Raw genomic sequence first — 128,115 nt, 5'->3', positions numbered from 1 at the left:
GCCAGAGGAGGAATAGAGGTCATTTCTGGTGACCAGGAGATCACTGTGTTGGGAATTCAGTGGATAATAGGTTAGAGTCCTTTTGCTTTAATAATTGGGATAAACATGGCAGATGCAACTTTACAAAACATTCTGAGAGTGAGAGAGGCAGGCAAGGCTGAGACAATTTACATGAATGCTGGGGAAGCAAAGCAGATAAAACCTGTTTGCTACCACAAGTGCGGATGGGGAAGCAACATTCCAGAAATGGAGGAAAAATGAAGGAGATCTTGGGTCCCTAAGGGGAGAAGCAAGGCAGCGCTTGCTGGCCTGGAATGCTGGCTCAGAAGAAAAGGGAGGGTCGGGGGGTTTATTTTTTAAGAATATGTCTCAGCAGTTATAGTGAACATGGCACAGCTGGCTCTCAAAGATGGGTAGGAGGTGAGAAGGGTACCCAGGGCCTGTGGCAGATCGGGGGGAAGGGGGCCTGGGGGAGGAAAGAGGGCTTTGAACCAAGGGCAACGTCTGGCAGCTTAGGCGGAAGGACTGCCAGACTTGAGGTCCAGAGACCGAGGAGAGAAATGGAAGGGCAACAGGAAGGACTTTGGGGGGTAGGCAGCAGGGTGGGGAGGAGATTCTCCTTTCCAGATCTGAGAGGGGACTTCCCACTGAGGAGATCCATGGAGGAGGGACAGGAAAGCCACCAGCAATGCCAGGAAGGCGTGTGGTATCAGGACCTGGTCTCCAGAAACAGTTTCTGCAAAGATGGTGACACCACAAGCCTGTGTTCCTTCACATCCGCTCTAAAAGTTACAGGTCTGTTTTGTCAACACTCTGTGAAGTTGGCCTCATTTGTGGAATTCTGCAAGACAGCTTGCAGTCACTGGAGGCTATATGTGACCTAAGAAGAACCAGGCCCTTCTCTGAGGCCCCAGGGCCCTGGAGCCAATTCTTTGGGTTTGAAACCTTTTCTTGGAGATTTTGAGAACAGTAAAATTAGAGAGTGTTTACCTTAGAGTAATGTCAGGGAGCAAGAATTTTTGTCCCCTCCAACGTCCTTCTAGCTGACTGAGAATCAAGTTGATGTGAGACAGATTAACAGGAGAAAATCAAATTTCATAGTGTACTAATGGGGAATCCACACAGATGTGGAAATTCCAGAGACAGGCAGGCAAAGTGAGGTATATATGTCCTCCTGAACTAAAGAGAAGGGGTAGGAGTCTGGGCCTTTGAAGGGAAGAAATGCAATTTATAGGGCAGTAAGAAAAAGAGCAGATGTTTGGTAATTAGATTTTTGCCCTGCCCTACAGATGGGTCACTCAGATAAAATTTATCTCTGGTAATAACCATTCTTCTGGGAAAGATTTCCAATTTAGATTCTTCTGTGTAGTTAAGGGAGGGGCAAAGAGTTTCTCTCCACCCACAGGGTCTCAGTTGCTTTCAGCTCAAGATAATCTTCAGGCCAAAGGGGTCCATCTTGGGACGGCCTGTCTTTGGCCCTATGTTCCATCCTCTGAAACTTGCTGAAGTTTCACACATTAAACTTGAGCTGGTAGATTGTTTTGTCTCACTGAAACACTTCTCCTTGGTCTCGACAATAGGTCAGTTTAGTTAAACTCACTTTAGGAGGTAGTGATGCACACGTATTCTCCAAGTTAGATCTATGGTTCGAGTAATCAGGTATTAAATAGAGGCATTTCTACGGAAGCAAAAGAAAAGCGGTGGCTAACGATTAGCTCAAATGATAAACCAGTCTCTGTGTTATGAGGGTAGCCAGTTGAAAAGACTTCTAGATGTCAGGCTGGAAGCATGGTCACCTAGAATGACGACTGGCCATGGTAATCAGACAGATTTTCCTGGTTTATCGATCAAATGTCTCTGGTGATCCTTTGAGTGGCCCATAAAGCCACAGGCACAAAGATTGTCTATACCTGAGCTACTGTGGTGATTTCTCTGAAGCTTATGTCACATTGTTCATATTAAGTTTACAGGCCTTAGGAAGAAGGGAAGTTTTAGTTCTCATATGATTCCAACTCAGAAAGATGGGAGAACGTTCAAAAACATTAGTTTGGAGAGTTGCAACCAGACATTGGAGGACACTAGAAGAAATCAGGATCTAGTCCAGTGTATAATGAATAGTGTTAAAATATAATATTGACAGGGGGCACCTGGGTGGTTCAGTTGGTTAAGCATCGGCCTTCAGCTCAGGTCATGATCCTAGGGTCCTGGAATCAAGCCCCACATCAGGATCCCTGCTCAATAGGGAGCCTGCTTCTCCCTCTCCCAATCCCCCTGCTTGTGCACCCTCTCTCTCTTTGTCAAAAATATCTTTAAAAAAAAAAATCTAATATTTACAAAGGTGTGTTATGAAAACATAGCCTCTCTATAATACCCTCATTTTTATCAAAGACAGCCAAATATTAACTTATTTGCAAAATAAGTCTCATTCCCAAAAAATAAAAACAAAAATAAAAAAACCTCCCAAACTCAGCCTGATTATTTACATACGTGAAACAATAATGGTTGACCATACAGGCTTTTTAAACTCTGCTTTGCTGGAAGTTTTCATAAGGAATCCCTAGAATGAACTTTTAAAAATCTCTTGAGGCCAGAAGCCAAGCCAAATCTGGCTTGGGAAGCCAAAACTTCCTATCTGATTTCATCTGCAATACTTATAGATTTGGATGAATTCCTTTCTTCTTGAGATTGCAACATATTCTGAGTTCCCTGCACCTATCAGGAAGTGATAGGCTTACCTGGTAAGTCTGCTGGGGACTCTGTAAGCAAAGTCACCATGACAATATTTCCAAGGGGCCTTGTGGGCTCCCTAAAGTCAACCTTAGTTTCTTAAAGCTGTCTGTTTATATCTAAGACTATGATATTCCAGCCAAAGCCTTGGTGACATACCCAAGATTTCCAATTGTGCCCTGTCATAGAGAGAACAGATTCTTACTGAACTTAGGCCAATAAATTTATTGACATAAAATGTAAGACTACTCACTGAGAGTTTCTGAATTCTGGTGGGTTCAAGTAGTAAGAAAAAATAAACGTTCCAATTTATTCACGAAAGTCTATTTTATCAGATTGCTGTCAGTTAGCCTAAGAGAAAAAGTTTTCTTCAATCTAGAAAAAGCAGGATTTTTAAAAAGTCAGTGATGTTTCAAACAAAAAGTCATAAAAATTATAATTATCCTCCTTAGTATAATCAGGCCCTATGTAGACTATTAATTCTTGTTTTGCTTAAATCCAGTTTTTTGACTAGTTCTGGATTTTTTTTTTTTTTAAACCTAGTTCAGCTTTATGGTCTTAAGATTATCAGAAACCTGTACTCAGAGTTCTTTCCATGTACCTCCCTGAAGATAAAGCACATCTGCAGGAAGCTTTTATAAAAGCATTTGAGTAAAAGTATAACCGTCAGGAAATAATAAAAGATTCAAAAATGGCCACAGTTAAAGATCTGATTAGAGTTCATCACAATGCAACTGACAAGGAAATTTGGTTAGTTTTGTGATGCACAACAGGTCAAGATAATAACATCCCAGGACATGAGGTTTCTAGGCATTTCATATACTTTGTAGAACACTGATTTAAAATACACACACCCTGATTTTAATAATATATCTACATAAATGTGAACTAACTGGCTTTACTATTACTTACTAGACAATGCTTCCCATGTAATTTAACACACCAAATGAGCCTAATTATTTTAATTTCTCAAAAACTTGTTTTTGAAGAGTTCCAGGGGCCCTCTACAAGGTTCAGTTAGATTGTGGTCAAAAACTTATTTTAGAATTCAATTTTTGGGAAACATAACAAGAAATACCAATCAAAATTGATTAAATAGGATCCCAAATCCCTATGAAACAATATCAAATGATCTCTGTAAACAAAATGACAATAAAAGGTTTCAAACAGGTGACATAGCTGTGAGCAAAATTTAGCTCTTTTAATAAACACCAAGACTCCATTTTCTTAAGTAATCAAAGACCTCATAAATTTAGGAGACTATTTGGGCAATACAGATCATCGGTTTTTAGGCAGATAACTTAAAAGAGAAAGAAAACCTTTGTTTCCAGTTTCTCTTTAAGCACAGACACATAGTTTAAGAAAATTCTGTCTTTTTCACAAAGAGAAGAGAAAATCTTACTTTTGCTCCAGTGTATTTTTGATATTAAAATTAATTTAGTTACTTCAACTTATCTTAATCTTAGCCAGTACTGACCGTGCACAAGATTTTATTCCAAAGAGTCTTTTTCCATAAACCTTCTGTAACTTTTCTTTTTTACATTCAGATTTTGCCCTAAGTTTTCCCTCCAGTCTCACTTTAGGACAAAATTACTTTCTTTTCCTTCAACAAAGATATGCTTTTTTTTTTCCCCTACCAAAACCACATACCTTACCTTCCTTGCATACAGAATTATCTCCTTTAACTCCAGTAGTCTTAATTACATTTATTAGAATTCTTCATGCTTAGAAACCTTAATTTTTAGTGAAAACTAAATAGTAAGAAATTGTGAATTGTCTGCTCTATCAGAATTTTTCAGATTGGCAAAGTTATAAATGCATTTCATAATTATTTTTATAATTATAATTATGTATAAATATAAATATAATTCATAATATTTCATAAAAATGTGCTTTTTCATAATATAATCTGTTGATAAAGCATAAAACATGTTTACAAGCAGACCCCAATTTTTTTTTAAAGATGTTATTTATTTATTTGACAGAGATCACAAGTAGACAGAGAGGCAGGCAGAGAGAGAAGGGGAAGCAGGTTCCCCACTTGAGCAGGGAGCCCGATGTGGGGCTCGATTCCATGACCCGGGATCATGACCTGAGCCGAAGGCAGAGGCTTTAACCCACTGAGCCACCCAGGTGCCGCAACAGACCCAAATTTATCTTGAGTTTCTCTGTAATAAGACAAAAGTAGGTAAGTTATTTTCAGCATTTAATGTTCATTATTTAACCTCATTTGGAAATTATCTGAATAATCAAGGAATTTAACTTTACTCACCATTTAACTTAGCAACAAGTTTAGGTGACCAAAGATTTCAGAAGTCATTTAAGAGTTAGCCTACAAACTTTTCTTTGGCAAGAGAGTTAACATGAACTTATCTGACTTCTAGTAAACACAAGCAGAATAAAAGTTTTATACTGAATGCTGATTAAAGATATGTCTATTTTAATTAAACCAGCAACCTTATATTAACTTTCATTTCAGACATTTTCCCAAATCACAGGAACTTGAAAAACACTTAGGTTAGTTTCTAGCTTTCTGAATGTTAAATTGCCCAAACCTTACAAGTGTTTGTCTTCCAACTAACTAAAATAGACCTCTTTTACAAATTAATTTTAGCAGTACCATCCGGAGACAGAGAAAATATTTCACATTTACAACCTACAACACACAAAAATATAAAGACAACATGCAAACAAAATCTTTTACAGCTTTTGCTTTTTTACTGATATTTGTGGAGAGAAATTTATAGGCCCAGTTTCCAAATATTTCCCTCTCCACCCCTGTGGTCCCACAAAAGATTTCTCCCTGAAGTTTCTATTTCAAAGAAGGGCTCTTAGGTTCTAGAAAAGGAAGGTTGGGGGGAAGTAGTTTAGTCACAAAGACACAGAGAAAGTACCCAAGTTCCCCCTCCCCCGCCAAGTGGATATTTGGAACAGATCTGCCTATTCTCAGATGCACTGGAGTTTGGACATTAGAGTCTTTTTAGCAATTTGGATTTTAAAATAGCTTCTTCCCTATTCCCCTGCTCCCTTCTTTCCTTCAATCTCAGGAGATCATGGTCTGTGTTCATATTTCAAAGACATGATAAGATTTATAATTTCAAGGGACAAAGGAGGAATGTAAAAAAAAAAAAAAATTCCCTAGAGATTCAGGATAGTTGCTATTTAAAATTTGCCTTTTTTTTTTTAAGTACAGGATAATTTTGTTTCAGTATCTTGCTCTTTTATAACACCCATAAATATTTTGAGAACAGGTGAGCTTTGGAGGTTGGTAAAAAATAGGTGGGCTTTGTCTTGTTTCTAAATTGCATTTCTGGTTTTGGAGAGATCTGTAAAATAATGACAGTTGTCCCTAATTCCCCAAAGATCAAATTACAACCTGAATAGTGAAGGACTGGCCCACCTTTTAAGCTAAATTTGCTTCTCTTTATCAGGGAGACTTTTAAGTAAAATGGAAACCAAAAAATTTATGCCTCTATAGTCTATATAAAACATTTTAACAAAAGCCTTTTTTCTGGGTATGCCATTAACTTTGACTTCTACTAACCCTGATTACTGGCCGTTTGCAGATCATTTGTAGGAAGGCCTATAAGAAATTCTGGTCCTGTTTCTTCTTGTGAAGAGAACATAGTGTAAATATAGTCAAGTATTCTTTTGTAATTTGGCTCTAAATTTGGTAGTATCTTCTAGATATTAGATGTAAAAGGGCTTCACAGTTTTAAAAAATCTGCTGCTCTCCGGGAGACATGAATTCTTCTGTGATAAGCCGTCTAGGATACACCAGCAAAGGACTTTGTGTATGAATGCCTGAAGCAGTCAGATCCTGATTAGGGAGCCCTGGAAGGCAGGAACAAAGGGAGCCTTATTGCGGGTCTCAGGAGCTTTTGTTAAATTCCTTTTCTGGCTTTCAGCATTTCCAGGAACAACCTGTATACTTGAAACCTAGAGATTAGGCCAGGGTGCTGCTCTCTGTAAATCTTATAGGGAAAGGGAAGTTAAAACAGGCAGATGAGATATTTAAGAAGGGGACTTTATGCTGGATATGGATATTTATTTTTAAGTCTTAAGCCTAATTTCTGTTTCTTTTTTTAAATTTTATCAAAGGAGTCCTTACAACTAGTCAGACTAGTCATTATACTAATAAGACAATTGGAGCTCTTCCTTTTATAAATATATATAAAATTATATATATTTACATATTTAATTTAATGTTTATTTTAGATATTAAAGATTTAATTATATGTGTTTTATAATAATTTTATGAATAAAATTTTATATTTATTTATATTTAATTTATATAATTTATTTTTATATAGCCTAAATATAACCAACTTAAAGGATCCATTGTCCTGTTGCTGGTGAGTAGGATCTATTAATAGCAACTTTAACTAGTAAGCCTTCTAATGGCTTAACTGAGGATGCAGGAGGTGTCTGGAGAGGGCAGAGACGATGCAGCCTCCATGACCCAAACGTTTACTCCTGAAAGTAGTCTCTGAAGCAAAAGCTTTCACTGCAGAGGCAGGAAGAACTGTGGAGTAAGAACAGTGTCCCCCCAGATTGTGAGCCACCTCCAGCCATAGACCTGCTCAGCCGTGACACTGAGCAGGTGCTACAGGAATGGGACTTTCCAGCACCAACAAGCAACGAAGGTTGAGATGACGAAGGTCCCCATAGGCGGGTGCCTGTCACGACAAACTCCATGGCTGGACAGGGAGAAAGAGACTTAAGACCCAGTCTATCTGATTGGCCACCAAGGTATAGCCCTGTTCATGTGTTCTTTGGATGGTGGAGATCAAAGAGAATGTTCTCACTGGTCACAGAGCCAAGCTCTTAGAACATACAACAGAACGAAAGGAAAAATCTCATCCAGTGTATGCACATGACCAGCGTTATCTAAGCCTTGGGTCTCCTGGAGCTGAACTACCACCTACCAGAGATATACCACAGGGCGGGGGTTTTGTGATATTTTCCAGTGTACCTCATTGCACGCTCATTTTGTTCATGGGTGACCTTGTGTCAGTCTAACCTCTTCCATGATCAACTGAGTCTAACACCTCTTCTTGAGGTGGCAAGTGCTCTCATGATGTTTAAGTGCTCAACCCATATCCACCATTTTGAGGCTTTGGCTAAGGTGTACCTTAGCAACAGCCTTTACCTCACATGCCCATTGGCCCACAGCAGAGTTCGTAGGACAAATAATGTAAAAGACACAAGCAAAAGAAAACAAAGACAGTCTCTGGGAGGAAATGGATCAGCAGCCAAAGAGTACCCTATCAAATTTAAGCAGAGTCATTTAGTCCAAGGAACTAGTTTCACTAACACTTTCTCCTGCTCATCTAAATTTAGGAAGAGAGAAAAAGGACTCATCTCATCATTCTCACTTCGTCAGACTCTGCACATAGAGATTCCAGGAGAAAGTAAGAAATCTTGTTTTCTGCCAGCTGTGAGTCAGATGTCCTGGGATCTCTCAGCAGCAGTGTCAGGGAGAAGGGTATCCTGATCTTTTATGACATCCACAAACATTTTGAGAAAAATAGGTGAGTTTGGGAGATCAGTAAGGATAGGTGGGCTTTGACTTGTTTCTAAATTGTTAAAGTACCCCGCTGACTATGTCAACTGTCAGAGAACAGGAAATCCTATCCCGATCCTATATCTGTCAGAGAACAGATAATCCTGTCCTATCCTAAGTCCAAGGTCCTTCTAGCTGGACTAAGAATCAAGCTGACATGAGACAGATTAACAGGAGAAAATCAAATTTCATAGTGTACTAACAGGGAATACACACAAACATGGAAATTCCAAAAACAGGCAGGCAAAATGAGGTATATATGTCCTCCTGAACTAAGGAGATGGGGGTAGGGGTTTGGGACTTCAAAAAAAAAAAAAAAAAAATCATAGGGCAGTAAGAAAAAGAGCAGATGTTTGGTAATTAGATATTGGCCCTGCTCTACAGATGGGTCACTCAGATAAAAATTATCTCTGGTAATAACCATTCTTCTGGGAAAGATTTCTAATTTAGATTCTTCTGTGTAGTTAAGGGAGAAGCAAAAAGTTTATCTGGAGCTCACAAGGTCTTGACTGCTTTCAGCTCAAAATAATCTTCATAACAATGTGACTGGTCCCTAGAGTAATAATAGCATCAACCACTGCCTTGGTGCCCAGTAGGCTTAAATCTCCTGGGATAATTAGCTTAGAAAATTCATGAGTCAAGATGTCCATACAGTGGGCCCCACGAAGTCTAAAGAGGAGGGATGGATAAAGCTGAAAGCCAATAGACTAAGTGTGTATACATGCAGAAACATTCATCACTGTGCCTATTTGGGGGGAAAAATAATTTATACATATACAAACGTATTTTTTCCTACATATTTAGTCCAAATGTTTGTTAAGATATCTGAAAACTATTCCAGACCAAAGCCCACCCCATCTTATTTTTACCTTAAAGGCAGTGTTACAGAGATACCCAAATGATCCAAGAAGAAGATCTTAAATACACAAGGATTTCCTAATTTTTTCCCTTTTTTCCTTTTTTTTTTTTTTAAAGATTTTATTCATTTATTTGAGAGAGAAAGAGCAAGAGAGTACAAGCAGCAGGAGAGGTAGAGGGAGAGGGAGAAGCAGGCTCCCCACTGAGCAGGGAGCCCTATGAGGGGCTCGATCCCAGCACTCTGAAGGCAGATGCTTAACAGACTGAGCCACCGGGGGACCTCAAGGATTCCCTAATTTATCACTGCATGCATGATGTAAATAATCACCCAGAGTGCTGAGTTGGATAATGTCCTTTTAACTGAATTATAAGTTAATTCAGGATGGGGGTGTTAGATTTCAAACATTAGTGGCAGCAAACTGTAGAAGAAAAGCAGAATGCTATAATTCATGACCTAGAAAGAAGAGTAACAACTTCTAATTTCCACTCATCCTTGGTGTCATATGATATGTTTCAGAAACTCACTTAAAATTGAGAAAATAAGCTATTCCTAATTATACTCAAGTAAGGAAATAGTTCATTTATGACTCTAAGAAGATTAGAGAATCTTTAGTGTGTTTGTTTAGAAACTATGCCAAAATTTTCTTCAGAGGCATAAACCTGGTTTTCCCTTTCCCTTAAAAAAAAAAAAAAAAAAAAAACTTTAGTAAAACCGTACGTGTGTGTGTGTGTATACACATACACATATTTAAAGATTTATTTACTTATTTTAGAGAGAAAGAGAGTGAATGCACATGCAGAGCAGGGTGGAGAGGCAGAGGGAGAGGGAGAGAGAGAATCTTAAGCAGACTCCACACAGCACAGGGCCTGATGTGGGGTTTGATCATGATCTGAGCTGAAATCAAGAATTGGATGCTTAACTGACTGAATCACCCAGGTGCCCCAAGCCAAACATATTAAAAAAGGGCGGGGCAGCTTCAAGTGCAATTACTCCATTCAGAGATCTTGACAATGAACTCACCTCTGCTCTGAGTGTGAGATTTTTGTACTTTATGGCACATGACTCTGGAACAGAGACTTTGTCATACTCACTCACCATTCTTTTTCCTCAGTGCTTGGCACCTAGTGGGCATTCAATAAGTGTGCACTGAATGAGTAGATAAATGATATGACAATCTGTATTTCTTTCTTTTGGGGCTATCTTTGTCAATTTTTGGTATTGACTTTATGTGTCCATTACTGAGAAGGAGAAGGGGTGGGGGAGGAAGAAAATGGGTTTTAAGGGCCAAACACTGAGCCCTGGGGTGGTCCAGTTGTTCAGAGCCCATGTGAAGGGGAAGGTACTGCAAAAAAAACCTGAGCAGAAGCCTGTAAGTTAGAACAGAAACCAGCAGAGTATATTATCATAGAAGTTGGGATGGTTGGGTATTTCCAGGAGAGCGGTTGGCTGTAGACACTGCCTCTACTGCTGGAACTCAAGTAAGTCAAGGACCAAGATGTGTCCTTCAGATGTGGCAACATGAAAGGAATCTGTGATCTAGACAAGAACAGTTGGAGTGAGTGGTAGGGACTCACCGGGAGAGCATGGAGAGGGGATGGACAGTGAGCAGTTTGTGGTGAAGATTGGGAACCACTTGTTCCAGAGGGAAGGGAACCTAAGAGAAGTGGAGTGAAGGCTAGAGGGGCCATGGGCTCAAGAGTGGAGTTTTGTTTTATTTGTTATTTTTATTTTTGATTTGTTTGTATTTTAAGATGGGAGATGAGTTTCTTGTATGCTGTTGGCAATGATCCAAGATAGAGATGATGATGATGATGTAGGAAGGAAAGGGGATGTTACAGGAGAAAAGTCCTGGAGCAGTTGGGCAAATGTGGTTCAAGTAAGGTGTTGACCCTGGTTAGCCACATGGGTTCTGCCACAGTGAAAGAGAAAAACAGAGAAAATGGGGCTCCAGTACACAGTGTATGTGGCAGGGATTGGGGGTACACTGATTTGGAGGTGGATAGATAAGTGTGTTGTTCTCTATGGTTTCTTCTTCTTCTTCTTCTTCTTCTTCTTCTTCTTCTTCTTCTTCTCCATCTTCTTCTTCTTTTTTTAGGTAGGAAACCAGGATATCAGTTGGACATGGGGGTGGGGGAGGGATGCTGTAGGGTTAAGAAGAAATGAAACTAATTTAAAGAATCATCTTGTAAAGTAGGAAAGCCAACTAGGTGGGAAGGTGTGGTAGGATTGCAGTGCCGAGTGTCCATTTGAGTTCTATTGTCATGAATTTGAACTGTGACAGATTTGGGGATTTTTCCAATAGTCATGGTGGAAATAAAAATTGTTGCCACTCTTCTGGAGAGCAGTATCTTTTGATCCAGCAATCCCCTTCTAGGAATTCATCCTAAAGATAGATGACAAGTTTGCAAAGAGGTATATACAAAGATGTTCAACAAAGTATAATTGATAGAAAATAATTGGAAAGTACCTAAATATTTAACAATAAGGGATTGGATAAATAAATTATGAGATATCCAAGGGATATTTTGCAGCTGTTGAAGACTATAAGTCTACACTTGTTGATATGGATAGAGAGTCAAGACGAGTTACAACTGAGAATAGAAAATTGCAGCTTTCAAAGAGGCACATTGAGTAAAACCTGATGTGTTGAACTCTGACACAGTTGCTACAGAGTTCTCGGCTGATCCCACAGGGTGGACAGGAGCTGGGATGGCCCTTTCATGGTGTCTGGAATCAAAGCAAGGGCCCAGGGAAGGAGTGAAACCTTGGCTGAGGCAGAGCCCTTCAACGGGGAGCAGTTCCCTGTGGGGCACTCAGCAGCTGACACTCCCCACAGCTGAGGGAGCGGGGAGTTTCTCTGTCCTGAGGGGACCTCTGGGGGAGAACACCATAGCATCCACAGGAGGGCTACAGTTCCCAGGCTTTAGGTAGAGGTAACTGTAATGTCTGTTGTGTGTTCCTCTTTGGGCTACTGGGAGGAGCTAAGGAGATAATCCATAGGAAGTTGCTCTTTCAACTGTAACAACTATCAATGGAGGTGTTTTCTTAATCATCATTACCTGCTGTTCTATCCTGCCTCAGTCATCTTCACTGGGTCTGAAGGATCACATTTTCTCTTTCTCCCGAGCTTTATTCTTGGGTCACTGACACAGGAAAAAAAATAAGATGAAAAAGCAGGGTAGAATTCTAAAAAAGAAAAGGTCCTGTGCTTTTCTGCCTGGCTTCTGTACAATCCTCAGTGGGTCCTGTCCGGAGCTTGTTCCTTCCTCTTGTCCGGCAGGTGGACATCCTCTCCCCTGCCAGGGTAGGGATCTGAGTAGGCTTGGGGAATGACCCTGGGAAGGTCCTTCCACCTTCTTCCACCACTGAGACACAAGCCCATGGATTATCTTGGAAAGATAGGAGAGAAAGGAAAAGCCACTCAGGGCAACCACATTTCACAGTAGCAAGAGGAAGTTGTAAAGGAAAAACTAAAGCCAAAGTGAAAATCTGAAGAGAGGCCACAAATACCTTTCTTGTGGAGAGTCATACAAGGGGAAAGCAGAGAAAATGGAGACAAAATATTTTCCTGACTTTTTCTACAGAGGATTTTGTTTTCCTGTGAAGCTTGTAAACATCTCTTGAAAGAATGTGTGTGGTCACACAAGTTGAAGGGCTGAACAAATTACGTCCTTGATTCCAGATGGTTTTAAATGGTAGCAGAGAGGAAGAGGACCGGTGGAGGCTCCCCACCCACACCACAGGCCTCCCATTCTCCTCTCCCTGGGCCCCTAGTTTGAAAAGAGCTACTAGGGCTGCTTTTCAGACCCAAGAAATGCCTGCAGGCTGACTGACAGGCATTCAAGAATTAAAGGTTTGTATTTCCCCCAGTGCTACAAGTCCTCAACAACCCCCTCCCCTTTCAGACTCTGAACTACTCAGAAATTCTCAAACAAAAGATCACGGGGCTCCTAGAAAACAAAAGAGCACAAATGAGCAAAGAGAGAGAAAAACCACTCTGGGTCCCAGGAAAGAAGGGAATGGTCTCTGTCTGCAGAAACACACAAGAAAGAGAACACAGCCCTGCTAAGTGCCCTCAGCTGCCAATGAAATGCTGTGTCATGGGATTTTGAGGGTTATAGGGCCAAACAGCGATCTCATCTTTACTTGTGCCTTGAGCCAAGGTTATGAGTAGGCTTATCCTAATTGTAGTTGAAGTATCTGGCTGGGTGCATCCAGACATGGGTTCCTAGACCAGAACTGAAAATCATGAAAATGTGGGGGAACACTCACAATACACCCTTAACTGAAAATGGCTTAATAGTACATCATTAACATAAACCAAACAGTACATGGGGTAGGATCCCAATTTTGAAAAACAAAATAAAGAACTCTCAATATGCCAAGTGAAAAGATGGGAGTGCCAGATAGAAAATGTTCAAGTGTTTCTCTTGGTGATGGGATTCTTTTCTTCCTCCTACTTGGCGGTATCTTCTGATTTTTTTCCCCTACAGTGGTCATACATTTTTACTGTCTTCTGAGAAAGAGGCACAAGTATAGTTTGGTCAGAGGAGCTGGAGCTGGTTATGTAGTTGTGAACACTTCACAAATGCACAAGCACGTGCATACACAGTATAACAGATGGGGGGAGTGTGTGCACGCTCATGCCCACGTGTGCCCCAAGGCTCTAGGCCACTTCTTCCATCTCAACCAGAATCCTTTGTGTCTCTGGTGAAGACACAAACTGCTCAAACCCTGTGTAAGCTTCTGGAGAGATGACCTCCTGGAATGGAACCCCCAGGCTTCTAACAAGAGTTCCTGGCAGGTGGCCATTGCCAATGTAGGGGTAATAGGACCACCAGGGACCCTGGACTCGGTCTCCGCCATCACTCTCTGGGTGGGAGAGGGAAGAAGAGGAGAGGACCATAGTTTGCTGGCTTGCAGCTTTGCTTGGACGCCCTTTGGCAGAAGGATTCACACATGCTGCCACGTTCTATAGGATTAGAGAGGACACCGCCAGAGAGGTGAACCCGAAAATTGCTGAGCTCCAGGGACAGGAAAGAGACTCTGCCAGAAGAAGCACCCGCAGGCCATTGGCACTCAGCTAAAAGAGGAAATGGATGAAGTGCCTGATTCTCCAGCTTTATGTTCCCATCCCCACTTTCAGAGGTTCTGGATTTCCTCTGACAGTAACAGCTTCCCGTCCTCACAGGGTAATACTACCCCTTTTCTTTAAGGCAGTTTAAACAGAGCAGTGTATTAGGTGAAGGTTCATAGTCTCCCGTGCCCCCTTCCTTTCCCGTCCTATTGGCCCTTTTCCCAGTCTATTGTTGTTCTCATTATGAAAGCCCATAAATCCTTAGCTGCCAGGGCATCATCTTCGGGGTTTAACTCTACCACCACCACATACCTGTAAATGATTAATAACCAGCATTTGGCTAATAAGTAACATTCAGATCTGATATTAATAACAGATTTTTAAAGCTAGACACAGCTGGTGACGATTTAGTGACACTGGGTCACCTTCGTTTTTTATGTGTTAGCCTGGAGGAGAGACTGAACACTGCCAGATGTCACCAAACTACAAAACAAAACAAGACTTAAAACCCAAATGTAACGGTGTCTGAGGAGAGGAACCTGGAGACTGTGTGTGTGTGTGTGTGTGCACAAGAGATTCCTGCTCATCTCACATGTCACCTTCTGAGACCCTGTGGGTTGATCTCATCGATGATGACTCTCCACAGCTCTTCACATCCCTAGAGCAAATACATTTCCTTGTAAGGGCTCACTGGTTGGCCATGAGTCAGAAATTAAGAATGCCATGGAAAAGTTGGGGAGAATTGGTTCCTCAATAGTGACGCATCAAGCAGCATTCCTGACCAGCCATGTTTGTTCAGCCATATTGAATAGCTTACAAAATGCTAAGTACTTCCAGGGGCTGGGGTTACAAGAAGAAAAATTTTGTCTTCCTAGGGCTTCATTTGTGTGTGTGTGTGTGTGTGTGTGTGTGTGTGTGTGTGTGTGTTTGTGTTGGGAGTTTGCGGGGGGTGGGGTACCCTGAACAGAAATTCCATTCTGGCCTGTTCAAGTTACAAGTGGATGTTTGACCTTGCTCAGCTGTGGCAGATGGCTCTGGGGCTCAAGCCCATCCTAGCACAGACATCTTTCTTCTAGCTCTTATCCCAGTAGGGACTGGAATTCTTTCTTCAGTCAGAGAAGGGAGGTCCTTTTTTGTTGGCTTTTTCCAGCCCATACTCTTACACGCAGTCCAACAGGAAACCTCCCCTGACCTCACTGTTCACGTGGGACTTTCTTTAGGTTAGGCCAAACTTTCCTCTTCCAGCTCTCAAACTGGCTCATACTCATGGACTGGCTGCTTCTTGAGAAGCTCATCTTCTCCTTGTCCTCAGTGTGATAGTGGCTTTGCAACCATCTTTCAAAGTTTTTCCTCATCATGCCCTCTTTATCATAAATAAGGATCCAGAAATGTCTTTATGTATATTAAATATGTAACATATAGAAAGGGACGTCTGGGGCACCTGGGCGCCTGCCTTCAGCTCAGGTCATGATCCCAGGGTTCTGGGATCGAGCCCCGCATCTGGCTCCCTGCTCGGCGGAAAGCCTGCTTCTCCCTCTCCCATTCCCGCTGCCTGTGTTCCCCTCTCTCACTGTGTATCTTTCTGTCAAATAAATAAAATCTTGAAAAAAAAAGAAAGAAAGAAAGAAAGAAAGAAAGAAAGAAAGAAAGAAAGAAAGAAAGGGACTCCTATTTTCACTGAAAATAAAAAGCTATAGGAATGATGTATCTAGTCCATTTTGACTACAAATGCTGACCTCATGGAAGACTAGGGAGTAGGGACAGGCAGGGGAAGATCCCAGCACAGACCCATTACCTCTTAGGCGGTCCACAGTTTTTCTGTTTGCAATTCAAAGCCCCTGCAGAATGACTGATAGTGTGAATTACTTTCCTCTCTTGAAGACAGAAAGAGACCCCTCTTTAGCAAGATCAGAGAGTTCACAAATTGCTGCCCAAATTCCCTCTTTTAATCCATGTGGACTCCTATCCAGCATCTCCAAGGACCGCTGGTCTGCTGCCAGAGGGACCACCACTGCCAGGAAGAAATGCCTTCCTCTTTCTCACTCTGCTTCCTTCTTCATAGATCAGCACTCCTGTCTTCCCTTTCCATGTGCTTTCTCTTCCTTCTCTTAGGAAAGAATGTGATATTTAGTGGCATGTTGTCAGACATCAGCATTCTAATTATAGCTCCATCACTATCAAGCTGGGTGTGCTGGGGAACAGTCTTGTAACCAATAAGGGATGACAAATTTCACTGTGCAATTTAGTTCCTCACATTACTTCATCATTCTGACTCTTTTCCATTTAATGAGATGCTTTGTCAGAAATTCTAATTTAAGGGGCACTTGGGTGGCTCAGTGGGTTAAAGCCTCTGCCTTCAGTTCAGGTCATGATCCCAGGGTCCTGGGATCAAGCCCCACATCGGGCTCTCTGCTCTGAAGGGAGTCTGCTTCCCCCTCTCTCTCTCTGCCTGCCTCTCTGCCTACTTGTGATCTCTGTCTATCAAATAAACAAATAAAATCTTAAAAAAAAAAAAAGAAATTCTAATTTAACCATTTGAAAGGCTAAGAATAAGAGATTAACAAAACCCTTTCCCTTTTGGCACAAACATTTGACGTTTGGTTAACTTTGTTGCTCTGCTTCTCTGGAAACCTGATAAAAGAAAGTAAGCATGGCCCTGATTGTAAACTGTATCCAGACTGGGACAACTGTAAATACAGACTGGAAGCCATACCTTTGGGTGTCCCATAGGGCAGTGACTCTTGTAACTGGCATGACATCATAGGGACAACAGAAGCTATGCCCATGGAATATGGGGCTTCCTATACAGGGTGACCCACATCCTTCTAGCATGAGTCTCATCTCTTCACACCGGAGTCGTCATCTGGGGGCCAAAGAGAATAGCTTCTGACCTCAATATGGATGGCTTTGTGGTCTGCTGCAAGGTCCTGAAGAAAAGCAATGCCAACTGTGTCCTGCTGACACCCTCTGCCTCCTGGCCTGTGCCTCCTTTTGAGTCTACTGGTTGGTGCCCGTGGGGCAAGGCAGTCTCATGAGTCTGCATGGTTGGCAGAACTTTAGAAGACCTCCTGGCAGACATGGAGGGTGAGGTTTGACTCTAGTGGTTTGAACAAGAGCCTTTGCCTGTGAAGCTGTCTGCATGAACCCACAGTCCAGTCATCTGATTTTTCTTAATTGCCATTTTTTTTTTTTTTTTACAAATTAAAAGATAACACTGATGTAAAAATGGACAGATTCCTCTTAAGGACATTACACTAAATCAAAGAAACCAGTCATAGAAGCTTAATATTATAAGATTCCATTTATACAAGGGACCTAGAGACATAAAGTGGAAGGTGGTGGTAGAGGCGTGCTGGCAGAGGAGAGAATGGGGAGTTGTTTAATGGCATAGAGTTCTGGTGTAAGATGAGAGTTCTGGAGACTGGTTATGCGACAATGTGAATGTACTTAATGCACTTAGAAATGGTTAAGATGGTCAATTTTATGTGATGTGTATTTGACTACCATTAAAAGAAAAATCTGACAGCATCCTCAGAACATCACCCTTAAATCATATTTTCAATGATTGGGCTTATGCTAAATATTTCCAAATTTTACTATAAGTAGAATAGGAAAATTTTTTGTCATCTTTCCAATATTATATTCCAATTTTGGTAAAAAATCATATATATTTCATTTATCATTTGACTAACTGACCACTTCGGCAATCCGTTACCACAGTGGGCTCCCATGTAAGTGGGTACAATAACCCTTACTAACAGAAGATGCCACCTAGGGGTCATTGTGGAACTATAGGCAGCCAGGAAGAGGAGAAGTAAGGGCTCCCCCAGGCCTCCCCACTCCTTGAAGGGAAGAAGCACCTGAAAAGGGAGCCAGAACTAAGCACGGCCCATTCCCCACCATCCATCCAGTTAGTATAGTTTCCAAGATCTTGCTGCTATGAAAAGAAAGCTCCCAGTATTTACAGTACTTGAGGCTAGAATAAATAATCTTTTATGGATAGAGTACTAAAATCTTGCTAATAAAAGCTTCACTCCTAATCTTCTATTATTCTCTTAAGACAATACAGTATCTCCAGAGCAAATAAAGCTAAAAGTTCTTACACAAACTCTTGTGCCCACTTAGGAATGAAATAGAGTAGTTTGGGAGAATGGCCAAACGATTTTGCATTTGGTACATTTGCGACAAGCCTGTATTGTATTATGGAATCCCCAGGTCACAGAACATATCAACAGCTTGAGAGACCAGCTGGTTTAGAGACCACCTGAGACCAATAGTTCTCAGTCATTATAGTGACCCAACTCCCTTTGACATTTTGATACAAAATGAGAGGCTTTTGTCCCACGAAAGGCTATTTTACACAAAACTCTGAAAATATTTTTAAAGTATTCATAGATGCCCAACCTCTACCCCAAAGTTCGTCACAGATTGAAGATTCCTGTGTTGGGTCCGTTATCAAAGGAATGAGACTGAGACAAAGTTATGTGAAGCCTTATTCTATGCCAAGCATTAGAAGTTAGACTGACCGGCCAGGGCCGCCTCCGAAGAGAGCGATGCCCCTTGGTCTTACAGGCTAGTTTTTATAGGGCACAATCGCAGACATCATATATGTGGCTTTGGCTGATTGGGTGTCTCCTACCTGTGTGTTTTAGTAATGGCTACCTGGAACTGATACTAGTAACTGCTGAGGCATTTATTAAACAACAAAATGGCCTTGTTTTAGGTATGTGTTATAGTAATAGTTACCTAGAACCGATATAAAAAAATGGCCTTGTTTTAGGTGTGTGTTTTAGCAACAGTTACCTGGAACTGATATCAATAACTGTTGAGGCATTTTTTAAACAACAAAATGTCTACCTAGGCAACATGGAGTCACTATGGCTAAGTAGGCCCAGGCAGGCCCTAGGGGGTTAACATGTTTTAACGTGGAATCGACCCCAACATCCCACCCCTTTTCTTTGGAGATTAGTCAATTCTTTGACTTTTGAAAGAATCAGTTAGTGCTGGAATTAGGATGGGAACCGCAGGTTTTGTCCGTTTTATTCCTGCAGTAAGATGTTGGAATCCCTCAGGTACTGTATAGGATGACAGTAAGTAGTCCCTTTGAATGAGACTTCAAGTTTTTCACTCGGTGGCGGCATATCCAAACCAAGTGTTTTGGGTTGGTAAGGATGTGGTTTTACTTCCATTTCCATCTCAGTGTAGGCAGTTCAGATCCCTGCATGGGTTCTTCTTAAGACAGATTGTAGTGCCTGTAGTGACTGGAATACAGACTGATCAGTCATTTTTGTTAGGGTAACCTTTTGTAGCCATGGGCAGAGTGGAGGGGGTCTCCTGAACATTATTTTAAATGGGGTAATCTTGTTTAAGTAGGGTGTACATCGTGCCCTAAGGAGGGCGAAGGGAAGGAAATCCACCCATCCACAGCCAGTTTTCAGAATTAACTTCGTCAAGGTTTGTTGTTGTTGTTGTTGTTGTTGTTTTAAGAGTATGGTTCATTTTCTCTACTTGTCCGGAACTCTGGGGCCGGTAGGCACAGTGTTAGTGCCCACAGCCTTGGCCAATGCCTGTGAGACTGAACTCACAAATGCAGGGCTGTTGTTTGACCCAATTGCAAGAGGCAACCCAAACCTAGGGATTATTATTTTTTTAGTAGTTTTTGACTGCTATTGCTGCCACCTTATGTTTGGCAGAAAAAGTTTTTACTGAAAAGTAAAAAGGTATCTACAAAACTAGCATTTTTTATTTTATTTTTGTAAAATCCACTTCCCAATAAACTCCTGGGTTTTTACCTCTTTTTCTTTTTTTTTTCCATCCTAGTTTTCCCGCGTTTACTGCCTGACATTGAGTACATCTATCAACTATATCCTGAGCCATACGCCCTAATTTAAATACCTGAAATTGTTTGCCCATGAGTTCCTTAAGTTTTTGTGTCCCTAAATGAGTGCGCTGATGTATTTGGTTTATTAATTAATTAATTATTATTATTTTTTTAGTCTTCGAGGAAGGATTAACTTTTTTGTCCTGGTCTTAGCTCAATCCCCTTTATATTTAATTTAGTCCATTTTTGTAAATATTTTAAATCTTCCTCTGAATAATCTGTTTTTTCTGGTAGGTCTGGAGCCGGGAGTGTAACCAGTTCTTGAGCCATTTTCCTGGTTGTTTGCTTTGCTGTTTGATCTGCTAATTGGTTTTCTTTTCTTTTCTTTTCTTCTTCTTCTTTTTTTTTTAATTGGTTTTCTTTTAAAACCAGATCAGTCCCCTTTTGGTGTCCCAGGCAATGCATAATGGCTACCTCTTTCGGGTCCCAAATAGACTGGAGGAGAGCCAGTATTTTGTTTTGTTTTGTTTTTTTATTTCTTTTTCTTCTGCTGTTAATAGGCCCCTTTCTTTATAAATAGCCCCATATATATGGAGAGCAGCAAAGACAAACCTGCTGTTCCTATAGATGTGTGGCAGGGCTGCTTTTCAGAGTTCCTGCTCAGGAGAACCCATCGCAGCCCCCGCATACCTCTTTTCATCTGCCCCCGTCTGTGAACAGAGTCATCTCCACATCTGGGAGGGGAGTGTCTATTGAGATCCCGCCTTATTCCTGTGACCTGGGTTAGGACCTTCCCGCAGTTGTGTGGGTGGGGCGGGGGTGTCGGTTGGTTACCCGTTTCCTGGACTCAGACAGTGAACTCACTCCTTCTTGGAGATCAAAGACTAAATAAGTGGCTTGTCCCCCCCCCCCCCCCCCCCCCCCCCCCCCCCCCCGCAAGCATGACTCATAGTATCCTCAGCGGCTATTAGCAAGTACTGTGGTCAGTCAGCTCCTCTGGCAGCAACGTGGCTGGATTTAGCACCGCTGGGGACCGGAAAGTCACTTTCGGTTCATTGAGGAGGAGGGCCTGATACCCCGTCACTTGGGCCTTTGTTCTTGTCCAGGTGAACTGGCCTTGGAACACTTTCTGTGGGTTGGACCACTCAAAAGCAAAGAGGGGCTGAGACTCCCTTGTATCCTTGAGATCTCAGACAGTATACATGGTTCTCTTGGGGCTCAGGAGGGAGAGTAGGGTATAGGGGTTAGGCACCGTCGGATGGATATCTTCAACTCATTTGTTAACTTCCTGCAAGTCTTGAATGGGTCAGTACTCCCCAGTTTCGGCCTTTTGATGGGAAGCAAAGGTGTGTTCTATGGAGATCCCTTCCTTTGCTTCCCGGGAGAAGGAGTACTGCCGGATGCGAATAGCCGTAGGCCAAATTTAAAGTCCTTTTTATTGTTTATTTATGTCTTTTTGCGCCATTTGCCTCTTGTACCCAGACTTCCTCTTCAGATAGTTTTTCCATAGGCTCTAGTAATGATGAAAATTGACCTCCCGTGTCCACCAAAAATCAATTGATTTTCCCTCCACGTCAATTTTTCCCCAAGGTTCAGGGAGGGGCTCTGAACCATGGCCCCTTCAGTCTCTGGTGGCCAGCATTGTCGTCTTTTTTTGGGACACTCCTTGGCCCAGTGTCCTCTTTCCTTGCAGTAAGCACACTGATCTGAAGCTAAGGCTTCCTACTAGCTTTCTCTGTACTTAGGCTTTTCTTTCCATTGACCATCTTTTACCTGCCTTTTTCCTTTCCATTGAGCTCTTTTCCTTTGTTTCCTCCCCACCTCATGTAATGCCAAAACTTTAACCATTTTAGTTTGTTTTTCATCTTCTTGTGTATCTCTGTTGTTAAACACCTTTTCTGCTATTCCCACTAACTCAGTCAAATCCTTTCCTTCAAATCCTCAATTTTCTGAAGTTTTCTCCTTATATCTAGGGCTGACTGACTGGCAAAGGCAAGATTTATTGCCCTCTGATTTTTGGGCGCCTCAGGGTCGATTGGGCTATACATTTTATAGGCTTCTATAAGACTTTTTAGAAAAGCCCCTGGAGACTCATCCTTATCTTGAGTCACCGCACTAATTTTAGATAAATTTATGGGTCTCCTTGCAGTCACATGGAGGCCTCCCAGCAGAGCCTGGTGGTAGAAATGTAGACCCTTACCTCTATCAGAGTTTGGGTTCCAGTCAGGGGGTTCCTCTGGGCAAGAGTTCTTCATTCGCCAGGGATTGAGGTCCCATGTTAGTAATTCTGGTTTAGTTTGAATGTAGTTTTAGTTAGTTCTGCAAAGTTTTATTCATTTCAGTTTCAGGATTTCAACATATCAAAGACCTGTATTTGTCCTGGAAGTCTCCCATATGAATTTTATTTAAGGCAGAATTTATTTTGTAGGAGATTTAAAATAATTATAAATGACAAAAATTCAGAATAGATATGGTTTTACAGTTTAACTGGCAAGAAAATCAGGTTACTTCTGTGACACATAACATTTTAATAATTACAATATCAAGTGATGATCTTATCAAAAGGTTAAAACTTTAGGAAATGCATAGAATTTCTATAATAGTTATAGCATTTACCCATATGTAACCCAAGGTTTATCATTGGTTTAGCAGTACTTTTTGAGTAATTAGCATACCAAGGAAAAGCCTTATGAGTCAAAGAGATCTCATTTACAATTTAAATCTTGTTGACAATTGCTAAAATTTAAGTTTTAAAGCACATGCTTAAAAAGATTACGGATAAAACAAAATATAGAAACTGGCTTCTCTGGGCAGGCAAAGAGAAAACCATTTATACTCTCTCCTTAACAGCAGATCAATTAATCTAAGAAAACTTTGTTTTTTGAACAGAGAGAAAGTAGATATTTTATACCAGTGTTTTCTTAGTTTACATAATAGTCAACATTTACTTGAGTGGATCACCAATATAGATTTGCCATGACACAGGGCTTTAGTCTTTTATTTCTTAAGAACAGAAACATTTTACAGGAAAAGATTTATTAGTCTTTTTTTTTTTTTTTTTGTGAATACATCCATCAAAACTGATCTAATATGGTTAAATTTCCAACATATTTCATTGTTTTCTTTCAAACCTATAAACCAAGGCAAATAAAGGTCACTTTTCCCAAGACTTTTATGACTTACTAAATACCCTCAAGTTTAGTTTTTATTATTTTCTTTTAAGTTCTGGTGCAACCAGATATTTTTATTTTAAGACAAAACTACTTACTCTCTTAGGCCCTCTTTTTCTGTGTGTGTACAGTTTTTCTAAGCTTACTATCAGTTATCAGCCAACTGCCTTTCTTCTGTTTTTTAGACAACATTAAAACTTTTAATAAAAACCTTAACTGCATTTTTCTTTTGGTAGTCTAGAATACATGGAGTCATTTCATGTGTATTTATCATTCTGATGTGCTACATTTTAAAATTCATTTTAATTTTAGTCTGTCCTGAACAAACCTAAAATTTCTTTTTTGAAGATTTTTCTTCATAAACTTTTTACAACTTTTTTGCATCTAGGTTTTGTCCCAAGCCATTTTTTAAAAAATAATTATCTTATTTAGGACAAAATTACCTTTTATCTTTAGCAAAATGTATTTTTTTTTTTATGTATCTCCTACTTTTTACATATAGGGTTGTTTTTCTTACTTTCATCAGTCTTAGTTACAGTTAGTAAAATTTTTTATTCTTAGAAACACTTTAGTCTCTAGTGATGGCTAAGTATTAACCAATTGTGAACAGTTACAACAGAATTCTGTAGATGGCAAATTTATGAATCAGTTAAGCACAAAACATGTTTACCAACAGATTTAAATATTTTTAGGTTTTTTTTGCAGTAAAAGTAAGAATTACTGGAACCTGGTTCCAGTAATTAATGCTTTAGTATTTTATCCCATTTGGTTAAGACCTAGATGTCCAGCAAATTTAATTCCATTTGTCATCCAAGTAAACCTTTAGTGTTTCAGGTTACTAAAGACTTTGAAAGCTATTTTAACAATTACCCATTAAAACTTTGAAAGAGACAATTAATCACCAGTTCAGTTATTTCTTTGCTAACCGATTTTAACAAATAACATGAGCTTATTTGACCTTCAGTAAACTTTGATTGAAGTTTCACATTTACTGCTGTAACTTTAAAGACATGTCTGTCTTTTTTTTTTTTTTAAGATTTTATTTGTTTATTTGACAGACAGAGATCACAAGTAGACAGAGAGGCAGGCAGAGAGAGAGAGAGGGAAGCAGGCTCCCTGCTGAGCAGAGAGCCCGATGCGGGACTCGATCCCAGGACCCTGAGATCATGACCCGAGGCAGCGGCTCAACCCACTGAGCCACCCAGGTGCCCCAAGACATGTCTCTCTTAATTAAAACAACAAACTTAATTTAAATACTGATTTATGTTTCACCTGGACCCACTCCACTTTTAATGTTTACCTGAGACACGGGTGGGAAGATCTGGAGTCGGGGTGTTAGGTCCAGGGAGTGCTCTTCTTGTTTCCCGACAGTGAAGAGAGAGGGAGCCATGGTGCAGGAAGCACCGAAGATGGTATAGAGGCCAGTTATACAGGCCACACCCAAGCTGGTGCAGAAACAGAAGGGGGAGACAGAAGAACAAAGTGCTGCCAGAGGGCAGAGAAAGGAATCCCAGTTTTAGAGCTCATCAGCTCCAAGAGAGGAGCAGATGCCATGCTTTCCTGCCAGCAACGGGGAGGGGCGAGGCAGGCCAGGTCGGGCCAGAGAAGGCAAGGAACCTCCCCAAAACAAAGGGAGTTTTGGCAGCTGCTTGGGAATATTCCTTAAAGTCTCTGTCTTGAGTTAGACCAACCACAGTTGGCTCCAGTTATAGCCATTAACACAAAAAATGAGCAAGGGAGAAGTCCCACATCTATTAGGAGGAACGGAGAGATAAAAGTCAGAGTCCCCTTACTCTCTGCTTTTCCCATTTCTTCAAACACAACAAACAACACAACAGATAACAAAAAGACAAGACACAGACAACCACAGACCCAGTGGCCCTTACCCAGAACCTGGTCCCCTAGAAACGTAACAAAAACAGACAAACAAAAAGACAAGACAAAGACACACAGATCCAGTGGCCCTCACCCACTGGTGGGGGTTTTCCCGGCCCCCTACAGACCCAGATGACTGCATGGGGGGGCTTGGACCCCCAGACCAGAAGAGGGATGGGGCATCCCTGCATCCACTCCAGCCCTGGGGAGCATGGCTGTGTCCAGCTTCTCCCCTGTGGGCCATACCCTGGAGCTCCAAAACCAGACAGACCGGATCTCACAGAATATGGAGATCTTACCTCTGGAGGCTTTTCCCAGAAATTCTGATGCTGGCTCAGTTCTCGTTGTTTGATCCTGGACGAGCCCCCATATGTTGGATCCGTTATCAAAGGAACGAGACTGAGACAAAGTTACACGAAGCCTTATTCTATGCCAAGCATTAGAAGTTAGACTGACTCGCCAGGGAAACGAGGCTGAGACAAAGTGAGAGTTATGTAAAGCTTTATTCTATGCCAAGCATTAGAAGTCAGACTGATCGGCCAGGGCCACCTCCAAAGAGAGCGATGCCCCTTGGTCTTACAGGCTAGTTTTTATAGGGCACAATCGCAGACATCTACATATGTGGCTTTGGCTGTTTGGATGTCTCCTACCTGTGTGTTTTAGTAACAGTTACCTGGAACCGATACCAGTAACTGCTGAGGCATTTATTAAACAACAAAATGGCCTTGTTTTAAGTATGTGTTTTAGTAATAGTTACCTAGAACTGATATAAAAAAATGGCCTTGTTTTAGCAACAGTTACTTGGAACTGATATCAATAACTGTTGAGGCATTTATTAAACAACAAAATGTCTACCTAAGCAACATGGAGTCACTATGGCTAAATAGGCCCAGGCAGTCCCTAGGGGTTTAACATGTTTTAACGTGGAATCGACCCCAACACCTGCTCTAGTCCCACCCTGTGATTTGGAAGTCGGGTTTCTGAGGTATGCCACAAGGAAGAAGCAGCCTGGCAGAGCTGCAGGCTGGATGGAGATGTGGTCCCACACACAATATGGTGTGGTGTCAGAGCCTATTCTGGTAAATGCCTCCCAGGAGTGCACGTGTTCTCTGTAGAGGAGGGGCTGGGAGGGCGAAGACAGAATGGGAGGACCCATTCAGAGTCAGCAACCATTGTCTTATTGACTGGAGAGGAAGAGGGATGTGAGTAGGTGGCAATCCAGGAAAAGTCAGAAGGAGAATGGACAATGACCCACGGGCTCAATAGAGGTGACAAACGTGGGGGAATATGGCAGCAGCATGGACTGTGAATACAATCAGAATATAGGACAAGTAATAATTAAAGTAGCAGAAGGGCTACAAAGAGGTGTAGACCAAGAGATGCTCCAGAAGAGCTCTGGAGAATTACAGAAGGAAGTCTGGTTTCCTTGGGAGACCTCTTCCCAGGGACTTGTACAAAAAAGTCCCTAGAAAGAACTGGAAGACTGGACTTGCAGCATAATGGGTAGGAATGCTGCTCCTAGGGTTCTTGCTACAAATGGGATACTTTCACTGGGAAAGGAATGGTGGGGGAAGAGCCAATTCTGATACATTTTGGCTTAAGTTCCCCAATGAACCTGGCAGGAGTCACATTGACACTCCAGGTGAGTCTCCCAGAGCTGCTGCCTGGGGGAGCACCCAGCTGGCATGGACTTTGCAGCAAATTATCAAAACTCTTTCTGAAGCTCAGCTTCCTTGTCTACAAGAGAGGATCAGTACTTGTTGAACACCAACTTTCCTTCCAATATGGAAAGTCTTCTGCCCCTTTGACCAGATTGGAAGGCCAGGGTTGGGCTCTTTCAATAGATCTGAGTGAGTCATTTCTGAATTGTTTGTATGAACACTGTCCTCTTCACTCAGATATTCCCTTGACTCAAAATTTTTTTGGAAATTTCGGCAAGGGAGACTCTAAGAGGCTGGAAGGAAGCCTATTAAGAGGCTAAGAAAGAAAATGAAAAGGATGATAATCAGGATTGGAATTATATTCAAGTTGATGGACTCCAAGAGAATACACCAGCAGACTTGGGTCTCACTGGACAACAGAGGTGGGGCAAGCTTGCAGGGTGACTAATGCGATGGCTCCTGTCCCACTTCTTCACAATGCACAACTCTGTTCAGTTCCATTCTCCAGCTGGGATAATACAGCAATTGCAGCAGTGTGGCCAGCTCTGATACTTGTACATTTCAATGTCCAGGGAGAGAGACTCTCCCTTCCTATGGCTCTCTCGTAAGAGTGGAGAATTTACTAGAAGCCACAGCAAATCTCATGAAACCAAACATGCTCATTCCTGCACCTATCACTGGCAAGGGTGAGAAGATCGTGCTCAGACAATTTAGGCCTAAAGGACCTCTTGCTAAAAGGACAAGGACTACAAGGGGGAAGGGGGAATACCTGACAAAAGTCAAGGCTTAGGCACCTGGGTGGCTCAGTTGTTAAGTGTCTGCCTTTGGCTCAGGTCATGATTCCAGGGTCCTGGGATCAAGCCCCACATCAGGCTCCCTGCTCCCTGGGAAGCTTGCTTCTCCCTGTCCTGCTTCCCCTGCTTGTATTCCCTCTTTCACTGTCTCTCTCTCTCTCTCTGTCAAATAAATAACATCTTAAAAAAAAAAAAAAAAAAGCCAAGGCTTGTTGGAATGATGAAGAATGGCAGCTGAGCAGACCACCACATGCTATATTTCAAAAGTCTTACTGCATTCTTCTTTGCAGAATCATCTTTTGAAATATGATGGCATGTGACCATGTTCCCCATTCTACAGATGGAGTAATTAAACTCGAGGTTAGAGCTCGGGACAGAAACATCACTACTCAGAACCAGGGCCTCTCTATGTATATTCCAAAAGGTGTAAACTTTTGGTTTTACCCAGGAAGTCTATTTCTGGGGATTATTATAAGGAAACTCTTATAATTCATTATTATACTTATAATGAATGGGAATAAAAGAGAGACAAGAATGTTTATCCAAGTATATGCATATATAAAATGTTATATATATTCATATATATATTTGTGAAAAAGTGGAAACAATGTGAGAACCCAATGATATGCAGGTAGATAAATCAATGGTGATACATACTTAACAAGAGAATATCATGCTGCTATTACAATTAAGTTATAGAAAAAAAAGCAGTTGCAATGGCCTGGAGAAACCTTCACAATATATTATTACTTAAAAAGCAAGCTATGAGGGGCGCCTGGGTGGCTCAGTGGGTTAAGCCGCTGCCTTTGGCTCAGGTCATGATCTCAGGGTTCTGGGATCGAGTCCCGCATCAGGCTCTCTGCTCAGCAGGGAGCCTGCTTCCTTCTCTCTCTCTCTCTGCCTGCCTCTCAGTGTACTTGTAATTTCTCTCTGTCAAATAAATAAATAAAAATCTTTATTAAAAAAAAAAAAGCAAGCTATGAAACTGTTGTAAAAGTTGGGGCACTTGGGTGGCTTAGTGGGTTGAGTGTCAATTCTTGATTTTTGCTCAGGTCATGACCTCAGGGTCATGGGATCAAGCCCTGTGTTGGGCTCTGTGCTCAGAGGGAAGTCTCCTGGGATTCTCTCTCTCCCTCTCCTTGGCCCCTCTCCTACTGTACACTCTGTCTCTGTCTCTCTCTCTCTCTCTCTCATAAATAAATAAATCTTTAAAAAGTAAAATAAAATTGTTGTACAAGAAAATCATGTCTAATCCAAATGGCCAACAAACACATGAAAAAGTGCTCAACATCACTCGACATCAGAGAAATACAAATCAGACGAGATCGGGCGCGTTCAGGGTGGTATGGCTGTAGACGAGAAATACAAATCAAAACCGCGATGAGATACCACCTCACGCCAGTCAGAATGGCTAAAATTAACAAGTCAGGAAACAACAGATGTTGGTGAGGATATGGAGAAAGGGGAACCCTCCTACACTGTTGGTAGAAATGCAAGCTGGTGCAGCCACCCTGTAAAACAGTATGGAGGTTCCTCAAAAAGTTGAAAATAGAGCTACCCTATGACCCAGCAATCGCACTACTGGGTATTTACCCTAAAGATACAAATGTAGTGATCCAAATGGGCCTGTGCAAATGAATGTTTATAGCATCAATGTCCATAATAGCCAAACTATGGAAAGAACCTAGATGTCCATCAACAGATGATTGGATAAAGATGTGGTATACATATATAATGGAATACTATGCAGCCATCAAAAAACCAAAATCTTGCCATTTGTAACAATGTGAATGGACCTAGAGGATATCATGCTAAATGAAATAAGTCAATCAAAGAAAGACAATTATCATATGATCTCTTTGATATGAGGAATTTGAGAGGCAGGGTAGGGGGTTGTATGGGGTAAGGAGGGGAAAAAATGAAACAAGATGGGATCAGGAGGGAGACAAACCATAAGAGACTCTTAATCTCACAAAACAAACTGAGGTTTGCTGGGGGGAGGGGTGGGTAAGGATAGGGTGGCTGGGTTATGGACACTGGAGTATATGTGCTATGGTAAGTGCTGTGAAATGTGTAAGCCTGATGACTCACAGACCTGTACCCCTGGGGCAAATAATACATTATATGTTAATATAAAAAAATCATGTCTAGAAAAATGAAGAGATGAATACACAACCATTTTATCAGTGCTTATCTTTGCAGAGTGGAGCAATGGATGATTAATTTCCTACATTGTGCTTATCTCTGTTTTCTAAATTTCTTTGATGAGAATCTGTAACAAAGGATTTCTGCTGTGAGAACATTAGAATTAATTTTAAAAATGTCTGTTAGGGTTATAATGCTTTTTAGTAAATTATTTTCTTTTCACTAGAACACTGATTTTCATGCCTAGCTACCAGGTACCAGAGGGTTCCACAAAAAATTGCTGGAAATAATGCTGGGGACTAATGACAAGAGTCCTCACAGTGGTGGTACAACAGTCCCCTTGGACCTCTCCTCAGAGCTGATGAAATCTTAGCTTAAGAAACATCAGTCAGTGTGGTGCCTGAGTGGCTCAGTGGGTTAAGCCTCTGCCTTCGGCTCAGATCATGTTCTCAGTGTCCTGGGATCGAGCCCTACATCGGGCTCTCTGCTCATCAGGGAGCCTGCTCCCCGCACCCCCTGCCTGCTGCTTTGCCTACTTGTGGTCTCTCTCTCTCTGTTTCAAATAAATAAATAAAATCTCAAAAAAAGAAAGAAAAGAAAAGAAACCGGTCAGGAGGATTATAAAATTTCTTGCCTCTGCTGCCTTCAAAGAGTGGTCACTGTACCCACAACTGATGAGCAAAGCACAATATACGCTTTGGGAATCATGGGGGGAACAAAATGGTACAGATTCTCTTTAAGACAACACTTATGATCATAATTATTTCTGGAGTTCCAGGTATTTGGTACCTAATAAGTATTGCATAAGTGAAGAGATGCTAGGCCAGGAAAATTATTTGAAAATATTAGGCAGTGAAACCACTAATTTCTAAATACTCAGTATAATCCATTCTTCCAATTATATTTGGTGGAAGACAGAATGACGCTCATGAACTCTGCTTTTTCTGGACTCGTTCTTGCGCCTCATGACCACCCAAGTACGCAGAGTCATCCCACATTGATCCCAGCTGCCACGGATGAGAAGCACTTTCTCTTCTGTTGACCTAGCCCCTAGTGATTTTGTCTCCTGAACAGACATAAAGTACCCAGGAAAGAGCATAACTGAAAAATTCACATTTTCAGCCTCAAAGTGAAACCCTAAAGGGGGAAAAAAAGCCTAAAGAAATTTAAGGTCCAAAGTTATTCAGGTCAGAAGCTAAAATGAACTGGCCTACCACACATTCTTCAAATAGGTAAAGACTGGAGGCTGCCAAATCCTGAATAAATATCTTTTAAAAAGAGCATATCCAAGGGTACCCCCGTGTCCACTCTGTTTTGAAGATAAACGGTGCCCTGTAATTAGAAACAGCTTTATTCACATGCCAGATGTCCATGCTTCCCTTCCAATTACTTTCAGAAACATCGTAAGATCCATTAGCAACAGTGTGAAGTATGCTTTAAAAAAAAAAAAAAAAACTGTTCATCCTTATGAGTTTGGTCTGATATGAAGATTGCAGTCTGCTTATTCCTAAGAGCTGGATTTTGTTCTTTGGGATTTTTTTTTTGGCAGGATGACTATGTGTTTGACTTAAACTTTTATTACCAGAAAGACTATCACATATTTGGTTTAATCACAAAGAGCAGTCTTATAAAACTTTGAACCAAATGTCTTCTTATATTGCACATGAGAGAACATGCATGAGCACACGTGCACACACACACACTATATTAGTATACCCTGCGCACTCCCTAAACATAATAAGAACAATTAAAAGTTCTTGGAAGCACAGGGTCCATATCATGAAGTAACAGTTCTTCTGAACTCTCTACTGGTCAGACCACTTGGCAATATACTGCTAAGTTCTAGAAACCATACGTGGCCAATTTAAGAAACTGGACTGTTTCTACGGACCACTATGGACTACAGACTTTTTTAGGGAAGGGTTGTGTCATGTTCTGTCTGGGACCTACCCCCCTAGTATAGCGTCTTATACATAGAAAATGATCAAGGCTACCTGTTGAGGGGTGTCTGGGTGGTTCAGTCAATGGAACACGCAACCCTTGATCTTGGGGTTGTGAGCTCAAGTCCCCTGTTAGGCACAGAGCTTATGTAAAAATAAATAAATAAATAAATAAATAATATTTGTTGAATGAATGAGTAATGAATCCATACTTTAAGCATAAGTGTCAAAGAAGTACACATATTTAACCTAGGAAATAAGATATAGAGGACACATTAGCTTATTTCAAAGACTTGAAGGGTTATAATAAAGAACAAAGCAGAGATTTATTCCCTTTGTTCTTTGGACCAGAATTAGGGTGATTTAGTGAAAACTATAGTCATTATTATTGTTCTGTGTATCTACCTGGGAGAATTATGTTCTGTGTATCTACCTGGGAGAATTATGGAATGTCTGGCTATGTTTCAGTTGCTCAATTTTAGTTTGAATATTAAGAGATAGAGAAAAAGAAAGTTGGGCTTGTGGAGAAATGAATAATTTCTTCAAGAAACCTTTATTGTGGGTGGTGCCAGATGACTCTGAGAGCAAGGTAGGCAGCTAACGAAAAAAGGCAGGACTTCTGCATGTGGCTGTCCAATTTTCCCAATACCATTTGTTGAAAAAAATGAAACTGGACCATTTCCTTACACCACACACGAAAATAGACTCCAAATGGATGAAGGACCTCAATGTGAGAAAGGAATCCATCAAAATCCTTGAGGAGAACACAGGCAGCAAACACTTTGACCTCAGCTACAGCAACTTCTTCCTAGAAACATGGCCCAAGGCAAGGGAAGCAAGGGCAAAAATGAACTATTGGGACTTCATCAAGATTAAAAGCTTTTGCACAGCAAGGGAAACAGTTAACAAAACCAAAAGACAACTGACAGAATGGGAGAAGATATTTGCAAATGACATATCAGATAAAGGGCTAGTATCCAAAATCTATAAAGGACTTATCAAACTCAACACCCAAAGAACAAATAATCCAATCAAGACATGGGCAGAGGACATGAACAGACATTTCTGCAAAGAAGACATCCAGATGGCCAACAGACACATGAAAAAGTGCTCCACATCACTTTGCATCAGGGAAATACAGATCAAAACCACAATGAGATACCACCTCACGCCAGTCAGAATGGCTAAAATTAACAAGTCAGGAAATGACAGATGCTGGCGAGGATGTGGAGAAAGGGGAACCCTCCCACAGTGTTGGTGGGAATGCAAGTTGGTGCAACCACTCTGGAAAACAGCATGGAGGTTCCTCAAAAAGTTGAAAATAGAGCTACCTTATGACCCAGCAATTGCACTACTGGGTATTTACCCTAAAGATACAAATGTAGTGATCCGAAGGGGCACGTGCACCTGAACGTTTATAGCATCAATGTCCACAATAGCCAAACTATGGAACTACTCACTCTTGTCCCGGGGAGCCTTCTCTTATTTTAGTCCTGCAGATCAGCCTTGATGGCTTTCTTTTGCTTTTTACGTTCTAATTGCTAAGACTTATTTTGAGATTCAGTAAATGAATTCAGATTCATTTACATCATTCCTGGTCTGTCTCTGAGAGTCAGGACTCTGGCAGAAATAGAACTCTCCAAGTAGAGAGGGAGCTTGGGATATCTGATATCAGCCAAGAAGATCGCTACACCAGGGCCGGATGTAACATGCTGGAACCAAGAGCCAAGCTTTAGTGAAGCCACACTCAACCCGGCCCGACATCATCATCAAAAAGCAGCAAACAATGGAAACATTCTGGAATTAGATCGTGATGATGGTTACACATCTTTGTGAATATACTAGAAATCACTGAAGCATACACCTTAAATGGGTGAATTATATGGTATGTGGATTGTATCTCAAGAATAATGAATTTTTAAAAAGACACAAGGCATGGCTGTGGAGGAGGCTGAGCTTTATCTCTGGTTAAACTTCCTGCTTTCCTTGTGTTTACTGGAAAGAGAAGTATTTGTCTCTAGACATATTTTTGCTTTCTTTAGAAATTCCTAACAACCTATAGCCCTTTTAAGACACGAAAAGAATCGGATCAGTGCTCACTCTATACATAGTATATTAATAACTAAATAATGACATGTTGTCAGATTCATGATTTATCCTTGTAAGCATGCTTTCATATTTGTCATCACAGGCAGCACCAAGTAGTGAAAAAGCATCTGGGGAGGCCCTGATTTTGCCATTAGCCAAGCCCTGGTTGGGGGGCAGATATCCTAGTACCTCTGGGTCTCTTTCTCCTCGACTCTGACATGAGGGGTTAGACTCAGTGGGCCCAGTTTGTCCTCATGATTCTGTGACTCACTGACTTCCAAAATCTATAGAACAACCCCAAAGGTAAGTAGGCAGAGGTTTCTATCCATATTTTACCCATGAAAAAATTAAGGGCCAAGACTAGTGTTTGAATCATGACCAGAATTGAGTTCACCTGAGTTCTAGTCCAATATTTCTTCTAGTGGGAGAAAAATGTGGACCCTCATCCTAAGAATTTTCCATCTAAGGTTATTCAGCTAGTGAGGGTTGGAGGCAAGATCATAGTCTCTGGAGGGCATAAACAAGGAAGGCAGAAACATCCGGAAGGGCCAGTGGGACCTGGGTCATGGCCACCATGGAGGAGGTAAGTCGGGAAAGGTTCTTTGCTGAGGAATTTGCATCCCCCAAAGCAGAAGGAAAGCGGGAGTTGCCAGGAAACCTTGAGTTTTTCAATTTGGCCATCAGTACCTAACTGTGTTTTTATAGGAAATTGCTCAGCTCTTTGGAAATTTTATGCGGTATAAATATGGCCTTGGAATTCTATATATGTGCTTAGCAAAAAGCAGAAACAGTTTGGAACCTCTGCGTTTGGAAGATCTGCTTGCATTATTATTATAATTACTTTCAGTGGTATAATATGAAATTGTATTGCTAAATACAATTTAATTTTCTGATCTTTGTGACTTCTTGGTAACAAGTAAAACCCAAGCAGAAAGAAGGTAGTATGGAAAAAGCAGTTTATTCTGAATCAGAAAACTTAGGTCATGAATGGCTTCTAGCTAAATGACTGTGTGTCCTTAGACAATTCCCTTGGTCTCTCAGATCGTCAACTTCCTCACCTGCAAATAAAGGAGTTTGAGAAAATTACCTCTAAAGGCCAGCTCATCTCTAGAATCAGATACCATATATGTGACCACATTCTTCTCCCTAAATCTTGGGGATTTCAGTCTCCTCCAACCTGTACATTTCACCCTCATTCCTCTTTGCCTTGGAAACAGAAATGCCAGCACTGTCTGGTGCCACTTCTAAAAGCTAGTTATTACAGGTGACACCCAGTGCCTCTCCCGTGACTGTCTGCACTGCTTGGAAAAGTAACCTTGGAGGAATGTATCGAGCCTGATCATGGCTAGAGAGCCAGTGGCTCTGGAGTCAGACAGACCTGGATGGAATCCCGAGTCTGCCACATATTAGTGACCATGGGCAAGCAAGTTCACCATGGCTGGTACCTAGGGAGCACTCAGTGAAGATTAGCTGTGTAGGACAGCACAACCTTGTAAAACCATAAGAGATTAAATGGCACATAGGCTGTATTTCTAGGAGGAAATGCCATCCCTCTTTTCTCCAACATCTCTGGCAAAGTTGTTACCAAAAGGTAACAGGCCTAGCCAGTCACGGAAGGGAGGAAGTGATCTCCATCCAAAAGGAAGAGCATTTGACTTAACATTTGAGTGAATTGCTTAAATTCACTCAAATGTTAGGAATAGCGTGAGAGAAAAGGCAAAGAGAGGATGGATGAGAACTGAAAGAACAAGAGAAGAAACAGTAGGTGGTGCCTGAGGTTAATGTGATAATTTCTATTTTATGATAAAAGGCAGTTCTAAGCAACTTCTAACCATTTTATCAAGAAGGAGGAAAGAATTAGCTAACTTATATTCCTCTTAGAGAAATGCATGTGTTTTTTTCTCTGCATGTGGAATTTGTTTAAAAATTCAGCATTGCATGCTTTTAAATATATCGCTATATTCTGGGTATGCACATTCCATCTAATATCACCTTTCTCCCTCTCTTCATTGCATCATTCATTTTCTTCCCAGCTCCAGGCTCAGAGCAGACACCACACCTGGTGCCTCACTGGTGGTTTCACACCAGCTGCCAGGGATCACACATGAACCTGTCAACCGTTGTGGAATAGCAGAGCAACGCAGAGTCTCAGACTAGTCTAGGCAGGCCTGCATCTGCCACATTCTGATGCATTAAAGCCACAGGGGGCTAAAACACGAGCTCTGGATCCAGATGTTCTTGGTTCACATTTGACTCCATCATTTCCTAAATGTGTGACCTATAGCAATTACCTCCTTTCCTTTTTTCTTTTTCTTTTTCCTTTTAATCTATTTAGAGCTAAGATTGAAATCTACCAGACTAGGGATGCCTGGGTGGCTCAGTTGGTTAAGCATCTGCTTTGGCTCAGGTCATGATCTCAGTGTCCTGGGATGTAGCCCCACATTGGGCTTCCTGCTCAGAGGTGAGCCTGCGTCTCCCTCTCTCCCTGCTGCTCTCTTGCTTATGCTCTCTCACTCTTTCTCTCTCTCTCTCTCAAATAAATAAATGAAATCTTTAAAAAAAAAAAAAAGGCAAAGTAAAATGCTGAATGACACCCATGGAAGAACCACTTTCATTGTAGTAAAATACATATAACCTAAGTCATAACTTAACCATTTACGTGTATGGTTCAGTGGTAGTAAGCACATTCATACTGCTGTGTAGCCATCATCACCGTCCACCTCCAGAGTTCCTCATCTTGCAAAACTGAAACCCATACCCATGAAACAATAACTCCCTATTACCTCTCCCTGCCCCTCCCAGCCTCCGGCAACCACCACTCTACCTTCTGTCTTCATGACTTTGACTATTTTAAGTAGCTCATATAAGTGGAATCATATACTCTTTGTGTCTTTGTGATTAGCTTATGTCACTCAGTGTCCTAAAGTCTCATCCACGATATAGCACGTACCAGAATTTTTCCTTTTTAAGGCTGAATAATATTCCATTATATGTATATACCATATTTAGCTTATTCATTCATCCAGCAACAGACATTTGGGTTGCTTCCAATGTCGCTATCAACATAGGTGTACAAATATCTCTTCAAGACCCTACTTTCAATTCTTTGGAGTATATATGCTGGAGTATATGGAGCATATATGCTGGATCACATGGTAACTTTATTTCTAACTTTTTGAGGAACTACCATACTGTTGTCTACAGTGACCAATCCAATTATTATCACCCTGTCCATCATCATCACCATGCTTTCACAACATGCTTATAAAAATCAGAGCCACCATTTATCATACCAAGCAGTGTGCTATCTAAAACATATGTGAAATAACTACATTGTTTAGACTTGAGTCTTCTTAAACAGCTTGATACCATGTGGAGTCAGGTGTTCTCTGGGCCAAATCATTTCCCCCTAAACAGTGCAATGTGCCTAGCCTTCTCATTATATGAGGTTCCCATATGTTTTCTCTACCTTCTAAGATTCAGAGTGTTTGTCTATATATGGACCCTCAGGATCTAACCAAATCACCTGAGAAATAGACAACAGACAGCTAGTATTATGTTCGAACTACAGGCTGAGAAGCTGAGATACAAAGAAAGAAATAAAGCTGCTCTACAATTTGGAAAACCAAGTGCAATGCTATAAAAATGTCTCACCGTACTCTTGACCGCATAAATCATTATTTTTATTGCCCTCTCCCTAGATGAGATACGGATTAGTTTGAGAGAGTTGTTTATAGTTTGGCAAGCTATTAAGTAAAAGAACCTAATTTCAATTCTCCATTCTGGTGAGTGGTAGGAATAAAGGGAATTTAGGGAAAGAGGACATGTTAAGCATGGGAAGGAAATGTTACACCTAAAAGTTTTGTTTAGAAGCCTACTGGATAGTCGGTGCATTTAATTTATCCAAGCAGGGGCGTGGGATCAGGTGGAGGGGGTTGAATTCCTAAGCCATCATTATGTTAATGGTAGTTCTGACAACCTCCTTTCCACAGTAAGCCCGGGACTGAGGTAACAGTTAGCTGAGTTAATACGTGACTGGGGTGTCGCAAAGAAGAGGTCACAGAAGCACAGGAGAGAAAAACAGCTCATTTCTTCCATCTTTCTCAATATTTCTTGCTCCCTCTCTGTTGTTCTCATCCATTTTTTTCATTCCATTCCATTTCCTCTTTCTTGCCTTTCATTTCCTCATTTTGGGACAGTGAGAGGTCACAGTCGTGCTGCCAACAGTTGCGACACTTTCAGTAGTCATGGCCACCACAAAGCTCGGGTTGGACCCTGTCTCGAAGCCTTGAGGGAATGTCTGTCTGGAACTGTGCAGGGGGGACCCTACCTGCCCTGTAGATCCTTCCTTTTCATTTTGTTCACAATGTCTTTTGTCAAAGCTCAGTGAAAATTTAAGGGTGCAAAGTCTAATCAAGTCAGTCTTTTCTTCATGGTTTCCAGGTTTGTGTCTTAACGTAGGAAGACCTTCTCAATACTAAGATTATATATTTAAGCAGATATATCATATTTCTGTAAAAAGAAAATTTCAGCAAACTGACACATTGGAAACAGGGCCATCTCATCACATTTGCACTGGAACCAGGGCTATCTCATTGCATTTGCATGTGTGGATATTGTATATGTGCTTGGACTCTAAGATTTAGTCTCCCAAAAAAGGTGCCCAGAATTATCTTTCCTCCTGGCTCTCTTACTCATTCCCTGCCCTCAGCCCCCACCCCATTTCATTTTAGGGTAGGGGATTATGCAGTTGCTGCAACCAGAAACTCACTCAGACTAACTTAAGTAAATGGGAATTATTTGTACATTTGTAAGGGAATATTATGAAACCCAATTTTGAGAATTATTCCTGTGGCAGTGAAGAGCTAGCATCCCCAGGCAGCTCCTCTTCCTTATTTTTTTCTCTCATTTTTCTTTGTCCTTGAACATTTGCTCCATTCTTCCCTCTATTCCAGCTTCCTTCATTTACACAGGACTTAAGATGGCTACCCCCCTCATGCCTAGACCCACAGGTCTTATGGGTTCAACACCTCTAGACAACTAACAGCTTCAAGGCTCTTGGTATCCCAAATCCAAGTTCTAGATCAAGACATCTGATTGGCTCAAGGCAGGTCAGATATCCATGTCTGACTCAATTATTGATGGCCAGGGCATCAGTCATGTGTTTGCCTCTTAGAAACAGTGGGCTTGGTAAGCTTCTAGAAGAAGGGAGTGTGGCAGAGAGGAAATGACTGATGTAACTAGTCCAGTTCCCACACCCGTATTATTCTGCAACTTCTGTTCCCCTTCAGGCCTGCCACTGATTTTGTTTCTACCCATGATAGGATTTATACCAGATCCAGGATCTTTTCAGTATGCACTGTGGTTACCTTGACCAGGGGAAGCTCTGATCTACCACCAAATCCTCCTGGAAGTTAGGGAGAGAAGAGAGAAAACAAAACAAAACCAAACCTGGGCTATAAATGGAGAAAGATGAGTAATTCCAACAGCTCTGGCCCTGGGTACCTCTGACAACTGTCTCACCACCATGCAGGCCACCAGCGGGGGTGGGTGTAGGAAGAATGTAGAAAGGCTACTTTGGTCCATTTCTGTTTCTTCTTTCTGTTGCACATTACTCTTGTTATGTGGCTGGTGGAGTGTGGTGGTGGCAATGTGCAGGAAAAGATGAATTTAAGAGTTGCTCCCAGAATTCTCTTCATAGGCGGTTCCACGGTGTAATGGTGAGCACTCTGGACTCTGAATCCAGAATTCTCTTCACAGAGTCAATATAGTCTTAATAAGTTTTCTTCTGAGAAATCTTTTCCTTTTTTTTTTTGCAACCAGACTAAGGATTTGGTATACATGGAAGGAGAGGATATGGAAGGAAGTGGAAACTTAATCAGTTACACAGCTTTTATGATGCTCTATTTCCTTATCTATAAAAGAGGGAACTATCTGCTTGGTGATAGAAGATCTTTTGATATCCTACTAACTTCAAAATGATGTTATTTTATTAGTACTATTTATAACTTACAAATAATTTCTTCAATGTGCCATTTTTTAGCGCACCAAAGAACATTCATTGCTGAAATGTTCTTCGGAAAAAAATATAAAGGCTACATGTTAAGACCAACTACATATGGAAATTTTGTTAAAATGTCTCTCTTCTCCACTTTGACTGCTTTTAACCAACTACCTTCTTCCAGAATATTCCTCCAGAGTATAAAATGCTTCATCAGCATGAGAGAAGAGCAAACATTTGTAATGATTCTCCATACAGAGGCTGTTACATAATCACCACAAGGCACAGTTGGGTTTGAAAACCTCTTCTCACGCTAGTTTTAATCACTGACTCAGATTCTGTTGCTAACACAGGAATTGGCACTGATGACATTGGAAAAATTAATCATCCTCTTCTAATACATGGTTCTTTTGGGAAAATAGGATAATCACAGTTACCTGCAACAATTTGGATTTAGAACCTCAAGGTTCAGGTGTGGCAAATATGTAGGATCTTAGGAGGGTTTACAGCTATCTGATATTTTCTGAGCCACTGTAGTGGGAAAGAGTTTGCAGTTCTGTCATTTGGGCCACCTCTGATTGAAGGTGCAGGCCTGGTCCATGGAAATTCTGAATCACATGGACCCAAATGTAATCACAGCTGCATCCACGTCAAAATGATTGGTAATAGGCTTACCAGTATCGGTACCTGGATTCCGTGAAACACAAACATGAATCACTTATTCTTTTTATTTTTATTTCAGAGTGGTCTCCATATAGTCAAGATTTCCTACTGTGAGAATCTTCCATTCTAACTCCACGGAATGTGCAAGATGAAGATGTCGATGCCCAGACCACTGCAGGCTTATGACATCTCTGTTGACTGCCCTTGTCTTGCTCATCAGAATTCACAGGGAGAGACGGCCTCCCTTCCCCACTGCTACCAGGGGTATTGCCTGAAAGTAAAGATGATCCCTGGCCCTCAGAAAAAACTGTCATTACTCCGAAGCAGGGGCTAGCAAACTGTTTCTGTAAAGGGCCAGACACTAAATATTTTTGTCTTTGCAGGGCTTTTGGTCTCTATGACTTGACACTGCCATTCGCAAGCAGTCATTAGACAAAATATTTATATGAATGGGCATGGTCAGTCTTGGCCTGCGACCCAGAGGCTGCAGTTTGCCAGCTCCTACAAGAGACAAAAACTTCATGAACCAGATAGTTCTGTGCTTAAAAATTGGGGCAGAAAATAAGGGAAGGCAAACTTCACGCATCTGATATCATGTGGATCCTAAAGCACGTGTGTCACTGTGGGTCTCCAGGAAGGTCTTTGGTACCAGCTACGTGTTCCCCTTGGGGAGAAAGGTTATTGGAGTGGAAGGCAGAGAATGGGTACCTCGTGCCCACCAGAGCCTCACCCTCCAGACTCTGGTCATAGTCTCCTCTAAGTTCTCCAACTGGAAGCACAGGAGCCACAGACCCCCTGCCAGGATGGGGCCCCTGGCTCCAGGGTAGGCATGCATTGTGGAAGCTTAGCTTAGTACAGAGGGAAGAATGCTAAGTGGCACTCGGTCAACACCTTTCAAACATCATGTTTCTTACTTGTATTCCCGGATGTGTACCATCGTCCTTTCTTAAAGAGAAACAATATGAGCCTTTTCTTGCAGCTCAGACTGGATTAGACAGCAGTTTACAGAATATGATCTTGACATTACTGTAAGCAGGCAGCTGTACCCTTTTGTGTCCCTCCTTCAAACTGCCTGACCCTGGCTCTGTCCCAGAGTAATTTGTGCTCTCCCGAGCACTTGTGCACAAGAAGCCCATCATCTGTCCACCAGGCTCCACCAAGGATCCATACTGTCGCTCCTGTTCCTACATGGGCTGGGGGGACACCCCCCTGTTGGGACCTCTCTCCTGGGGCTCACATTCCCACTCAGTTCAGAAATGCCACAGAATAGCAAGTATGTGGGCCAGCTTCACATGGATCCTTTCAAAGAATGTCCTGGAAGTTTCCATGGTTTATAGCATTTTCAGCAAGTTTTCACTGAATCTTTTAAATTGTTGCCACAAGAGAGCTCCTAAAACTAAGTCTGGGGTTATAAGAAGTTTAGACAGAGGCTTCTATCAACATGTGTTCTTTTCCAAACAGGCTGAAGGAACAGAACCTGGGCAGGTACTATATGAACAATACCCAGAGAGGCAATAAAAAGAATGAACCTCTATAGTATTAGGGGAGAGATTAAAGAGGTGGAAATTACCCTGGAAGTTCATTTTCTTAAGACTCATTACTTACCTTTAAAGGACTGTTAGTGCAGAACCCAAGGACAGGAACGTATCCTTCCTCTAACAGTATTGACTGTTAGTGCAGAACCCAAGGACAGGAACGTATCCTTCCTCTGGCTGGTTGCCTTCCTGATGACGGTAGATATGAAAGCCCCCGGCAGGGAACTGGTAAACCACTCAGTGGAAGCACAAATTGGAAAACGCGGGGGGGGGGGGGGGGTGCGGGGGGACGAGCTTCTTCAAGCCCTGGAATTCACCAGCATCATGAATATGTAAGATGCAATAGTCTGTTAATAGGCTCCGAGACATTGCAGATGCTGGGCGTGGGGGGCGTAGGCGAGCGCCACTGACGCAAAAGTTGGTGTGTGCGGTACACTTTGCCAAACTCTGGGGGCCTGCCTGGTTTGCGGTACACATGTTGAGGCCTCCAATGGGGCTGTGCAGAGGCCAGGGAGAGCTCAGAAGCCTAGGGTTGGGGAGAACAAGACAAAACTGAACAAATGCCTCAGAATTCAGGATGCAGAGCCGTGTGTGAGAAATGTGAGTCTGTGTTGTGAGTCCTCTCCAGTCCTCTCCAGTCCAGGACCTGGGGTCCCCCAAAGTAGCAGGGTGATGTCAGCAAAGAGGGGCCAGGAATGCCAACCTACCTGTAAAATTTAACATGTACCCATAGGCCAAGGGTCTCAAGGTTTCAAACCATGGGGCTAAAGGCAATGCTGTTCACTATAGCACCAAGTTCAGGTGCCTGTTCCAGGAACTACATAATACGAGAGGTCCCTAAGGTCCCTGAGGTCCTTCAAATTGTGCAAGTGTCAAGCCTTTTGTGAAGACCAGTCTTTCCATGCACTCTCTCGTTCCATTCCCTTGGTTTTCGAGGCAACCCAGGTTTATAGGTAAAGTTTTTAGAAGTATAGTATTTATACAAGCAGATGTTCATATTCTCTTGTGTCATAGCATCAAGAAGCTTGAAGAGATCAGAGACTACTGCATGGTGTTAGTGGTGGTGGGGGTTCAGAATACGCCCTTAGAGCTGTCACAGATCGAACACCCAAGAAACAATGGAAGGCCAATGAGAGGTAGATTCCAGAGCTCAGGCTGTATGGTCTTCCTACTGAAGGTCTGATGGCCTTTCCTCTTTCTACTCCCCAAGTTATGGCCAAAGAACCACTTCCATATTGCCCCAGTCCTAATTTAATTGGGTCTGACTAACCGCAGTACAATGACATGGCAGTGCGGCTGTCAAAGGCCCAGGACAGGCTTTGCTCCCTCTCATCAGGCTGCAGACTTTTGCAGATTGTTGTTGTTCCTGACAGCGATGTCAGAGATCTCTCCCCTCCCCTACCCTCCTTTTTCCTTTCTTTCCATTCCTATCCCAACCCTTCCCTTCCCCTACCCTTCCTCTTTCCCTCTTTCCTTCCTTCCTTTTCCCTCCCTTCTTCCCGTTCTCCTCTCCTCCCTCCCCACCCTCCCTCCCTTCCTTCCTTCCATCCCTCCTTCCTTTTTCACAAATACTACAGCCACAGGTGCCAGCCCATCTGTCCTTTTCTTGCACACTAAACACACATTTTGGGAGACTGTGTTCAGGTTTTGCCCCCCTTCTCTACCTCTCTTTATAGCAATACTCCTTGCCTTAGCTTGGGCTGCATTAACAGATTCCATCAAGTGGGTGGCTTGTCAACAACAGACATTTATTCTCATGGTTCTGGAGGCTGCCAAGTCTGAGGTCAAGACACCAGCACAATCAGGTTCTGGCAAGGGCACTCTTCGGGTTACAGACTGCTGACTTCTGTCTTCCCATGGCAGAGAGCAGAGAGAAGAAGCAAACCCTCTTGTGAATCATAAGGGCACTCCTCCCATTCACCAGGACACAACCCTCATGACCTCATCTAATCCCAACCTCCCGAGAGCCCCACTTCCTAATACCATCGCATGGAGGAGGATAAGGTTTCCACATATGAATTTCAGGGGAAAACAGACATTCAGCCCACAATACCTCTGTTGTCTATAATTGCTATCTTTAATTCTCTCCTTCTGTGTGGAGCTTTGAGGGTTGTGAGGAAAGCCTAGTCTTTTCTCACAAGACCTATCTGTGATGCCTTCAGCAAAAAGAAATATGGGGTCCTTAGACACAGTGATCCCGGTGTCACAGAGTACACTCATCTGTGTGATAAGCCTTTAGACTCCCTTGGTTCACTCTTATGGAAGGTGAAGATGTGCATTTTAGATCTCCAAATTTACCACCCTTTGTCTTTAGCGAGTGGCCAATTCACCATCTACACAGCAGGAAGAGGCATCAGAGACAAAAGGCTCTACCAGGCAGATCATTGCCTGAGCCCTGGTGCCTGCACTCTCACGATTCTTTCACCCTTCTTCTGGATTTCCCTTCTTCCTGTCTCCTCGCATCTGGCCTGGTATCTATTTCTTCTGTAAGTTCTCACTGATCTGTTATTTCCAAGCTTTGTTATCAGAAGCATATATCTATAGAGTTGTTATATCTTCTTGATTAATCAACTCCTTTATCATTAAAAAATGCCCTTTAAAAAAGTGAGGTACTCCTTGGCTTTACCAAACTTCAGACTCTGACTTCTCATCGCACCAAGATGGCAGAGCTCGGTTTGTCCCTCCCTTTGCTGCAAACTGCAAACTGCCTCCAGACAGGAAGTGGGGGCCTTCAGGGTTCTTCTGATTTGTTCTCCTCTTAATCACTGCAAATTGGGCCTGCTGCCCGATGTTTGAACTTTATTTCATATATTTCATATATTCATTCTATATTCTAATAACTAAAGGCTAGAGGTGAATATCTGTTTTTCTTTTAATAGGTAAATTAAGGTTTTTCATATTTATTGATGTGACCCATTTTTGGACCCAACTTTATCATATTATGTTGTCATTGCTGTGAGCATAGTGTCGTATTTACTGAGTTCATTATTTTATTTGGTGTACTTTCTTTGCTTTTTGGAAAATTTCTTTTGGTATTAAGAAAAATTTTTATTATGTTTCCTAATGAGTATATTTGCTAGTGCTCTTAATAGCTTTTATTTTAAAATTATTGATTTTATGTTTCAAAAATAAAATTTTTATTTTATTAAAAAATAAAGGCAATTTATTTTTTTTAAGATTTTATTTATTTATTTAACAGACAGAGATCACAAGTAGGCAAAGAGGCAGGCAGAGAGAGGGAGGAAGCAGGCTCTCTGCTGAGCAGAGAGGCCTATTCAGGGCTTGATCCCAGGACCCTGGGATCATGAACTGAGCTGAAGTCAGAGGCTTTAACCCACGGAGCCACCCAGGCGCCCCTAAAGGCAATTTTTGAAAATTTAAAAATCTTTTACTATGTGCTAAAATGTCCCCTGTAATCTCTTGGCTAAATAAAGTTCATTCTCTTGTGGATTCCTCAGGAAGGGCACATGTGTTCCCTTATTCCAGAGTTCTTGCATATTCGACCCATTTTTTCTACTCCTTGATACTTGAAAAACAGCTTGGCTGGTTATCAAGTGTCTTGAAAATGCTGCTCCATTTTCGTCTGCCTGACATGTTTTTGAGAAATCTGATGCCAATCCTCTCCCCTTCAGGGATTTCACATCTCCATCAGGAAGCTCTATGGACTTTTTTTTTTCCTCCTTAAACCCAGACATTTTTGCTAGAATATATTTCTGGGATGATCACTTCAGGTCAATTTTACTAAGTGGAGCTTTTCACTGAGTAGATTTAGTATATGATTTATTTCTGGAAAGTTTTCTTGGACTGTAATTTTAAACATTAGTTCGGTTCCATTGTTTTGAAATTCTTGTTCAGGAACTAATTGGACCCACTTTGCCTGTCTTCCATCTTATTTGTTTTCCTCTGACCCTTTTACTTCTTTCTTTATCTCACTTTTATTCTCTTGGTTGTTTTCCTGCTTTTTTAGTAATGCCTTTTATTAAATTTCTCTTTAAATGTGCTCTTTCTTGAACTCTGTAGTTTACTTTCCATTTCTGGTAAGACTTGTTTTTCTTTTTCTTTTATATCTTTCCTGACTTCACCAAGTGTGATTTTATTTCTTCTGCTTTGCTTTTTTGGAACCTTTGTGTTGTTAGGTTTTGTATTTTTTATTCAAAATGTGGTTTTTAAATAATTCTTCTTTAAAGGTAGTTAATTTTTATTGATTTCAGGGGGGTTTGGGGAAGCATATTTTTTCGAGCTGAATTATTTTGATTTGCATTTTTCTGAAACAACAATTGCTTGGATATGATCTCTTTTTTCCTATTGTTGTTCTTTCTGTGGGGAGGTTTCTAGATTGAAGGCAGCATCTTCTACCAGCTCTGCCCTTCTCTGTGTAGGTTCATTAAAGCGAGGTGTTGATGGTGAAGTTGGGAAGAAGGAAAGAAGTTAATGTGTCTTTTTTTTCTTCAAGATCATTAATTTTACCCTCTTATCTCCTTTTCTTTTACTGTTTTGTCCCTCAAAGGCACCATCTCCTACCTATTATTCTCCCCAAGAAGCAACACTTATCCAAGGCTGACACTTGTGGTCTCATTCATTTAATTTCCTTTCCCTGTAGCTGTTGTTGGGAACTATCAAGTTCCATATCATGTTTTTTAACTTAGTTGGACTTTCTTTTTGTAGGGCAGGGACTGACTGTACTTCAGATAAATCCTTGATGCCTCTCTGCTCTTTTCAGATAGTCCTTTAATTCCCACTTCACTCTTCATACCCACAGGCTTGAAGCAGTGATCAAAAGGCAACTCTGTTGGAATTTGATTCATATTTTTACTTGCTGATAATTTGAAGCTTATAATATTATCTGATTCCTTGGTAATGCCAAAGGCATGGTATTACTTTTTATTTTCTCTCTTTATTTACTTCTAGGTTTTGTTTTCATTTTTGTTTTTGAAGTTGTGTGGGGGAATTCAAAGTGAGGCCACCACCATTGTTTTTCATACCTCAGAGTTCATAAGTTCTAAGTTAAGCAGCAAGAAATTTAAAACTTCTGTATTTACACATATATTTCCTTTTCCAGTGCATTTTATTTGTGTAATATGGATCTCCATTTGGCATATTTTTTCTTCAGCTTTAAGAACATTTTTGTTTAAGTATTTCTTTTAGTGTGTATCTATGGGTAAATGATGCCTCTTAGTTTTGGTTTGTTTTAAAAGTCATTATTTTGTCTTTATTTTCAGAAGATTTTTTTCCCTAGGTCTAAAATTTAAAGTTGAGAGTTTTTCTTTTAGCTCTTCAAAGATATAATATGAATATTCAGCTTCCATTGTTTCTGATGACAAGTTGGGGATTACTCATATATTTATCCCTCTGTTTCATGCGTCTTTTATTCTCTGGCTACTTTTAAGATTTTAAAAAATCTTTGCCATGCAGCTATTTGGTTACGATTTCCTAGATGTGGTTTTCTTTGTTTTTATTTTCCAGTAAGATGTTCATTCACTGAATTTCTTGAATCACTGCTGATACTTTTCATCAAATTGGGGGGAAAAACCTATTATTTTTCTAAGATTTTTAAAATCCCAATCTCTCTTCTCTTTTTCTGAGGCTCCAACTACATTTATATTGGAGCATTTAATAATGTTTCACAAGTAACAGAGGCTGTGCCCTTTTGATTTTCAGCAGGCTTTTTTCCCTTTCTTCAGTTTAGATACTTTATGTTGCTCTGTCTTCAAATTCACTGATCCTTTCTTTTGTAGTATTCATTCTGTTGTTAAGTCCATCCAATGAAATTTATCATTCCTGATACTTTTTTTTTAAATTTTAGAATTTCCATTGAGTTTTTTAATCATTTCTATTTCTCTAAAGCAGTCTCCCCTCTGTCTACGTATTATGTCTATCTTTTCCTTTAAACCTAGAAACATATTCATAAAAGCTATTTTAAACTCTTTATTAAATTCCAACATCTTTGAGTCTGTTCTATTTTCTGTTATTTTTTTTTTTCCTAGATATAGGCCACATTTTCTTACTACTTTACATGCCTAGAAATTTCTTACTGTATTCTGATCATTGTAAATACTTGAAACTTTCTTCTCTTAGCCTCTGTGACACAATAATCTTTGGGTTTTTCTCCTACTTCTCTGGTATTCTGTTCATCTTCTTTAACACTCATTGTCCTCTACCTGTCCCTTATATATGTTAGAAATCCTCATGTCTCCATCTTAATCTTGTCTTTTATCACACTACACTTTCTCCCTGAGCAATCTCATCTACACCTCCTGCTATGATTACCACCTATACATTGATGATTCAAAAGCATATAAATTCAGTTGAGACCTCTCCTCTGAGCTCCAGGCTAAATGCTACTTATTATTTTTTTTTTAAGATTTTATTTATTTATTTGACAGACAGAGATCACAAGTAGACAGAGAGGAAGGCAAAGAGAGAGGAAGAGAAGCAGGCTCCCCGCCAAACAGAGCCTGACGTAGGGCTTGATCCCAGGACCCTGAGATCATGATCTGAGCTGAAGGCAGAGGCTTTAACCCACTGAGCCACCCAGGAGCCCCTACTTATTTCAATATGTCCAGAACCAACCTCATGATCTCTTTAGGCTGCCTAAACACACACACACACGCACAGACACACACACAGAGTTTAAAATGTTTTCCATTGCTTTTAGGATAAAAACAAAAATTATAAAGATGGACTGGCCCCTGTCTGACTCATCTTAACATGTTTTCTTTGCCGTATGCCTCTCTGTCATCCCAGTCCTGTCTTTGCCCTTTAACATTCATCCTGCCTCTGGTCTGTATCTATGCTCTTCCATCTGTATGAAATGCTCTTTTCTCTCTTCATCACCTGGTTAAGACCTTCTCCTCCTCCATATCAGAACTCAGTAGTCCTTTTCTAGAGAAAGCCTTGTCTGATCCCCTAGACCAAATCCAACCCACTCTTCTGTGTTTACATTGGCACAAAGTGCCTCTCATTTGTAGTGCTTATAACAGTTGTAATTTTATGATGTCATTCATGTGTGACACATCTGCTAAATTTAAATTCCATGAAGTTAAAAGTTATGTCTTTCTTTCTTCATTCTTGTATGTTGAGCATCAAGTATAGTATAGATCAATAAATATTTTTGTGAATATTTGTGAATAAATGAATAAAATGCTCTTCCATTGTTCTTTTTATAACCATGCTTAGATGATTATTAGATTATTAGATGTGCTTTTGAAGAAATGATCTAAGCAAAGGAGGACATTGAAGGGACTAGTTAAGCAGTAGGAAAATCAAATAAAATGGAAACAACATAAGTTGGGTCATTTATAATTAGGCTTCTCAGAAGAATTCTTTGTTTCTTCCTTAAAGATAAAATGGGAATATTAAAATTGATATTCTGGCCCCCAAATGATAACCTTAAAAACCATAATCAAAACATATCTCCTGTGGTGACTGGTGGCTCACTCTGTTTTTCTTACCTATAAGCCACAAGGAGCCATCCAAATGACTGTGTCATCAAGGGGATCACAAACCCTAGGTCTTCACTCACCTTTTAATGGTTTACTTCTAACACGAGAACATACCTTCTCAAGGGATTCCCTGCCAAATTGTCAAGCCTCCGACTTTGCAGGGCTATATATGGTATCAAACCTCTGACTTTGCGGGGCTATATATGGTGTAAGATGGTCAGTGTTTCTAAGGTAGGATATGGTGTGGGATGATACTGAAGAGGAAAATCCTGGTGAAGTGAAGATGACTATTAAGACTGAGTATGAAATAATGACTGATAGCCAGAAGTGAATTAATATCAAAAACTTCTATAGAAACAGAGATACTTCTGAGGATGGAAATCCAATACATGGTCTGGAAATTAAAAAAAAAAAAAAAACTAAAACTAAAGATGAGAGAAGATGCAATGGATGATCCAGAAATTAGAGTAGATAGGGTGGGTGTCAGGGGCAGAAAGGTATCACGGGCAAATAAGGCCATGGATGCGCTTGTCTGGAGCACAAGACACAATATTCTTAGGTACGTTGGTTTTGTTGACTATTAAACTAGATAGACTTGAGGCATTTTTATCTATGCTTGTGATCTTTATGTGATGTTTTCTTTCCCTAATTCTTGCATTACTTTTGTCATCTTCAAAACGTATCAGGAAAAGACAGAAGCACTTATTTGACTTATTAGTAAAAGAGCAAAGTACTGGGAGAAATTGAGCCTTCCTCTCATAAAGACCTTCTCCATTTCTCACTAAAATAGAACTTTCAGTCTAAGTATTTGATTCTTAAAAGAAAGAAAAGAAAGCATGAACTCTATCCCTTTTTTGACTAAATACTGTGAAATAACTTGTCTGATTGTTAAGTAGAAACTTTCCTCTCCACATGTTAAATGCATATATTTTTTTTAAATGCCATTTGGCCCCTTGCTTCCTGAGTTCTCAGCAGAAAAACAAAATGGTCAATAACTCATTTCAACATTCACATTTAGCTGAAAAGCTTTTGGTGATTCAACCCCACAGCTGTAAGGTAAAAGGGTTCCAGAGAGCACTTGGGAGCCATGAGTTTACCAGAACTGTGAACACATTCTTTTTAAAGCCTGAAAAATCCTAAGGCTTGTCCTTGTTTTAGGAAGAATAACTACCTCAGAAGCTTCAGGCCACCAGAGGACATGGCCCACCATAAGGAGGTCAGGGACAGCTGGGTCCAGGCCACAGTTGACATGTCACCCACCTCCGGCCTCCTGCCTGACTTACAGCTCTCCCCAGAGATACCACTGGGTGGGAGGAGGTCCATTGCCAGAGAACATAGTCTGATGTTTTCTGTTCCTGCTTCAGGAAGTCCCCTTTCCCCTGCCACCCCCACATCCTTAGCCTGGAAACAACTTTTAGAGAGGAGAAGAGGAACAAAGCTGCAAAAGACACATATCCATAGTGGGGTTTGAAGAGAGGAGCCCCTTGTTCAAGCATTTCTCCTCCGGACTTGTAAGAACACTTCAGATTCATTCATTCTGGTTTTGATATTCCTCAGTAAGAAACCACCAAGAAAATTCACCCTGGGAAGACAAATTCCTGAGGCAAAGTTAGACACAGACAGCTATTACCACATGATCTGCCCTTTAGTTACCCCTGACTTCATCTCTTCCTATTCCCCTCCATGCTAGCCTGGGCTGCAGCCACTCGGGCCTCCTTGCTGATTCTCAAACACCTAAACATGTTCCTCACTCTCAGCCTCTGCCCACCCTGGTCTTGCTCCCACATATCTCTATGACTTGTTCCCTCACTTCTCCCAGGGCTCTGCTCAAAAGTCATTCTCACAGACATGTCTTTCCTGGCCATCCTGCTCATACCCTTATTCTACCTTAATTTCCTTTATAGCACTTTTTTACTACTTGATGTGTTTTATGGCCATGTTTGTTTGTGATATGGCTCACCTGACTAGAATATAAGATCCATAGAGAAGGGACTTCCTGCTATACCCATGGCACAGAAACATTCCTACTTCATCTGTTCTATGTCTGGGATAATCTACTCTGAATGATAAATATCTTGATTTTGTGTTAAATCCATGTTAAATGAACTGTTGATCATGTTATCCTCTTCCATTCCCCAAACTCATGCTAGCCTCTACGTCAGTGCCTATTCTTTTGTTCTGCCTCGTTAACCCTAACTAGGCCCCAGCCTTTTGAGAATGGTAGCCCTGCCCTGATCTTCAGTCTGATTACTGGAGACCCTCTGCCTTGCCTTACAAGAGTCTGTCCTCCTCCCCTGTCCTCATCCCAGCTCAGCAGCAACCCATGCTCCCTCTGAAACCCTTTCCTAATGTCAGCTAATGGGAACCCCATGGCCTCGATCTGCTGCACAAACAGAATAGCCCTTTCCTTCAGAGGCAAGCCCAGCTGCCACAGTGATTTTCAGTCTCATGCTGGGTTCCAACCACTTCTCTTGTCCACCTTTGGTACTGCAGAGTGGAGCATTTTGCTTTGTACCCAAGCCATCATTAAAAGTTATAGAAAATAGAATTTTAAAAGAAAACAAAACAGTGGGCTGGCATATGTGAAATATATCTGATATCTATCTCTCCATCTATAATGAAGATATATATATATCTATATATATAGATATCTCAGAAGGCCTTTGGCCTAATAATAAATGTCTCATCAAGGCATTTATGACAAAAAAAATGACCAAAAAAAGTACAATTTTCCCACTCATCTGTCCTAAAGTGGACTCAACTGCAGAGAGATACAGGCCTGGCCAAGGTTCTGATTACTTCCTGCTCCCAAAGACTACCCTTTGAGCTATCAGATTCAGAGTTGACCCAGTGGATTGTTATATAGATCTAAGCTTAGTCAGCAAATAGTGGTACCCTCTGAGATGCCAGAAAGGATCTGGGCTGCCCTCGGTAAGCCATGGCTGGTCTTGGCCTTTCGGAGGTCCTACATGACAAGCAAGTCCTCTCATCTGTGTAGGCTCTTGTCCCTGACACAAATCCCCAACATTGACCTAGAACCAGTGCCAGGTGGCTTTGGCCTGGAGTTTTTCTCAGCCAGACTCACGATCCTGGGAGTTTCCCAGAAAGTCTTTGTCCTTCCATAGCCATCTCTTAGTGCAATGAGATTGTTTATGGGAGAAAGTTGATAGATGAAGGGTGCTGTCATAAGCTACAGTCAGGCTGTTTTTCTTAAAGGCTAACCACACAGTACTATAATCATGTAGACTGAAATTCAGGAAATAAAGTGGAACACAGATAATTTGTCCTCCTTGTTAGTAATGGAGTTGGTAAATTGAAAGGTCCAGTCATCCAAAAATCCCTGAATTAGGTCTTCTTGTTCAACAACAACAACAACAACAAAAATTGGTTTTAAGGTGTAAAGTAGACAAATTGAACAATAAATAGTTGTTGAGTGAATTTGAGTGTCATCTCTCCTTCTTGCTCCTGATCTGTGGTTTTCTAACTGTAGTATGCAGAGCAATTGGAAACAAAGTACTTGAATTCTGAATTGTTAAAAACTGGATAGCAGATTGAATAACTACTCTTAGTTATTCAGTAAGAGTAGCCAGATTTTTATAGTTTACTTAAATATGAGGGAACATTATCTACTTTGTTATAGATTATATAACTACTCCCACCTCAAGAAAGGCTTAAGATGAGCAAATGGTTACCCTCAATTTTTCATTTTCCTTTTCTTTGGCCCACCTAGGAGAAGCTCAGGATTTGAACTAGACAAGAGGTTTAGCAGTTCTCAGACACAGTACAGACAAAAAGATGTGGTTAAAAAAACTACTCTTTGGGAACAAATGTCTGACCTGGTTAAAAAAAAAAAAAATGCCTTCTTAACTCAAGCAAAATTGGAGGTAAGGACAGGCAAAAAAAATTCTAAACAAATAGGTAGGTTGATATCAGAAGACCCAGATAAACCAAGAAAGAACAGGTGGGCAGTGGCTGTCAGACCCAGAGGTTTGAATGACATTCTAACACAGATTGGCAGGTCTGAACTAGTGATACAGTAAAGTTATAATTCTGATCCAAGGATGGGGGCTATTTCCCTCCACCCTGCCTCTGTACACTCTGCTGGGTAAAGAAGCTTTGACATGCTTTGTCCTTTATAGTGCCTTTGGCAGACTCCTTCTCCTAAATGTTAAAGTTCTTGAGTTTGGCTTCTCTTCTTTCCTCTTTCTACCCTTCCTACCTAGATCATTCTGATGGGTTTAAATAGCATCTCAAATCTCAGGCTCCAGATCTGAGCTCCAGACCCATTTGTCCCAGTGCCCACTACATATCTGCACTTGGATGTCTCATGGACATTGTAATCATGAAATATACAAATCTTTTGCTTGCTTCCTTCTAAAATATCTTTGTCCTCTCCCTATCTTCCCCAACTCAGAAATGGGCTCACATTCAACCGAAGTTCCACTGATTCTAATTCCAAAATAGGTCTCAAAACTATCCATTTTTTTCTATCTTCTCTGACACTTTCCTAGTCCAAGTCACCATCATCTTTTGTCTAAACTAATAACCAGTCTCCTTACCCACTCTTGCTCCATCTAATTCATCCAGAGTTACTTTATCAAAAGATGGATAAAGTAATCCCTTTCAGTAGATTTCTACTGAATTCAGGAGAGTCAAGTCTTCTTCCCATGGCCTAAAGACTCCATGATCTTGCTTTTGCTCATCTTTTGCCTGTCTCATGCCCACATTCCCTTCTGTCAGATTCTATGGCCTTGAACGTGATAAGATCTATTTTTTTTTTCTCACTTGCTTATCATATTCTTTTTCCACTATTGTTCATTATTGTAAGGCCTGTAGCTTAAACATGTAGCTTAAACATGTCCTACAATAGTTACTCAATAAAAATGTATTAAACAAATGTTGATGAATGCTGAAAGTCAGAGAAAAGAGCAAACTTGCATCTACTTGAATGGTTCCAGTAGCTGATTGACTTTTGAAGAAGGAACTATGCCAAACTATCTCCTCAATCAAAATTGCACATCCTGTTTTCCTTTCTTTCGAGGTCTAACTTTGCAATACCAGTAAATTTAATAACATTTGTCCTGGTCACTTACTATGAAACAAACTACCCCTGAAACATAGTGCCTTAAGACAATAACCATATTATTCTGTTCGGATATCCTTTGGGTCAAGTATATTTAATCAGGACATGATGCCTTATCTCTCGTACATAATACTGGAACTTCAACTGGAAAGATTCAAAGGCTGAGGGCTGATAGCTGGGAATTTAAACCATCAGGTGACTCCCTCCTTCACATGTCTGGTTCAAAGGCCATTACTGGTAACTAAGTACCTTCCCATGGCCTTTACACATGATTTCACTTTGCTCACAGTATGGTGGCCTCGTAGCAGTCAGACTCAGGGCTGCAAGAGCTAATATTCCAGCAAACAAAGAGGAGGAATTTGCATCACTTTTTATGATCCAGCTTCCTAGGTCAAATAGTAGTATCACTTTCACCCTACTCTGCTTTAATCAATCACAAGCTCACTCAAATTAAAGAAAAAGAAAAGTAGACTCTCTCTTGAAGAGAGAAGTGCAAGGTCACAATGTAGAAGAGCATGTGAGATGGGAGATGTTGGCCATCTTTTGAAAATACCATCTGGCACCCGTCACATGTAAAGAACAATTGTGGAAGTTTTATCTGCTCTTCTCCCTTCCTAGCTCACCCTACCTTCCTGTGCTAATTATTTATAGCATATATTCAACATAACATGAATATTTTGCATCTCAAAGGAGCAAATCCCTGGTGGGCTTTTTAAATGAGACTAGTGGAAATAAGGTAGATGCCCTGAGATCTGGCCCTTACACCAGGTAGAAGCTATATGGAACTATCCAAGATTTCCAGAGGCCACATGCCTGCTGGTAACAAAGGGCCAAGTTTATATTCTCAACAAATTACATGTTGAGCATACACAGCTGATTCCCATTGTTCATGAATTCTACATTTGCAAATGTGCCTACTGTCTAAAGTTTGTGACCCCAAAATCAATATTCATAATGCTTTCACAATCATCCACAGACCTGTACAGAGCAACAAAAAATTTGAGTTGCGTCTTGTGTTCATTAACAGCTGGGGTCACACCAGACGATGCTTTGCCTCCTTCAGTTTTTGCACTCTCCCATACTATAAACAATGATCCTTTCATGGTTGATTCACTATCACATTTTTCACATTTTTCCGGTATAGAACTAAAGCATCATTTAGTGGTCCTAAACACAGTAAGACTGTGATGTCCCTTACATAGAAAATACATGTGTCAGATAGCTTTATTCAGGCATGAATTATAATGCTGTTGGTTATGAGTTCAATATTAATGAATCAATAATATATGCTAAATAAGGTGTATTTTAATATGTGTCTTTTACACACATAAAACAAGGTTATGATTGATCATTTGACAAAAATGTTGAGCCCAGAAGCTCTCAGGAATCTAACTTTGTATTTCTCCTAAGAGCAGTTATTTAGTATCAGCTAATTCAGTGTTTGCAGAGATTTTACAGACCATAACTACCATGAATCATGAGAATCAACTGTACTATGTGTAATGACTGTTATAATAGTGAACAAAAAAAGACAAAAATCCCTGCGCTTACTAAGTTTACATTCTAGAGGAGAGAAGAAGACATAAAGGAAACAAATAAGTAAATGATGCAGTATGTTAGAAGGTAATAACCACTACAGGAAAAACAAAGCGGGGGGTGGGAGATAGGGAGTGTCCAGTGTGGACCTGTTTCTTGTTGTTGTCACTGTTGCTTTCTGGGCTTTTTTGTAAAATAGAATGATAGCAGTAGATCTAAGAATCAGATGACATTTGAGAACATTCATGAAAGAGATGTGAGGAAGCAGGCTAAGCAACTTCAGGGGGGAAAGCAGAAGGAACAGAAAGCAGAAGGAAAACAGAAGGAACAGAAAACAGAAGGAACACATGCCTAGGGCAGTAATACACCTGACATGTAGAAACCAGGTGGGACTCATGTGCCTGGAGTGGATATAACATAGGATATAACGTCAGAGGTAAGAAAGTTCAGCTCAGTGGGGCCTTATAGCCCATTGTAGTGACAGGTGCTTTCACTTTGAGCAAGATAATGTAAGCAGCCTTGGTTGAAATAGGAAGACAATCAGAAGAATGTTGCAAAAATCTAGACTTGGAGAAGTGTTATGAGAAGTGGTCAGAATGCAGATATATCTCGAAGGCAGAGCGAACAAGTTTTGTTGCTGCATTAGATGTGAGGTTGGGAAAGAAATAGTGAAGTCAAACATGATCCCAAGGTTTCTGGCCTGAGCAGCTGCAAGGGTGATGTTGCCATGAACTGAGATGGAAAAAAGGCTGTGGATTGAGCAGGTGTCAGAGAGAGTATCAGGATTTTGATCCTACCCATTTTAAGTTGAGACATCTATTAGATTTCCAAGAGGAGATACAGCATAGAAAACTGTGGGTATGCAGCGCTAGAATCAGAGAAGTCCACGCTGGTAATACACCTTTTAAAGTCCTCAGTAGATATATGGGATTTAGACACATGAAAGAAATGAGACCACCAAAGAATGAGTGCAGGTGGGAAAGAGAAGAGAAGGGGTCTGAGATTGAAATCCTGCTCAATCCGTATTAAGAAATCAGAGAAAAGACAAGGAATGAGCATAGAAGTTTGAGAAGTATGGTCTCCTAGAAGTTGAATGAAGACAGTGTTTCCAAAAAGAGAGTGTTCAATGGTGCCACCATGTGCCAAAAGTTAGATAGAATGAGCACTGAGAAGTGACCATTGGACTTAGCAATCTAACAGTGATGTCCTGCTAAATGCTTCACAACAGGCTCTTGGGAGGAAGAGAAAGCCCTAATTTGTGGTTTGTCCATTTCCATATCAAAAATACTCCTGCCACGGCTGCTTTCAAGCTCTTAATGTGATGTCACTGAATGCAGAGTTTAGAGGAGATATGCACAATGGACTCTGCAAGCTGGCACCAGCACCACTGAATGCTAATGGTATCCACTGCCTTTGGCTTTGGCTTCCAAGGGGGTGCTGCCTGGCCAAGTGTGAACCTACATGGCTGAACTGCATCACCTAGACAGAGCCAACCAACATTTATCTTATCAATCAGTGTCCATTTATTGAGGGCAGTCCAAGGACTGTGCTGGAGGTACATGGGACCCAGAACAGGATATCATGGTGTCTGCAGCCTAGATTTAACCTTTAAAAGAGAGTGTATTCCAACAATGAAAAGGTACAAGGCACATCCCTAAACCCATAAAAAGTCCAGATTGGAGTTATGTAGTCCCAAGCCAAGGGTCACCAAGGATTGCCAGCAGCCACCAGAAGCTAGGAGAGAGGTATGAGATGGATTCTACCTCAGAGCCTCCAAAAGGAACCAACCCTGCTGGCACCTTGATTTTGTATTTCTGGTCTCCCAGAATTTTTGTTGATTTAAGCTGTGGTGATTTGTTATGGCAGCCCTAGGAAACAAATACAGCTTATCAAGATGATGGCATTTCTCACAGAGACATTAGGGGGAAAAGGAGAGGAAAAAAAGAAGACTGAGAAGTGTGGTCCCTGAAGCCAAGTAAAAACAGCATTCCCAGGGAGAGGGAGTGATCCCCACTTTGCTGCCTATACCAAGTTCTGGACTCCTGGATCTTTGTTTGCTCCTGACTGGCTCATCAGGAATTATGCAGTTTGCTTCAAAACTGCTAACATCTGGGGGCACCTGGGTGGCTCAGTAGTTTAAGCATCTGACTATTGATTTTGGCTCAGGTCATGATCTCAAAGTTATGAGATCGAGCCCTGAGCAGTGCTCCATACTCAGCATGGAGTCTGCTTGAGAGTTTCTCTCTCCCTCTACCCCTCCCCTCTTTAAGTAAATAAATAAAAACTATTTTAAAAATCTGCTAACATCTGGTAAATTTCCTCAGCAAACTGGTTTGACTGGTCTTGTTGTTGTCGTTGTTGTTGTTGTTGTTGGGAGCAAGTGTTTGGGCAAGTTTAACAAGACAGCAAGGACAGCGAGACAGAGAGACAGCATCAGGGGAATATTTATCTTCTGTTATCGGAGACTACTGAGTCAACCAGTTGTACGTACTCCAAGGAGATAAGCTTCCAAGAAAAAATACTGATAACACTGGTGATGATGTCTATTGGTCAAAAGTAACTTCCTCAGTTCCTTCCACCTGGTGATCCCTAAACTCTTCCCTCTAATTCTGTTTTCATATTCAGGCATCAGACAAAATGCACTGCTTTAATGGAATGAAACCATCACCAGCAATTAACATATCAGTTCTGTAGGAAGAAGTTCTCTGGTGATTTATTGTGGTGTGAGAGAGGAAAAAAAGACCATTGGGTAGGAAACTACCTGGGAGCCCTAGACACTTGGGAACATTAGCAAGGAATTGAGAGGGAGCTAAAATGGAGGTGATAACAAATAAGAATCAATCGCGCTATGTCTCTATCTTGCTGTGTTGGCCATTCAAGGACCAAAAGTGGTCATTTACTGAATTCCATTTAGAGCCATTTACTGAATACTTGTTAAGGGCAACACACAATTAAGTGGGTAGCAGAGCTACAAAGATGAATCGATCCATCTGCCCACAAGGGAAGAAGGCTGACTCTTGGAGGAAAGGAGCATATACTATGGTGAGTGAGTAGAGAGATGAAAAATGCTGCCACACCCCTTAGCTTGAGTGGTGATGCCCCCAAGAGAGCAGCAGAGTTTTTAACATTCCTGCCAGAAGGAAGCCATAGACACCACAGTACAAGAATAGTTCACAGGAATGTGGCCACTCAGAGATCTAAGAAGAGTTAAGGTATCTACCAAACGGAAGAAGTGTGGCACCTTTATGTAGTAGATGATATGCCTCTGCCCTTTCCTGATAAAACACGTATCTGGCTCTCCAGAAATGGGGGAAGTTTAATGGACAGAGGATTGTGGCATCTTTTGGTTTATGTGACAAGATATCATAGGATCCTTATTAGGAAGAAAAGTGCACATTGTCTTCTTCATGGATCCTCCTGTGTTTTATTGTAGGGATGCCTTGGGCCTTCCCTTTGGTCTCCTTAACCTCCCCCCGCCCCGCCCCCTGCCGACACACACCCATATTCTGAACAAAAGTTCCATGTAAAGGAGTTCAGGCAGTGAACCCACTGGAAGAGTCCTTTTTTGTCATTATAAGCAAGATGAGAATGGCAAGTGGGGTAGTTATTTGTTTAACTCAGTTCCCTTGGAGTCCTATATTGTGCTCAGTTTTTCATTATTTGGGGATAAAAGTTGTTTTTAGGCCTAAGGAACTTAGTTAATCGGCCAGTTTTCCAGTTCCTTTTTCAGGAGCGGGCACAGCTTTGGGAGAAGAGTTTGTATCCTCCCAGTTCTTGCATTCCGTCTCCGATAAAAGTGTATTAAGAAGATGAAGCCAAGTGAAGCAAAGTTCAGGAGCGGGAGGAAAGTTGACAGAAAAGCTTCAGTGACAGCAGCTGGCCGCAGGAAAGAAAGCCTGGGGCAGAAGAGCCTGAGCTGAAGGGGATATTAGCGAGTGGAGCGGAGCCAGCCACACAGAGGTTTTGCAGGAAGGAAAAAGGGAATGGGGAATTAATTACAATGAATTCCTCCTAGAACACTGAGACTTGGAGGGAGCGCATAGGTTATTCAAAGGGTAACTTCAAATTCTGCAAGGTTTCAGAGCACTTCTTACAAAGGAAGCTATAGGAATCTCTGCCAAGCATATGGAATTTCCAACTAAAGTCAAGGGACTTGGCTTCTGAGCCTCCTGGAGGCGGATATGTGGACACAGATGGCAGTTTTGCTTTCAGGTTTAGTAAGGAGTAAAGTTAGGCTTCTTTGGTTTTCTTACTAGTCTATCCCCTGCTGTTATTTCCCTTGGCAGAGAACGATTGCACTGACCAAGCCAAATGCAAGCAATAAATCCAGCCATGCTCTATGTTGTATGAACTCCAGCAAGGGTAAGAAGGCAACAGGACAAACACGCTTGTGGTGATACTGGAGGCTCATTGTCTGAAGTGCAGACCAGACCCTTGATTGGCCTAGTGTGGGGAGCAAGAGGCTGAGACCAAGGACTGGAGTTGAGGGCCACTCCAACTTTGTTTGCTTTCAGTAACTTCTCAGGAGATGGTGGGCAGACCAGAAAAATCATTCTGGAGGGGAAGCTAAACAAATATTTCAGTAAGGCTGAAAATGAAGACGGCCTTTTCTAATAAAGCTAATAGGACCAAGAAGAGGTTGCCAAACGCTGCTCACTCCAACCCCATTTTATTGGCAGTGAAGCAAGTGAAACGCTTTTTCTGAAGATGAGCCTTTTCTTAGAAGTGGCCCTCATTGAAAAAAACAACAACAACATCCTGTGTTTTGCTAAGTGGTCTGTCTCTGAAGAACACTGTGAGTAAAAGGGAAACTCTAGCTGTGACTCTGGCCAAGTCAGGTGGTCTTGCAACTCATGAGGGGGCTGAGACCCAAACATTCAGATTGGTGCAGAAAAGGGAGCAGATGAGTAGAGAAGGCATAGTGCACTGCTCTGTGTGTGCGTGCGTGCGTGCGTGTGTTTGTGCTCTCTAAGTAGAAGCTCACCACTCCCTACACCTGACCTGGAACAGGCCATCACCTCTGAGCTGGTTATACTAAAACTTAGTTGGCCACAGGGATAAGGTGAAAGGTAAATAGGTTTCCTTTTTGGTCCGTGGTTTTGAACCCAGACTCTTCTCTTGTGGGCACAAAGAGGATGTGGGAGAGTCAAAAGCACTGAATACTTCTCTTATTGTTTTAAATCAAGGCACAGATAGTTAAAGTAGACTCCACGTGCCAGAACAAACTATCTTGAAGACATACTTGATGAGATAGTGAACTTGCCTCTTGCCCATCATTGGATAAAGTAAGTGTAACCAGTTCAAACCCTATCCACCTTTTCCTTACTACCCAAATGTTGCAACAGGAAATCTGTACCCTTTCAGAGATAGTGGGCATTAGCCAAGCAGAAGAAAGCCATTCAGCCAATGAATGCAGAGGACCTCTGCTGTTACTATCTCGTGAACTAGCTCCTCATGATCAGAGTGCAGGACTCATTAGCAGGAGTCACAGAGGAGCTGAGTTTGCATGGGGTGGAGGATTGAAGGAAAGGTCTAGAAGCAGAATGCCATGTGGCATGGTCCAACTTAACAGCTTTAGTGAGGAACCCTGCCAGGGGATGGCGTGAGAACAGAGGGGAGAGAGACAGCTTCTTTAATTCTTGGCTTTGCCCTGGGTTAGGCCTGCGTGTCAAAATACCTTCTTGTCTGCCAGTTTCCGAGGCTTGGCTTGCTGTACCTGGACTTCCACAATTTTTTTCATCACTCCTGCTTCTCTCTTAGGAACATTACTCAAACTGAGGAAAAGTTTGTGCTGCCTTGGACCTGAAAGTAATTTGTGGCACAATCTAGTTACCATCATGGAATTATTTTGGGGGCTCTGGGGAAACAAGCTACTGCACAACCAGCTTTCACCCCTTCATGTCAGACTGCCTGTTCTTCTGCATGTGTCTCGTACCCCTTGCTTTATTCCCACGATCTTCTTTAAACATCCATCTCTCAATTTCCACTGGGCTGAAAGTATGGTAGCTGGTCATGGTTGAAGCCCTCTTGGTTCCAGAAATTCTCCAGGGCGGCCTGCTACAGTTTGGATGTGCCAAGGAGCATGTGGAAATGTAAAGGTGTGCTCTCTTACAGAGAACAGCTTGCTGTCCACAAAACACCACTCATTTGCTGTAGGTCTGGAAACTGAGGAAGGCTGGTCTTTCTAGACATATTAGAAACTGGTCCAAAGCTCGACTCGTTAATTAGGTTAGTTATAAAAAATAGGTTAATTGCTGTTCTGGGATGGTGGCTCCTCAGGGCTCTGCCCCTTCCTCATCTGCAGCCTCTCATCAGCTCCCCCACCCCCACCCTGGGCTCTGGCCCCCTTCTTCTCTTGCTTGGATTACCTACTCCAACAGTCTCCAAATTTGTGTGCTACAATCCCATCCTCTCACAGTGGTGCCATGGATCTATTTGCAATGAAAACCTGATCATGCTTCTCCCCTGCCTCGAGCCTCCTTCTGCCCCATTTCCTAGAAAAGAACCTTGGAAAAGTTTTACAGAGCCCTGCCTGCCTCGTCAGTGCCACCTGTTACCTGCCCACTGCCCTGCCCATGAGCAAGACGTCTCTTACTGATGCCAAGCCGTTTCTGTGACTTTGTTTCTGCTGTCACCTGTGCTCCAGTGCTGCCTCTCTGCCTCACTTGGCCAACTCCTATGTGTCAGTGAGAACTCAGCCCAGGAGATGGTTCCCAGGCTGGGGCCCTTTCTCCACCCTAAATACCCTGCATGCCTCCATCGTGGCACCCCCATGAGGCATCATCACTAACTGCTCGATGAGTCTCTCCTCACCTCTGGACTGTGAGATTCTTGAGAGCAGTGAACGGAGCCTACTCATTGGAACCCCAACACATAGGTCAGTGCTTCTCAACTGGGAGGGGGTTTTCTCCCCAGGGGATATCTGGCCGTGTCTGGAGACATTTTTGGTTGTCATAACTGGGTGAGTGGTACTACTAACACCTAGTGAGTAGAGGCTAGGGATGCTGCTAAACATCCTCTGGGACAGTCTCCCACAACAGAAAGTTCTCAGGCCCCAAATGTCAATAGAGCCCTTGATCTAGAACAAAGAGTGCATAACTAATGCTGCTTAATGAAAACAAATGTGAATATATGTCACTAAATCACACTCAGCTCTTAAGCAAAGTCCATGGGATAATTACTAGGTTGTGAGAAGGAATTCACATTAATGTACTCTTTTCAGGATGATTTGGTTTAAGCCTGATCTCCCACTGCATTCTGAAAGCTTGGCTCCAGGAAAGGTATTTTCAGGTATCAATTAAACAAACAGGAAAACAGTATTTTGGGACAGTTCCCTGTAAAGAATTCCTAACCTGGAGTAGAATCAGAGAATGTTAGCAATAAAAGGGGCTGTAGAAACCACCCAGCTCAACCTGTCAATTTTATAGATGGAGACTCTAGGTCCTGTTTGATAAAATGACTCTCTCAAGGTCACCTCACTAGGAGTGAGGGAGTCTGGGAACCAGTGGAAGGATGGCCTGTGCTGATTTCACCAAAAATAAATATAGGACTGTTGGGTCCATCTATGAGCCCCTAATGGAGACTGGGACCAGGGTGAGGGAGTGGAGAGGATGGGGGAGTTCGATTTGTTCCCTTGGAGGGGCAAGGGCAAGAGAAAATACAGAGAGCAAGAAAAGAAGCTCTATTATATATCTTGATTTTCTGAACTTCCAGGCCTTTCCTCAAATCTCATGCTACTGAATTTGATGTCTGCCTGGTGCTAATGTCTATACTTTGATACTTCAGATCACACACAGTCCACACTTTTCTACTTGCCAGTGTCTCTCACTGGGAGCAGTATTAATATTTCAGCAGGACAAATCTTTTGCAGGACTGGCTATTTGGCCTCTCCAGCTCTCATTTACTTAATGTCTGTTTATCTCCCATAGTGATCATTAGAAGAGAAGCCTGGATATTTCCAAATGCCCCCTAAGAATATGGTACTGCCTCTCCGCCCTGACCTTTCAATCAGGGACCATCAGTGAGCAGATGGCAGACTTGCATTTATGTTGAGCAAAGTACATCTTGGTCAGGACAAGAAAATAATCAGAATGGTAGACAAGAGTTGTCTTAATGACCATGTACATCAAAATGATCTGTGGGATGTGTAAAAATAAGATTCTCAGGGCATCTGGGTGGCTCAGTGGGTTAAAGCCTCTGCCTTCGGCTCAGGTCATGGTCCCAGGGTCCTGGGATAGAGCCCCGAATCAGGCTCTCTGCTCAGCAGGGAGCCTGCTTCCCTTCCTCTCTCTCTGCCTGCCTCTCTGCCTACTTGTGATCTCTCTGTGTCAAATAAATAAAATAAAATCTTAAAAAAAAATAAGATTCTCAGGTCCACACTCAGTGGATATGATGCAAGAATCTATCTTTTTAGCTGTTTTACTAGGGGATTCATGTGTACACTAAAAGTTTGAGAAGCATGCCTTAGCAGTAGCTCTCAACCTTGTCTCAAAAGAGAATCAATGTTTAAAAAGACCACCACTCATATGGCACTCTCAGGGATCCTGAGTTAATTCCACTATAGTGGGGACCTAGCATGAAATGTTTTAAAAGCTCCCTGGATTGTTCTGATATTCAGTCAGAATTAGAAAACATGACTATTAAGGAGCCTTGTCAAATAAGATGTGACCACAAATTCATTTCCCCCTTCTTTCTTCTGAATTAGATGCAAATAACTTAAGACAATGATTCTCAATCTTGGTTGCATTTCCCAAGAAGTTTTATAAAATCCTGATGCCTAGACCATACCAAATACCATTGAAGTCAGAATTTGGGGGGATAGGACTCAGGCATCAGTATGTTAAAGGCTCTGCAGTTCCTTCCAATGGGCAGCCAAATTTGAGAACCACTGATTCAGAATATTTGCCTGTCTTCTCCCATAATCTTCTGCCCTTGGCTTCTGTCTCTCCTCCAACCTCCTGGCTTGTAAAGTCTGACAGAGTTTTAAGAGGTGGTGGTTAGGGTGAGACTGGTGAGGGTATAAAGGCCACGATTCAGTCTCATTCTATTTGCCACTTAATTCTTGGCCATCTCTTGTCCAACTCTCTGGGAGTAAAGGGCAGTGGAGAACCTCTGACTTATTGTTATGTATTTCCAAGAGGAAGATTTTTGGACCAGCACCAAGCTTGTCTTCCCCCCCCCCCAATCTCTGTTCCTCCCAGAGGTTTCTAAATATTGTTCTAGGATAAGAATTTCAGCTTTTATTCCTTTCCAACATTTCACATTTCATTTATGTAGCACAAACAGGTCAAAGAAGCAATGGAAAGTTGGAAGCCATTCTCTTCTAATTAGCAGAGGTCTCAATGGCTGAAATTTACTTACCAGTAACAGTGCCAGTACAAGCACCTGGAAAGTTAATTACTGTCACTGGTCTTTGAGCCTCCTTTCATAACTGAGAAGAATTATTAATATTTCACCTTCATTTCGCTGCAATTAGGGACTCATAAAAGACTTTTATCCTACGTCTGTTAGATATCATTACGTAATGAACCCCAAATTTGTGTTTGGGTACATCAGAAGGTCAAATGTGCTCCCCTTTTAAATAAATGTTAAATCTGACCACTGCTAAAAAGCACAAGAGTAACATGGACATGGAGATAGAGCTGCCTCCTCTTTAACATGTCAAACAGACATCATTTCTGCCAACTCCAGTGCTATCTTGTTGCTGCTGCTTTGAAATAAAAAGGAATACTATACTTCTTTCTGTATTAGTCTAGGTCCTGGGTGCTCAGAATAGAGTGCTCTGGCTCCTGGTGTTAGATTCTTTCAATACACACACACACACACACACACACACACACACACACTTTTCTCTAAGACACAAAAAATTTACACTGGGCTGGTGGATCCTGGTTTCGAGTTGGGAATCACCGGTCTACACTCTTCTTCCCTCTTAACCAGTAGTCCTTCCTTGCCATATGGCCTCACTTAGGGTCAACTCTGCTCATCAGATAGTTTATCAGATCTGAACTGCAAATCCTCCTTCCTTCAGCAGAATCACCTCTTGTGTAAACTTATGTCAGCAAATATGAGGGTAGGGAGGGAAGAACACAGCCTGACAACATATAACAGCAGCATCTAAACCCCAAATCAAAAATGTCCTCCAACAGGTCAGTACTTGCCTCAAAACTACAAACCCCAACAGGGACCACTTAAGTAGTTTTTCCAAGAATTCCAGGCATTTTCTATCCAAAAGGGCCTCTTACAACTTAAAATGAAGGTGTCAGAGTTATTAACATCTATTTCCCAGCAGTTACTATTTATTGAGTATTGTGTAAAGCTCTTTACATCTGAGACCTTACTCAGTCCTCATTTAAATTAAGAAGGGAAGCATGATTTCATTATCCCCACTGACAGAGATCTTCTTAGACTAACCATCTAAATATTTTCCTTACCAGTTGCATTGCACAATTGAGCAGTACACAGTGTTTTGGACCTTCGCAGCACCCTGACTGTGCTTTAGGGAACCATCTTTATCTGATTTTTAGTCTATATACAATCTATCTGGGACCTTGGGGTAGATATGTGACCCAGACCTGGCCATCCAGAACATGCCCTCTCATTGATCAAAGGACGAGCTCAAAGATGCAGACAAGAAACAAATAAAACCAATGAGAATTAACTAGATTAGTCTTCAAGCAAATGGATAAGATTCCATCTCTTGACTTCTGGACTTGCAGACATGAGGATATAAGCTGAAGTTGCTGGCAGCCACAGGTCCACAAGGAATGGAGAATGTATGTGAAAATAGAAGAAAGCAGAGCCAAGACTTAGAGAGAAACTGGCTTCCTATAATATTGTCTGAGTCTTTGGACCTAGTCACGACTCAAGTATATCCATAGACTTTTCAGTTATATGAGAAAATCAGTTGTCTTTTTGTTTAAGTCAGTTGGGTTGGTTTTCTGTTACTTAAATGAAAAGGTTCACAACCAATATAACGCTCTTCCCATGGATCATTGAATGGTTCCTCATGCAAAAGGATAACCCAGATGCGATTCTGGGACAGAATGATATAAAAATACTTCTCTGCTAATATACACCCTTACACTCACAATCTTATGTACACATGAGAAATGGCTTTGCAAATAGTAAACCAAGTACTGGTATGAAATAATATTCATATACTTTAGTGCAGATTGATCTTCTCAATAAGAAAGTTAACTGAGGGAAGACAGATAATTTACAAGGTCCTGGGTATAGGTTCCCAGGGTATGCTAGAATGGCATGTTAAGGGAAGAGGCTAGAATAGGAGAAGATAGAAGGAATCAATATGTATTTTAAAAGAACATTTTAATTTTGCCTGAGGCCATGTTTCCAATAATTGGCTTTTGGACCTGAGTCAAGAGTAGCAGAACTTCCTGAAAACTTAATAAAAACAAAGCCCATAGAAAGAAGAAAGTTTTTCATAATAGCCCACGTGAGAGTAATGACATGAGCTAATCTAATTTGAAGTTTAAACAAAGAAATTATTCCATGCAATGGGACTGCCTCATTTTATTTCAAAACTAAATACACAAAGTAGACTATAGGTCTCAGAGCCTGGCCTCAATATACCAGAGGATGGGAGAGATGGTGATTAATTATTCTGTTGGAAGAGACAAGGAAAAGGAACAAGAAGTTCTTCCATGGCAACCGACCATAAAGCTTTTAAAAAGAAGTATTCAAATAGTGCTTCAACTCACAATGCAAGTTATAAGAGGCTTATTGGGGGGAAATGTTGTCAACTTTTTAAATTCACTGAAAAATAGTAAATTAAATTTTATTTTTATTTATGATTGACAGACTTGACTTTTCAGGACATGGGCATATCAACTGGCTTTCAGATATTAAGTTCAGTAGAAAGAGGGAACATTTAAACTCTCCTTTGAGATAGTGGTCTGCAACATCTTTCATGTCACAGTGCTCACAGAAAATGACAACAATTTTATGGCATAATGTAAAAGGACTATGTCATTTGAGGAAGAGATTTCTGTCCTGGGCCAACCCAGGTCCACCCATACCCCAAAGACAAGAATACCCCTCTTCCACACAAGCAAGTAGGTCCATCAGTTAGGAAAGTCAGCCAAAGATTGTCTGCAGAGTTAAGCCTCTACTGAGGCCACGTGGAGAAGGGAGAAGGCAATGGAGTAGAGGACAAATATTGGCACACTGGTTTTAGCTCTGCCAAGTGCAGAACATTAGATAAGGCCTTTAGCCTCAGTAAGACTTGATCTGTTTACATATAAAGCAGGATGAAAGATACCTTACATTCCCAACCTTACAGGCTCCCTATGAGGATCAAGAGTTCCAGGTTTATGACCAGAATTTGCAACCACAGAGTGCTAGAGAAATATATAGCATGAGGGTGGTGATGGGCATGGTGATGTTTTCTCCCCACACCCACCTCCATCTACATCATTTTTGCAAGACACTTATGGGCAGGAGTTGACACTGAGGTGAACAATAAGCAGCTGAAGAGAGTGACTGGGAGCACAGAGTGTGGGAAGCTAGTCTGCAGCTGGGCTTTTGTGTTGGGCCAAAGAGCTAATGGGGTTTTGGCTTCCTGAGCACCTCTGTTGAAACTCCCTGGGGAATTTTGCTTTATGAAATTCCCAGCCACTTGGGATCCCACTGGGTTGGTGATTAGAAGCCTGGAGGGCTCCCTTTTGGATGCAAAAAAAAAAAAAAAATGTGTTTGAAGTCTGCTGGGAAGAACTGTAGGAGGGAGTTGGGGGTTCTTCCCTGACTCCCACTATGCATTGACGGAAGCTGCCCCACCACTGTTTATGGACAGTTTATTTTATCTCCAAAGCCAAAGAAAATATATTTGAAGCAAAATCTTTGAATTAGACCCATTTTTCACTAGGATCCACAAATAGTAAACTATTAATGAACAGGTGGGTTGCACAATACTTCAAGATTGGTTTAGATTGGTTTTTACAGACAAAGTTATTAACAACAGAGTTGCTGACGTATATTCTGGTATGGTTAGCAGATTCAGAAATCATTACCATCAGCACAGAGGAAGTTCAGAACTACTGAACACAATGTCTAGTTTACCAAAAATGGAGTGGTAGGTAAAGGGACTGAGATTAGATGTAATAAGCCTCTGAAAATAAGGACAGCTAAATTTGTGATGCATTTCCAGCAAAAGCTGTAACAGTGGCTACTCTGGAAGAGTCTGAATTTCTTTGCTTCCCAGAAGGGGTACTGTGTGTAATTTACTGAAATAAGAGGGGATGGAGGAGGTGGAATAGTTCTTCTGGAAGTCATGTTTACAAATGGAACACACCCTGAAGTGCCTCAAATTTCTGTCTATACCGGAAGTTACGTGTAAGTAAGTACTGTCTAGCAGATAAACAGTTCCAGTCTTGGAGACACATTATTCAATGGCCCTTTCCCAAAGTCTCCCTTCCAGCTCACAGTGCTGTCTTGCCCTTCACCTACTTCACATGCTCTCCTTCACCAAACCCTAAAGCTCTTCTCTAGCCACAAACACTCAAGAACATGTGTGGCCATTGCCACACACTGATTTGAGCAAACCAACTGCAATGCAACACTAGAAATACGTGGGTAATTTCCATTTGGGTGATGTACTATAACAATACCAATACACTAATAATAGTTTTGATAGGTGTGATGACAATATGATGATTATGTAAGAAAATACCCATATTTTTAGTAATGCATACTTAAACATTGTAAGGACCTATTTTATATTTTTATACTCTAGCAAGAGGCTTTCACTGAGGTCAAACAAAAATCTTGTTTAACCCTTAAACTGTCCCTGCTCCCCTTGCCCCAGGGGATTCACTTAAAAACAAGTCCTGGAAACCAGCTCCAGGTAACAGCCCAGATACAAGGGTGGGTCAGGCCAGGTGGAGACATGAATCAGGGGGTTCCATACTGTCTCCCTAGCTACCAAGGAGTATGGCCTCCCCCCCGCGTCCCCACCTCTGGGAGCCTTTTTGGAACCAATACTAATCAAGGTGTAATAGGCTGGGTCAAATGTCTACTAGGGTAAATTGTAACTCAACTGGTCAACTAGCATCACTGTGGAGTTTCCTGTGTGTGTAAAATCTTATTGGTCACCTGTGTGTGGCCAGGCCTGACCAGATGGCCTTTGCCCTTAAAAGCTAGTCTGTGAAACAGAGAAGGGTCACCCTCTCTTGTAAAAGGTGCAGCCCTGAACGTTCGGTTAGATTCTTGATGCTTGGCACAAAATAAAGCTTTGCTTGACCTTCACTCTATATCAGTCTCACTCCTTTAATCACGGACCCGTTATTGGGGCATAACAAACACATAGGTGAAATGACACAGTTATGAGATTTGCTTTAACACACTTCAGTTTAAAGAAAGGGAGAAGGAGGGAAAAGAGAGATGAAACCAAAGTGGGAAGATACAATTCTAGAATGTGAGTAATTGATATTTGAGGTTCATTATACTATTCACTCTACTTTCATATATGTTTGAAGTTTTTTCCCAAGACAATTAATTTACAAAAAGAGAAAGAGGAAAGCAAATACAAATATACTCATAACCAAAGGCAAAAATAAATCAGTTAAGTATATTTTAAAACAATAATAAAAGAGGTATTTCATAGACAGATGAGTCCATCAAACAAAGCTGACAAATTTGAGTACCCTTTATGAAACCAAGGGTCAACAGTGCAGTGAGTGATATATTTTAATGCAAAATGCTAAAATTATAAAAACCATATCATGCACACAAACATTTTAAGCTTTCATGATTCTTTTCAGCCTGAGTGGCCTAACCTCACTTATAAAATATTTCCTAAATGTATATTCCTCTTAAAATTAGCAATATCTTATTTATTTATTTAAACTTTTTTTTTAGTGTTTTTCTTTTTTCTTTTTTTTTTTTTAATTTTATTTATTTGACAGAGAGAGATCACAAGTAGGCAGAGAGGCAGGCAGAGAGAGAGGGGGAAGCAGGCTCCCCGCTGAGCAGAGAGCCCTATGCGGGACTTGATCCCAGGACCCTGAGATCATGACCTGAGCCGAAGGCAGCGGCTTAACCCACTGAGCCACCCAGGCACCCGATTTATTTAAACTTTTTAAAAAGGTTTTTCAAAAATACGTGAATCAAGTAAAAAATAGTATGTAGTGATGTAGGGCTCTAAGAGGAAGGGGAGTTAAGTTAAAACTTTTCAAAACATAATTGAACTTCATTATTTTTAAAGCAACGCTTTCTGGAAGGATTCATAGTTTTCCTCTCACACCCTCCATTTTGTGGTCAGTGTCTGAAGGAAAGTATTGCTACTCATAAGTGGGGTTTTAAGAAACTAGCATGGATTCTGAAGGAAGCAGCCACGGAAAAATTTTAAAAGACTTTCTTGGAGTCCTCAAATAGTTCTAAGAGAGCTGACATTTACTACCAATGGCTGCTAGAAGTACAAGTTTCATTTGAAAACATTCAGTCCGTTGGAACTGACTATCCCATTCCGTATGAGATAAGGGCAGTGTACAGTCTCGTGTCCCTTATGACTAGCAGAGAGCTCAGAAGCAGGGAGGCCACCAGGAAAACAGGTTGGGTGAGCAGAACATGGCCTGAGCCAGAACAATCCAATTTTTCCCATTTCTGAGTCACAAATATTTTTCCAGCTTTGGTTTTTATTTGAGCAAGACCTATATCTTGATCTAACCAACTGATTAAGTGGGGAATTTGGTCAAATTGCTTCTTTTGCAACTTGTTACCTGAAGAGGAAAACAAATACTTGAATCTTCCAGTGTTGGTCCTAACGCATGGAGACGTGAGTTTGGGGGAACAGAGGTTCCTCCAGCCATAGAGGTAAGATGAACACACAGGCAGCTTAAACCAGGAAGACAGTGAGCCATCCTGGAGAAAGGTGTGGTTATGGACTGAGACTTTAGCAGGTGAGAAAAAGACATGCTGTTATCAGAGAGAAACTCTCTGACTTACCTTGAATGACAGGGAAGGTAAATCAAACAGTAGTCACGGATAAGCCAACACACGCAGGCTGTAATGTGGAAAGGGTGTTGGGAAGAGTGCCAGGGTCCATCTGACTGGAACAGGGGGTAAACAGAAGGAAGCAAGAGGTCAGAAGGTTAGACAAGTACTATAGGGAAAATCTGGAATGCCAGGATGGGAATGTTAGGTGTTACATAGCTCTGGGTGGGGCACACGGAGCTTGTTAAGCATCATGGGAGCTTCCTTGTTGAAGGTAAATCCAACTGTGGCGAGTAAAATGCATTGGAGTAGTCAGAGAACAAATGGTAATAATCACTGTTTTACTGAGTTCTTTGCTGGTGCCACTTTATACACATAATCTGACTGAATTCTCATAGCAAGAGGTATTATCCCAATTTATAGATGAGGAAATTAAGCAACTTGCCCGAAGTCATGCAGTCAATAAGCATTAGAGGCCATATGCTTACCTGCATCTGAATCCCCGTGTTTGACTGCTTCTTAAGGACGCCAGAAGGGGTAGGGAATGATGAAGGTCTGAATTAGAAAGGTGGCAAGGGCGCCTGCGTGGCTCAGTCAGTTAAGCATCTGCCTTCCCCTCAGGTCATGATCTCAGGGTCCTGGAATGGAGTCCCACGTCATCATCATCGTCGGGCTCCTTGCTCAGTGGGGAGCCTGCTTCTCCCTCTCCTTCTGCCTGCCACTCCCCCTGCTTGTTCTCCCTCTCTTACTTTGTGAAATAAATAAAATCTTTAAAAGAAAAAAAAAAAGGAGGTGGGGGGGATGCCTGGGTGGTTCATCAGTTAAGCGTCTGCCACGTTTCTTTAACCATTTATCCCGATTCAGGAATGAAACGCAGAAATGTAGGACAAAATTTTACACATGGTCACACGGAATCTCTGAACTTTCGTTGTTGGGAAGAATCATGGTAGCTTTAGGAAAACTCTGAGAATTCTAAGAAAAATGATAAGAGGCAACCCACTCTCTCTACTTTGCCCTCCACCAAGACAAGGGCATCCATCTTCACGCCCAAAGTCCTGGTCAGTTTCTCCAGGTGCTACCGCACGTTGCTGTCCAGGGCAGGCTTTGAGGCGTTAACATCATTCAGGGAGGACATGTGCCTTGTTTAGGGGTAGAGGCAAGGTGAGGCTCAAAGTTGGTAGGATATGCACAGCACCCCCGGTGATTCTCCATCTGGAGAGTCAGTTGGTTCTTTCTTAAACCATCCTAAACAACAGAAAGTGCACTGGAAGGACAGGATCCCACTGTTGGATTCCCCTGCCTGCTCTACAAATGAATGATGGGGTGTCAATGGGCTGAAAGTGAAACAAGCTTGGAAGTAATCTGTGCAATCTCATTTGGTCACGGGTCAGGGTCAGGGGCATCACCCCATCACAATCCACTGACGGATGGGTTCTCATTTCGGTTTACCCTCTTCTTCATGACTTGCCTCAGCTGCATCTGACGGTAATTTCATATCGTATTGCATGTTCAGGAGGATGTTGCATGTTTTCATTGTGAGTACACAGGGGTCACAGTAGGACAACTCTCCCATCATGAACTTGGAATGACAGGAAATCACATTGCTGGATGAGACCAAAACTTGAAAGTCAATGCTGATGAATCAGAGAAGAAATACAGGAGATTGCCTGAAAGAAGGAATGTGTTCCTGGAACAGCAAGACTTGATTGGACTCTGACTGATAACCTATCTAAAGAAAAGAAGGCATCCATGAAAAGGGAACCCTGCTCAGTTTTGAATAAGGCAATAACATTCATTCAATAAATATTTTCTGAGTACCTACCATATGCCAGCAGTAAGCTCACATCCTAATTCAGGAGACAGGAAATAAACAAATGCACATATAACCAAATGTCAGGTAGGGATAGGTGTGTGTCCCAGGCAAAGGGTCTGTAGAGCAAAGGACAGCATCTCCTGCTCAGCAGCTATAGAAAGATGTGCTCATTCCAGTTTTGCCTCAGATTTGAGAGGCATGCTTGGACCTACAGCCTCAAACCTATGTCTCCATCAATTACTGGTGGTAATTTTGACCTACGGATAGTCCTTCTGTTGATTTCTTTTTGTGTGACTTTCATGAAGACATACATAGAGAAAATAACATGTATCAAGCATGCATGGCTCAATGAATTTTCCAAACTGAGCACACCTGTCTCACCCTGAATCACACCTCATGGCGCGTTAGCCCTTCTTCCACCACAGATTAACCACTACACCAATGCTAACACCATGGATTTTTTTTTTTTTTTGCCTGGTTCCAAACTTAATGTAAATGGAAATACATACTATTTGGCTTCTTCTACTCAATATTATGTCTATAAGCTATATTCATATTGTCGTGTGCATCAATGGTTTGTTCATTTTTCATCATTGTGTATTTCATTGTAAGAGTATATCACAATTTATCTATTCCATTTAAACGGATGTCAGGGTCATTTCCACTATTCTTTTGATAAATTATTTTTTTGTTTAAGTCTGTTAGAGATAGTTTCTGATGTTTGCAACTAAGAATCCTGACTGATACATTTTTGCTTTAATTCTAAATTTTTATTGAGTGGGAAAGTGACTGAAGATTTTCTGCAGAATTTCTGTAGAAATCTTTTATTATTTTTTTAAACAATGCTATGAAAGCATGGGCTTTCTCTTCCTCAGCTATTTGGCAAGGAACATCACTCACTCTGTCTCAACAGTGAGGTCAAATGATCAACAATAACATTCCGTGTAGATAAAACTCTGAGTTCCTGGCTTAAATACAGTAATTTCTGGAATAACAGCTATTTTAATAATAATAATAATAATAATAATAATAACAGTCTCTTTGGTTGCTACACAGATTGGTTAGAAGGTTTTCTCTGCAGGAGCCTGTGAAATGACCACTTCACGGTTTGTGTCTCAGCAGTTACAGTGGTTCACATTTTGATTGTGCAATAAGAGAGGTTTTGAGATTGTGGTTTTCGTTTTCTTCAGAGTCCCCAGGGCCTCAGCTGCTGCTCTCAGGAACAGTGAAGAGCACTGTTAATAGGGCAAATACAACCCAGTGAAAAAGAAAATGACAGACTCAGTTAAAAGAGAGTCATATCAGTTATTCTTCAGTTACTAGGATCTTTCCATTTTTCAAGCACACAGGAATGCCCCTCATGCAGGGTCCACCCTGTCCAAGCAGGGCTGTAGGAGAGAAGAATGGACCACTCTGCTTTTTCATCATGTTCTTCTTTGGCCGGGCCGTATCAATTGTGGAGGCAATCATTCATGGCCTGATTTTGGAGCAAAGAGTTGGGCCAGTCAGTAATTGTTCCCCTTGGTACTCCACCCAGACACTTGTAATAACCGCGGGCAAGTACTCACTGAGTATTTATTATCTGTACCAGGTACTGTGCCAAGGAGTCTGTGCGCATGCCCACTCCATTAAAGGCTGATTTCTCTGTTAGGGCTCTACATACCATCCTCTCATCCTTCCTGCAATTAACCTCTCTCTTCCCTACATGATCAGTTTCTCCCACTCTCCTGGATCATTTCCACGAGCAGTCATTTCTCCCTCCAGGCACATCTCATTCCTTAGCTCTTCCACAGCACAACTTCCTGAAAGAATTACAGTCCCAGCTTCACTTCCTCAGCTCTTAGTTTTAGCTCAGCCAACCCCAGCATACATTCCTCCTCTCCATGCCACTGAATCTGCTGATCTCAAGGTCATGAGCAACCTCCTTTGCCAATTCAAAAGTTACCTCTGTGTCTTCATCTTCCTGACTTCTCAGTTGCCTTCGATGCAATCAACCACTCCCTCGGTAAAGTCTTCTTCTCTCCCAGTTTCTATGATGCCACTTCTCTTTTCCTTCTACCTAACCAGCTGCATCATTTCTGACTTTTTGTTGGCTTCTCTTTCTGTCTGGTCTCCAAATGTTGGAATGACTGGAGACTGTCTAGATCTTTTTATCCTGTCCTTCTCTCCCCTCTCCCTAAGTGAGCTCATCTGATCTCATGTTTTTCTGCATACTGATACTATTCAAGTGTAAAATATCTCCCCTTGATACCAGTGACCTTTCCCCCAACTCAGGTCCCTCATCCCACTGTTTGCTCCACATTCCCAGGATGTCGAAGAGGCATCTCAAATTCGGCATAGACAGAAAAAGCTCTTCCCTGCCCCAGTTTTGCCTCCCCATCTCAGTAAACAACACAAATATGCACCCTCATGTTAAAGGCAAACATTTGAAAGTCATCTTAAAGTCCTCTGCCCCTCACTTTCCCAAGCAAATCATTAGCAAGTCCTGTCAGCAACAGCTTCATGTCCACAGTTAATTCTAAGAGTCTTTTATTCCTTTCAATTTGACAAATCAAAAGAAAGTTTGAAAATAGGAGGGAAACACCCATGTTTTCTCATAATCTCATAATCAGAATTTTAATAGCTGCATATTGTCTCACTGAGTGGACCTATCCTAATTTCCCAATGCTATATCTTCAATTCTTCTCATATTTGACTTTTATAAACAGTTGTTCAGTGAATATCTGCATGCTCATATAAGAGTTTTATTTTTGGTTTTAAAATAGAGAAGCTGAAGAGCACCTGGGTGGCTCAGTTGGTTAAGCATCCAACTCCTGCTTTCAGCTCCAGTCATGGTCTCAGGGTCATGAGATCAAGCACCATGTTGAGATTCTCTCTCTCTCTGTCTCCCTCTGCCCCTCCCACCTCACCCTCAACCCGTACTCTTTCTTTCTCACTCTAAAAAAAGAGAGAGAGAAATAAGCCAATATTTTTTCCAATAGAAGATCACTACTCAGTGATTGACTTAGCAGAGAAGAAACTAATATGTAAAACCTACTCCCCACAATTCAAAATCAGAGAAACCAAGAGGGGGGAACTGGTGTGACCTCCCAAGGTCCTATGGCCAGGAAAGGCAATGAGACCTTTGAGGCAAAGGCCATGAAGAAAGGGAGACTCAGGCTAGTGGTCCAGATGTAACATGGTAGATTCTTAGACTCATCATGTGGCTGAGGTTGAAACACCTCTGGACCCTGCCACTCCATCCTGGGAAGGATGCTGTTGTTCTGGGAAGGATTAATGAACATGACAACATTGGTATCTGAGTTGGAATCTTAGGAGCCAAAATGTGGAGATATTAATAAGCAGTACTGAGGCACGTGATTATGTTTCAAAGAGCTCCCATGGCAAGTGCTGGTGCTCATAGGGACCTCAGTATGACCCTGAACATGGATGCCCTGGACCGTTTTCAAAAGTAGAACAGGTGCTAATAACAGAAGCAACAATAACTGAGCCTGGAGGTTCTACTGTGGACTACTCCGATTCCCTTCTTCTCTGACTCTCTTTGGATTGAATAAAGCACCTAGTATTCTTGACCAATAAAGCGGGTGATGGGAAGTCTCAAACAGTAAAGACTTAAATTTCCTGCTAATGAGCATTGGAAATTCAAGTAACCAACTAGAAATGGGTATTTGCACCCTACCCCCACCCCATTGTAGAGCAGGCTTGCAGGTTAAATGTGGGATTCTTTTCTGAGGCTAGATTCTTGGAAAAAGGATTATGGATTCAAAGGGCATAAACATTGTTATGACTCTTGGCCAAAAGTACAATTTTTTTCAAAGGGATGCACTAATATCTACCATCTATTTCTCTATAGTCTCTCCAGCAATGAATAATTAAGTGGATTTTTTTTTTTAAACAAGAATTCTGGAGAGGAGCAATCAGTGTGAGAAGCAGCGACCCACAGAAGGGTCAGTGCACTTGTGAAGTCAGCAGCATTTTGAAACCCACTCATTGCCACTGGTTCCGAAATGTACATTCCCCGGCTGCCTCCCATGTGCCTTGTCCACTCCCTCAGGGCTCCCCTTCTGCACCAGGCCCATCGGATTCTCATCCCCTCGCCCTCCTTTCTCATGCTCGTTAAAGCCAGCACAGGAGCAGATATGACATCAGTCACTTACCTCTTCATGTGGCTCTAAATCAAAGTCTCATCTCTCAAGCACATTCTTGCAGATCTTAAAAATTTAGGAATGAAAAGCTAAGGGAACTTTGATCTTAGATGTCCCAGAATGAGAATCCAGCAAAAGCTGGACCTTTGACCGAAGGGCAAAGGACCTCATTATTAGGCTGTGATTTGAGGAGCACCAAGAGGCCAGAGCTTCAAAGCTGAGGCCCAGAAGGTGGAGTTGACAGGGAGAGGACAAGAGCAGCCTAGAGAGACTCTGAGCCCACCAGAGGAATAGAGTGGTGGGAACCAAACTCCAGATAAGGAGCTCAAAGTGGAATACCCAAAGCTGAAAACACACTTGATTGATGTCAGCATTTTGCCCAAAGCTGCTCCAAGGTAAGCAAAGCTCACTTAAGATAGAAACCTGAAAGTTGTTCTTTATGCCAAAAAATAAAGAGCAATTTAATAAATACTTGTCAATTATTTTTGCATCCAATCCATGTGGAGCATGAATGGTTTTAATCTTTTACAGCCATGACACAAAAGCTTTCAGTCCTGTTCATGGTTCTATCCTTGCATAAGCCTGGGCAAGCCTTGCAATCTGGCTGGCCTTGACTTTTATTTATGAACTAGAGAAAATCACGCCCTGCCTAATGGCCTGAGGGGCTGGTGTGGATGAGGAGGTAAACTGGGCGTTCAAGTTGAAAGGCAGATGTGGTCTTTGGCGGTTGATGCCAAGCATTACTTATGGTCAAGGTCCAACCTCGAGGAGCTCAAGATTAAATAGGGAGAACCAAATGCCTCATTGTCTCATGACATGGATGTGTAGTTTACAGCCTGCTTCCCAGATTTGTAAGATACTGATGGGAATATAACACAAACCCCATAGAGAGAAAAGGGCAAAGGAAACTTAAAAATAAGAAGCAGAAAATAAATGATATTTAATTTGGACATAAGCCCCCAATGCATCTGGAGGAAAATCAACAAAACATAGATATCAATGGAAAACCTAGAGAGATGAGCCATAATTACTCTAAAAAGATATGCAGACAGGAAATTGGATAGGAGCTTACAATGTTGTTTTGGGCTGCACAGATGGCCTTTTGTGCCTGCAAAGGGAAATGAGTTTATCTCTAAATAATCAAATGGAACTGGAGATAAAATCAGGCTACAGTTTGTCACAAGCCATCTCCCCACGGCTGGGGTTTCTATATACCACAGGTCAATCCATGATCCTTGCAGAGACATGGGTGCAAGGAAAGAGGGTCAGGTCTACAGTCAGATGTCTTCATGGAGTCTTTGCCTTTGGCTAGCTGAGTCACGTTAAATGTGTTCTAATTTGTCTAACCAATGGGTTTAGTTCAAGAAAATGGAGAGAAAAAAAATCTTCCATTCAAGGTTGTTGGAAGGACTACAGATAAAGTATATAAAGTTCTCGGCAAGTGCAAAATAGCAAATAAATGTCAGTCAGTAGCAGTAACATGAGTAGAAATCAAAGTGGACTCCTGAGTTTTCAAACTCATCCATCATGGAGTCTTTTTCTGCCCTACGTGCTGCCACAATCATGATCCCCACACCTGTACTCCTCACTGGCAGCCAGTGGAAGCTCTGGAATTGTTCCATAAGAGGAGCTGGGGAGATGATGGGTTCAGGAGGTGGCCAACTACTAGGAGAATGGGCTGGAGCTGAGCTTACATAGTGGAAGTGATCATTAGCTGCCCGGCTCACCAGCTGATAACAGCAACTACAAATCCACCTAGAGGGTTTCTTAGAATAATAGACTCGAAATCTAGGATATTTTCACCTTTAAACAATCCATTTTTCCAGTGGCAAAGTACAGCACTTTCTTAGGGTCTTCCTGATCATGGTATCTCCCCTGCCAGGTAAGTATTCTACAAATTATGGTGGGATGCATTTTCAAAACACTTTGCCAATTATTTTTCAAATGTTGTTTTTTTTTTAATATTTTATTTATTTATTTGACAGAGATCACAAGTAGGCAGAGAGGCAGGCAGAGAGAGAGGAAGAAGCAGGCTCCCTGCTGAGCAGAGAGCTCAATGCAATGCCCTATCCCGGGACCCTGGGGTCACGACCTGAGCCCAAGGCAGAGGCTTTAACCCACTGAGCCAGCCAGGCGCCCCTCAAATGTTGTTTTATATAATAGTTTTAATCAGATGTTTTGACAACTATTTTATGTGTTTATTCATATGATAATTTTGACGACATGTTTAGCTACACACTTGTTTCAAGTGGTTCTAAGAAAAGCCGTTAGAGATTGGGGCCCTAGCACCCACCAAGTCACCCACTGACACCAGCACAGACTCCGAGCTCCAGAGGTAGCTCCCAGGAAAGTAGGAACTTATCAGAACAATAGCCTTGATTCTGATACCAAGGTTACCAAGGGGACCTGGGTCTTGTGTAGCATTCTCAAAACAGAATGATAGCTGTGCCCCTCAGAACCTGCAGAGCCCTTGAACAGTGAGGGAAGGAAGCAAGATGAGGTAGGAGGAGGCTGGTGGGAAGATCTTACCTCCCTGACTTTCCCTATCCTTGAGCACTTCATGTTGAAAACTGATTACACCAGATAGTTTCTAGATTTGTGCTAGATGTCGACGTGCTGTGGATGAGTCAGGGTCTCTTGCCCTCCCCCCGCAAAACTGTCCCCCATTGAATGGCGCTCTGCCCTCTGTTCCCTTACTTCGTTGGTTTCATACAAATGTAACACAGCCTTTGGGTCAGAGGACTTTTCAGAAAGGGAGAATCAAAACTAAAGCCTCTGGGAACACAGAAAAAAAGAACAATTAGAAATTAGAAAAATAGATCAAATACTGCATTATAAGAAACTGGAAAAGAAAAAAATGGAATTCAGAAATTATAAGTTATGACTGACTTCTCAAACACTGGTAGAAAACTTGAAGCCAGAGTGGAGAATATAAAGAAATTCATAAATGGTCACTATTTTAGCTAAGTTGAGGAAGAAGCACAAACTTCAAAAGAAAATAATGTTCAGAGGGTCCTGGGATCGAGCCCCACATCGGGCTCTCTGCTCTGCAGGGAGCCTGCTTCCTCCTCTCTCTCTGCTTGCCTCTCTGCCTACTTGTGATCTCTGTCAGATAAATTTAAAAAAAATCTTTAAAAAGAAAAGAATGTTCAGAGATGAACACAAGGCCCATTCAAGACATGGAGGAAATTAGGAGCAGAGAGATACATGCAAAGGGAGACTAGATGGTATTTTAAAGAAAAGTGGGACTCAAATAAAAGTTCACACACACACACTCCAAATATTTAGTTATTTCCTTTTCCTGTGGTCTGCTTTAGAATTCACCCCAAAGCCATTTGCTTTTGTGGTTATTCAGATTTTGTTTCTCTTCTTTCCACCTCCTTCTGTCTAGTCCCTAACCCCCAGAGTTGGGGGAGAATAAGGGAGAGGAAGTGAAACTCAAATCTGTGTTTTACCCCCTGCTGGCCTTTTGGCTGAGAGATGTGAGGAGTTAAAGATGTGTCTGGGGCTCCAGTGTGGTTCAGAGAATGTGTTGGTGCTGTTTATTTTTGTTTTTAGCTGCTCTAACTCAGATGACCCTAGTTTACCACATCAAGAACTGACTGGGCAGGAAAGAGAGAGACTCAACAAACGAGTTGAATGGCTCAACTCCACGCTGCTCCTTCTTTTAAGCATTCTTCAGTGGAGCCCGAGCAACTTCCCAATACAAACTCCATGCTAAAGGCTGATTAATCTGGTTGACAATGATGTACTCATCATTGGCGGGGTACAAAGTGGTCTAAGGTTTATACCAGCAAAAGGTTTTATAACATATTCTTTACTGTCAGCAGCAGCAAGGTAAATAGGAGGAAGTCTAAGATACTTAGGAGCATTAGCTGTTTCCAGATATTTCAACAGTAAGTATTTGCTTACCATCAAGAAACACGGCATTTCTCAATTCATTAAAGCAACCAGCACATCCTTAACCTGGCGGTGCCCAGGACACTTCTCTAGCCACTAGTTCATGTCCCTATATATACATGTTAGTAATAACCTGCCTTCATTTCATAATTCTCAGTATTTCAGGTCATCTACTCACTTGGTCTACCCTCCAGTAATTCAGAGTTGGGTTTTACTATGATTTACAAAACTATGTAACAAGGCAGGAAGAGGTAAGTTCATCTCACATTGACTGTTTCTTTCTCTTTGTTTAACTTGGAAAGGACCCTCCCCATCCCTTTCCCCAAAAAAGCAAAATTCTATCCAGCTAGATGACTTAGGGCGGGATGAAAAGATGAAAAGACAAGTGTCTCTGAGGTCAGTGAGAACTGCAAATGTGATTTGTAAGAGAAGAAAAGATCCAAGAAGTTGGAAAACCCAGCTCAATGTGGAAAGCCTCTTCTCTTAGAACATGGATTCCAATTCTAGTCCAATTCTGTACCGAGCTGGGTATAACCATCAGGAAATGTAAAGTCCCTCTAGGCCATGTCTCATAACCTGGGGGAAAACCCTACCCACCAGCATTCATCTGGAAAGGCACCAGCCATGTTAGGCTCCCAAAGAGCCCTACACTTTGGGTATTCTGAGAGAATCCCACGTTACACAGGAGAGATACGCTTCTTGCCTCTACCCTTGGTAATAAGCATTTCTTTAGAGTCATCAAAGAAGATAAGTGTGTGTGTGTATGTGTGTGTGTGTGTGTATGTGTCCTTTGAAAACCTGACATCTGAAAAAGGAAGCAAAGAGAAAAGAAAGGCATAGTATATATCAGGAGACTCGCATTTTCATAGCCTCTTCATCTGTGAAAATACTTTCCACTAAGTTCTTGCTTACCTTCTCACGGGCTGACCACTCTATCCCAAATTCAACTCAGTAACTTGGGCTGACCACTCTACCCCAAATTCGACTCAGTAACTTCTTCATCTTTGACCAAGAGACATTTTTAAGAAAAGTCACATAAAAACATAACATTTTAGATATGGCAAAGGCAATCAATATCTACATAAAACTGATAAACATACATGATTCAAAGAAAGACATTTTCCTCTATGTATTACCTACTATTGAACTTAACATGGTTTATAAATCTCCTCTGATTTTCATCCATCCTCTTCACTATTCTTGGAAGGATGGGTCATATCCTGGGATACTTCTCCACAATCTCACCATCAATAAGTCAAGGATTCAGGTTAGGGCAGCTTTAAAAAAATCAAATTCAGTTATTCAAGCACAAATACGTGACTACATGACGACCTTCTGGCTGGTATGGTCACTAGGTTCTGGGCTAAGCAATCCTCAGAGAGAATAGGGAGTACCAGGTTGGCGGACATCCCTATAAGACTTGGTAAGGCAGTGAAGACCAAGTTCCATTTTCATCCACTCACCATCCATCTCTCATTCTCCTTCCCCAAGCCATTTTTGTCTTTTTCATACATTCTCACCTGGCTTCCCCTAACCCTGCATCCTAAACAATCCAAATTCACTCCTTGACCTCCCTTCCTCCATGAAAATAAAGAATAGATAAAAACTGTAGATGAGATGTTTTTCATGAATGTTAATTCTTATTTTGAACTTGGAATCAGCACAATGGGCCATTGTATACGTAAGTATGCCCCCAAATCAGCCAGTGAGATAGACAATACCTAGTGCCATAGATAGGCTATCCAAACAGTCCTTCAAATGAATCTTTATTCATTCTTTCAATCTACAGCAGGAAGCCAAGGGCTGCACTTCATCCCAGAGGGGGGATGCTGAAATACTGAACGAACTGCACGCAGGTGTCCAAGCTTCAGGAAATTCTAATTGAAACACTGACTGAAAAATTCCATCCTACTTGTATACATCGAGCTGTTGTTTAAGCCCTTTTCACATGCAATGAGCTCATATTCGGAATGCTTTGACTCAACATGCATAAAGGCTTGGCAAATGCTTTTGGGGAGGAGCACCCTGTCACAGAAAGCAAGAGAAAAACAAGGCTGGGGCTCAGCACATTCTCTCGGAGCACACAGGCCTTCACGGGCCAGGGTTTCTGTTATTAAAAAATCAAATAGAGACACTCTCCTCTCGATGCAGCACTAATTGCCAGGTTCCAATAAGTCAACAGACACTTTTTCCATGACTTCTGACTACAGAGTGTCTCAAGAAAGTATATATTTTATATACTAACACATGTTCTAAGAGGTAGAATAATTAAACACGAACTGCTATCTGTTTTGGTTATGTTTAAGTCACAAACGTTTAAAATGGCCATCATTTCAGAGTTGACCACATGTAAGATATATATTGCTTTAATAAGTTTATTTAACATCTGGGAGGGATACAATTTTGCAAGAACACACTGTTCTGGAGAGTTTATTAAGGTGGTGCTCACAGGGCCTGGGGTTGTTATTTCTGAGGCTATTAGAGCTGGTACTCACCAGCATAAATGCCCACAGGCTTGCTCTCAGATTTCAGTGCCTCTGAGAAAGCTCCTGGAAGGGACTATGATAAAGTCCATGAATAAAGTTTTCATCCTCAAAAAAGCCAGTCATTCTAGGGCACCTGGGTGGCTCAGTTGGTTAAGCATCTACCTTCAGGTCAGGTTATGATCCCAGGGTCAGCAGGAAACCTGCTTCTCCCTCTGCCACTGCCCCTGCTTGTGTTCATGCTCTCAGTCTCTCTCTCTCTCTCTCTCTCTGTCAAATAAATAATTAAAATCTTAAAAAAAAAATAAAGAAAGAAAGAAAGTATCTGTATTCCTGTGTTTCAGTTGAACCAGGTTAAAGAGCTAGAATGGTTGCAATGAATGGACTGCACAGAACACCAAGCTGAGTGATGTTCACTTTATTTTTCCATTAATGGGGAATTCAGTAAAGTTTTAAAAGTCTCTTTGGGGATATAAGTCCAGCAAGGGTAAGGAAGATGGATTCAAGGGAGCAGATGTAGGGAGATAGAGGGAGCAGATCAAGGCCTCAATGTGTATAATGTTGGTGAGAACACAAAGGAAGGGAAGAAAAGAAGGGACACTTAGAAGAACTGACAAGCCTTGATTCTGAGCAGAATTCCAAGCAGGGGTCTTGAAATTTACACTAGTGGGACCGGCTTAGTCACATGTTCACCTAGAACCAATGACCAAGGAAGGACAATGACCAAGGAGTCAAACATGCTGATCCGAGTCACATGCTCCACCCTCTGAATCAGATTCTGTCGAGACAAATGGATCCCCAAACTGAAATGAGGACTAATGGGAAAAAAATAATAGAAGCTGCAGGATCAAACCCAAATATCTATTATATATTGTTTGGTTGAATCCCTTTCTCTTTTTTCCCCTATTAAGTTTATGACTTCCATTAGATACAATGATTAAGTGGTTTGCCCAAAAGTTTCAAAAATGTATTATACAGAAATCAGAATTGCTATCCTTATCATAGTGTTGAGAAAAGAGAGCAAGTGTTTAAAAAAAACTTTTGAGGGGCGCCTGGGTGGCTCAGTCATTAAGTGTCTGCCTTCAGCTCAGGTCGTAATCCCAGAGTTCTAGGATCAAGCTCCACATCAGGCTCCCTGCTTGGTGGGAGGCCTGCTTCTCCCTCTTCCACTCCCCCTGCTGTGTTCCCTCTTTCACTGTGTCTCTGTCAAATAAGTAAATTAAATCTTTAAAAAAAAAAAAACCAAACTTCTGAAAGGGTATGAAAAGTAGCTAAAGTGAATAGATTCAAATTCTAGACAAATGCAACAAGTTTTTGCCCCTGAAATATATTTTCAGCAGCATTCCCTAAAGCCAGGTGAAGTCCAAGGTTGCTATGTTCTGGGCACTTTCCCCCTCAATTCCGTAGTGGACTGGCTTGGTGATTGGTAACCCTGTTATATGAGGCCTCTCGTCTTTCTAGCATCGATGATGAATGGTATGACAAGGTTTGGTGTATCTGAAAATTATTTAAAAATGACTCCAAATCACCCAGTTCTGATTTTTTTTTCCCCTACACTATTATATAATAAAGTCTTTAGCAACCAGTGGTGTATGCTTCTGAGAATCATTTGACAAGTGTCTTAGATTCAAAACATTACTCTGTAGAAAGAAAGGCATCGACCAGCACACAGACCCAACCTAATTTTGAATGGACTTAATTTCTGGATTCTAGACACTGCCTCACAATGCTATTAAAAACAGCAAGAGCAATAAAACTTCAGAGGCTAAGCCCACAAACACAGACTAACAGAGTTCCTAAGGAAGGGTATCTGCACGGCATTTCTAAACTTTGAGCTGTCTGGTTGGCTGGCTGAAGCAGATGATCTCATAGCAGGAATGATTTTCAAAATATTCAACACTGGGGTGCCTGGGTGGCTCAGTGGGTTAAAGCCTCTGCCTTTGGCTCAGGTCATGGTCTCAGGGTCCTGGGAACAAGTCCCACACCCGGCTCTCTGCTCAGCACGGTGCCTGCTTCCTCCACTCTCTGCTTGCCTCTCTGCCTACTTGTGATCTCTGTCTGTCAAATAAATTAAAAAAATATATATTCAACACTGACCAATCAGGGCAGACAGCCAACCAACGTAAATGGTCACTGATTCGGACATGCTACTTTTCCTTGCAAGTTAAATATCAGACCCGCTCCACGGACTGGGCAGATCTGAAGAGGGAAACTAACACAAGACTGTGTTGAAACAAGAGAAGGCTGCTCTGAATGGCAAGATGAAGAACCATCCCGCCCCTCCTAAGTCAATGGAGCCAACATGTTCCAAAGAGGAGGCACTGATGAAAAGAAAAAGGGAAAGAAGTGGAAGAAGAAGTAAGAGGTGGGTGGAGATGGACTAGGATAGAGAAGAAGCAGGGGAAGGGGGGGATGAACAGAGAAGAGCATGAAAGAATGGGGACATGGAATAACAGACAAGGAACAAGCAAGAACAGTGAAGGAGACTGAGGAAAGGGGACACTAGAAATTCAGACATTTCGAGGAAGAAAAAGAATAATGATGAATGGGAAAACAGAAAAAGAAAAGGTGTTAGATTATCAATGAAAAATGGTAGTGTTTATGTTTGACCATTGTCTCTCACATTATGTGACACAGGGATCAGCAAACTTTTCTGTAGCGGAGTGGACAGTGACTATTTAAGCTTTGTGGATGGTATAGTCATTGTTTAACTACACAACTCTGGTTGCATGGAAGCAGTCCCAGACAGTGAGTACACAAAGGGGCTTGACTGGGTTCCAGTGAAACTTGACAGAAACAGGCTTTGGGCCAGATTTGGCCCACGAGTCATAGCAGGCTGATTCCCACAGACAATGGTGGTTCTGACATTTCTGGTACCTCCACAGTGCCTAGCATAGATCTAGGCATAAAATTCTAGAAAATATCGGAACCTCCCAGAACAGCCATTTTACAGGCCCAAAAAATGATGAAAATGGGAGCCATTCTCAATAGCTTTTTGTAACTTATAACCTACAAAATGGCAGTTTCCTGTATTCAACCTATTTGTTGCCCAGCCCATAAGACATCCCCGTGGGCTCTCTCTCCTAAATAGATCCTATAACAATTTACACAGAAGAGAAGCACTAGGTGGCTGATTCAGAGCTACATTCACTACTGACTGTTAAGTTTTCAGATTGGCAGAGTTCTCCATCTCCTACAGGTAATGAGCCCACAGTCCCAGTACTGCTTCAGACACCAGCACCAAAAAATAAATAAATAAATAAATAAATAAAATTTTTAAAAAAAAAAACATTTGGGCACCTGGGTGGCTCAGTGGGTTAAAGCCTCTGCCTTCAGCTCGGGTCACAGTCCCGGGGTCCAGGGATCAAGCCCCGCATGGGCCTCTCTGCTCGGTGGGGAGCCTGCTTCCCCCTCTTTCTCTGCCTGCCTCTCTGCCTACTTGTGACCTCTCTCTCTCTCTCTCTCTGTCAAATAAATAAATAAATAAATAAATAAAACAAAACATTTTTTGTCTCTTTAATGCATACCCTCCCCCATTTTCTCACCTTTGACTCCTAGACTGTCCCACAGCTTGACTGCAGAGCCAGGTTCTTCAACCACGCAAACTGGCCTATGGTACTTGACAATGGCTTTGGCAATGGGAGGTGACAAGATGTAGCCAAGGGGCGCTCTCCAGGAGTCGAAGCATACTTAGCTCTCAAGCTCAGTATCAGAGAGGTAGGAGCTAACTCTCACCCCAGGCTCAGACTTCTGACAGTGATCTCACATTCTCTTGTTTTGTGATTGGGAAGAGCACCTTGCAGTCTCAGGATGCAGGAAGTTCCTGCTCAAGAACTGGTTGGGGAAGCCAGAGCCACTATTCCACAGCATCTGAGGCAAAGTGCAGGACATGTGCACTTTGATCTGGTGGCTGGTTTTCTTTCATTTATGTTCATCTCCTGCCTGGCACCATGGCCATCCTTCCATTTGTTTTGGCTCCTAACCTCAACCATTCTTCAGCCATCAGGGGTTTTTGAAGTCCTTCTCACATCATTTCCCAGGGTAGCACAAGCCACTTTGTGAATTACCAGAGTTAAGAAATGGTCATGAGGGATATTGTCTTGAAGCCACACGCAGAGAGACACAGCCACACAATTGCCTGTAAGTAAAGCTTGATGATACCAAACATTCAGAAAAGGAAAATCTAGCATGGGTCTAGCATGATCACCCGCTCTGCATTTCAAGGGGAACACACAATTCTTGCAGGAAGGGAAAACTAATGTGCTACTCTCCAAGTAAATAAAACACAGAAACACTTTTGTAGGCATTTTGGCTTTGTAGAAAAAAAAGCTCAGTTTGTATTTAGGAATGAATGAGTACGCATGGGTGTGTTTGCAAAAGCATATTTGCTTCAAAACATTTTCTAGTAACTGCTGACAACAGCAACCCTAGGCCACCAGACACCAGTTCTCCGCATCTTGAAATGGACTATTTGCTCCCCAGAGCACCAGCTGTTATGCTCCACAGAGTCATTCCTGGCCTCCCCAGTCTCTGAAATCTGCATATCTTAACTCTTCCTCTCTGGCCTCATCTGTCTCCCCAGCTTCCCTGCTCCTGTCACGCAAAGTTACTCAATACCCAGTAGGAGCTAACCAGAGCCAAGGAACCACGTTCCCACGGCTCCCATCTTGCCATTCACTTAGTGTGGCTAGGTTCCTCTGCACTGCCACCCTGGGGCACAGACAGGGAGAGATCTCCACATTTAAATCCCCAGCTTTGGGAACCAGATCATTCCTCCTCCTTTGTCCCATACCAGTCACTGTTGCACCTGATTGAACCCCTTCCCCACACCTTGCTCTCTATAGCCCAAAACATGTTGTTTCTCTTTGTGACCAAATCTCACAGCAGACTATATGGAATTTAGAAATATCACCAGCACTGCTTTAACTTTTTCAATCTATTTAGAGCTCAGGTTGAAATTTACCAAACTAGGGGTGCCTGGATGACTCCATCAATTACGCATGTCTCAGGTCATTCTGGGGTGGAGCCCCACATCAGGCTCCCTGTCAGTGGGGGGCCTGCTTCTCCCTCTCCTTCTGTCCCTCCTCTCTGCTCTCTCTCTTTCTCAAATAACTAAATAAGATCTTTTAAAAGAGAAAAAGAAATCTAACAAACTAGCTCTTTTATCTGCATTATCTTCCATAGTCTTTGCTCTTTGGGGCCTTATTTCATACCGTTTGATCCTATGTAGGAAACAAGCTTTGTTTAAGACAGTCAGATTAAATAAATCTAGTCTCTCTATCTTCCTCTATAAAATAGTGATGACACTGATTTCCTGCCTCTCTAGGAGTAAGGAAATCTGTATAAAATTCCTAGCATAGAACCTGATTCACAGCTGATGCTCAACAAATGTTAACAGCAACCATCCCGCCACCTGCAGTGTGACTGAGATAAATTCAGATCAGCAAGTCACACTTTGGAACGACATTTCCCAACCTTGGGAGCAGAGAGCGGTCCCCTGGAGAGCTCTAAAATTAGTTGTGTGGGAGCCATCATCCCCCACAAGCCGGGGTGCTGACCTCCTTTGTTGTTTGTTTGGATCTCAGGCATTAGCATTCCTAGACTGCAGCCCCCACCACCAGACCAGACATCTGATTTCCTTCCTCTTGCTTCTCTCTCTGCTTTCCACAAGTCTAGGGGCAATTTGTTACACAGCAATAGACAACCAGTACATTCCTCATATCACAGCATGGCACGGTTATATCTCTTTCAGACAGATTTTCAATTTTGTATGACTTGTTTCCCAGGAAATAAGGTGGTCATTAAATTTGCATGACTGATCAATTAGTGTTTGGTTCTATGACTTTGATGTGTTGGCCTGCTCTGTTAACTGAAGTAAAAAGAAAAATGCATGCCTGAGGCCACTGGGCAAGGGAAAGAGGGGCACCTGTGCTACTCTGCGCCCTGGCCCAGGCTGCATGGGCAGGAGCATCCCACCTACAAGTTCCCGAACCTGCAGGAGCCCTCAAAGGATCTGAAGTCAGTGACTGACAGGGCAGCTCAGACCCTGCTGTGGACTGAGCTCCTTAGAAGCCTGGGCAGGGTCCTGAGCAACCTGCTTCGGGAAACCACCGCCCCCCCCCCCCATCATATACCCACACCCGAGAACGACACACTGGATCCAGGTGTCTATGGGGGAACATGCACCAAGCTGCCGTCCATCTATCCATCCATCCATCCACAGGGAGAGGAGAGGCACACTGCACCGCAGGCCAGCTCTACCAGGCTGCCTGCCCCTAACAGGCCATCACCAGTGAGGTCGAGCTGCCTCACTGCCACCCACTTCACATGCCACCCGACATGGCAGGGCCCACGTCACCCGCAGGACCACCCACTCTGACATCAGCAGGACCAAGTGCATCTAGTGTGGCTTCTTTCAGAAGGCCTGCCCTGTGGGCCACATTGTTGAAGGCCCCAACCTCGAGTTCTCCATGGAGATCCAGCAGGAGCTGCTACACAACGGGGGGAAGTGGCTTAAAAATGGGGCTTCAGGGGAGGCCAAGATCATGGCCAACATCCAGGCCCACTACCTCTGCTGTGGCCGCCCTTTACCTAGTGGCCCACAACCCTGGCTGCCAGATAAAAAAGCTCTGCCCTCACCCCACAAAAAACCAATGCCATCTTTAAGCAGTCATTTCCTCTCATCAGTGGGGCCATCCTGAAGCTTCATCTCTCCTTTTTTAAAGATTTTATTTTATTTATTTATTTGACAGAGACAGAGATCACAGGTAGGCAGAGAAGCAGGCAGAGAGAGAGGGGAAGCAGGCTCCCCACTGAGAAGAGAGCCTGATGCGGGGCTCAATCCCAGGAGCCTGAGATCATGACCTGAGCCAAAGGCAGACGCTTAACCCACTGAGCCACCCAGGTGCCCCTGAAGCTTCATGTCTTAAGAAACAAAAGATGAACTCCCCTCTTAAGAATATTGGATAATCCTCAGTGGAAATCTCGCCATGGAGCCTTCTTTGTGTTCACTAGCCCCCTTCCTACCTGATCAATAAACACAACCGCAGATGCCCATGCATTCCTTCTGTTCTTGGAACAGCTCCTACTTCTTCAGGACAGCTTAGCTGACTCAAAGCTCCCTGTGTTTCTTCTCTCCTGAAACAAACACAAATCAATACTTTAAAACAGATGTGTACTTACCATTTTTTTTAAAAGAATACCTACACATCCTAATAAACTGTTCAATTACATTCACCTTTCTATTTCATTAGAAATATATCTTTATATACTTATTGCTTTAGAGTATTATGATGAGTGTGTGGCCTCTCACACACCCTGTACCAACTTACCATCATCATATTCATTATTTGATGTTTGCATGCCTTTTTTTTTCCAGTCCCACAACTGGACTCAACAGACTTCCAAGAAATTCTAATTGCATTGAGAAAGGAAAAATATTAGACACAACAGTCCAAGCTTCTTGTGTGTGTGCTGCAGAGAAGGGCCAGGCCTTTAGCCACTGTTGCTTGGGTCATTTCAATATCAGACTTATTTTTCCCTTTGAAACTTGAAAACTTGAAACCCACAGGGCATTATTTTAACCACTGTCTGTTCATCACACTGGTTTTTGCTGTGCAGCCATCAGTTGAAACGCAAATGAAGGTAAACCTTCTATTTAAATCCTTCTTCATGAAATTTTCCATTCATCAAATAACTGAAAGCCTAAACCACTGATCAGGTTTTTAAATTGTGATCAGGTTGTAAAATTGTGAAATTCTCTCAATTCTGAGAAGTAGTTTGAAATTACACTGAAAAATACCTTGCAGTCTCTTAGGAACAGACACTAACTGTGGTTTGTCATCCAATATGCAAAAAGCTACAGAGAAAATGATGACCTTGTATCAGGTCAACCCTTCCTTAGAGTTCTTCCTTTTAGGGTCAAGGGGCCAATCTCATCACCCCACATGGTCCCCTCATGGCCAGGAAGTGCCCATTCACCTCCAAGTGCACATCCAAACAGTAGTTTACCATAGTATTCTTAATCGTGTTTTCTGAAAGAAGTACCTCAACATCATATTTTGGCCCAAGATAACTACAAACATACAAAAAAAAAAGGATCCCATATCATCTGGCCATTTATGGACATAGTACTTAGGGGGAAAAAAACTTGAAATTCTCTGTCTCATACATGAAGAAAGTCCTCTGTAAGAGCTCTTGTTGAATTATAGCTGACAACAGCATGGACAGCCCAGTCACGCCACGGAATTCTTTCCAGATCCAGTTTCATAATTCACTCTCTCCCATGTGGCCTCTTTTATTACATTTAGAAGACTTTCCTTAATAAGGGTCACTTATGGGATCTTAATTGGGGATATGAGATGGAAGAAGCTTAATAGCTATTCCAGGACTCATGACATTGTAGAAAACAAATGATGAATTATAAAACTCAAAATTTAGCACTGAGCAACTTCCATGAGACACTAGACGTGCTGCCCCAGGAAAGATGCTTGCTCTCTCTGAGCTTCAGTGTTTTCAATTGTCAATTGTTCAATGGGTTCGGTCATTTGCAATCATTTCTAATCATTTCTATTATTTTCTAAAGTCCCTTTTAGGTATTGTGAGAGATGGATGGATGGATGCATGGATGGACAGATAGAAAAATGATGGATGGGTGGGCAGATAGATGGATGGGTTATGGGAAAACAATGTCTCCTCAAAATCCATTTGTTGATGTCTTAACCCCCAGTAGCTCGGAATGTGGCTGTATTTGGAGGCAGGGTCTTTAAAGAGGTAATGAAGATACAGTGAGGTCATGTGGGTGGCCCCTGGTCTGTTAGGACTAGTGTCCTTATAAGAAAAGAAAATTAGGATAAACACACACACACACACACACACACACACACACACACACACACAGAAGATGGTCATTTCTAAGCCAAGGACACAGTCCTCTAAAAAACATAGTACAACAACAAAAAACCCAATCCTGTTGACACCTTGATCTTAAACTTACAGCTTCCAGAAATATGAGAAAATAAATTTCTGTTGTTTAAACCAGTCTATGATACTTTGTTATGGCAGCCCTAAAAAACTAGCATAGGTAGATGGAGGGATGGATGAATAGATAGACAGATAAATAGACAGACAGACAAAAGATAATCTGACCAGAGACACCTATTGTTAGTAGATTCTGGTGTTTAAAGTGGGCAAACCAAATTAGAAACATCCCCTTTTGTAATGCTATCCTGGCAGAGTCAACAATCTCTGTAGATGTGTTATATATTACAAACATTTTGGTTGCACTTTCAAAATATAAAAAGATACTCAGTTGTGAACCCCACGGCCCCACTTTTTCAAGCCATCAACTCTTTCTACAAACTCATGAGAAAATTATGAAAACAAGAGACTCCAGAGTCATGAAAACTTTTTATTGCCAACTAGACCTTGGGCCTGAGCCTTAGCTGATCTGGGCTGCACATGTACACAGAAAGGACTTCTTCTGCCCAGAAGCCTTGAGAGCAGCAAGACCAAAAGCAGTAGAGGAGCCAATTTGGCCTCCTCCCTAAGGCTCACACTTTCACCTCAGCCTAAGGTCTAGCAATTTGAAAAAGTCAGGAAGGGTGAACCCACAGAACAAGAAAAACAAGAGCTCTCCTCCCGAGGGCTGAGAGCAGGCTGGCCTGGGCTATCCTCCCCTGTGTCCTACCCTGTTCCTGCTTGGCCTTCCCAGAACAGGATGCTCCCACACGTAATACAGCCCTAAGCTCTTTATACCCCTCAAGAGGCCTGGGAGCAAGATTCCAAATGTGAAGAGAAGGATCCAAGAAAGAAAGGCCAGAGTCAATGACATTAAGTATGTAAATGCCTTTAAACTCCCCTAAAATCTCCGCAGTAGTAGCCTCCCCCTTGATATGGATCAACTCCTTTTTCCCAATCATGGAGCTGTGAGAATAGAGTAGAAAACAGAAGGAGCAACCTGGAATAACACTTAATGAATGAAAATAAGAGGTCATTACCAAGAGGTTTCACTACCAAGATGTCTATGTTTTTTCACTAGCAAATATTCAGGGCCTCTTCAGGCCAGGCACTGTTCTAGGTGCCCATCCCACTGGAGCTTATACTCTGGTCCTGGTAAGGAATGTGAGAACAAAGTGTGGCACCTGAGAGCCTGGCAATAATGAATTGTCTTACCTCTCTTCTGGACTCCACTACCCCTTCTTTAAATCATTCTTTTCATGTTGTCTGACATTGGCATCCTCTGTCTAACTTTCCCTCTAAAGTCCTCTGGAAACAAGGCTATGTTTCATTCACTCGTGGGTTGTCAGTAGCTCCCAGCCCAATACCTACTCACATGCCAGTTGGTTAAATGTTTGTGGCAGGAAGAAAGGGAGGAAGGACAGGAGGGAATAAGGGAATTTCTCATGGCTTGCTTCTGAAGACTTTTTACATGTTCAAGGAAGAATCAACTTTCAGTGATTATTGGTTAATACATTTTGAGCTCTCCACCTCACAACTGCCATATATGTATACTATGGACCAACCAATGGAAATAGGCGTACATTTTATATGTAAATGTCCTTTTGCAGAGCAGAGAATAAATCAGCCAGGGGCTCTCAGAAACAAACCATACTTCTGTATCACCAAGAGTGATGATCTCAGCAGCAGCAAACTAGGGTCTTGGGCACTGCATGTCCTTAACATGGGAGACATTCATTGGAGGGGCTTTCCCAAGTGTTATTTTCACAATCAGATTAATATAGGGGATTTTCCTTACATTTGTGTGGAAACATTTTATCCTGATGTAGAACATTCAAACTCCACCACTTACAAATAAGCTACAGCCTTTCCTCTAAGTTGTCCCTTGGCCTTCGATCTTATCCCAGCTAAAGCAACAAGTACGCTTAATTTTGTTTGGTTGTCCTTCTAATAGAGAAAGCACTTCAGGTCAAGAAACTGAGAGAATGTGAATGCTGACCCTATGTGTCTTTGATTATTTGTGGTTTCCTATGTACTTACCCTAGTGTGGACTTTCCCCCTACCCATTCCCTTAACCCCCAGGGGCTTAGGATTAAACCAAAGTATTGTTCTAGCATTAAAGGAATGGCTTTATTACTTATTTAAAGCCATGAGAGGCCAAGCAGATTTCAACAACCACAGAATTCCATCAGGAGTCCACATTTCCCAATCACAAGTCTGAGGAGCTTTCCCGGGGCCATCAGGCACAATGCTGCCTCCTCAGAGGACCCATGGGCCACCCGAGATGGCTGGTTGTCTGTGTCACCCTTTTTTGTTCCCCAGCCAACTGTCTTTGAAAGAGAGAAAAAGAAAAGTTCTCTGAACACTCCCATTTCTTTCCCAAATATTCCGTTGAATGAATTCCTTATTAGGCCAAACCCAATGCTCTGAGGTAAGAGCTGAGTGCGGCATTCTGCACAAAAGGGGTCTCAAAAGAGCCAGTGGCGAGTGTGAGGAAAGCACACGTGAAAGGACTTGGCGAGGAGGTTCCCATCGGCGGCTGGGGGTCCACCACTGCCTCTCCCATTTGCAGATCTGGGCTGAGCTATGCATCACATTGTTCCTGTAAAGAAAAAGCGGCTGTTCTCCCTCCCTGAGTGCCCCTTCCCTGCTCCCAATGGCTGCGATCAACAGCCCCAAGACCCTAATTACCACAGCCTATTAGAAATAATGAGACTTCCATGGCAGAAGCCAAGGGTAAAAGCGACATCTCACAACACGAAAGGTTACTATCAACATATACTGCCAGTGAGTGCAAAGGGCACGTCAATTGGTGGCTCATTACCGCGGCCTGACCCATGGGGAAAGTGTCATTCTGCAGAGAGGCTTTCTCAGGATGTGGCAGCAAAAGTTACAAAAGATAAGGACTTGCCTGTGGAACACGCTCAACTAATGAGAGCTGGAAATTGTTTGAAACATCCCGATGACCTCACAGATGGGGGATGCTGATTAAGGTGGCTACATGAGGCTCCTTTCTTGTCTGACAGCCCATTGAGAAGCTTTGGTGAGATGTGACTAACCGGCCGTGAAGGTGTCTCCATCTTCCCTGACATGGTCCATGCTTTGGGCAAAACAAACATGAAAAATAAGTCTAAACCGACATGCATGTTTGAGTTTAGTTTTCAGAGACATGTTTTGGGAAAAGAGCACTGGTGGGGCTGTGAGTTAGGATTCCTTTATGGCGAAGAGGGCTTGTGACTACTTGCGTGACTAATCGCATGACTGCGCTGGGGGTGAGCCAACGGCAAATTTAGGTCTTGAACACTTGACAAAACAACTCTACTGTTCTGTGGGTGAAATTCTATGGCGCTTCATGTGTAATTAAATGAAAGTTTCACAAAAGTCTACACCTCAGTCATTCAATGCTGATATGTGGCACAAAGAACAGATTTTGGCACATCAAAATACAACCATGGAACAATAGGAAAATGAAACGGGATTTTTGTCTGCTTTGCCAGACATTTTCTGAGACAGAGACATTCAAAGAAGAAACCCTGGAGTTCTCTTGACCTTCATTTAGAGCCTGAGACTCTGAAAAGAGTTCACACTACGGATGCTCTGCCCCTTTCTCATTCTACAAATAAGGATGAGGGTGTACCTCAGCCTGTTTGTCTGAACTACTTCTCTAGAAAACCTATAAGTAACACCTGCCCTTTTCCACCTCACTTAAAATTGTAAGAATCACTCATGTCTTGCAAAAATAGTCAGATCTCAGAAAAAGAGCTTATCACTGAATTAAATAAAGTTATACCAGGGTTTTTATAATGAGATTTAGGAAAATTTTGTTCAAGCATTTCTAACTGGTTGTACTAGTTACAAGTTGCTTTATAAGAAATAATCACAAAACATAGTGACTTAAACAACAACAAACTTGTATTATCTCACATAGTTTCTATGGGCAACCTCATACAGTTGCAGTAAGAGGTTGACCAGAGCTGTGATATCATGTGAAGGCTTGTCTGGGGGTGGAGGATTTGATTCCAAGGTAGCTCACTCACATATTTGGCAAATTAGTGTTGGTTGTATTCAGAGACCCTTCGGTTCCTGCCGTATCCTCTTAATAGAGCTACTTAAACATCCTTACCACACAGCCATTAGCTTCCCCCAGTGTGATAATCCAAGAGAGAGAGAGATAGAAGCCACAACTTCTTTAATGACCTAGCCTTAGAAATCATGCACCATCTTATCCACAATATCCTAGTGGTTATACAGCTCAGCATATGTGATGTGGGAGGGGACTACCCATGCATATGAACACCAGGAGGCAAGAGTCTTTGGGAGCCATCTTGGAGACTGAATACCACCCCACTTTTTAAAATATTAAAAACATATTAAACTGATTTAAAAATATATAAGGAATATGACTGCTGATCTAGTCACCCAGAATTCCACAAAGGAAACAAAACCAAAAAGTCTATGGTAAAATTTCTGAAGAAAATACACTCCACTCAACTAAAAAAAAAAAAAAAAACCATTTGTACTAACGTATACCTATATTTTGTGCCTGGAAGGCCAAAATGAAGAGACAAATTAAGACATTATTCAAGAGAAGTTAATCTTGGTAGATTTTTAAGAAACAAAGTTTTTTTGAAGCAACTCTTTTGACCCAAAGAGCAAGATTTTTTTTACCTAAAGCATCTAGCAAATTTCATATTCTCCCTTTTTAAGTGTATATCCATGGAGTGGTTTATAATCAATCATTTGCCAATGTGCCAAGCAGAAGAGAATTCAAGAGGAACAAGGTGGTGAAAATCAAAATTGGCTAATTCATTTTAGGGAGACACATGTTCTTCAGGGGAATGGACTTCAATCTTCTGAGGAGTCCCTGTAAGTATGGATATGACCAAAGTTTATACATGTTCTACAGATAGGAGGACTAAACTGATTTAGAAAATACATCAATATTTTATCTCATAAAAGAAATTCTTATTTAAGTACTTGATGAAACAGTTTAATGAATCAACTTTTCTTGTTTCTTTATAGAATATTATCTTGATGACCTAGTTCAGTATTATCACAAAAATAGATACTCCATGCTTTAATTTATATCAAATTCCTATTTTCTGAATAAGAACCACAACTTTCTTAAACCTCTTTTTTTTGTCTCCCACCGCAACTTCTCTGACTTAAAAAATGGAGAGCTATACCATGTTCAAAGATTAGAAAATGCTACATTATTAAAATGGGAACAATACCCCAATTCTCCCCAAGATTCAATTCAGTCCCCATCAAAATTCTTTCAGGCGCTTTTGTAGAAACTGACAAGCTAATTCTAAGATTCATATGGAACTTCCAGGAATGTAGAATAGCCAAAGCAATTCTAATAAGGAACAAAGTTGAAAAGTCTATTCGATTTGATTTGATTTGATTTTTTTAAAAGATTTTATTTATTTATTTGCCAGACAGAGATCACAAGTAGGCAGAGAAGTAGGCAGAGAGAGAGGAAGCAGGTTCCCTGCTGAGCAGAGATCCCAATGTGGGGCTCGATCCCAGGACCCTGGGATCATGACCTGAGCTGAAGGCAGAGGCTTTAACCCACAGAGCCACCAGGCACCCCTTGATTTTAATACTTACAATAAAGCTATAGTGATTCAGACTGCTGGGTACTATCTAGGGATAGATATATAGATCAACAGAAAAGAATAGAGTAAAAAAATAGACATAGTGATTTTTGACAAAAATGCCCAGACATTTCAATGCGGAAAGGAAAGTTTTTCCAGTAAATGTTCAATACACTAAGAATCCATATTTTAAAGATAAACATCAACCCTTACTGACTTACAATACACAAAAATGAACTAAAAAATCCTGTAGCTTAATGTGAAGGCTGAAACTATGAAACTTCCAGAAAACACAGGATATATTTAGAACTTAGGGCAGGAAAAGTTTCCTTATGACACCAAAAGCATTTTCCATAAAAGAATCTTGATAACTAAACTTTATCAAAATCTAAAAATTTTGCTCTTTGATAAGACACCAATAAGAAAACAAAGAACAAATACAACACTGGTAGAAAACATTCACAACACATCTATCTGATAAAGAACTTCCATTCAAAATATATAGAGAACTCTTGTGATTCAAAGTGATATAACGGACTCTCCACCAAAGAAAAGATATAAATGGCCAATAAATACATGAAGAGATGTCCAACATCATTAGTCCTCATTGTAGCAAATGCATAACAACACAAAGTAAAACCACAGTGAGGTTCCACTACACACATACTGGCTAAGATTAAAAAGACTGAGCACACTCAGTCTTCGCAATTATGTGGAGAAACTGTAACTCTTACACACTGATGGTAGGAATATAAAACAGCACACCTGCTGCCAAAACAATTTGGCAGTTTCTTTAAAGTTAAATACACACCTACCATGCTACCCAATCATTTTGCTCCTAGGTAGGTAACTAATAATGAAACAAAAATGTATGCCCACAAAAAACTATACATGAAATTTCCTAGCAGCTTTATTTGTAATAGCAAAAAAATTAGAAATAATCCAGTTGTCCATCAAGAAGAAAATGGATTAATAAGTTATAGTATATCATACAAGGGAATACTATTCACCAATTAAGGGGATGATTTATTGATATACATAACAACATGACTGAATCTCAAAATCATTGTACTAAATGAAAGAAGGCAGGCAAAAAGAAAAATTTTTAAGAAGGCGGATGCCTGGGCTCAAGTTCCAATTCCATCTGGCTATGTAACATTGAGCAGTGTTCTACTCTACCTACTTTAGTTTTCTCACCTGCTAAATGTGAGTAATAATAATGATAATGATTAATAGTAATAATAATAGCTCTTACTTACTGATTGCTTACTATCTTTCAATGTCTTCAGTTGCAATATGCCACTGAGTCCTCACAATTCCATGATATTTGAGATAATGCATGTTTAGCACTGACCACAGCACTCAACAAATGGTAGTTATTATTTTATTTTTTTACTACTTTCTTGTTAATAATAAATAGATAAATGTCAAGACCCAATTACATCTAAGGCCCTATGGAGTGATACAAAAATATTAAGACTGAGGCCCTATCCTCCAGAATCTAACAATTTATGATTGGAATCAAACACATACACAGGTAACTGTAACACAAGGTAGCATTAGAAAGAAGCAAATACAATGTTGTGAGCAAGGATCATGGAAATTCCCACAGAGAAACTAGTGCTCAAGCTGGGCCTGGAAGGATGTGTCACCTTACCAGGAAAAGCTGCTGAGGGATGAAGAAACTCTGGAAATAAAAGCATGAAGAGAGAAAGCAGGAGCATTGGGAACAACAGAAATTGGACAGTAGCGGAGCCCAAGTTGTGTGAAAATAAATGTAAGCAATGAGGGTCAGACCCCGGGAGAGCTGAAAATAGGAAAGATGTTTGGGCTGCAATCTGAATATATTGGGGTACTCTTGGATGTTTTGAGGTGACAAGCGAGATTATTCTGTGTTTTAGTGGGATTACTATGGCAGGGATATGGCCAAAGGAGAGAGGAGAGGTGGGAAGAGCTACTAGGAAGCTTCTGTGATGAGCTAACTGGAGCCTGAACGGAGGTGGTGGCTGAAAGAATGAAAAGTTATGTAAGAATTAATTCTAAGGTAATATCAGATAGATCTAGTGACTAATTACCATGGACCAGAGGAAAGAAGTCAAAAGGATTCCAAAGTGGCAAACCTGCTTGACTGAAAGGAACAGGAAGACCGTTACTAGACATTCTGAAGTCCAGAATAAGGAAATATTTGAGCAGGATACAAGAAACACTAATAACAAAGTGAAAAATAAATAAGTCTTGAATTGCATTCCAATTAACTTTTTTGTTCACAAAACAAAACACAACACCCCCCAGGAGGATGAAAAGCAAACCACAGAGTGGGGAGAACTACCTAACAAAGGATTCATTTTCAAAGTATATAAAGAATTACTATAAATCATCATGAGAAAAACAAACAACCCAATAGAAAACCAGGCAAAAATCCTCAAACAGCACTTCACAGGACGATATGTGATTGGACAAAATGAAAAGTTGCTCAACTTCATTAGTCATTGAAGGAATGCAAATTAAAATCCTAATGAGGCAGTGCCAGGGTAGCTCAGTAAGTTAAGCATCTGCCTTTGGCTCAGGTCATGATCCCTGAGTCCTGGGATGGAGCTCCCTCAGCCAGCAGGGAGCCTGGTTCCCCTTCTCCCTCTGCATCCCCCTACCCTGCTCATGCTCTCTATCTCTCACTCTGCTCTCTCTCAAATAAATAAAATCTTTAAAAATAAATAAACCTAATGAGATGACACTACACACTCATCAAAATAATGAAAAAGAAATAGAAAATACCACATATTGGCAAAAAATAATAGACCAAATGGAATTTCCATACATTGCTGGTGGAATTATAAGTTGGCATAGACACTTTAGGAAACCGTTTGGTGAACACGGGCACATAACAAGGCTAGCAATTCTACACCTAGGCATGAACAAGGGAAACACATATGTACACCAAAAAACAAACAAACAAAACCACCCAAACCCTTAAAAGAATGTTCAGAGTACATTATTAATAACAGCCTGAAACTGGAAACCACCTAAATGTCCATCAACAATAGAATGGATTTTAAGAATTGTGATCAAGATCAAAATCTTCTGCACAGCAAAGGAAACAGTCAACAAAACAAAGAGGCAACCCACGGAATGGGAGAAGATATTTGCAAATGACAGTACAGACAAAAGGTTGATATCCAGGATCTATAAAGAACTCCTCAAACTCAACACACACAAAACAGATAATCATATCAAAAAATGGGCAGAAGAGGGGTACCTGGGTGGCTCAGTAGGTTGAAGCCTCTGCCTTCGGCTCAGGTCATGGTCTCAGGGTCCTGGGATCAAGCCCCGCATCAGGCTCTCTGCTCAGCAGGGAACCTGCTTCCTCCTCTCTCTCTGCCTGCCTCTCTGCCTACTTGGAATCTCTGTCTATCAAAAAAATAAATAAAACTTTTTTAAAAAATGGGCAGAAGATATGAACAAACACTTCTCCAATGAAGACACACAAATGGCTATCAGACACATGAAAAAATGTTCATCATCACTAGCCATCAGGGAGATTCAAATTAAAATCACATTGAGATACCACCTTACACCAGTTAGAATGGCCAAAATTAGCAAGACAGGAAACAACATGTGTTGGAGAGGATGTGGAGAAAGGGGAACCCTCTTAACACTGTTGGTGGGAATGCAAGTTGGTGCAGCCACTTTGGAGAACAGTGTGGACATTCCTCAAGAAATTAAAAATAGGGCGCCTGGGTGGCTCAGTAGGTTAAGCCGCTGCCTTCAGCTCAGGTCATGATCTCAGGGTCCTGGGATCGAGTCCCGCATCGGGCTCTCTGCTCAGCAGGGAGCCTGCTTTCTCCTCTCTCTCTGCCTGCCTCTCTGCCTACTTGTGTTCTGTCAAATAAATAAAAATAAAAATAAATCTTTAAAAAAAAAAAAAAAGAAAAAAGAAATTAAAAATAGAGCTTCCCTATGACCCTGCAATTGCACTACTGGGTATTTACCCCAAAGATACAGATGTAGTGAAAAGAAGGGCTATCTGTACCCCAATGTTTATAGCAGCCATGGCCATGGTCGCCAAACTGTGGAAAGAACCAAGATGCCCTTCAACGGATGAATGGATAAGGAAGATGTGGTCCATACACACTATGGAATATTATGTCTCCATCAGAAAGGATGAATACCCAACTTTTGTAGCAACATGGACGGGACTGGAAGAGATTAAGCTGAGTGAAATAAGTCAAGCAGAGTCAGTTATCATATGGTTTCACTTATTTGTGGAACATAACAAATAACATAGAAGACATGGGGAGATGGAGAGGAGAAGGGAGTTGAGGGAAATTGGAAGGGGAGGTAAACCATGAGAGACTATGGACTCTGAAAAACAACCTGAGGGTTCTGAAGGGGTGGGGGTGGGAGGTTGGGGGAACCAGGTGGTGGGTATTAGGGAGGGCACGTATTGTATGGAGCACTGGATGTGGTGCAAAAACAATGAATACTGTTATGCTGAAAATAAATTTAAAAAAAAACTGTGATATATTCACATGATAGAATATTATACAGCAATGAGAATAAATAAAGTACCTCTTCCTGCAAGAACTTGGAATGATATTATAAATATGATGTTGCGTGGAAAAAGATAGTTGCAAAACAAATAAATATGATTCCATTTATATGAAGTTCAAAAACAGGAAAAACTAATCTATTGTGCTAAAAATCAGAATTGTGGATATTTTGGGGGTGCAGGGGATAAGGACTTAGAAAAAAGCAGGAAGGGTGTACCTGGGGCACCAGTAATGTTCTGTTCCTTGGTCTTGATGCTGGTTACAAATGTGTCCCCTTTGTAAAAATTCCTTGAACTCTATGCTTATTATTTGGTGTACTTTTCTGCATTCCTGTTATACACTAATTAAAAATGTATCCCTGAAAAAGCAAGTTTGAGGGTTAGGTGATGTAGTTAGAATCAGAAATGATGATTTCTGTAGAAATACAGATGTTCCACAAACAGGAGATGTGGACATGAGTGGAGATAAATATACATGTGTCATTCATTACAACAGTCATAGATAATGACAAAGGAAAAGAAGGGAAGAAGCTAAAGAACAATCTTGGGAAATGTTTACCAATAAGTGTTGGAAGAAGAAAAATAGAGAAAAACAAAGAGGTAGGAAAGGGTCAAGAAATGCATGCACACATAAACCAAAGCAGAACAGTGCTTCAAGGAGAGGAGCAGCTCAGAGCAATAGCAAATATAGCACAGTGGTGTGGAGCATGGACTTTGGAGCCAGAATTTCTGGGTTCAAATCTTCCATTTCCTCTTCTGCCAAATGGAGTTACAAATGAATACCACCACATCAGGTTAGTTCATCTGAGCAATGCTAGCATCTACTTATACAGAGTCCCAAGAAGTGTGGGAAAGGCTTTAAGTCTTAGTAAGACCTGTCATTTTAAGACCTGAAATGAAGCCATTTTTGGAAAGCAATGGGAGAAGGGGGCAGAAATATGGTAAGAAAGTAAATACAAAGAGTGCATCTGTGATGAACACCCAATGTCCCTAACACTATAGGTGGCTCTTCAGCTTCCTAACATGACATAAAGAGTCTGATTAGTCTCTTCATTTACCAAGTACTTACTTGTACTCCAGACAAGAGAATGAGGCTACAGGTTGGCCAGGGTCCCCATTAGACAGGGACCTTCAGGCATGTGGCCCAGGAAGAAACAGCGGTTTTCTCAGTTGGTTGAGAAGTTTGAATTCAGCATACTTATCTCCTAGAAATAATGCAGGGAATATAGTTCCTGTTTCTCAGATTAAAAAGCCTCCCCATTAAACACCCATCCCAGGAAGGAGAGAGGAGAAGGAGAAGTCCTAAACAATTGTACATAGGAGCCAACTTAACTGTTCTCTCTGAAGCTTCTTTTCCAGTTGTGCCATTGATTGGCAGTCCATGAAGTGAAACTAAGTTTTGCTGTAACTAAGTATTAACATATTGATGTACTGATGTAAGTACTGATGTAACTAAGTACTGTTCCTGTCCTAAATTTCCTGTTATTTCCAAGGGCCCCTCAGCCACTTACATCAGTTCTTTCAAAAACACATCTTTGAATGAGATTCACTGAATTTCTTCGGTGCTTCTCTGTTCTCTGTGAGCAATCAAAGATATCTTTCAAAAATGTCTTTTTCCGGTGCCTGGGTGGCTCAAGCTGTTAGGGTCAGCCTTCAGCTCAGGTCACAATCCCATGATTGAGTCCCACATTGGGTTCCCTGCTCAGCTGGGAGCCTGCTTCTCCCTCAGCCTACCACTCCCCCTGCTTGTGCTCTCTCTCTGTCAAATAAATAAATAAAATCTTTTTTTAATGTCTTTTTTAATGGCATTGAATTCTTTAAAATTTCTTAGATTCACTGAAATTCCTACATCATTCAGGAGGCTTCTGTGTCAATGCTGATAGTAACAAAAAAAATAAATAAATAAAACCTCGAATGATCTTCATCTTATATGCTGGCAGATGGATCCAAAGAAGAAGAAGAAGAAGAAAAAACCAGACTGGATAATAGAAATTTGCCTTTCCTGAAAGGTTCATTTGTGCTTTTAGAAATCTTGCTGTTGTAAGAGTTAGGGTAGGAAGGTTATCCCCATGATTTTGGACAAGTTAAATCCTTTGGGGTTTCAAATAAGAATAAGACTGGACCATAGAGAACTCAAGTAGAAACCAGAAGAGATGATGTTATGAAGTAATTGCTACTCTGAACTTTGAGCATGAATTCCTATATTTTTTCCAGAGAGTACCAGGGCCATAAATCATAAAACTTGATTTAAAAGATCCTTTGACCTGGGCGCCTGGGTGGCTCAGTGGTTTGGGCCTCTGCCTTCAGCTCAGGTCATGATCTCAGGGTCCTGGGATCGAGCCCCACATCGGGCTCTCCACTCAGCGGGGAGCCTGCTTCTCCCTCTCTCTCTGCCTGCCTCTCTGCCTACTTGTGATCTCTCTCTATCAAATAAATAAATAAAAATATTAAAAAAAAAAAAAGATCCTTTGACCTGAAAAACTCCTTCCTAAGAATTTATTTTAAGGAAGAAGTTCAAGAGAGGCAAAACAAAAAGCTATATATGGGAAGATAATTTTGCAGTGTTATTGCTAATGGAAAAAAAAAAGTGGGAGTAACAAACAACCAATGGAACAAAGTTTTGTAAAATAGGAGGTTAACAGAATAAGTGTTAGTGACTTTTCAAATGGTAATTATGAAGTCTACAAACACACACAGAAATGTTTTCCATGTTTTAAAAATATATTAAGTTTAAAAAAACATAAAAATGTACATACACTGATTACTAACCTGTAAAAAATTATATGAATGTTGGCAAGAAATGGAAAGGAATATGTAAAAGTGAAAATTTATGTTAAGACAAGATTATGAATGGATCTTTTTCTTTTCTCAAAAATGTGTTAAGACTTCTGCTTCCAGGAAGATATAATAGATGTACTTTTCCATTCTTCCCACTAAGAACAACTAAAAACCCTGCACATTATACATAAAGCAAACATAAGAAAACTCTGAAAGGTAGGGAGAAGAAGGCTGCCAACTAGGGATGTTAAGATCCATGAAACAACATGGTGGTGGGTTCCACGAGTTCTCCTGGCTTCTTCCTGGATCCAAAGAAGCTGGCAGCCCAGAAACACCAACAGGTGCTGAAAACAACACAACACAAAACAAAACAAACACAATAAAAGACTGCTCTCTCAAGCCAATGGACTAGGGAAAAGGTGGCCTAGAAAGACAAAAAAAGTTTAGACAATTTAGATTAATATTGTTTTACTCTGGCCAAACAACACAGAAAAAGCTGTGGGCCCACCCTCATTCACATATGCAAAGGCTAAGTGAGAGCCAAGTCTTCCACTCTTGCCAGGTTATATCCAGGCTCCCAGAACTCCTGCTAGGGGTGTTAGAGAAGACCAGTACTTTAGGAAAGTGGTACTTTTGTTCTTGCTGGCCTATAGCAAACATTTCTTCCCCCCTTGTGGGGAGGCTTTCCACTCCCACCTGGTGATAACATGACCCCTCTCTCTTCCCTAGAGGGAGGTGTCAGAGTCAGGTGGAGAATCAGGACTCTAATTATCACCCAGGTGTAATGAGGCCACCCTTACCTAGTGTCACTAAAGACGATCTGGAGAGCTGGATCTCCCTCCCCTGTCCAGCAGCTATGAGGAGACATCCTGCCAAGTGCCAATGAAGGCTAAGTGGGGACTCTGGACTTCTACCTCCATTGGAAGTAACAAGGTAGTGCTCTCTCCTACCTTCCTCTGCCAGAGTGATGTCAGAGAAAGCCAGCTAAAACAGATCACTTAAATAAAATCCAGTGTCTCATAATTGAAAATGTCCAGGTTTTAATGAAAAAAATCGCTCATCCTACCAAGTACCAGGAATATCTCTAACTCAATGAAATAAGACAATCAAGGCTGTCACTAGGATGAGAAATTGACTAAAATTATCTGACAAAGATTTGAAAGCAGCATATGTACCCAGAAGAGCCATTAAAAGTTATACAAGAGATACACTTTCAAACACTATAGACAAATCACAAAACAATTCTTTAAAATGTTAAGTAACCCACAAGAGGACAGAAAAATGAAAAACAGAGAAATGAGAAATGGAACAAACAGAAAGCAAAAAATAAAATGGCAGACTTAAACCCTAATAAATCAATAATTACATGAAATGTATATGGTCTAACTACACCAATTAAAAGGCAGAAATTAGCAGAGTAGATTTTAAAACACGACCCAACTATATTCTGTAAACAAGAACTCACTTCCAACATTATAGAGGCAAATTGAAAGTAAACTCCCTGTAAGATGTCACTAAACATGTCTGAGAATGGCTAAAATTAAAAAAAAAAACCAGCAATGATGCCAAATATTGACAAGATGTGGAGAAACTGACCCATTCACCCATTACTGGTGGGAAGGTAAAATGGCACGGCCACGCTATAAACAACTTGACAGTTTCTGAATAAATAGTTTCTGAATAAGCATTTCATTTTCTTATAAAACTAAACCCTTTTCTTTTAAAACTGAACTTTCACAAAATTTAGTCATTGTACCCGGGGGAATTTAGTCCAGAGAAATGAAGGACATTTATACAAAAGCCCATATACAAATGTTTATAGCAGCTTCATTCATAATGCCAAAACTGAGGAAAACACATGTCTTTCAAAGGATAACTGGTTTAAAAAAAAAAAAAAAAAGCTGTGGTAAACCCATACTTAGGAATATTACTCAACAATAAAAAGAAACAAACTTGGGGCGCCTGGGTGGCTCAGTGGGTTAAGCCGCTGCCTTCGGCTCAGGTCATGATCTCAGGGTCCTGGGATCGAGTCCCACATCGGGCTCTCTGCTCAGCAGGGAGCCTGCTTCTCTCTCTCTCTCTGCCTGCCTCTCTGTCTACGTGTGATCTCTCTCTGTCAAATAAATAAATAAAATCTTTAAAAAAAAAAAAAAAGAAACAAACTATTGGTACACACAATAAGCTGGATGAATCTCCAAAGAATTATGCTGAATGAGAAGAGCCAATCCCAAAAGATCACATACTATATGATTCTGTTTATAAAACAACAAAACAACAAAATTACAGACCTGGAGAACGAATGAGTGGTTGCCAGGGATTAAAAAGGGAATGAGAATGAAAGAGAAGAGGGCATGGTCCTAAAAGAGCAACAGGAGAGATCCTTGTGGTGATGGAATGTTCTCGATCTTGGCTGTATTGATGTCATTATCCTGGTTGTAGGGCTGCCTTATAGTGTTCGAGATGTTACCTTTGGGAGAAATTAAGTAAGGGGTGCACAGGATCTCTCAGTAATTATTTCTTACAACTGTATGTGAACCTCTAATTGTCTCAAAATAAAAGGTGTTTTTTCATGTGTCACAGTTTTTTTTTAAAGGAGACTCTTGATAGTTAAGAAAGTAGGTCTGAATCTTCAGAAATCCCCAGATACCAGAAAACAGACCTGATCATGCAGGCTTTCTCCCACATCACCCTTCCCGGGGAGTCATGCATCCCCTGGCTACAACCTAGGTCCTCCCCACTGCATTATCAACTTGTGCTGGAGTTTTACCCCTCCCTTGATGTTCCTTTCCACAGTGGGACCCTCGTGTCCCAAGTCACTGTGCCCGGGGACAAATCAGGAGCCCCGGTACTGCCTCAGGGAACAGCAGATGCCAGGTCCTGGGCTGCTCAACTCCACACCTCAGTAAAACACCCAACTGCTGCAAAGAATAGTAAGCACAGTAGTACTAAATGCAGGGATGCCAAGGGCACATCATGTCCTTTTTTTTTTTTTTTTTCCATACTAAAACAGATCATTGGTGTCTATTCAGATGTGCCAAAGACATATAGAATGCCTGGTAGAATCATTCAGATAAGCTAACAAAGGCCTTCCATTTATGGCACAATTTTCTTAGTCTGAAGTTTGCCTGAATATTTTAGTGGAGAGCTACAGCCATGATCTTCATCTGACTCCATTTGACTTAGAAGTTAAACACTGGGAATGCAAGCTGGTGCAGCCACTCTGGGAAACAGTGTGGAGGTTCCTCAAAAAGGTGAAAATAGAGCTACCCTATGATCTAGCAATTGCACTACTGGGTATTTACCTCAAAGATACAAATGTAGTGAGTGATAGGAAGGGGCACATGCACCCCAATGTTTATAACAGCAATGTCCACAATAGCCAAACTATGGAAAGAATCCAGATGTCCATCAATAGATGAATGGATAAAGATGTGGTATAGATATACAATGGAATACTACGCAGCCATCAAAAAATGAAATCTTGACATTTGCAATGATGTGGATGGGACTAGAAGGTATTATGCTAAGCGAAATAAGTCAATCAGAGAAATACAATTATCATATGATCTCACTGATATGCAGAGTTTAAGAAGCAAGGCAGATGATTATAGGCGAAGAGAGAAAAAAAATGAAACAAGACAAAACCAGAGAGGGAGACAAACCATAAGAGACTCTTAATTTTTGGAAACAAACTGAGGGTTGCTAGAAGGGAGGGCAGAGGCTGGGTGGTGGACACTGGGGAGGGTATGTGTTGTAGTGAGCACTAGGTGCTGTGTAAGACTGATAAATCAGAGACCTGTACCCCTGAAAGAAATAATATATTGTATGTTAATTTTTTAAATAATAGTAATTGTAAAATATATAAAAAAGCAAGCATGAAAAAAAAAAGGAGTTAAACACTCATCACAGCTCACTAAAAGCTCCTACAGTGTTTTCTTTGCTCAGGCTGCCAGAACAAAAACACCAGACACAGGTTGGCTGATAGATGACAGAGATGTATTCCCCACCCCAGTTCTAGAGCCCAAAGTGTCAGCGTGGTTGGGTTCTGGCGAGGGCCCACTTGCTGGGTTCTCCAGATAGCTGCTGTCTCCCTGTAACTTCAGGTGGTGGAAGGGACTGGAGCACTCTCTCAGATCTCTTTTATAAGGACACTCATCCTGTGTCACTTGCTGAGTGATTATTTTTATAAAAGAAAAACCAGGAGCAGTGCCTTGCCACTGTCTGGACACCACAGTAGCATCCAGAGGGCTGAGACGCTCTGGAGGCAATTGGGAAAGAAAAAAAATGAATCTCCCTATGAATCAGACTGATGAGATGGGGGTCCTTGCCAAGAGCAAGATCAAAAAGACCGCTTAGCTGGCACCTGGTCCAACTGTACAAGGGGCCCGGGGGCTGTCAGTGGCTGAAGGCCCTCTGAGCACTCCCCCGATGAAATCCCAGCTGGACGCCAGAGCTGTTTTTTTAACCCTAACAAGATCTGTCATTAAACGTTACTGGAGCCTGACTTTGCCTCTTTCCCTCCAGGCCCTGCTAGTGGGGGTCAAAGGTCACATCATCCTTCAACACAGGCTCCTGGGCCCCAGCTTTTGTTCACCAGGCCTCAGAGGGATGATGGGCAAGCTCCCTCCTAGCCCTTGGAGGCTACACAAGAAACCAGCGAACCATGGTCCTTAACGAACAGGGCCCCTCCAAGGCCAGCCAGCAACAACCACTTATAATATTTACAGCCTTCTGTCTGCACAGATTAAACACAGGGAACAAAAAATGGACCTCCTTTGTCTCGTAAACTTATGTCATTCCTCGTTAAGAAAAATTGAGAACAAACCTTGATTTTGTTGGGAAACGTTTGCTTCTAAAGACAGTCTTGGATGAGGCTAGGAGTATTTTTGGGGACAAGGACATCTTGTACAATATTATTAATAAGTCACTGTGTTCTGATAATTTCATAAACATCAGCTGTATTGTTTTCTAGCAACAGAATATACTTTGGCCAAGGGCACTATTTCTCACTTGTTCATTGGCAATTAGTGCTGTAAACAGATACCTTGTGGGAGCATTCCTGAGCAAAGAATCAACACCAAAGGAACAAGATCTTGGCAGCTTGAGTTATCACTTTTTGTTTGAAATGTGGACATTTTTCTAAAAATCCCTCAGGGCTTCGGGCGCTGAGGTTGAGGGAAGCGTTCTGTTCACTGTCTGCAATCTGAGAACCATGGCTTATACAGGGACAATAAATTTTGGCAGAAAAACCCTCTTCTTTTTCCAGAGAAAGCATATATACGAACCCAATATGTCCATTTAAACCCAGAGGTGCTTTGATTTAAACCAAGTAGGAGACCAAAGCTCCCTGACCCACAACCCTACTTCAACCCACCCCAACCCCACTGCCCCGACCCACGGGCATTCTCTGAAGAGGATTTGTAGATCACAGCTTAACAACTGCACATTTGTCAACTGTGTCTGGAACTAGTTGTCAGAAGACTGAGATGCCTCACTGATCGTCAAAGTTTCAAGAGCTGGGGAAGGCTCCATGCTCTTCTGTGGCTGGCTTTCTCATCTAGTAAATGTGACTTCCTTATTCCACCTGCCCAATGGGGCTGTCATCAGAATGGACGTGTGGGGGTCACTACTCATAATGGTTGTTGTATGAAATAACTTAATTGAGATAAAATCCACATAGAACTTCCCCATTGAAAGTATGCAACTCAATGGCTTCAGTATATACTATAACCGTGACCACAGTCATTATTAGAACATTTTCCTCACTCCAGAAAGAAACCCCATACTCAGTGGTGGTCACTCCCCATCTTTCCCCAACACATGCTGCCTTAAGCAACCAATCTACTTTCTGTCTACATAAATTTGCCAATTCTGGACATTCATATAAATGGAATTAGACAATATGTGATCCATGGCGACTGGCTGTTATGATGTGGCTTGTTTTCAAGGTTCATCAATATTTCATGTCTTTTTTATTGCAGAATAATCTGCCATATGGATGTACGCAGTTTGTTTCACTGAAGGACATTTGAATTATTTTCGTGTTTGAGCTATTCTGAATAACGCTGCTGTGAACATTAAAAATTAAAAACACGAACAAGGTCTTGTTTTTGTGGACGTGTTTTTTCATTTCTCTTGGCTATACACCTAGGAGTAGAACTGCAGGGTCACATGGTAACTCTATGTTTAACTTTTTGAGGAGCTGCCAGACTGTCTTCCAAGACAGCTACACCATGTCCCATTCCCACCAGCAGTGTGTGATGGGGTCCAATCTCTCCACATCCTTGCTAACACCTGTTAGTATTTGTCTCCCTGACTATAGCCACCCTATAAAGATGAGGTAAAGTGGTATCTCATTGTGATTTTGACTTGCGTTTCCCCGATGGCTTGAAGTGTTGGGTATCTTTTCATGTGCTCCAATGGGTCTTTACATTTACTGTTTCCTTTGTCCAAAATGCCATCCTAGACACTAGCCAGGATAATGGCAGGCAACCTAATAGTGAAAGGTGTGCAGATACACAGAACTCTGCAGGCGTCCATTGTTTTCTGTGTCTGCCAAGTGTACTTCTTATTTGAAACCTTGAAATATTTTTACTAAAATTATGACAAAGATCTATCTCTCCCAGTATCCCCCCACCCCGTATTCCCCTTACTCCATTCCTATGCCTTAAATTGGGCCAAACTGTTGCAACAAGGCTTTTTCTACAAAATTCTCTGAAAAACAGATGAGCTCCAAAACCTAGCCAATAACTTAATTTTTCAGTAAATCCTAGCATACCAGGTCATCTAAATTTCACCAGGCTGCCACTCTGCCCAGTCCTGCAGGGTGTGATTCACATTGTCATCTGTGTGCTTGGAGCCCCTTGGAGTGGTGCAGTTCTCACCCTGTGAGGCAGCTCTCCCTTCCCCCACATAACCCCTACCCCGCAACACATACCTTTAATAGGAAGTGTCCTTGAGAGCTGTTGTTTAGCCCATCGTGGGAGTGATCTGCACTGATCTAAAAGGCATCTGCAAGGTGGCCAAGTCAGGCGAAGAACAGAGTAACAGTGGCCATCTGGATCTGTTCTGACCATCTAAATGTTGATTTCACAGATTTGCCTAGAGTAATGGTCACTCCTCTCAGTCACAGCTGGTTACTAAAGGCAGCGCTCAATAGCAGTTAAGAGAAAGAATTTCTGGCACTCAAGGAGTCTTCGTCCAAACTCCTCCCACCGCACACCAGCTCTGTAATGTTACAAAGACTCTTTCATCACTCTGAGTGTGTTTCCTCACTTGTAAAAACTATCAATATCTTGCTTAAAGGGCTGTGAGAATTAATAGAACACTATTTAAACCACATTTCGCAGAGTGCTTGGGAAATGTGGAATACTAGAAAGAGAACAAAGAAAGGAACAGAAGATATATTTGAAGTAATAATGGCTGAGAAATTCTCAAAATTAGTGACAGGCACCACTCACAGAGCCAGAAAGCCCAGAGAATACCAAGGAGGAAAAATATACGAAAATCTATACCCACACATATCAAACCACAGTAAATCAAAGACCAAGGGAAATTTTTGAAAGAAAAGAACACTTGACCTGTAGAGGAAAAAAGGTAAGAATTACACTGGACTTCTCTTCAGAAACCATGTGAGCAAGAAAGAGTAGAGTGAAATATTTAGTGTTGAAGGAAAAAACATCAACCTAGAATTCTGGATCCAGTGAAATTGTCACTGGATCTACAAAGAACTCTCAGAACTCAGCAATAACAACCCCGTTAAAAAAATAGGCAAAAGATCTGAACAGACACTTCACTATATAAGATATACAAACCTTAAGTAAGCATATAAAAAGATGACATTATATATCACTAAGGAGTTGCAAATTAAAACAACAGTGAGATATCACTGCACACCAATTAGGATGATTAGAATATAAGGGGGGAAACATGACTACCAAATGTTCCACACAAATGCAAGATGTTAATAGGGAAACTAGGTTAGTGGGGAGGAATCATATATATGAGGCCTCTCTATACTATTTACTCAATTTTTTTTTAAATCTAAAACTATTCTAAAAGATAAAGCTATTATCTAAAATTTAAAAAAAAAAAAAACCCACATACAATACAGGGTAAATTGAGACCACATGGAACATTTGCAGAATAAAAGAATGACAATGATGAAATAGATTTAAAGCCAGAAGAGACCTTAGATTTGGTCATTTGTTTTTCCAATATTTATTGACCACTTACAGAGGGTCACTCTCTGTGTGAGGCACTACAAGGACAATGAAAACAAGACATCCCCACCACAATACAATCAAAGTGAAAAACGCCAAATGACCCATTTTTGACAAGTACTTCTGTATGGGGTAGGGAGTAGAGAATGCTGAGAGGATAATCACTAAATTATTAATGGTAGTTATTTAGGGATGGGCTTTTGCTCCCTTTTACTGGTTCATATTATTTCATGGTATTTCATGATGAGCATGCTTTGCTATTGTAACTAAGAAAATAAAATAAGAAAAGTCATTTTCCTCTGATTCTATTTGGAGAATCAAATAGATTCACCTCAGAGAGTGCTCCCAGGTGAAGGTGAATTTGGAACCAGGATTGTAAAAGCATATGAAATGGAGCAGTGTGGCTGGGACAAGGTCCTTTCCCTTAGGAGAAGTACACAGTAAGAGAGAAAGTCCCCTGCACAGAAGTAGTTTTGGTTGCTCAGAGGACAGATACCAGTGGTTGCCACTCAGTGGCAGCAACACTTGACCACCATTAATCACAGCCAAATTTGTGATCCTGATAGTTTTGGACACTTGTTAATTTCCACTAAGTTTTCTCCACCACAGTGTTTTCCAAAGGTTATTTTATAGAAAACTAGTCCCCAAGATATTAGTAGGTGGGTTTCTGGGGTTAAATGCTTTTGAGAAATACTGGATTGAATAATGAATAGCACAGTTATTTATAGCAGAACATATCAAAGCCTTTATTATTCTATGGTACAATGTGTGTCTCCAAAACAAAGCATAGACTGTTTCCCAAATTTGTTTGAGAAAAAAATCCACTACCTGCATCACCACCTACACCCCTTGCTGTATTCATTTGTTTTGTGGAGGCAAGAGCATTTCATGGACTTGGTATCATCATTTGGTACCCATTTTGAGAACTGTTACTCTGCCGTATGCCACATCAGTGGTTCATGGGCCGTGATTTATCTTGTCAGTATCCCCTCATATCTCCAGCAGCTAGCACATAGATGGCTCTGTGTAAGAACTTGTCAAATAAAAGAATAATTGGATTTCATTAAGAAAAGCTGACTTGGAGTGTGCCTGGCTGGCTCAGTCGGCAGAGCATGTGATTCCTGATCTCAGGGTCATTAGTTCAAGTCCTGCATTGGGCATAGAACTTACCTTAAAAAAGAAAAAGAAAAGGAAATGCAAAAGGAAAAGGAAAACCAACTTGCCACAAAGTTCTTAACACTTCTTATTGTTCTTCTGAGCTGTACTTTCACTTCCCTACAAAGAAAAGAAATCACCCAAGATCACAATGAACCATCCAATCTGGACAGTCCATGTAGGCATATAAGAAGTCAAAATCTGATCTACTCACCAGGACTCTCTCCCAGGGGTTCTGTCACTTATGAATGAAATTCTCTCCCCAGCTGAGAGTTAGGGGCAAACCAAGGCAGATGGCTCTGTGGTTTATCTTCCTAGCCACTTTCAACAAATCCATCTTTCTTCCCAGAGCCCATTGGGGAAGGCCTCTGAAGAAAACAGCCACTTGGATTATATGAGGTTACTGCATGATTGTCAAAGCAATAAGCCTTGCCTCTCTTTTTCCTCTTCTCCATCAAGAGGTTAGTGGGGACATGCTTTCCCCATGTAGCCTGCTAACAACTGTGCTGGAGGATGGCTTGCACATGGATTAGAACCAACTAGAGTCAAGAAGAGGTCACCCACAGTCTTATAAAAAGGGGTGTCCCTGGGGCTGACAGAGTGCATGTTCCCTCAAATACCTCCCTGCTGCCAAACGCTCAGCCCTGTGGTACTTGATGTTCCTATATTCTGCAGGCTTCTGTCATTGAATGACCAAGGAGCTATTAGCTTTATTGTTTTTTACAGGCTGAAGGAGCTCATTAGCTCCTCAAAATACAACAAAGGGAAACTCTGTTCGGCCAAAAGTTCAAGCCTAAATTTGAAATCTAAATACTGGAACTTATCAGTGATGTCCACATGCTACAAAATTATAACTTTCTTTAAAAAAAAAAAACAAAAAACCTGCTGGGGCGCCTGGGTGGCTCAGTGGGTTAAGCCTCTGCCTTCGGCTCAGGTCATAATCTCAGGGTCCTGGGATCGAGGCTCGCATCGGGCTCTCTGCTCAGCAGGGAGCCTGCTTCCCCCTCTCTCTCTGCCTGCCTCTCTGCCTACTTATGATCTCTCTCTCTCAAATAAACAAATAAAATATTTTTTTAAAAAAACTCTGCTGACTGTACTGTATTTAAAGCAGAATGCCTTTTAAGTCTAGAGCCATTTTAAACTCTCAAAACTTTACATATGCAAGAACAGCAAACTGAAAGCAAAAGTCACTAAGTTTACTCTTATTTCTAAGATTAATTTCAACCTTCCTTGTTTTCAGCATTCCTGCCATTGTCCAGACTACTAGATACAGCTAGAATGAGGGATTTCCAAAGTCACACGGGAAACCTGGACTAAATTACTGAAGAAAAATATGTGCCATTGCTAAGTTTGTGGTTTGCTTAAAGTACAGGTTAAAGCAAAGGTTATTAGACTAATGCTGCACAGGTTTTCTAAATATTCTATATTGCCAGTGACAGAGCCAGATGTGAACCACATCAGGAAAGACATGTGTGATGGCGTTTTCCTAAATGCTTGTGATGAATTGTAATTTGCAAAGGGGAAGATGGCAACTATGTGGTGCCACAATCATTTCTTCCAAATACCATTTTCATCAAGGTATTTCCTCCTCAGGGACAGTTGCGACTCCCTTTTGTGTGAAATCTAAAAACCCTATTGAAGACCTCAGTCATCAGCCTGCCTTACCTTGACGCAATCGAAAGGGAGCCCTGTGCCCCTGGACAATCTCTCTACTTTCCTTCCACGTATTGGCTTAGGTGGCTACCTCTGTGGAACCCATGGCTCTAACATCCTTCAGAACCTCACTCAAACCTCATCATGTTCAAGGAGCCTCCGTGCCCCAGCCCCTCTCCAGGCTCATCATTCTCCTGTATTTGTCATTCCCCATAGTTCTCTATACTTGTCCTCCTGACTATTGGTGGCTGCCACAGGAAAGCTTAGCATCATATCTGTGGCCCCCTTAAAGCAAGTGTGTGGAATGGACTCCCTGGTGTGTATTTTCTTTTTTTTTTTTAAGATTTTATTAATTTATTTGACAGAGAGACACAGCGAGAGGGAGCACAAGCAGGGGGAGTGGGAGAGGGAGAAGCTGGCACCTGCCGAGCAGGGAACCCAATGTGGGGCTCCATCCCAGGACCCTGGGATCACAACCTGAGCTGAAGGCAGACACCCAACGACTGAGCCACTAGGCACCCCATATTTTCTGTCCTTCCTCCTTCCTGTCTTCAGGGAACAATGTATGTCGCCACCCTTGATTTTCCTTTGCCTTTTCATCCTAAGTGTTACCTTGTTCTAGCTTATCTATTTTTACATGATACTTTCCATCCTCTCTGGACCAAAATGGGAGTGTCCATGTGACTCTGCAGACTACATTTGCATGTGCTGTTCTCTCAGAATGTCCTCCGTGAGTGTCTGAGCTCCCAGCACTTTATATACTTTGCTGAGGAAAAAATTACCTCAGAAGGAAGTTATCTTCCTATTCTAATTGTTTTCTTGTATCTAGTTATCTTCAATATTCAAATTTTTGAAAATAAAAAATTTTTGCTCCTTTAATCAAAAGATTAAATGTGCAAGATGTCTTATATATGTATTATCTATTAACCAGAATTATCACCCTATGTTATATATGAAGAACCATGGAATCAGAAAGGTTAAGTGGTTAGCCCAATGTCACCCCGCTAAAAAGGTAGAGACTTAACCTCAGTCTACCTGATTCCAAATCCCTTGACTTTGTATTTCCTCAAAGTGTCTAGCTCTGTAACAGGCACTCCACGGTTTATACTAATTGATTGTTAAAGTATCACCAGGAAAACTTAATCCATAATTGAATAAGACACTGGAGGCAAAGCTATTGAAAGTTGAACTTGTAAAGCTGATACAAACTGGCTTCATAAAGACTATGAGTAGATCCTAAGCAGGTCTAGCTGAGAAAGACAAGTCAGATATACTAAAGTAAGCAGGGGGTAGGGGGTAAAGAATACAAGAAGGGAAACTATGCACTGATGTCCAAGTTAGGACACAGAGAAAGAATAGATGTGGCACACTGGTTTGGGTGTAGGCCCAGGGCAAAACTGATCCAGCTGTGCAACCATCCCAGCAATTCTAGCCCAAACCCTGGATTTCAATAAGGATAGCCTTGGTGGTTATCTCCTGAGGGAATCTGATAAAATGGAATAGACAGACTTTGCATATCTGAAGCCAGAATACAGAATCTTTGTTCACTAAGAATCTTTACACGTTACCTTCTTGTAACATTTTCCCAACTCCTCCCTGGTATTTCATGTTTATGTAATGTTTACCACATGGTAGTACAAAGATGTGTCTACATCTGTCTTACCCCCTAGACCATCAGCTACTCAAGGGCCATAAAATAATCTTTTGGAAATATCATACATATGTCACTTCTTCCCAAACTGACCTAAAGATTGGATGCAATTCCACTAAAAGCCAAATAGAATTGTTGAAGAACTTGACCAATAATTCTCAAATTTATATGGAGGGGCAAAGACCTAAGAATAAACAAGGCACTCCTGAAGGGGATGATCAAGACTCATTACAAAGATGTTCTAATAAAGACAGTGTTGTAGTAGTATAGTTATCGACAAATTGCCCATGGAATCAATTAAAAAGCAGAGAGGAGAGAGGGGGTGGGTCTTTGAGACACAGGGGAGAAGACACTGCGAATCACTAAGGAAATAAGGATTTCATCAATAAGTGGTGCAAGGCCATTGAGAGTAGAGGAGTGGAGAGGAGAGGAGAGAGATTAAACAGAGAAAGGAAAGGGGTTGGGTCCTTGAGATACGAGGGAGAAGGCACTAAGGAAACAAGGAATGAATTCATCAACAAATGATGCAAGGACGATCGGTTTTCTGTATGGCAAAGAAATCTTGTAATCAGATCCTGCTTCACACCACGCAGAAATGTCAGATCCTAATGGATTTAAGACTTAGATATAACCCATACCCCCGGGGTAAATAATACATTATACGCTAATTTTTTTAAATGTTAAAAAAGAAAGAAAAGATATAAAAGGTAAAACAATGTAAGAGAGCATCTCCAGAATCTGAGAGTGGTGAAGATTACTTTAAAAAATACAAACGAGGGCCACCTGGGTGGCTCAGTCAGTTAAACATCTGCCTTCGGCTCAGGTCATAATTCCTGGGTCCTGGGATAGAGCCCGGGCATAGAACTCTCTGCTCAGCAGGGAGTCTGCTTCTCCCTCTGCCTGCCACTACCCCACTCTTATTCTCTCTCTCTCTCTCTCCTACTCTTTCTCTCTCTCCCTCTCACAAATAAATAAATAAAATATTTAAAAAATAATACTAATAAATAAAAAGTACAAACTACAGTGGCACAGTTGGTTAAACAGCCAACTCTGGGTTTCAGCTCAGGTCATGATCTCATGCTCATGAGATGGAGTCTGCTTGATATTCTCTCTCCCTCCCCTTCTACCCCTCTCACTCATGCTCTCTCTCTTTCTCTAAAATAAATAAATAAATCCTTTTTTTTTTAAGTACAAACTACAAAAAAAATAAATAAATTCTGCTACATTCAAATTAAGAACATCTGTTTAACAGATCCCATGATGAAAGTGATCAGAAACCCCACAAACCCAGAGAAGATAATTTGCAACATGTAAAACCAATAAAATGTACATAAAGATGATTTATTCTTTTTATCTTCAAAGTCTAATAAATAAATGAATAAAGTCCAGTAGAAAAATGAGCAGAAGACAGAAACAGGTTCACAGAGCAGGACACATGACAGGCCCACAGATGCATAAAAGAACAGCCTCATTAGTAACCAAGGAGACACTAAGACACCATTACATTTCACCCAATGGATAAGCAAAAATTAATAAGTCTAACACTGTCAAAGTCTTGGTGACAGTGTGAATCGACCAAAATCTTTATATACTGTTGGCAGAAGCCAACTGGTACAACCACTTGGGAATACATAAGTTGAACACTCACATACTTTATAGCCAAGCAGTTCTACCTTAAAGAAATTCTTAATAAATAAATAAAATCTTTAAAAAAAAAAAAAAAAAGGGCACCTGGGTGGCTCAGTGGGTTAAAGCCTCTGCTTTCGCTCAGGTCATGATCCCAAGGTCCTGGGATTGAGCCCCACATCCGGCTCTCTGCTCAGCAGGGAGCCTGCTTCCTCCTCTCTCTGCCTGCCTCTCTGCCTACTTGTGATCTCTGTCTGTCAAATAAATAAATAAAATCTTTTAAAAAAAAAAAAAGAAATTCTTGCACACATGCCCAAGATTCATGTGATTCTACTTCTAAATATAAATCCTAGAGAAGCTCTTGTACAGCATTTACATGCAGGAACATTCTTTTTCTTTTTTCATATTCTTTTTTTAAAAATTTTTATTTTTTATTAACATATAATGTATTATTAGCCCCAGGGGTACAGGTCTATGAATCGCCAGGTCTACACACTTCACAGCACTCACCATAGCACATACCCTCCCCAGTGTCCAAAATCCAACCACCCTCTCCCTATCCCACTCCCCACAGCAACCCTCAGTTTGTTTTGTGAAATTAAGAGCCTCTTACAGTTTGTCTCCCTCCTGATCCCATCTTGTTTCATTTTTCATGTAAGAACATTCTTAGCAGCACTGTAATAACAACTGGAAACAACCCTTGTCTGAAGCGACTAGAGAATGAATAAACAATGATTTATTAACACACAAGAAAATGTGGGGGTAAAAGCAAGTGAAAAAAAGACTGGGTATAGTACAATACCATTTTAATTAACCAAGCAAAATTAAATAATATGCTATTTGATATTGTATACATATCTTTTTAACTTATCTTCTTAAACCAGGCATTCATAGAAATCAAATTCAAAATGTTGGTTATTTCTAGGGGTACACATGGCATGATATAGGAAAAGAGCCCACCAACAGAAGCAATGGTATTAGCTGTGTTCTCCTCAAAGCTCACAGGTCCTCTTTTTGTTATTATATTCACTTACCTGTGTGATATTCATATTCTTTTGTATATATCAACTATTATGTAATAATAAAAGGAAAATCTGGTGGCCAGGCTTTTCTAAGAACACAGAAACAAGGTCCTTCCATAGTGCATGATTCTGCCTATGCTCAGATTTGCCAGCATCCAGTGTTAGAGGCAGACAGGGCAGTGAGGTCATGCAGTCCCGTTGCTACTTTTACAGATGAGGAAACTGAGGCTCAGAAAACACAAGCCACTGCTCCATGATCACCTGACAAAGGCAGGAGCCAAATCCAGGTCTTCTGACATTTCCTGCCTTGGACCAAGTTGCTGGGCCATACCCTTGAATCTGCTGGATAATAACAAGAAAACTCCAATCTCCTTTATCTTTGCTTCTCTGAGACTGACACAGGTCTGACAATTTATGGGTCCTCAATATATTTGTTAACTATGTATCACAGAATTCTTGATGGATTGTCCACAAGGTATCTCAAAAAGCAATACCAAGTACTTTCCTCTCCAAGGTCAATGCCTTCAAACCAAGATTCTGGGAAGCGAATCAGAAGAAATGATCAGTGATGTGATCTCTGCAGCAGCCACAGATGCACCTCCCAGCCACCCAGCTTCGCGTGACTGACTTGTGTAGCTTAAGGTGCAGAATTCAGGAGAAAGGAGCCAAACCGTATGAATTGTCTTTGTTGCCTCCGAGACAAGGAGTTGCCAGGATCTGCGGTTTGGCTGTGGAATGAGCAGTGAAGCACTTTCTCTTCCATTATAGCTGCATAATACACTGGCTGATCCCATGCCAGGTTACTAAGTTCCTAGCAAGGCAGGGGTTTCCATGTAAACTTCACTGATGGCATCTCCAAACCCCAGGGTTCCCTAGTCCCTGATTCTGTGTGGTGAAAATTCCAGGTATAATTATTTTTCCTCCCTCATTCTTTCTAGACCTTCCCTATCACCAGAAGGCTGAGCCAGAGCCCTTGTGTGTGGAAAATTTGCATTCAGCCTCCTTCTCTAGCTCCTGTCTACAAGACAGCTCAGCAAAGGCTCTTGATTAAAGCAAAGGTGTAGGACTGGCCTCCCCTGAGTGATGTTAGGGTCCAAGGTGTCTCAGGGTGCCGGGGTTTCCTGACTGTAGTTAATCATAGCCAGGATAGCAGACTTCACCTCAACACCTTCTGGAGTGCCCTGGGTTGACACACCCAGAATTTTGAGTCTTCCCATCCAGAAACATATCTCTCCCTTTATTCAAATTCCACCTCAATAAAGCTTCTTATTTTCTTCACCAAATTCTATTCATTTCTCAGTAACTATATTCCTTGGTATGCTCTGTTTGGGGTGACTCGGGGCAGCAATCTAATGAGGGAAGGTAACAGGCTGCTTCTGAACCAAGGTGCCCATTGGCTGCTAGGAGTTCCAATGATGACACTAGCCAGGATGGCCACCCTTCATTTACTGAAAACAAACTACTTCTCTCCAGTGAAGAAGCACCGTCTTCCTGCAGATTGGGTTAAGACCCAGTACTTACTCGTATATTTCTGGTTTGTCCAGGTCTTCCAAGGGTCCTTAGAGAGGGCACTGCCTACTGCAGTGGAAGCTAGAGCACAGTTCCTCACACTACAGTAATGCCAAGAGCAGATGTGACCACCAACTGGTCACCGTCTTTGACCCAGTCTGCCTTGGTTACCATGCATAGAAGGGGCTGTGGGCAGATGGCAGGAAATGCTGGATTCTCAGTTGAGCTCCCTGGGTTGCCCTCCCTCTGCAGACCAGTGAAACTTTCTAATTTGCATTACCTCTCCTGTGCCTTCAGGATGCATGGGCTCTCTGGCGTTGAACCAAGTTCTACTGGGTCTATAAGGCATAATTTACAGATGATGCATGTATTTGTGCTTTTTGTTAAATTGAGTTCTTAATGTCAACACATTTGGGCTTAAACTTCTGTTCTTTCATATCACTGATCCTGATGATCCACCTTTAAGATCTGATTTCACAGGAAATGCTATCCAGACATGGACAGAACACCTGTTGTGTGCAAGAGGAAGTTGTCATTTGCTAGACCTAGGAATGCAAGGGGCAGGCAGGAAGAGGCAGGGTTTCTGAAGCTGGGGGAGGTTCCCTAAGCAGCCCACCAGCATTTTGCCCTGCCCTACCCATGCTTGGCTCCTTTGCCTCTCTAAGAATGCAAAACAGCCAGCTCCTCTTGAACTGTTTTAATCTGTTTCATTCATAATTCCACAGAAAACTTCCCTTATAATTCACAAAAATAACAGTTCTGGTACTTTTCAAAAGTACCAGACAGCAGGGTGGAAAGCGGAAAGAGTATTACGTATGGATTACAAAGAGCTATTCCCAGTCAGACCTTACTACGACCACCTACATGACCTTCAGCAAGTCATTTGACCTACCTATGCTTCATCTCATCTGAAAATGGGAACAGTAATACCCACCTTATAAGACTGTGGTGAGGCACAGATGATTCTGCCAAGAGTTGTACAAACACTAGGTATTATACTTTTACTCTAAGAATAATAATAAATGTACCGTAAATATCTTATTTCAAAACAAAAATTAGTTAGTGATTATATGCAGACAGAATATAAGAGGTTATGGTAACATTAGAAAATCACAACAACAAAAACAATAATAATACCGGTTCATATTTCCTGAACACATACTACATGCCAGGCACTTTGCTAAAGCCTTCATACAAAATAGCTCTAATATTCAGACAGGTAATATTATTCACGCATTTTTACTGAAGGAAAAAACCATGTGTAGCACATTTTAGTAACTTTGCCAAGATCACAAGTCTTCTTAGTGGCAGAGCTGGGATTCAAGCACAAAATGTCAAGTCTTGAGCCTTACTTGTTTCAAGAAGCTTCAAGAAGTTTCAAGAAGCTTCCAAACTATCATAAGTAAAACATATTTGCAAATAAGACATAGTCACAAAAAAAATAAATCAAATTCACAAATTTAAAAATAAAGAAAAGCGGGCGCCTGGGTGGCTCAGTGGGTTAAGCCGCTGCCTTCAGCTCAGGTCATGATCTCAGGGTCCTGGGATCGAGTCCCGCATCGGGTTCTCTGCTCAGCGGGGAGCCTGCTTCCCTCTCTCTCTCTGCCTGCCTCTCCATCTACTTGTGATTTCTCTCTGTCAAATAAATAAATAAAATCTTTAAAAAAAATAAAAATAAAAAATAAAGAAAAGGTATACCATGGGTAATACCATTGATTACCCCAATATGTGCTTTGTTTCCTGGCTCTGGGTCTTTGTGTTCACAACCTCCCTTTGTCTGGAGCACATTTTTTCTCCTCTACTTGTCAAAATACTCATACTTCAAGGCACAGATAATATGCTACTTTCTCCATGAAGTCTTCCCAAATTCTCAGCTTGCCTTCTCTCCCTCAGCTCTCTCTCAGCTCGCCTTCTCTCCCTCTTTGTTTTTAAGTGGAGGAGGGGAAAGTATCCTAGACAGAGGGAGACTTGGGTAAAGAGGCCCGCAGTCAGGAGACAAAGCACATATCTGGGTAATGTATTTTGTGCAGCTGGAATGCTGGCAAAGTAAAGGAAGACATTAAAAAGTAGAGGCTGAAGGGCTCCTGGATGGCTGTCAGTTAAGCGACTACCTTCAGTTCAGGTCATGATCTCAGGCTCCGGAGATTGAGTCCTACATCGAGCTCCTTGCTCAGTGGGAAGTCTGTTTCTCCCTCTCTTTCTGCCCTGCAGTCCTGCTCATGCTCTCTCTCTCTCTCTCAAATAAATAAAATCCTTTAAAAATAATAAAATAAAATAAAAGTAGGTATCTCCTAGTATCCATTTGCTCTTCTTCCTTTTGTTAATAAAACCCCAATTTTATCCTGGCACATGGCTACACAGCTAGAGACTACAATTCCCAGCCTCTTTTGCAGCAAGTTACAGTCATGTGACTAGGTCTGACCCAATGATGCATAATTAACATGACTTGCTACTAAAGCACCATGTAATATCCTGAAGACTAAGCCCCCTACCTGAGACTTCCTTTGTTCCTCTTCCTCCCAGATGCAAATGGCAACAAGTACAGCCTTGAACTCAAATATGGAAGCCATAAGTGAAGGATGGCAAAGCTGCCCACCACACCTGGACACTCACCTCTACACACATGCCAAAAGAAGAAACTTCTATCTTATTTATGTCAGGATACTTTGGGTTTTTGGGCAACCTCCAGAACCACAAATTTCTGCTGTCCACACCCTAATTAATACGGAGCCCAGCTTTATAGGGCTCTGATTCCAAACCAAATATATGGAAAATAGTTCACAGGCAATAGGAAACCTTTTCTTTTTTTTTAACTTGAAACATCTGTATCCACACAGTGACCTGGTAGCATGGTTTATCTTTCTTAAAGAGCATTAATGTATTAAAGGTGAGCCTCTCTACCAACTGCATTTCCAAATTATGTTAGTTAGAACTTGAGGTCAGAATATGTTTGCCTGGATCACATAGCAGAGAGCTATACTGGCTTTATTGAGAGTTTAGCCTTCAAGACTATAGAAAAGGAAGAGGAAATACATGGAGAGGTGAGGAACATATGTGGCTGAGACAATTCCACCAAGGAACTATTTTCCCTTAGGCTTCAGTAAAGTGCTATTCTCAGTTATTCTAGAATAGGGTTACTCTAAGGAGAGCAAGATCTACACCACTGGTACCCAGCTAACATCCGCCATTTTACTTCTTCTATGCAGAACACAGTAAGCAATTAGACTGAGACCTAGAGTAAGGTATCATCCATGTGTTTTTTAAAGAAATGGGTATTTCAGACAAACAAATTTTTCTGCTATCTGAAGCTTAAGTTCTCAACTGTTTTATCATTGGCCAACAATTAACTTTGTGCTATTGTTCCCAAGAGGATCATGAACAAAATCGAAAACACATGTACTAAATTGGTGGCAGTAATTATAAGAAAGTGGGCATCTAAATAATCCATCCTTTTTTAGATTGTCATTATAACAAACACAAAAATACGCATCTTCTAGAGAATCTGGGGTCAATCTATAGTTGTCCTGTTTGAGAAATTCAGGTATATGCAGCCAACATTTTGAGACATGTGGTCTATTAACCAATCATTGGTCTTTCATAAATCTTGCCTTATAAATATATGTTCAGGATATTATTCAGCATATGTTGTATGTTAAATATTTCTAATACAGTCTTATTCCTCATGGATCTGTGGTGAGGGAGGAAAACTTTTAAGTGAAAAGCAAAAATGTGTAGTTCTCAAATCACACCTACATCAAATCAGCAAAAAGTCAGGATACTATTACTTGAAGATAAAACAATCCATTGACTTATTATAGGGCACTTACATTCTTGGAAAACTCAATGTATTTTATTACCATGTAAAAAAGTATTTGTATTTCTAAGTAAAATGGAGTTCACATCTACGTTCAAGCAATTCCAAGTGGGTTTTTACAGGAATGTGTAGTGAGATTAGAAAGTCTCATGGGAGATGTAATTGTGTTTGCGATATGCAGGAACGTGCTGTGCATTGCAGGGTGACCAGCACCCCTGACCCCACCCACTAAAGGCCGTTAGCAGCCCCCATCGTCTCAGAAGTAAAAAATACTCCTAAAATTCTCAAAGTGCTCCCCTAGGGGGCAGTAGCGCTCCCACTCGGTACCACTGTCAGAATGCCAAGCTTCCTTGACTCACTTCCTGGGGCTATCCCACAGCACCTGCAGGGCCTCGGCGGGGGTGTGGGCATTAGAAAGCTGGCATGGGGGATGTGTTTAGACAAATTTCTTAGATCCAGCAGGTGCTAAGCCTGAGCGTCCCACCCTCCCACGGAAAGGCTTCTCCCACATGGAAAGAGGCTGCACAGTGGAGCATTCTCATTTTGAGAAAACCTTCTCTGCACAGAGCCACCCAGCCCTGGCTGAAGGAGGCAACTACCCAAGTGCATTTTAGCAGCACTGATAATGACCATGGCCCCCAAAGCTCTTTTTTTCCCAGCCTAAGGGAGAGCTAGGCAGGTGATAGGGAATGTGGAGGCAGTGGGGGCTGGGAGGTAAGAGGTCTAATTCTGATAAGAAAAGAGGGGGTGGAGGGCAAGGAGACAGTGTGGACATGAGATGCCCAGTCTAGAAGAGTTAACTTGTGTCCTTTAAGGCAATGGCATTTGTTGTTTGTTCTGCCCTCCTGTTCTAGGGACAGATCTGGGTGGCCTATGTACAGGGAATATTTGCAAACAGCATGTCAAAGGAAAGCAGAAGAATCTTGCAACCCAAGATCCCCACAAAGAATTAACTCTCCAGTTAACTGTAACTCTACAAATAGTTTTGTTTAACTGAAACCATGTCATATCAAAGATTCAAATGTCTTCTAAGCTAAGCATACATATCTGCCTGTCCCCAGGAAGGAGGGGACACAGGACTAGAATGTCAAATAGGGGAATAGCTGTGAGGCACCTCTCTTGTCTTCCATGTGTTGCTCTGTAGCCACATTCTCAACTCAGCTGCTATCCTTGGCATTCATTCAGCTCTGTTCAGGCTGGTCCCAGGGGTCAGAGCTGCCCTCCTGCCTTCCTGCTGATAGTCACTCAATCGCACCTCACCTTGGGAATCAGACAAGGCATTACACTTGGTTTAGGGGAAATCAACTGC

The 128,115-nt window shown here is 41.5% G+C and overlaps 2 long non-coding RNA genes across 4 annotated transcripts; one reads left to right on the top strand and one right to left on the bottom strand.

Moving 5' to 3' along the window:
- Nucleotides 1-71,189: 71,189 nt before the first annotated feature.
- LOC116596002 lies at nt 71,190-113,302 on the bottom strand. Of its 3 annotated transcripts, none has more exons than XR_004287960.1 (4): nt 113,092-113,302; nt 91,299-91,409; nt 72,420-72,569; nt 71,190-72,047 (listed from the first exon to the last, which is right to left on the bottom strand). It is a non-coding gene; the product is annotated as an uncharacterized LOC116596002 (long non-coding RNA). The 3 variants fall into 3 exon arrangements; XR_004287962.1 differs by having other exon boundaries at nt 71,190-72,043; XR_004287961.1 differs by lacking the exon at nt 72,420-72,569.
- LOC116596001 lies at nt 80,332-84,398 on the top strand. Its single transcript, XR_004287959.1, has 3 exons — nt 80,332-80,389; nt 81,947-82,040; nt 83,579-84,398. It is a non-coding gene; the product is annotated as an uncharacterized LOC116596001 (long non-coding RNA).
- Nucleotides 113,303-128,115: the final 14,813 nt, after the last annotated feature.

Source organism: Mustela erminea, chromosome 7 (assembly GCF_009829155.1).
Source record: "Mustela erminea isolate mMusErm1 chromosome 7, mMusErm1.Pri, whole genome shotgun sequence".
NCBI classification, from domain to species: Eukaryota; Metazoa; Chordata; class Mammalia; order Carnivora; family Mustelidae; genus Mustela; species Mustela erminea.
The sequence above is the reverse complement of the archived record's forward strand: the minus strand, read 5'-3'. Positions and strand labels throughout refer to the sequence as shown.